This window comes from Pinus tabuliformis, chromosome 9, assembly GCF_031772625.1.
Source record: "Pinus tabuliformis cultivar Carrire ecotype Pingquan chromosome 9, CPIR1, whole genome shotgun sequence".
Lineage (NCBI taxonomy): Eukaryota > Viridiplantae > Streptophyta > Pinopsida > Pinales > Pinaceae > Pinus > Pinus tabuliformis.
Genome location: NC_142307.1, coordinates 1946163563 through 1946307741, shown reverse-complemented (window position 1 = coordinate 1946307741; position 144179 = coordinate 1946163563). Strand labels below are relative to the sequence as shown.

The following is a 144179-nucleotide window of genomic DNA, read 5'->3' as shown; positions in this document are numbered from 1 at the left end:
TCCATTTAGCAGAGAAGTGTACCTAGTAATAGCCTTGGTCTGTGTGCAAATGGGTTGAATTCACAGTAGACTTTATATGTTGTTTTGAAGGTGTTTCTCCTTCAATAGTACTTCATCTCAACAGATCCTTTCAATCTACATCTTCAGCATATGCATACAGCCTTGGGGTACATGCTACAGATTCCAGTTTTGTTGTGAGGGTATAGCAACAGCGAAAGAAGCGCATCAATTTTAGGCATCTTATGGTTGTTGTATGCAAGCATGCTTGTCTAGTGTTTCCCAAACTTATATAGAGCCATATTTAGTATAATTTTATAGTTTGACTTAGATGCTCACTTTTCTTAATTTAGGTGTTTTTCTTAGTACTATTTTATGCACAGATTTATCTTTAAGAAAAGTGCACAGTAGAGAAGGGTTCTATATTTTGAGCAGGGGACACTCTTTTAGGTAGGAGGTACTCTATTCTAAGGAGCTTCTATCATGCATGTTAGGTGCTTTATCCTAGACAGAGTTCCAAGTCCCTGCCTCCTTTACAAATTCCCTGCCAGACAAGACATTGGTGGACAAAGTTCCAAGTCTACAAATTTTCCAAAAACCCACCGAAGCCTAGCTATCTAGCCTAAAATCCCTTACATTCCAGTCATCTCTTGGCTATGATTTCATAGGGAGAACCCTCTCTGGTTTGGTAGGGCTAGCTACCAAACTAAAAGCTTGGTCTGTGGTTACCTCCGTCAATCTCCTCATCAACCTGGGACATTGTGGAGGATAATAGAGGGCATGACAACGTGGGAGTACCAAGGTGTTCTAGTGAATGTAGGGTTCCCAAGTCATGGAAGAATATAATGCTAGTTGTGAGGTCATGACTGCCAAGGTGTGTTAGGGAATGCTAGGGCATGCTAACATGTGCCAAATAGTACGAAGACATGTCAAACAAGCTAAGATGTGCCAAGTGCTAAGGCATGCCGAGATGTACAAGGGTTCCAAGTCCCTGTCTCCTCTTCTTCCATATGCTATCCACTTATGACATTTCCTTTGCAATATTTGGTGCTTTTGCTAGTTATAGGTCATTTATAAGTTATAAATGTCTTCAGAGTTTCACTTCGAATTAAGTATTCAACTGAACATATTAATTCTCTTATACATAACTATTTTTCCCTCCACCCACTTTTCATAACTTCAATAACCATTAGGTAGGGACCTGCAGCTTCAATATTGCTTTGCTTGATTAGTAAAATATTGTCGGGACTTTAATTTATTGAAAGTTGTAGAATTTAAAATTTATGAAGTTTCAAGGTCTAATTTTTAGAAGTATAATTCTTTAAAGAGTGCTAGCTCAATGGAAGAGCACCTACTTTACAAGCACGAAGTTGGTGGTTTGATTCCATCGTGCCCTGACATCCATATGGAATGGCAACAATCAATTTTTGGTGATGGAGGCCCTTTTAACCATCACAAATGAGCTTTGGTGACATTTTTCGACCCTCACCAAAAATATGAAATGGTGACGGTCAACGAACGCCACCATATATACGCATCAATAGTGACGACTCTCAAAGGTCCGTAACCATAAATCATTGTTGTTGATATGAAATGGTGACGATCGTTGTCCGTCATTATAGTCATTATTCGTGACATATCTTGAATGTCACCACAACACCTATACTTTTGGCAATGCGGCTTTTGGTGACAGTCAACGAACGTAACCATATATATGCACCAATAATGACAACCATTAAAGATCCATCATAATAAATCATTGTTGTTCATATGAAATGGTAACGATCACTATCCGTCATTATAATCAATATTCGTGATGGACCTTGAATGTCACCATAACACTTATACTTTTAGTAGTGCCACCTTTGGTGATGTTCAGTTTTTGGTGACCGAGGCTATGGTCCGTCACCATTGCTCATATGTAATGGTGACGGTCGCTACCTGTCATTATAAATCATTATTGGTGACGAACTTTGAATGTCACTACAACACCTATACTTTTGGCGACGCCACCTTTGGTGACATTCAGTTTTTGGTGACGGAGGCCATGGTCCGTCACCATTGCTCATATAAAATGGTGACGGTCGCTATCTGTCATTATAAATCATTATTGGTGATGAACTTTGTATGTCACTACAACACTTTTACTTTTGGCAACGCCACCTTTGGTGACGTGCAGTTTTTTATGACTAATGTTGTTACCAATGAGCTTATGGTGACATTTTTTGCCCCTCACCATGTCCTTTTTTCTTGTAGTGCATGTTTCATCGTCACAGTCAACTTCTTCCATGAAAAAGAAAAGGTACAATAGGTGGTTTCCGAACTGATGTTGGCTTGTCATGAGTGGACATCATTTGTAGGTGTTATCATTTCAACGTGAAAAGTTTATCCTCAAGGGAGGTCATCAAGGAGAGGCTATGAAAGAGTCTTGGACCAAGACAAAGACATGGTAACTCATACTTCCTTGGAATATTTTGACACTCATCTTGACCCTTCGAAGGGTGAAGATGAAAAACAAGAAAAGTTATATCATGAAGAAATCAAAATTGTAGTAGCAAGGAGAAGAGCTTGGCATTAATGAAATGTCTTATGTCATTGTCACCAAGTCATGACTTCTCAAAGTGTCATTACAAAGTCACATGTGTTAATGCATTTTGCCACATCACTTGTGGAATGTAATTATGTGATCTCCAAAAATGAGAAAATGTAAAATATGTGGAAGCCTAAGGGTCCCATATGGAATGTGAAAAGTCACTAGAAAGTTTTAAAATCATGTAGAAGCTCAAAGGTCACATAGGAATTTGAAAAGAAATAGTAGGAGCTCAAGAGTCACATGGGAGGTGGAGAGTCACCTCATTTGTTATAAATACACCCTCATAGATCAAGCAAATGGGCTTGGGACTTTTCACCTTTACTTCTCTAGCTTGGCATAGGAGAGAAGAGATTCTTTCTTTGGAGGAGTAATTAGTGACTTAATGTTCCACTGTTAGGCTAGTGTGGCAACATTATAATTGTGTATATTGGGACTTTCACTTAATATATGAAGCTCTCAAAGCCGACGTACTTTCATGCATATGTTGTGAATGATTGTGAGACTATTCTTTCATTGTTTGTGATGTATGTTTACGTTAACACATACTAATGAAAATGAATTATTTCGTTGGCTTTGGTATGCATCTAGTTGAATGTGTGTTGTTACTTGCTTTTATAATTGTTGCTATCTTGTGAACTACTTTACAGGTTAATCAACAATTCTTTCATGATATTGTGTACCTCTTTTAGGATAGTACTATTACTTTTATTCTAGAGGTGCACCTCATATACATTGCAATTGCATGCCTCACAGTGTCAACTTACTTTCTTGTTTCAAAGATTGTTTGTATAATCTCGTGTTGATAATTGTAGCCAAGGCACTTCCTAAGAATAATGGCAATCGACCTTGTTTCTTGGTTGGGGTTCTGTTGTAGTGAAAACACAACCCTCCCATTGTATTCTATCATAATAGACACAGTGACCCTTTTTTGCATTGCATGTAGGCTTTGAATGCAATTGCTTCATTTCAAGTCTAATTTTCTTTTTATTTACACTTGTTTTATTTTTATAATTTGCCTAAGTTTGATTAAGTTTGTTTGTTAATAAACTATGTAAATAAGTTTTTGTTTTAAACATCTTAATTAATTAGATTAATGAATAAAATAGCCCCTGAGACCAAGATGTGTGCATAGGCTTTAAGCCTTAATCATTAAACAATGTGGCTCTTTTCAATAAATGTATATTATAAAGTGGCTAGGCCATAAAACACATGAAACACATGATAATCAATTGTCGGAGTAAAAGACCCACATTCCATGTCATTGTTTCTGCTCCCACATATCGGAGGTAATGCATATCAGAGATTTCCTTTCGAGACACATCTCCAAAATTCTGATATGTTTCTTCATCGATACTTCGATATCCATGCCGCTCTAACCTCCCAGAATCATATCCCTCCGATCTTCGATATTCCGATATGGCACTTCTCCGATTCTCCAATAAAACCCTCTTATCCATATTGAAACTTCCATATCAAAACTTCTTATCGGTTATCATTCTTTTCAACTCCCGATATCAAATCTCTAATACAAGTCCTCTCATATCTATCAGGCTTCAATATGTCGGACCCAATATCGCAACTATTTCGTTTTGTCTCATTTTAAAAGTTTCGATGAGCTTACCTCCGATACCACTCAGTTCTTGCCATGTATAAGTAAAAGCCACTTAATTAATTTAAAATGGTCTCTTGGCATAAGTATAGTTTAATGCATTTTTATAGTTTAATCTATGTTTTCGCTATTTTAATAATAAATCTTTGATCTCCTCTGTGATTTGTGTAACAGGACATAATGTCGTGCTCGGTCCATGCTTCTAAAGGCCCCCTGCCATGTGGAAAATACTGTTCAAAATTAACTTGACTGTTGTAACGAACTCCATAACAGGCCATGACCAATAACAACTAATGGATCCTTCGGCCAGCAATAGAGTCAATTGGTTCGACTAGTGTAACGATTTCCCAAATTTGGCCTGTATTCAACTAAAACAATTTGTTTTCAGCTTGTTGAAGAAAACCTCCAGATTCGGTTGTTGAGAGATATAAGGGGGGTTGTTAGCTCTGTAAATCTTGTATAAATACCCCTGAATTCGATGAAAAGAGGAGGAGGTCATGATCCACCATAGGGGGTCTCTGCTATGATTTAATTTGTGCTTATACACTATTGTTTAGCACAGAGAGAGTTATTGTAGAGATTGAAAGAGGGTTTTTGGCTTTGTTATAATTGCTTTGCACTATTGCAAGCAGTTTTACTATGGGTTTGAGCTACTCCAAGACTGTGCATTTGTAATGTAATTTTGGCACTGTTTAATGAATTTTCATTCTTGTGTACTATTACCAGAATGTTAAATTTTTATATTTTTGTCAAAGTTTTATAATTGGTTTTGATCTACATTCTAAGTAGTATGTTTCTTTGATCTCTAACACTATTGTTGAGTCATATTGTGATATGTTGTTGAAGTCTTGCAGGAGCTATCTCCAAGAGGCAGAATGAGATCGAAATCATACTTAATTCATTGAATTATACTTGTCGTGAATAATAACTATTTATTATTCATTTACATGTGTATTTTCTTTTATGTGTATTAATTGAAATGCACCATTTCTTTTAATTAATACAAATTTTATAATGAATTTTGTTTAAAATGAATTCAGACTTGTAGATGGACTTACCTTAATAACTATTTATTAAAGTGGATTCATTTACATGGCTGTTTTAACCTTTTATGAGTTTACAAACTATTTTGGAATTCATAATCGAATATTAATTCTAAATTCATTCATAAACCAATATTTCCCCCTGTTTTAGTTATCTTGCTCTCAGATTAGGAGAGGGTTATCCCATTCTAGTTCGAGATCGTTTTTTTAGATTAGTTATGCATTTACATCTTAGTTTGCATCAAGTCCTCTCTTAAAGAGGCAAATAAATCATTTAATTGTGGTTTGATCAGCCTTTTTAAATCGATCAAACTTTTGTGTCGATTTACTTCTTTAACTTACATCTTTAAAGATTGATATAAAGGAAATGTAACATATTATGATGTGGATAGATTAACTTAGTTTATATTATATTAGTATTAGATTAGTTTTAGGTTAGTCTTAGAGGATAGGGTAACTAGACCCATTACTAGTCGGAACTACCATCCTCAACGGAAAAGGAGCTGCTTTAAGTTCCCAACCGGTGGTCTCCCCTAATGTTGACGAAGGACATTTTTGCCAATCAACAGGATCCTACTAAATGGTGTGACGTCTAGTTGGGACTTCATACTGGGGAGACCCAACAAGTGGTGCTAGAAGGAGGGCCAGGTGACAGGTTGTACCCATTGATTTTGTTTTTGAATCTCTCATCTGGAATGGATCATTCCCAAATCATAATCCATGGACGCTTTTCTAATAGAAATAATCTTACACTCCCCATGGAACTTACCTACAACTTATCTCAATTAAAGTTTGATGATAAGGGTGGAATATCCATAACTGAGCATGCATCTCAATTTCTTAAGTTTTGTGATTTTCATGAAGTGATTTATGAAGATGTTGGTTGTAAATTATTCACCCTCACACTTGAAGGTTGAGTTAAGCTGTGGTGTCATACCTTACCAATCACTTCCATTCATTCATTTGAAAAACTCTTCAAGGAGCTTCATTAATCCTTTGATAGGTATGATTACTGAGACGTTCATAAAAGGATTAATCAACTTAGAATGAAATTTGATGAATCAATAGAGGATTTTGCTAATAGATTTATTCACCTATGTTATGTGTTTCTTGAAGAAGATGTGGATTGGGATTTCTTTAAAGAAAAGTTTCAGTGTTTGGTTCAAATCTCTCTAAAACATGGTGAATTTGAATCCTTGGTTGATTGTGCTCTCCCAAATTTTATTAATCATGAGACACTTCCAATCTTAGAGGAGGAACCTACTTCCCCGTTTGTCTCTTGTCCTCCTCCCTTTTCATTTCCAAACAAGGTAGTCTCTAGTGTTATCATTGAAGTTTGGAAATTCAAAAATCAAATTGATGATCCATTTATCCCACCTACATTTTATCTTCATGGTCAACATTATATATGGAAAAACTTGGAATGTCTTAATTAGTACAAGCAACCTAAGGTGAAGACTGGTCCCTTGATTCCCCTAGATCACATTAATGTACATAACTAAAATATTGAATCTAACATCATTAAAAGTGTTGTTTCTTCAAGGGACACCTGTCATCCTCTATCATATACATGTCATGACCCTTTGTACCTTGATCCGCTTGATCAATCTGCTCCACCAACTAGTTCTTCAAATACTTTTGATTTTCAATTTGCTAGTCCAAATGGTGATCAAATACAAGGTGGTCACATTTCATAGGTAGAGGAGTAGAAAGGTGAAGATACTTTTGATCTCTCTTCCCTATTTCAAAGTCCCCTATGTCAAGATGATGTTCCTTCATTCTTGGCTGATTTAGAATCTTGTGATCTTGGAAATCGGTTAAACAAAATCAAGATGTTTAATCAATATCAAGCCTTGGGAAACCATCATTCTGATGACCATGACTACATTGATGTACATGGTGATGATTGCCTGGGCACATTGGCCAATATTTTTATTTCTCAAGAAGATATTCTTATAGGAACTTCTTCTTCAACCTGCCATCCCTTGTGTCCTATTGCTTGCAATGAATTAACTCATGATGAAGATATGCTATACTCTTCAAGTTCACAATCTAATGAGAAGGATCTTGAATTGACACAAGATGGTAAGGTTGCACATGATGAAGAAGAAAACAATGAAGTCATTGAGCATCCATTCCATTATTTACAACCTCTAGTCTTGCGTAAGGATAATTCTCTAGCTCAGGTTACTCATGAAACTTCTCTGATTTACACATCCTCACATATGCAATCAAAAGAATCTTCTAGCTTAGAGTAATATGTTTGTTGAAGTTGTAAAATCTGATCAAACTAGTGATGTAAATGGTTTACATCTCAATAATAGTGATCTTGTTTCCTTAACTGATAATAGTTGTCCACATGCAATTTTCGATATGACTCAAGTCTCAAAATGTAATTATTCAACATTTGAAAGTTCTGGGATTTGTTAGGGAGTCGAGGCACTTCAAATTTCACTGATGGTTATGTCAGGTTCTCACACTCTTGATGATATTCCCAAACCATGTCAAATGTAGATTTGCTCGCATAATTTTTTCTACACGTTGTTTCACAAGGTGTAAACTCCTTGAAATATTTTCATCATTTCCAAGATAATTTTCCAAAATTTCAACATCTGGTCCTAATTAGATAGAGAGTCTTGCTTTGGTTGACTCATCATCATGCAAATCTCCCATGTCAAATCCAGGATTGGAATGTATACCTTTCATGGATGGACAGAGCTATGAAGCCAACCATTGAATTATCATGACAAAGATTATCATCGGTTGAAAGCTTCGTATCTGTCAAATACTTTTGTGAATGATCAATTCATGTTCTTTCTTGTGAATATTTTGATGTTAATCATTTTCATTCTAGCACAAGCTATCCTCTCGAGTGTTGGTGAATTCTTGAGTTATTTGGTGAATCAAATTTCTCATCTTGGTAAATTAATTTCCCAAGTTGATAGAAAGGTTGAATTTGATTCAACACATGGTGACTCATTGTATCCTGTTTGGTTTCATGTATTTGGTATACTAGTATTCATTTTTAATTCTTTTGATTTTCATGATGTTGGTTTAGATTGTAATTGGATACAAGGTAGTGATTTTTTGTACCCAACATGCGAGGATGATTCTATTATTCAAATCATTTGTGAAACTTCTCAAATTGATCCATCTCTATTTTCATATAATGGAGAATCTTATGCCCTAACTAGTCCATCTGATCATAACACTAGGTCTAACATATGTCATGCAACTAATCATTTTCCCACTAGTATATTTGATGATAGTTGTTTTACATCAATTTATATTGTTGAACCAATTGATCTTTATGGTTTATCATCTCACTGTTTAGATACATGTCAAGCAATTGAGGCACTTTAGTCTTTTCTGATCTTGACAAGGCTCTTGAACAAAATCATATCAATTTTCTTTCACAATATTCTCTTTATAATTTTGTGTTAATTAAAATTTCATTTTCCCAAGAATTTCAAGGCTCTCAAAAGGACTTTTTTGAATTCCATAATCGAATCTATGATTGGTTGGAAACATCTTACTTTGCAAGCTAATAGTAAGTTCCGGTCTTTCATGATGTTTGCTAAGAATGAGAATACAAACAAAGGTACATTTATAAGAAGCTTTCAAGGTTTGTATTATTGTTGTTCTGATAAAAAAGGTAAGGCTACAAATTGGTTAAAGTTAGTTGTTATGGCACATATTCCTACCTTTAGGAAAGACCTTTTATCTATTATACAAATTATTAATGGTCATATTTTTATTTTGCACATTTCTTTATATTGTTTCTAATTGCTCATATCTTTCTACTTGCAAGTTAGGAGCAACTTCAATGGCTACATTGGAAATTTCACTTCACTTAGTCCTGACCTTCTAATTTGTTAAGTTAGAAGTAGGTCTAGATGCATTTTTACTTTTCTAGTTGCACCTCATGGCCCTGCAGTCCCCCTTCAAGATATAATATTTACATTTATTTGTTTTCCCACTCTCTGTCTTGCTTTGCTTTCATTTTACTCTTACGTTATGTTATGTCCTTTTCTTTTTTGTTTTTTCATCTCTTTTCTTTCATGTTTTATTCAATATGACCATGCATGAAAAATGCTCTTTTGGGGCTAAAAAAGACAATGTGGGAAAGTTTTGAAAAGGTAATTGTAATGACGAGCAACTCTTAGCTAATATGTCTTCCTCTTTTTTTGGGGGACTACACAAATTTTAAAGTCAAAACATGTCTGAATGGAAAATACAATTCATTCAGATGGAAAGCTATAAACAGAACCACGATGCCCATATCTATTTTAGGATCTTTATTCCTTGACTCAGTATGGTAATTGAATGGTGTTTTTCTTGCCAATCCAATCAAGTAGAGAAGGGAAAGGAGAAAACTAAGAGCGAGAATATTAATTTCAGAGGTATATAATAGTCTTTGAAGGAATAACCTCTCTTTCTTTCAATAAGTCGGGATCCCTCTTCTGCCCTAGAAATAAATGTCAATAAAATTCTAATGAACATTATTGAAAATAAAATAAAGGGTGAAAGAAGAGAAAGTATTCTTGCACAAAGAGGTGAAACAAGCAACATTGATGAGGTACTAAACAAGCTCGCTAGAAGCAAAGTAATGCTTGTGTCACTGTAGTGACTCCGCTGAGGTATTGAACAAACCTGTTGGCAGTGGAGCAACGCTAGATATGGAATTAAAATTTCGATCATCTTAAACTCACAAATATATACTATCTTTCTCCCATATCAAAACAATTGAGATATGATAAGTCTTGTAAATATCTTTAGTCGAGAAAGGGGATAGGAAAGACCACACTTGTAACCAAGATAAATGGGGAAGCTAAGGTAATTCACATAGTGAATCAATACTTCATGGAGGATTAGACTCTATGTATAAATTTAGTCCTAAACAAGGAAATTGAACTTCTTCTAATGTGTTTCCAAGTGTTGTCATTGCAACAAACATCCTCTAAAATTTTGCCTACATTTGAATTTTGGAGCCTCCTTGTGATCTTATGATCTTTCATTCCAAGTTGATCATAGTCGCTTCATGGTCGGTTGATGTCTTGCTAAGTGTTCAATTCTTCTTCTGAAATTCTAACTATTGAAGCCACTTGCTCACACATGCTTATCTTTTGATGCATTTACAAGCGCATTCCTTCTAGCAAGCCTAGCAACCAATGTCTACCCTTGAAAACAATGCTTATGCAGTCCTTCAGAATAATGCTTGTGCGGTCTCTAGAAATAGTACCTGCAAAGTCCTTACTAACAATGATTGTGCAGTTTTTGTGATAGGCATTGTGCAACTCTCGAACATTGCATAACCCCTGATGACAATGCTTGCACAATCCATGTGAGAAGTCAATGCGCAATCCTAGTTGACAATTTCTCTTACTCTTAGTTGCACATGTACTATAATCCCTGTGAGTTTTCCTAACTATCGCTTTTTCTTTCAAAAGTGTCGATTTCACTTCCACGACTATTGTTTTTTCTTGTTTTCACTTTCGTAAGTGTCACTTTTTCTTTATTTAGCTCTCGCATGTGTTGCTTCCACTTTCTTTAGCTTTTGCAAGTGTCATTTCCACTTATTCTTTCTATCGCAAGTGTCGCTTTTGATTATCTTCACTCCTGCATGTGTTTCACTTTAGCGCCCCACTAGAGGAAACTATAATGCACTTTTTTGCATTAGTTGATTATATATATCATAGTAATATGTTCTAGACACTTTCCCACAACTTAGCGCACTTTCTAGTTGCAATCGACACTACTATCGTAACTTGTATTCTAAGTGTCGTAAAGCTATGTTTAAATTGTCGCACTTGGAAATAAGTGTCGCTTTGTTGTCATTTCAAGGTATGAATATGGATTTTAAGTATGAGGTGTTCTATTGGATTTTTTTATGGTACACATGTGTGTGATTCTATATTGGAACTTTTTTACATCTTATTTTCTCCCTTGTTCCATTGATCCAACACTTAGCCAATTTTGGAGTTCATCCCTATCCTCACACCTTGCACAACTCATGAGCATACTTAATCTTCTAGGCAAGTGATGAGTACTATGCACACTCCTAAGTATCAGTGATGAAATCCTTACCTCTTGGACCTGTGCACTCTACTCATCTTAAGGACAACCTCCTTCACTTACACATTTAGCAACCTTAGAGTCTAGACTATCAATCTAGTTGCTTAGCCTTGCCAACTGCGCAGTTCATGGTTCCTCCTGCCTTGGATTACACATTGCGTAGTTGTGGTGGACAATGGGGCCATCCCTGTGTCACTGTCATGCCCAACTACACAATCCTCTAAGCTTCCTCTTCAACTATTACACATTGTGCAGTTACAGTGCCCTGACTTGCCTCCCTGTCTCTCTAACTTGCTCAACTACACAATCCCTTCATCTAGTGGAGATCCTACTATGCATTACACATTTCTAGTGGGCAATAGGTCACCTTTAGGTCACTGAAACCCTCAATTGTGAAATTCTTGGAATCTGCCCCTCAATCACTATGCATTGCGCAGTTATAGTGGCTAGTCATGTCCCTCTTGTTGACTGAAACCCCTCACTATGTAGTACCTTGTCATGTCTTTCCTCCTACTACGAATTACGTAATTGCAGTGGACAGTGAGCTTATCCCTCAGCCCTTGTGATTCTCAACTACACAATCTTTGCCTCCTCTTCCTTGAGCACTTCGTACTGTGCTTCCTCAGTAAGAAAGCTACTCAACTTATCTCTTGGATTTCCCCACTGTGTAGAACCTTAATAAGCCTTCCCTAATTCCACATTGTGCAATCCTAGAGGATAATGTGGTCATCCTCAACTACACAATTCTTAGATTCTTTCTCTCAAAACCCTTGCTTGTTGCCTCATCACAGTCAACATCTTCCATGAGTAATCAAAGGTATAATAGGTGGTTTCCAGAATGATGTTGGCTTGTCATGAGTGGAATTCATCTACAAGTGTTATCATTTCAACATGGCAAGGTGATCCTCAAGGGAGGTCATCAAGGAGAGGCTACAAGAGAGCACTTGCGAAGAAGGAGCAAAAGAAAGAACCATCATGAAGGACATGAAGGAATTTTGGACCAAGACAAAGACATGGTAACTCATATTGGCTTGGAAGATTCTGACACTCATCTAGACCCTTCGGAGGGTGAAGTTGAAGAATAAGCAAAGTTCCGGCATGAAGAAATCAAAATCATAGACTGGCTCTAATACCATATAAATTTTATAAACCCAACCTTGATTTGTTGTTTCACTAAGTTATACATAGTTTAATTATTCTTGTTGCTCATTAACTGAACTTAGAACAGTAAACACAATGAATCTCTTACTAACTACTGAATTGGAAATCATAAATGTAACTTCACAAAAAATAGACACAAAATTTAGGGCAAAACCCCCATGAGGGTAAACCCAAAGAAAGAGATCTTTATTTCTGCTTGAGCATATAGGAAATTACAACAGTATAAAAATACAGTCAAACTTATCTCATTATCCAAGCAAATTTTACCTTGAAATTTGTGCCTACTAGACTCCTCATTTTTCATGCCCACTTTAGATTTCAACTCAGAAAATTACAGAGTCTGCTACAGCAATTAATGTTGTATGACCCTCTCTTTTTCTGTGCCTGAAATCCTCAATTTTTGTGCCTGAAAAATACAGACTAGTACAACAATTAATGTTGTACAATTTTTCCTTGGAAAATGTGTCTAAATGTTGTTGTACGACCTCCTACTGTACAGTTCTGCCTTGGGATGTGTGCTTCCCTCCTTGAAGTTTGCACCCTTCTTTGCTAACCTTCTCTTCCTCTCAACTCTTCTCTCTCTCTTCATTCAATGAACTCATGAATGCGCTCTCTCCTTGTGTGAAACTCTCACACTGATGTCTTTCTCTCTAAAAAGCCATTTTTATACTTTTTCTCTTAATGACCTAACCCTAACTTCTCTAACCACCTTTTCAATGGCTCAAATTAGATTAGATCTAGGGATAGCATTTAATCTCACATTAAATACACTTTATTTAATTTTCTCTTTAAATGCACTTTTAAGTCATTAATTACAAAAAGTCATTTTTTATACTATAAAGTACAAAAAGTCACTTTTATAATATAAAATCACTTTATGCTAGAAAGTTCACTTACTAGAGAGACAACTTTAGTGTCCCCCACTCCCCCTTCCATGATAAAGATTAAAACATGGAAGAAGACATCCTGAGCTACAATTTCTCAACAAATCTTTCATGCGTCGATAGGGATAGATTCTCTATAGGTGCATACCACTTTTAAATATGTAAAACTTGACAAAAAGGTTTGCACTTCAAGGTATTTGACCCCTCTCAACACATGATATATCTAAAGTTGAGATGGATCTACACTGATATCATTATCAACAACTATATAGTGAGACCTTGATGGAATGAAAGATCATTATTTGATTCTATCAATCAATTAATGGCCACTAAAAATGTACTCTTTTATCAAATTTGAATAATACAAGTAGAATTTTTCCTTGAAATATATATATACAAGTCAGCAATATACTCAAGTGGTGTTTGCAACAGATTTGTGTTAGTAGTGGAAGTAATGTGGTAATGATTTCAGGAAGCATTTGAGTTTTCCAAATGGGTTATAATCTAAGTCACTTGACACGAGGACACGGGACAAGAAGGACACGAGGATTCGAGTGTCCGACACGGGCATGTTGACCCCCCAGAACAGGACACATTATATATATATATATATATATATATATTAAAAATTAGATATTTCTTACACAAATTCTCATTCATGATAAAAATTCATTGATTCAAACATAGATCTTCATCTAGATGTATGTTTTACAAAGTAACATTATGCATACAAATACAATTGTGACATATTCATAAATAATCCAATAGGAGAAAGACAAGAAATTGCAGTTTTCTCATTAAGTCATCAAAATCAAAATGTGTTACATAGGTAGTAGTAATGCCAATAGCAAATACAAAACAGCTACAAGCCTCAGCGCAGTAGGTAGCTCATGAGTCATTTTTCATCATCATCAAAATCAACATCATTGTCATCATCATGGTCACCACTACTCTCCTCTGTTGCATCCTCCTCTGTATCCAATGTCATCTTTGCATCTGTTGGTGTGGAGGATGACCCCTCAACAATATCATCATCATCAAAAGTGGCAGGCTCTAGCACTGGCTCATTAAGATCCAAGTTGGCCAATTCCAACTCAACATTATTGTCCAAATTGATATCATCAAGTAAGACATCGCACATCTTTGTCTTTCTTTTCAACCACTCACCCCTATGCCTGTAAATAAGACGAAGGTTGGTGTGCACATACACCATTGTCTCTGCCTTGGACTGCTCAAGCCTGCTCTTCTTACCTGTTGCTTGAATCGCCTCCAAAATTTTCCCAAACACTTTGTTATTCACTCCCACGCACCCACAACAAGAGAGACAGAGAAAAATGAGGGAGAAATGACCCAAAATCGGCCTTTATGGGCCACGCGACGCGCAATCAAGGGGACACATGTCCTAGAATCGGGGCACAACGGACTCGTTCCCCAGACATGACAAGATACGATTGGGACACGATCGTAGGACATGTGTCCCACCAAATTGTGTCTGATTCGCTCTATTCGGGACACAATAAGACGAAGGTTGGTGTGCACATACACCATTGTCTCTGCCTTGGACTGCTCAAGCTTGCTCTTCTTACCTGTTGCTTGAATCGCCTCCAAAATTTTCCCAAACACTTTGTTATTCACTCCCACGCACCCACAACAAGAGAGACAGAGAAAAATGAGGGAGAAATGACCCAAAATCGGCCTTTATGGGCCACGCAACGCACAATCAAGGGGACACGTGTCCTAGAATCGAGGGACGATGGACTCATTCCCTAGACATGACAAGATACGATTGGGACACGATCATAGGACATGTGTCCCACCAAATTGTGTCTGATTCGCTCGATTCGGGACACACTGAGGGTTTAGGACGAATCTGGTTTCATAGGTTATGATATATCACTATGTTAAGCTTGGGAACTAGACTAATAGGTTCATTAGATTCTTTTTACAATGCATTGATTTCAGCATGACGTTCTTATGGTGTTGTTTTTTTTTTTTAGAAGGCTACAAGCTTCCTCTTATCAAGATTGAGGCTAACATGCCCAGGTTTTAGCATTATAAGGGATCCATTAACACAATTCAATTCAATGGCTCTTTAGCTAAGTAGCCACAAGTGGGGGGTATTTCACCTAGGACTTGCACCAACCGTTGATGCAAGTGCTAATGCACATCCACAAGCACAAGTACAAACACTAGCATGTCACTGGTTGGACTTGAACCATAGTGGAGATTGTTGTCGTCTGTCACACACACCTAAGTTAGTGAGAAAAGCCCTTAACCCCACAAGGTGTGGTTGGTGGAAAATTTAAGAAATGGGGTTGTCACCTATTCCCAACTCTCTCTGTGTTTAAGCTCTCTCTTCAGTTAAGGGGGGTGGTACCTAAATGGAAAACTAAGTTAAAATGGGGGGATGTGGGGTTTCTAGGAGATGTCAAATTTGAATTACTTGAGATTATGAGCAAATACAATGAGCAATATGAAATGAAATATATAATCATCAAAACATGAATCAAAGATTAGCATACCAGTGCCTTCAATATTGCTTAAAAATAAATATTACTTGTTCAATAAAAATGAAGTGTTTTAAATTGAAACACAAGTAACTCTGTTAATCAAACAAAAAATGTTAGCAAAATATGATATCACATGCAAGATATAAAATCTACTTTTAAGAAATGCTTTCAAAATATATAATCATTCACAAATCCAAAGTATGTAAGGAAGCAATATAGAATGACTTGCAAAGGAAACAAGTTAAAACTTTACTTGCAAAAATGAACAAGATGATACTTGCTTAAATAAGATAATCAATTCAAATCGTTTTCATCAATGACAATTACATGAATAATTTGCATGTAAAATAATAAAATGTGTTAGCATGAAATGCACTTATACTAAAATTAATTGCAATTATCTTGGTTAATTTTAATCTAAATGCCTAGTCTAGGTGAGAGATCTTCCTCTTGAACTCTTTCCAAAGGGTAAAAATTGGTGTGGCTGTAAGAAAGAGGAGTTGAAGACACACTAGTGTCATTAACGATATCCTTCCCCTGAGTCCTACTAGCCAACGTGTGTCTTCGTCCCTACAATGGGACAAGCCACCTCCATAGTTGTAAGGTCACACGCTTTTACTTTGCTTCATACCAATTGGATAATTTTCCAAGAAAGATTTTTCCCTATGATTTCTATCAACCAAGCTTATGCTTGGAGGTAAATTGAGTTAAAATGCAATTATGCCAAAATTCATAATATACTAAGCAAGTAACATTACTAATGCTTTGCAAAAAAAGGAAATGCTTCAAGTAAATGGAAATATGTCTAATGAGATAACTTAGATAATTGCTCAAAGTTGTACAAGATACAAGAACATAAGCTTCATAAGCACATAAGATTGTAAATTGTTCAAAGTAAGTGTTTTAACAAATGATATATCAATGATCAATCAACTAAAGCAATGAAATGAGATGACGCTTCAAAGTATGATATCTTTGCAAAGTGAGAAAATAACTTTAAAATAAATGAGCAAGTTGTTGGAATTTCTAAGTCTAACCCATTAGAAACCCTTTATGTACTTTCCAATTTATTCCTACCTACTTGTTATGTTAATTAACAAGTTATTTACCACGTGAATATTGGAAATAAATACAAGTACATGCTCAACACATTACAGATCATTCACTGAAGGAAACAAAACAAGCACACAAGTGACACTGTTGTTTTTGGACCAATGTCCCCGGAAAAACATAATGCGGGAAAATCGGTGGAGCTATCTGAGGGTTTTATTATTATGCAGTTTATGAATACAATCTGGGTGCCAAAACTGGCTCACCCAACAGAAAATAATCTCGGCAGTAGTACCTCTCCTTCGGAGACAGATGTTCCGGCTGAAACCCTGGATAAACACTTCGGCAGCTCCTCAGCTCCAATATGCCCCATGAAAAACCCCAGCGTCAGCCTCTTCTGCCCTCTGTGTCAGCTTTCCCAACAGTTCCGGCTGTTCCGTGCAGTTCTGGGTTCTGCCCTTTGCGTCAACTTTCCCGGTTGTTCTGGCAATTCCGGTTGTTCCCAGCAGTTCCAGCTTCTGCCCTCAGCTTCAGCTTTCCCGATTTTTCCGGCAATTCTGACTGTTCCAAGCAGTTCCGGCTTATGCCATCTGCATCATCTTTCCCGGTTGTTCTAGCAGTTCTCGGCAATTCCAGTTGTTCTGGCAATTCCCGACAGTTCCGGCTTCTGCCCTCTGCGTCAGCTTTCCTGACTGTTGTGTTGATCCTCCCGGCACTATCTTTACCTCTTTGTTTCTATATTCACTGCCCCTCAGCTGCAACTCCAGATCACTCTCTCAACTTTCTCAACAAAAGCAGCCCCAGAAAGTCAAAATCTTGATCTCTTGGTGTGTTCTCCAAGTGACCCTCAAGCCCCCTCTTATACTTTTCTCATTGGCAAACCAATGACCGAGATTAAGTCTCTAATCAACAACTAAGATTAGATCTGGCTTGATCCATGACTTTTGGACCATTCTAGCACAGTTATAAATTAATTCACATTAATATTTTATTTTCCCTAAGTTTAGACTTAGGGACTCCATTAAAAATAATAATTATTTTAATATCTCCCAAACTGTTTAGAATATGCCCAAACCCTTTCTGTGTATTGAAGATCTCATGTGCCTTAGCCTCTCCACCAATTTTCGTGGCTAGAGCACATCCAATGCTACCCCAAATCAACACTCCCTCTTAGCGAGGACTGTGCTCTAGCAATACCCTTCACTTAGTATCACCTTAATCATTCAACATCGGTCCTTGTGCTGATACTAAGCCTGTTGCCCATCATCTGCACTGTTGCATTCTGTATTGCTACCCATGGCCTTGCCACTTCCACTGCTGCATCCATACTGCAACTCCCTCTCATCCTGTTGCATCGTGCTGCCCATAGCACTGTCACTACTAACTGTTGTACTACAACCCAGTTACTGCGAAGTAAGTAACTGATCTCCCAACTCTGACATCTCTGTCAGGCTAGAGACACTCCTGATGTTGAAGCTCCCTCTGTCACTCACAAGTGCTCCCTCTCTTACCTTTGCGTTGCTACAACAACTCCCTGCATCTCACACCGTTGCACACCTCTTTGTGCCATCGTACACTGGTGCAACACTCCCGTGCCTCTCGCACTATTGCAACCTACTAGCCTCGCATTGTCCTAGGAATCTTGCATTGTCGCTCCCTCTGCTGCTCCATCCTCATTCGTCTATACCGACATCTGCTAGTATTGGCTACTCCTCACCGGGGCTCCCATAGCAAGGTATAATTCAAGAAGTTGGGTACCTTGAGGATCCTACCCCTCATCGCCTATAGTCTACCTGACTACAGCTCGATGTCTCCCCACTTCTTCTCAAGTGGCACATGAGTACTCATGGCACAATCGTCATCCCTCAAGGCGAAGGCCTTGATATGATGTTTATCTAGAATGGACAAGATCCTGGCCTTCCAGACCACAAAGTTGGACGCTCCGTCCAGCCTATCCTGATCCCTCATCCCATTCATGGCCATCTCTCTACTCTTCTCTGTCGACTCCTGTGAGTCTCTCTACTTCCCGCCTGGAAGTTCTTAGTTCGACTCCTACTGAGTCTCTCTACTTCCCATCTGGAAGTTCTCTGTTCAACTCCTCCGAGTCTCTCTACTTCCCGTCTGGAAGTTCTCTTCTGGACTCCCTCTGAGTCCCAATTTCCCTCCTAGAAATCCTTCTACCAACTGTCAAGTTGCCCCTCTCCGATCGTCTGTTCAGCTGCATCACTGATCTAGATTCCTTGGCTAGAAATTCGCCTCAGTAGCAACTCCCTCCCCTTGGTCTTGCTCTGTTAGGTATTGTTCTAACTACAATACCCCACCAGCGTCACTCTGCAACTTACCCACAGCCTCCTATACCCCAGCAACTAAAGGATTAAGCCACTTGGCTCTACGCAATCCCGGCACCGGCAAAGCAGCTTCCCCAGGCAACTACGTCAGCCCTCCTGGCCTCTGTGTGGCTCTCCGTGAGCCTGATTTTGCCTCCCTTAGCCTCTATGTTGTCTTTCTCTGGCCCAGAGTGATGATGCAGTCCCTCTGTGTCTCTCTACTTCCCATCTAGAAGTTCTCTTCTGGACTCCCTCTGAGTCCCAATTTCCCTCCTAGAAATCATTCTGCCAACTGTCAAGTTGCCCCTCTCCGATTGTCTGTTCAACTGCACCATTGATCTGGATTCCTTGGCTAGAAATCCGCCTCGGGAGCAACTCCCTCCCCTTAGTCTTGCCCTGTTAGGTATTGTTCTGACTACAGTACCCCACCAGCTTCACTCTGCAACTTATCCATAGCCTCCTATACCCCAGCAACTGAAGGATTAAGCCACTTGACTCTACACAATCCTGGCACCAGCAAATCAGCTCCCCCGGGCAACTACGTCGGCCCTCTTGGCCTCTGTGTGGCTCTTTGTGAGCCTGATTCTGCCTCCCTTAACCTCTGCGTTGTCTTTCTCTAGCCCAGAATGATGATGCAGTCCCTCTGCATCACTCCTTCCTCTATCGCCTTTGACAATGATCAGCTTTGTCACTCGGGACAGCTGATTTCTGTTGTTGTTGCTCTCCTCAGTTGATGTCCTCAATTCTCCTGTGATATGCAACCACCCTCTGATACCATGTTGGAAGTTCCAAGTCTAACCCATTAGAAACCCTTCATGTACTTTCTGATTTATTCCTACCTTCTTGTTCTGTGAATTAACAAGTTATTTACCATGTAAATACTGGAAATAAATACAAGTACATGCTCAACACATTACATATCATCAACTAAAGGAAACAAAACAAGCACGCAAGTAACACTGTTGTTTTTGGACCAATGTCCTCGGAAAAACTCAATGGGGAAAATCAGTGCAACTATCTGAGGGTTTTATTATTATGTAGTTTTTGAATATAATCTGGGTGCCAAAACCGACTCACCCAACAGAGAATAATCTCAGCAGTAGTGCCTCTCCTTTGGAGACAGATGCTTTGGCTGAAACCCCAAATAAACACTCTAGCAGCTCCTCAGCTCGAATCTGCCCCACGAAAAACCCCAGCGTCAACCTCTAGGGACTGCGTCAGCCTTTTCTACCCTTTGCGTCATCTTTCCCGGTAGTTCCGACAGTTCCGCTATTCCCAGCAGTTTCAGCTTCTACCCTCTGCGTCAGCTTTCTCAGTTATTACAGCAGTTCTGGTTGCTCCTAGCAGTTCCGGCTTCTGCCCTCTACGTCAGTTTTCCCCATTGTTCCTGCAGTTCCGGTTGTTCCCAGCAGTTCCGGCTTCTGCCCTCTGCATCAGCTTTCCCCGTTGTTCCGGCAATTCCAGTTATTCCCAGCAGTTCCGACTTCTGCCCTCTGCGTCAGTTTTCCAGGCTGTTGCGCTGATCCTGCCGGCACTATCTTTGTCTCTTTGTTTCTGTATTCACTGGCCCTCAGCTGTAACTCCAGATCACTCTCTCAACTTTCTCAGCAAACCCAACCCCAAAAAGTTGAAATCTTGATCTCTTGGTGTGTTCTCCAAGTGACCCTCAAGCCTCCTCTTATACTTTTCTCATTGACAAATCAACGGTTGATATTAAGTCCCTAATCAACGGCTAAGATTAGATCTGGCTTGATCCATGACTTTTGGACCATTCTAACATAGTTTTATATTAATTCACATTAATATTTTATTTTCCCTGAGTTTAGACTTAGGGACTCCATTAAAAAATATTAATTATTTTAATACCTCCCAAACTGTTTAGAATCTACCCAAACCCTTTTTGGGTATTGGAGATCTCATGTGGCTTAGCCTCTCCATCAATTTTCGTGGCTAGAGCGCATCCGATGCTACCCCAAATCAACACAAGTTACCAATGAGCCTATAGTCAGGTAAACATGAAGCAAATTATCAAATTAACTAAATCAAACTTTGCCACATGAATTGAGATGCTTGCATATAATGAAATAAGTTGCTCCAAAGTAAAATCTCAAGTTATACTTACAAAAAGAACAAAAAAAAACTTCAAATGCAAGGCATAAAATGAAAACTAGTAACAAAATCAAATTTAGAAAGTTAGATTGCAATGGTGAGATTGTGTTAATTCTTAAGGCATGCAAAATGAAAACTAAGAAAACAATACAAGATCAATCCATCTACATGCTTCTCCTTCTAAATAAGGAGAAAAATATGTTTTGGGTGAAACCCAAGCTCCCACACGAAAAATTAATGTTTTTATTAAATTGTTACAAAGATGAGAAATCTTCCAAAAGATCTCAACTAGAACTTCAAGAGAGATCTTTTACAACATATGAAGCTTTTCAAGCACTAGATTTCCTTCTTGAAAATCAAAATTAGAAACTAAGGTAAGTACAATAAGAATGCTCTCAAATTTGAAAATGTTAGGTGTCTCTTGGTATCCCAAAGATTAGCCTCCAATGGTGGATGAAATCTTGCACAAGAAAAGGAGCTAGTCTTCTTTGTCCACAACCTTGCCAAGTGAGAAATCCTCTTCAAATGCCCATGGCCTAGCTAAATGGTAGCCCTCCTCAAATGCCCGCGACCTCCTAGAAGAGCTTTGAAGGCTTGAGAGGTCCTACAAGAAAATAGTTAGAGTTTTCTTCAAGTCTCTTGTTATCAACACTCCAACTATGGGTTGCAAAACAAAGACACAATTAGTGTAGAGAGAACATGTAAAACAAGTAAATATCATACAAATAATGTAAAAGAAACCAAATCAAGTGATGGGAATGAACCTCATCACTTGGTTTAGTTTAGAAAATGTTCTCAAGTAGCTAATATAAAATCAATGAAGCACTATTTGAAAATATTTAAAATATCAAAAAAAAATATATACAAGCAATGTCCAAACGAACCCCTACAAGAACACTTCTTCGTAAGATGAATTATAAAAATTCAAATAAAAAATGGGATTTCCCTTGAAGATGCTTCAAGAGTGGGCTTGTTTCCTAAAGACTTCCCTCATGCTTGATCCAACAAAAATAATTCTTCTACAATACTCCAATCACACATTAGTCCATATAGATTTAGAAAAGCAAACAATGAATTGAAGTTTCTAGAAATTTATTTTAAAATAAACTAGAACTTCAATTATGTTCAGTCTTCATTAATGTACTTGAGTCATCAGGTAATGTACTTGTCAAAAGAATAAAAAAATAATTTGTATTATTATTATTGTGACTTATTAAAGCATGGGTTTCATGCTTGGGTCACCTTGTTTTAGGTCAAAGTCTCCATTGAGGACTTCTAGGATTTATTCTAAGTCAATAGAGTCATTGTACTTTTAAAGAGACCCTTCTTGGGCTTTTGAATCATGTGAAAAGGTAAGTATTGAGTCAAATATGATTTATGTATCCTCCACACCATGTCGGCCTAAGGACCCTATTCGACCTCACATGGAGCCTATAAATACAAACTCATTGAATTCATTTAGAGCATCAATATCTCACACAAGTTTGATATCTCTTGTAGTTGGGAAAAAAGTGTGAGGTTCTCTTGTAGTTGGGAAAAAGTGTGAAGTTCTCTTGTAGCTGGGAAAAAGTGCGAAACTCTTTTGTAGCTGGGAAAAGGTGTGAAGTTTGTTGTTAGGAAGCCGAAGTGAATGCAAGTTTGGGGAAGTCTAAGAAGAAAGGAAAAATCAAAATTTTGGTGCCTATCTCTCTCTATTTCGTGGTCTGGATTGGGAGATCGAAGTCTCCTAAGTTTCATTGCTGCCAAAAACCGCCTGTTGCCAAAAGCTGCTACCTAGTCGAAGTTACTGGAAGGGGTCGAATATTTGGAAGGCTGACTTGGTGTGGAGGGAAAGTCTAGTCTTGGTCTAGGGTGAAGAGTCTCAAAGAATATTATTCAAAGGAAGAATTATCTTGACTAGGTTTTCCCCTCAAGGGGGGTTTTGCCCTAGCATAGTGCTTATATCTTCTGTCTCTTGTTTTGTGATCTTCATACACACATAATATGGTAATTACTTGATGAAAAATAAGATAATAAAGAAGTAGAAAAAGCCAACACATTCATAAGTAATTATCAAGAATGGAGAATCAAACCCTAATATAACTTCTTTGATTTTCCAACATGGTTCAGAGCTAAGGTTAAGAAAATTCAAAGATCACTTTGTTGGCAAGGATTCTCTCTCTATGATAAACTACATAAGAATGGGTTTCAACACTGTTGGAAGCTGGACCAAGAATGTCATCTACTACTTGTTCAACAAGGACAAGAGTCAAGGATTCTTGGTTGCTCTTACAGGTTCTCTTACTGATGACAATGCATGGATCATTGATAGTGTAGCATTGAGACACATGACAGGTGAAAGTAAACAACTTCATACACTATCAAAGGAGCCATCTTCTCATGTAGTGGAATTGGGTGACAACAAAAGCTATGTTGTTAGAGGCCTAGGATCAACATCGTTGAAGCTGGATAATGGATCAAAGCTGCATTCTATATGTTCCAAGTTTGAAAAAGAATTTGATTTTTATTGTTTAGAAGATAAAAGGGAAAGAATTGCTTTTGTTGATGGAAAAGTATTGGTTTGGGAAAAAGACTCTAGTATTGATAAAGCTAGGGTTATTGGAGTTTGTGAAACTAGGTCTAAAGAGATATTAGACTTCATCCATTCTTATGTGTGTGGGCCCATGTCTGACAAATCACTTGGAGGTCATCTCTACTATGTGACATTCATTAATGACCATACTAGAAAGACATGGCTCTACCTTCTCAAGACAAAAGATGAAGTATTTGATAAGTTCAAGGAGTTTAGTAGCGCTGAAATGGAAATAAAAACTTTGAGGTCTAACAATGGTGGGGAATACATTTCTAAGGAATTAATTGAATATTGTAAGGAAGCAGGTATTAAGAAGGAGCTCATTGTTCCCTATTATCCCAAACGAAATGGATTGGCTGAAAGAAAGAATAGGTCAATTGAAGAAAGCATTCGAGCCATGCTCCTTGATCAAGATCTATCAAAGTTCATATGGGGAGAAGCAGTGATGACAGTTGTTTACATTCAAAATAGAAGTCTTCATGAGAGTCTTGATAATACTAAACCCGAAGAAGTATTCTCAAGAAAGAAGCCGAGTATGGATCACCTCGGAATCTTTGAAAGTCTAGCATATATTCATGTTCCGAAAGACATCTGCTATATTTTCAAGGAGTATGAAGGAGGACCTCTCAAGACAAGGTTTGTCAAGGAACAAAAGTATGCTTTAAAAACATTGATTTTTGTATATTGAAAGGATTATTCATTTGATAGTTTATTACTAACATTGTTATGTCTAGCTATATTGAATCATAATGATTCTTGTTTTGGGTGATTCATCTCTTGATAAATCTACCCACCCCACTCAACTGATTTTGTAGAACCCTAGACAGGTTCTGGAAAACCCTAACCGAAGGGTATGCTAATGTGAATGTCTTAAACCCTAAGTTGCTTAGGGATATTGTGAAATTCTATTTGAAGTTTTATTGATGATGTCATGTTTGGGATTTTGGTATGATCAGGGAAATCTAACTTGTTAGGATTGAATGATAAAGTCTAAAATCCCGAACCTTCGAAGTTTTGGTAATGTTGGGTTTTCTATGTTTCTACATTGAAACCCTAACTCATTAAGGCTTGGAATGTGTGAGAAAGACCCTTTCAATGCCTTGAGAATGATTTCCTTAGTATGGATGTGTTTGTCTGATCAAACCCTAGTCTAATCAAGTTTGTATATCTAACTCGTGTTTGATATTTTTGTGAAATTGGGTTTGACTAACACATGATATGAAATGTATTTGCATGATGATGAAATCTAGGCATATATAGATATGTACTTTTTGGTTGAAACCCTAGCTTGGTCTAGGTCATATGTATTAATGTTGTTGGACATATGATATGCTTATGAAAGAATATGAATTCCTAGATATGTGTGTTGACCTAGTTATTGATGGTCATAAGTCTTAGGATTTAATAGAAGTCTTTGTCTGAGATTCTAGGATAATGATATTTGAAAAATTAAAATCTAGGGTTTTGCAGCTAAACCCTAGTAGTAGTTAAACTGTCTAGTATGTGTGATATAACAATCTGAGATCTATTTATTTAATGATTGTTGAGATTGTGAAAATGGAATTCTAGGGTTTTGGAGTTGAACCTTAGTAGAAGTAAAATCTTTGATGTATGATGACAATATGATAATCTGAGATTTGTTGAAATTTGAGTATTGGTTGAGATTGATGGTTGATTAGAATTCTAGGGCTTGAAACTAACCCTAGTTGAAGCTGGCCATGTTAATGATTAAGTTGTGATTGGTTTTGATTGACTCTCTTGTATGAAATCTAAGATTTGTATGAAACCCTAGTGAAAGGTCTATCATATGAATTTCAAAAAGTTGTTAGATGCTTTGTAGATCTATATTTGTTTGAATTGTTTCTAGGGTTTGCTATATGTTGAAGTAAGGTATGTAATACCTTTGGAAGGAACATTGAAAACCTAAATGGAATGAAAGTTGTTGTGAAGAAGTTTGGGGTTTATGAGAAAGTCCCTAGCAAGATGTTAAAGAGTATATGTCTCTTGTTTAAGTCTGGGTATCTGATATGTATAAAGTTGAAATGTTTATGTGATTTTGATATAGCTAACTTCATTCTTCTATAGATTTTGTTGTACTCGTTATCTAAGTTGTGTAGGTACACAATCTTCAACTTGGTGAAGATGCTCGATGTGACAAGCATGATAAGGATGATAATAACTCTGATGAAATGGTTGGAAGTCGCAAAAGGTTCCCCAATAACAAAAAGGAAGAAGTTAATCTCCCCAAGGAAGCCTGCATAAAAGAGATCTCCCTAAGATTAAGAGGGAGTCTAGATGAAGAGATGCTTCCTGGTTGAGAGGGAGGGCATAGCTTGGTTTTGATTGAAGAATGAATTTCAGAGGATATGTTGCTGCATGAGAAGTAGGAAAGGAAAATATATAATTGAGGAATCTTCTGTCAAAGATTTGGTTGATAGTCCTACTGAGTTGAGAAGCAACATCTAGAATGACCCCGGAGGTTTGTATTAGTGAAACACCCCCTGGATTAAACCCACAGGTACTCGTGGGTAAGGAAGGGTCTATGCCTAGGCCGGGTCACCCGCATAGAACCCGTGGTCAAGACCCGGACCCGACGCGTTTTGTATAAGACCTGGCTACCCGCATCAATGCCGCGGGCAGCCCATGAAATTCACATCGGACCTGTATAAGACCCTCCAAGCATCAAAACCCACAATTTGTCCAAAATTTTGAAATTTTTTTTATTTCTTTTTTCTTTTTTGGAAATGAGGTGAAGGAAAAGGGTAATTGGAGGGGAAAAAAAGTTTTATAAGCACCCCTCTCCCTTCCATTTCTCATTCACTTGTCATTTGAGTGTTTGTCTAATTTGTGTAAGTGTTGAGAGTGAAGCTTAAAGAGCGTGAAAGAGCTGTTGGAAGAGGCTAAAGGAGGCTAAAGGATGATCCAAATGGAAAATAGCATCAATCCATGGTATTCATCCACCCATGGAATTTACCCATGGTATTCATTCACCCATGGTAATTGCCCATGGTATTGTGACATCCACCCATGGTATTCATTCACCCATGGAATTTACCCGTGGTATTGTGACATCCACCCATGGTATTTATTCACCCATGGAATTTACCCATGGTATTATAACTGAAAAATACTATAAGTAACAAGTCGCATTTTGTAAAAGGACAGTTTGTCCACCACAATGTAGTCCTTACAGTTATTATCTGTTTTAATAAAAAGTTTCTTTGTAGTTTGGTTTATTGGGCATTCTCCTCTTTTTCTTTTGGCATTTCAATTTTTCAAATCTTGGGGGCCTCCCCCCAAGATCCAGATCAGTGGTATCAGAATAGGTTATGATTCCATGGGAATGAGGGTTTCATGCATATTTCAATTTCAAATTTTTGCAGCAATATTCAACAAACTACAGGCACGTGCTGCGACCTCCACAGAGCACTTTCTTGGGCCAAGCAGGAATAATTTTTCTTTTCCTGTTTCATTTTTTTGCCGGAACTTTTTTTGGGTGACAAGTTTGCAGATTATATCTGAAACATCTGGTACAATATTTACAAAAACAAATACCAGATCTTGATTCCTTGTGAAAAAATACCAAAATTCAAAAAAAAATCAGCCGAATCGGAATCTCGATGAGGGAGATATCGCTGATTTAAAATTAGCTATGTTGTAGAATTTTTTTCTGGCGACAACTGGTGGACAACGACTCCCCTATCATTTCTTGAAGATTTTGTGAAGAATTTCAAAAAAATGATTGTATATATGAGCTCCTCTTGAAAAGTCATCCAATTTAAAAAAAAAGGGTCGAATTGGAGTTCGGATGTGGGAGATATCGCTGATTTAAAATCAATTATTTTTTTCAGAACTTTTGTTACCGCAGAAAAATTACAGCACGAATATGAGATTCTAAAGTGTCCAAATAAAGATTTCCGACACATGAGAAGATGCAAAATGGTCCTTCTACTTCTAAAAACAAGTTATAATAAATATTCTGAGTTATATTGACTAAGTTATGTCCATTTTAATTCTGGAGCAGCATTCGAAGTGGGTTCTCGTTGAAGACGTGCCCTCCCACCCCACTTTAGTAGGCACCTGCTTCACATTCATCATTTTCAACATAGCAGCATTCGGCTTGGGTTATTCGGAGATGTTCCCTCCCACCCCAGGCTATGTAGGCACCTGCTACTTCATCAACAACCAACATCACGGTTATGGGCCAACCGCACAAAATCCTTGTCATCGAAGTCCATTTGCTAGGCCGCACACTGTTAGTATCACAGATGGTCACAAGCATTATAGGGTATTTCTATCCTCGGATCTTCATTTGTTATGGTTATGGGCATCCACAAACCCACACTTCATCGAAGTCCATTTGCCAAGCCGCACACTGTCAGTATCACAGTTGGTCACAAGCATTACATAGTATCTCTATCCTCAAATCTTCATTCATCATGGTTATGGGTCATTCACAAACCCACACTTCATCGAAGTCCATTTGCTAAGCCGCACATTGTCAGAATCACAATTAGCCACAAGCATTACAAGGTATCTCTATCCTCAGATCTTCATTCATCATGGTTATGGGTTAACCACATAAAACCCTTATCTTCAGTGACGCTTCATATTCAACAAAGGCTTCGCAGGAGGGGACTTTACGCAATAGGGACCATTGCTTCTTAAGGATGGAGGAATGGTCCGAATGGAAAATGGCATCAACCCATGATATTCATCCACCCATGGTATTTATTCACACATGGTATTTGCCCATGGTATTGTGACATCCTCCCATGGTATTCATTCACCCATGGAATTGACCCGTGGTATTGTGACATCCACCCATGGTATTCATTTACCCATGGAATTGACCGATGGTATTGTAACTGAAAAATACTATAAGTAACAAGTCGCATTTTGTAAAATGACAGTTTTTCCACCACAATGTAGTCCTTACAGTTATTATCTGTTTTAATAAAAAGTTTCTTTGTGGTTTGGTTTATTGGGCATTCTCCTCTTTTTCTTTTGGCATTTCAATTTTTCAGATTTTGGGAGCCTACCCCCAAGATCCGGATCAAAGGAGGCTTCATCAGATCAGACTAAGCTTTAGGTAGGCTTCATGAACCTAGTTAGAATGTTTTCCATGTATTCTTTTTTGTTTTTTTTTTTGTTTTTTTTTTTTTTTTATGTTTGCAATTTTTTTTGTTAAAAATTTGCAAATTATAAAAAAAATTCAAAACAAAAATAAGTAAATAAATAAATAAAAATTTCTTCCAGATTTTGTCACCATGACACCAAAGGGTTTCAGACAATCTCGTGATCCGGCATGGGCACATAGTCAACGAATCATTCCCAGTGATGACCACAATATCAAGTGCAATTATTGCAATGCCACAATGCATGCAGGGATAAACAGACATTCCTAGGAATGGTGTGGGATGTTGTCAAAATTGCCCTAATGAAGTCACTACTGAAATGGTAGCTACTCTGGAATCCATTAAAGAAGCAAGTTCTAAGAGGGAAAGAAGGAAGGATGAGATTGTTGGGATAAGTAGATCTTCATCTCAGAGTGAAACACAGTTTCAAAGTCCAAGTATTGGTAACTCCTCTTCAAGTGTTGTTGCAAACAGAAGTATAACCTCTTTTTTCTTCAGTCCTCGTACAACTCCAGGATCTCAACCAACCTTGGACAGTTTCAATGATAAGAAGAGGAAGGAGGCAGATATGGCAGTGAGGAAGTTTTGGTACCATAACAATTTTTCATTCAACTATGCAAAGTCATATTTTTATCAGCGTGTGGTGGATGCCATTGCATGTGCTACCCTGGATACAAAGCCCCATCTTATAATGCACTAAGGGGGAAAGAGCTAGACGAGGAGCTTGAGTGTGTCAAGAAACAATTGGAGAGCATTAAAAGCTCATGGAAATTTACAAGTTGTACACTTATGTCTGATGGGTGGACAGATCATAAGGGTAGAACAATAATAAATTTTGTTTTAGCTTTCCTAAAGGAACCATGTTCCTAAAATCCATTGATGCATCTGCAAATGTAAAAGATGCACATTTGATTTTTTCATTGTTGGTTGATGTGGTGGAGTAAGTTGGGGTTGCAAATGTTGTCCAAGTAATCACGGACAATGCAACAAATTATGTGGCAGCTGGAAGGTTGCTTTGTGCCAAATATCCCACCATTTTTTGGACTCCATGCGTTGCCCATTGCATAGACTTGATGCTAAAGGACATTGGGAAGTTGGAGTGGGCGCAAGATGTTGTGCAAGAATGCAAGCGTATTACCAAGTATATTTATAATCATGCTTGGGTGTTGAACCTTATGAGGGAATTCACACAGGGTGAGCTTAGTCGCCCAGCTGTCACACGGTTTGCTACAAACTTTCTTTCCCTCCAAAGCCTTTTGTATGAGTACCAAGCTTTGAGAAGAATGTTTTGTAGCCAACAATAGGTATTCTAGAAAGATAACACAAACCAGAAGCAATGTCTGTGAAAACATCTGTCTTTGCTGATAGTTTGTGGGACAAAGTGACTAAGATTGTCAGCTTCACTGAGCCCCTTGTGAAAGTCTTGAGATTGATGGATGGAGAGAAACCTGCAATGGGATATATTTATGAGGGCATGGACAGGGCCAAAGAGACCATCAAAAGGGAAATGAATCTAAATATCTCCCTATATCACAAATTATTGATTTCAGGTGGGACGGGCAATTACATTCACCATTGCATGCAGAGGAGCATATCTCAGTTCGAGCTTATTCTATAATGAGGGGTCTAGCATTCAAAGAGATCCCGAGGTGATGAGAGGTGTCATGATATGTATTGAGAAGATGTTCCCAGATCAAGATATTCAGGACAAAATCAACATACAACGAGATATGTACAAGGAAGCATCTGGCATGTTTGTATTCAGCTCAAGCCAATGTCTCAAGGACAAGAAAATGTCTTGTAAGTGCAAATTGTTAGAACTTCGCTTGTAATTTTTCTAGTTCTCTTTTATATGTTTAGCATTGAAAACTAATAATCTTTGTTGTTATTTTTTCACTGCGCATTGGTGGATAGATTGTGGCACTGAGGCACCACAATTAAAAGAATTCGCCATCAGAGTTCTGAGTCAACCCTACAGTGCTGCTTCTTGTGAGCGCAATTGGTCAGTATTTGAGCACATCCACAGCAAAAAGAGAAACATGTTGGAGCATTACAGGTTGGAGAAGTTGGTTTTCATCTACTACAACCTTCGAATGCTCACAAAACAAGTGCAACCAAAGGATACACAACCAATTTTATTGGATACTATTGATTTAGAGTCTGATTGGGTTGTGGAGGATGAGGCCCCTAATTTGAGTTGGCTTGATGAAGAGACTGAGGATCTCTCTAGTTTGTCATCTCAAATGGAGACTCCAAATCCTTCTACCTCACAGTTGCTTCAACATTTCGATGTTACCACTAGCTCCACGAGGGCTTATTTAAGGCGTGGTCGTCCATGGGTGATGAGACTTAAGATTGTTATGAGACAATCATTTATCATTTATAACATGTATTTGAATTTTGAACTCGTTGACATTTTCTATTTTTAATTATGGAATCACGAGTCCTTTTCTTATTCAGTATCTAAATGTTTTGCTTACAAAAATCGAATATGTTATGTTGTACTTTTATAGATATGAGATGATGTTATGAATTATTGCATATATTGTGGTTTTTATAGTTTATAAGGATTGGAATTGTCATTAGTTTCTTTTTTGTGCTTAAAATTTATCATATTTTAGGTTTTTTTGTATTTTGACAAGTCTTATAAGGGTCGTTCCCGGCTCTTATACGAGTCGACGATTCAATGTCATGACGAGTCTTATACGAGTACGAATCGTGCAACATTGGTTTGTATTTGATTATGTACATGTGAAAGTATATTATTGATTGGGGTTGTGATTGTACAAGTAAATCTCTCGAAGGTTTTGATAGCATGTTGGTTACCAATCAGTCTGATTGGGAGAGATTGGTCATCCTTGATCTACTAGATCAAGGGGTGTTGAGGCTTTGTGAGTGAAGCATTGCTTGGGAAGACATCTGGCCGACACTATGTGTTGATGTCAAGTCTCGAAGTTGGAAAGGTGGTGTTGGTTACTGAGCTTTGTTTTGGATACACACCTAGATTTTTGGGTCGGTGGTTAGCAAATAAGCATGATGGTACCTAGAGGGGCTAAAAGGTTGAGTCCATCCTATTCCCACATGGATAGATTTCCCTAGTCAGGAATCAAGTCTGTGGCATTCCGGTGTCTAAATTGTTGAGAGACCACTTGGATAGATTGCCTTGGTCAGGAATCTAGTCCATGGCATTGCAGTGCCTAAAGTTCTTTATGGTTCATATACTTTGAGATCTTCCATTGTATTTGTACATTATGAATACCTCCCTAGTTAAGAGGGAGTGTTGGAAAATGTAACTATGTTTGGTCTTCATTAATGTACTTGAGTCATCATGTAATGTACTTGTCAAAAGAATAAAGAAAAGAATTTTTGTTATTATTATTGTAACTTATTAAAGCATGGGTTTGATGCTTGGGTCACCTTGTTTTAAGTCAAAGTCCCCATTAAGGACTTCTAGGATTTATTCTAAATCAATAGAGTCATTGTAATTTTAAAGAGACCCTTCTTGGGCTTTTGAATCATGTAAAAAGGTTAAGTATTGAGTCAAATATGATTTATGTATCCTCCACACCATGTCGGCCTAAGGACCTTATTCGACCTCACATGGAGCCTATAAATACGAACTCATCGAATTCATTTTGAGCATCAATCTCTCACTCAAGTTCGATATCTCTTGTAGCTGGGAAAAAGTGCGAAGTTCTCTTGTAGCTAGGAAAAGGTACGAAGTCTGTTGCCGGGAAGCCAAAGTGAATGCGAGTTTGGGAAAGTCTAAAGAGAAAGGAAAAATCAAAATTTTGGTGCATCTCTCCTCTGTTTCGTGATCTGAATTGGGAGATCGAAGTCTCCAAAGTTTTGCTGTTGTCGGACACCGTCTATTGCCGAAAGTTGTTGACTAGTCAAAGTCACTGGAAGGGGTCAAAGATTTGGAAGGTTGACTTAGTGTGGAGGGAAGCTCTGGTCTTGGTCTAGGGTGAAGAGTCTTAAAGAATACTATTGAAAGGAAGAATTATCTTGACTGGGTTTTCCTCTCAAGGGGGGTTTTTCCCTGGCATAGTGCCTATATCTTCTGTCTCTTGTTTTGTGATCTTCATACACACATAATATGGCAATTGCTTGATGACAAATAAGATAATAAAGAAGTAAAAGAGGCCAACACATTCACAAGTAATTATCAAGAAAGGAGAATCAAACCCTAATATAACTACTTTGATTTTCCAACACCAACATTTAGAGCCTACTTCCAAATCAAATGTTAATGCAAGATAGCTTTGCACTAGTGTTGTCACTCACTGCTTACTCACTACTTTGCAAATGATTAGTTGTCAAGGATGCATAAGAGCATTGAAGTTGAAGCCATTTCCTAAGACACAGAAGCTATCGAAGCTTGATTAGACCCTCTCCATTGCATAGTGCCCAAAATGGCTTTCCAACGGTATATAGAAGTCCCAAAATGGACCTCTGGATCAGAAGATATGGCATGTGGAAGATCAGGAGTCATGTTGCCTTGAAGTGAAGGAAAAGAGCTTATTAGAGGACCTTGGGCATAGCAAGTTGAGCATATTGAACATCCTGTAGTCCCGCATCCTGCATGACCCCCGCAGTTCCTTATGGGCCATCCTTAAGGAATTGCGGGGGGGAGCACGTCGATAGTGTTAAAGTGTCGGGGAAGGGCAGAGGTCAATTTACACTAAAAATCATTAAAAACCAAGGGTCGGGCAGAGCTTTTTCTCTCTCCTCCAGGGGCCACGTGGCGGCATACGATTGGTCCTCAAACCTGACATGGTTGTTGACGTCATCAACGACGTGGTAGTATGGATGCTGACATGGCAGTATGGATGCTGACATGACAAATGACACATGTCACTCAGTTTCGGCATTTTCAGAGGTCCCATGGGGCCATTTTTGGGTGACACGAGTCACCCCTCCAGGTGACACGTGGCGGTGATGATGTCACCTCGCAGATTGGTGATCGCAGTTGTTAAGGGGAAAGGCTAAAAGTAAAATGTTATCAAGCGTCGGGATGTGGGATTCCGATTGCGATAAAGAAAAGGACCCCGGATGCGATGTTTCATAGGCCATATTTCATAAAGTTTTCGCGTCCGGGATATCAGCCGATGCAGTGTAAGGGGCCATCAATGGCGATTCAAGTTCTAAAAGGAAAAAGGCCCCTGCACAACTATTTGAAAGCCTTAGCGCCCAAAGGGCTAAGCCCTTGGTTCCAACCCCCAGTCCTATGAGGAAAATTACAAAAGGGGCTATAATAAAGGGGGCCCAAGGGGAAATCAGAGCTTGCTTGTGTCGTATCATTTCAGTGTTAAAGGACCGCACTCGACCGACTGTTTGCTACATCATGAAACACTTCTCCAGGTGTATCAGAGCGCCGAAAAGGACTGCGCAGAGCTTTAAAGGTCGTATGGGTCAGCAGTTGGGGTGTTTAATGGAGGGATGGCGCATTCAAACCAGGTGCAGGCGCATTCATGAGAAAACCATTCTGCAATACGCATCCAGAGTCAGTGCCGAAAGCAACTGTAACACTACATACAGAAGATCAAGCATTCAAAACCAAGCAGATTCGAGCACCGATTGTATTCAGCAGGACTTTAAAGGCAGAAATGACGAGTTAGTTGAGCAGCACAGGAGACCATACCATGAACTAAATGCAACTGGACGTCGAAGTAATTACAAGGATGGGTGCGGAGATATTGCATTAATGTTTCATCTGTTTTGTGATCTTGTGATGTGCTTTCCTTTATGAGGCAATTACTGTTTTTGTGATGTTTTTTTGACACAAAGCCTTCCCTGGCCGAGACAGCAAGCTAATCTGACAGCTGAGACTCGGCCCAGGGATATTTTGTACTATATCATGATTGATAATGCACCCCCTCTTCTTATAAATAGGGGGTAGCAACATTGAATAAAGGTTTTGAAATCTGCAAAGAAAGGTTGATATTTTTGTGAGACTGTATCACTTAGTTACATAGATCTTGCAAAATATCACAGGAGTAGTGGTGATTCCCCCTTTGAAGTATTACAGTGTGTTATTTCTTGTTTTCATTCATTTTGTCTATTTTCTTCTTTGAAATCGTGTAAAAATAGATGCTAGAATATTTCATACTTGCCTATAGATTCATTTGCATTGAGTTGTTAATGCACATGCCTGTCTTATGGGTTGAAATTATATCTTTAAAACTGCACTACATGAATCACAGCATCTAGTTTCTTTTCAGCCCATTATATCTACCTGTAACTCAAATAATTGTAGCAAATCTCATGGTTTCACGCTCTAAGTTTTTATTATAGAATTCTTGGTGCTTTGAGCTCTACATTTTGAGTTATCCCTTCTCTTTGTCTTCTCTCGTTTATTTCATAAAGTTGATTAAACTGTAAGCCTTTGAAGTGCTCAGCCTCCACTAATTTTTGTTATATTTTTGGGAACTGTGTATGTGTAGAAATAATGAAATACCTGACCTGTATCTTTGGATGAAAGAACCAACTCATGTTTCTTATACGTGTATAGAACATGGGTGATGCCTCCTCTTGCTTGAGAATCATTTGAGACACACCAATTTAGATGTACCCAGGCACTAGTCTTGTAAGCAATCCAAGGTTGTCTCTGGGAGCGACAACATCTTCTGGTGTCATTGTCGAGGAACGTATTGAAGGATTTTTCCCCTGGGATACGAAAAATTGAGCACCCTTCGTGTAGGTGAGCGAAGTCTGTTCTGATTGCATTCACATCACCTTGGCGACTCCACACCCCCCTCATTATCATTCATCACCCTGGCTTTTAAAAGGCCTCATACTCGCTTAGACACTTCTCAGTAGAAATCCCCATTTGTATTTGACCCTAAAAAATTAATTTTCAAGAAAGTCTGGAAAGAGAAAACTCCCCAGCCTGTGCTATCATATCACCAGCCTTTGCAACTTCCTCCTCCAGTTCTCAGCCCACTATTGCTCATTATTCAGGATTGGCTCCTAAGGTCCTGGCATACCCTGCTTCCCCTCCAACCACTGTGGTCTTGTTAACTTTAGGTATGTTCTATGCTTAGAGTAATTTATTTCAATTTTCACAGTTAGCTCAATATCTTTTCCAGATTAGCAATCACATCAACATTAAAGTAAATTGCTAATAAAACATAAACATAAATTGCAGAAGACAAGCCAAGACAAGAGATCACAAGATGTGGTGCTAGCCAGGGACAAACCCTAATGTGGGGAATGCTTGATCAATTCTTCTTATATGTTCTTTAATAGTTCAGCAGAGAAAGAGAGAGAGATAGTACATATACAACAGAAGTCAACACTTTGACTTATCTAAATAAGAGCATAGATCATCTCTGAGTAGATGATACATGAGGTAGGCTGAACTCAGTTGAAGACAAGTTGCTTCAACTAATTCTCCCAGGTGAATCCATCACCATGTTGCACCTATCATTGTGCTGCTCCTCATCATCATGTTGCACCTCACCCTGCTGCACCCATGTGCCATTGCTGCACCATGTTGCCACACTGCATGTCCCATGTGCTTGCAGCTCCATGCTTGCCACTGCTATCCAATGTGCTTGCAGCACCATGCTTGCCATGTTGTCCCATTGTGACATTGTTGTACCATGTCATAGCTTATTGTCCTATTGTATTTGCAGCACCGTGCTTGATGTTGTCCCATGCGGCATGTTGTACCTTGTTGTTCTCCTAATGAGTCTGCAGCACCATGCTATTGTTGTTGTCCCATTGTAGCCTTGCCATTTGTGATATAGATTGGTTAGAGCACTTCAGGTTGCTGCCACAACCCTCAAACAATCTCCACACTATTCCTTGTTGTGATGGTATGGCCTGTGGCCTACCACACATCCTTGCTGTAGCTTTTATGGCCCACACATCACACTCAAACCTGCCCTTAATTTCTGTGGCCTAGGCAAGTAAGGCTTCTCTCCACTCGTGTTGTTGTTTTGGGCACTGTATGGCCTCAAACACTTCCACGTTGTCCCTGTTTTGAAGTGGTTAGGCCTGCGGCCTACCACAGTCCTTGTTGTCACCTACAGCCCTCTTCAAAACAGAGTTCCTTACCTTGTTTGCTGCCCAACAGACCTGCGTTTAGCCCTGAACACACTCGGCCTTCTTGCTGTAGCAACCAACCCTCAAAACTGATCCTAGAAGGCTCCACACTGCCTTCTTTTCCTCGCTGGAATGTTGCCTTAGCTGTGGCCTAGTCACAACAGCAAGGTCCCTTTACTCGGCCTGTTACAAGAGAGAACAGACCTCAAAACATCCACGGCTTGGCCTCCTTAATCTCCTCTACATCACGCTGTCCCAGAATCTCCTTAGGATAGTGTATGGGATTGCTGTGTAACATCCCTCATTACCTAGGGCACCTAACCCTCCTTGATTGCGGCTAGGGATAGACAGCAGCGTAGATAGATCCTCCTTGACTGCGGCGAGGTGTCATGACCCCTTTAGGACAGCACTTAGACCTTTCCTCCATAACTGCATTAGGAGTTAGAGCATCTCTTCTAGGTCATGCGTAGATCATTTAGGACTGCGGCTAGGTCATGTGTAGATCATGCTAGGGCTCCTTCCCTACTGCGTCTAGGGCCTCCTCTCTTAGATTTCTCTTCCACTGAAATCCTGAACAAGTGGAGAGAAATCAAGAGTGAAGTGTGTGTGTAATGACCCTCATGTCATCTCCTTTTATATTAAAACGTTGAGCACATGTGGGTGTTATTTAGTTGTTGGCCGACCTTGACAAATTGTCTTCTAACACAAATAAATTCATAACTCCATAAATACTTATCGGAATCGGATGATTTTTAGATCAATCCTACACCTCTCAATGAGCGGGATCCAAGAAAAATATCAGCGACCATAATAAGATGACCCACATGGAGTTTGGCCCTAGTTTCCAATTTTAACAGGTCTTGATCCCAGTTCCTCAAGCAAATTTTAATTCCCCTCCACTAATTCAGATGGATCTTCTAGGATTTTTGATAAATAAGTATGCACCTCTTGATTTACCTTAGCCCCTAAGTGCTATGCCCCAGGACTACTTAAAGCTTCTGCCTAGGTTTAATGGGGAAGATGAAAATTCTGCTCAAAAACACATTCAGGCCTTCTATGCTTTTGCTGAGAACCTGAATGTAGAACAACTGGATGTGGTCCTGAGACTTTTTGTACAATCCCTTGATGGAGAAGCCAGAAAATGGTTTAAAGCCCTACCAAATGCCTCCATCACCACTTGGGAGGAACTTGAAACCTCCTTCACATAAAAGTGGCATGAGAAGATAAATCATGAGTACCTCCTCACGGAGTTCAATGCCATCATGAAGAAGCCAAAGGAGGATATCTCAGAATTTAATAAGAGGTTCAATAAGAAATATAACAACTTGCCTATTGAGATAAAGCCTCCTCCAGCTATTGCTCGTGTAGCTTACTTGGGAGCCTTTGAATCCGACTTTGGTTTTACCTTAAGAGAAAGGAAGTCTCCTACTTTAGATCAACTCCAAGTCGATGCTCTTGAAGTAGAAGCAAATTTTGCCTCAACAGGCAAGTCAAGTGGAAAGCAGGAAACCATTGGGAATAGAAGAGGTAAAGAAGAAGCTTCCTCCTTTGGTCATACAAGAGAATCACCAGACCTGAAGTTAGAGGAGCTGGATAAACTCATCAGGAGTTTGTCACATAAGGTTGGAAAGCTCGAAATTGAGAACAAGAGTCTACAAACAGAATACTCAAGGCGACCAGGGATATAATCCACAGTATAAAAGGCCTCCATTACAGATACTGCCAAGGGAAAGAAAGGAACAACCGGATCAGATCCCTCATCCTCTATATTTAGAAGATGATCCCGATGAACAATGGTCAGATACATAGGAGATGCAGGGAAACTTATATTCTGCTTTCTCTGAAGAAGAACATGGAAATATGGCTCACCAAGAGGCTAGTCATGATAGAGAAACAACAACAAAGGAGGAAGATATAGATTATTATTGTAAACAATTTTCAGATTTCATGCAAGCACAGCTACACCAAAGGTATGATCTAAGATCTTCAAGAAAGAGGTCAAGGGAGCCAGAACAACAAGAAGCAACTACCCCCCAAACTATTCCCTCAGTACCAGATAAAGGGAAAGGTAAGTTGAATCCTGACCCTGCCAGGGTAAAAGTCCCCTTGAATAAGGAAAGAAATAGCTCAGAGGGGCACACAGCAAAGGAGGCACCTGTACTGCAGAAAAACATCGGTGGTAGTGAAGGAGAAGCAGAGCCAGGAGGTATAGAAAAGACCCAATCTACATTCAACCTTCAAAAGGAGTTTAAAAAGGTAAAGATTTATATTCCACTAACTGAGCCTCTGAAGCAACGTACATATAAAGCTCAGGTATCTCAATTCATGCATCCATCAGTCTCATCACCCACCCATGATTCTCTAAATATTCAAGAAGAGAGGCCAATGGTGGTCTTTGGGCCGCATGTGGAAGAACTTGATCCTTCTACTACACCTTTCTATGTGACTCTGGGAATCCATGACCTTCTTTTGCATAATTGCATGTTGGACTCTGGAGCCTCCCACAACCTCATGCCATTGGAAGTAATGGAATAGTTTGGCTTGCAGATCACCAAGCCCTACAAAGACCTATACTCCTTTGACTCCAAGAGGGTCAAATGTTTGGGAATGATAAAGGATCTGGTGGTGAACCTGGCTCAGATCCCGGTGAAGAGCGTGGTAATGGACATAGTAGTGGCAGATATACCCCCTCGTTTTGGCATGCTGCTATCTAGATCTTGGGGTTCCAAGGTGGGGGGCTCTATCAAGTTGGATCTAACTTATGCCACCATTCCCACCTTTGGAGGAGAACAAAGGAGGCTATATAGAGAATCTAGGTTTGTAAAAACTGTGACCTCAACTAAAGGCTCAAAAAACTCCCCAGTGTATGGAAAAGAAAGTGACCTCTCTTGTCTACTCCTAGAGGAAGATGAGTATATCTTAGAAGAAACATCAATCCACCTAACATGGCAGTTTGAACATCAGCATGCAAGTGAAAGCAAAGTATGGAAACTATATTTTGATGGAGCCAATTCAAAAGAGGGAAATGGGGCAAGAGTATTGTTGGTATCTCTTGAGGGCTGCCTAATACCCCTCTCATTCAAGCTGGATTTTGAAGCAACTAACAGCATGGCGGAGTATGAAGCACTGCTCCAGAATGCAAAAAATATGAGTATTGAATGCCTAACAATTTGTGGAGACTTTGAGTTGGTCATAAGACAAATCAGAAATCAATGCCAGGCCAAACACCCCAAACTGAGGACCTACCGCAATGAAGTGTGGGATTTAATTGAAAACTTCTTCCTAGCTTTTAATATCCAATTTCTTCCCAGAGAAGGAAACAGAATGGCTGACTCCCTTGTTGTAGCTGCAAGCACTTTCAGAACCCTCAAAATCCTCTCCTCAGATATGAGGTGGAAGTCAGGTGTAGACCCTCCATACCTGATAACATCAAGCACTAGCAGGTGTTCGAAGATGACGAGCAAGTGAAACGATTCATAGAAGTCGTTGGGGAGTTTTCTAACTCCACCATCGATCAAGAAGAAGAAGAAGAAGAAGCAGATCAAGAATCCACTTCGTGGAAAGACGTAGTGGCTGGGCACAAAATTTTGCAACTAAAAGGGAATACTATCCCTCGTGGACTAGTCCCACTAGAAAGGATTTTTAATAAAGACGACATAGCCGCCAAACAAATGGCTCCTGAGATGGATGATCAAGTACAAGATTGCAAAATTGGATCAGAGGAGGAGCCCCAGATGATCAAACTGTCAAAAGGAATCCCCTTGCATTACAAACAAAGGTATTTAGATCTTTTCAAAACCTACAAATATGTTTTTTCTTGGTCTTATGATGATTTAAAAATGTTTGATACTAACATCATACAGCATAAGATTCCCTTGAAAAGCGGAATAAAACCCTACAAGCAGAAACTCATACAGATAAATCCATTCTTACTCCCCCTACTGAAAGTGAGGTAAGGACACTGCTCCAGGTAAAGATCATAATACCTTTAAGATACTCTGAGTGGGTAGCTAATTTGATCACGGTTTGGAAAAAGAACGAAGAGATAAGGTTATGCGTACACTTCCGGAATCTAAATAGGGCGTCTTTGAAAGACAACTACTCGCTGCCCAAGATGGATAATATATTGCAAAAGGTGGTTGGTTCAGCCAGAATGTCCATGATGGACGAGTTCTCTGGATACAATCAAGTGGCAGTTCATCCTAAGGATCAGGAAAATACTGCTTTCACCACCCCGTGGGGAACATTCATGTATGCTCGCATGCCTTTTGGGCTGATAAATGCAAGGGCCACATTTCAGAGAGCCATGGACATAACTTTCGTGGGGGAGCAAGAAAAATTCGTGGTGGTCTACTTGGATGACATCACAGTCTTTTCCAAGACTGAAGAGGAACACATCCTCCACTTAAAACTCACCTTTGAGAAGTGCAGGAGATATGGCCTCTCCCTGAATCCTAAGAAATCTCAGTTCGCCCTAAGTGAGGGAAAGCTGCTAGGACATATAGTAGTGCAGGAGGGCATGAAGATCGATCCTAAACAAGTTGAAGCTATCAGCCACATTCCTCTGCCCAGGAATAAGAAAGAAGTCCAAGCCTTCTTGGGGAGAATAAATTTCTTAAGGCGGTTTATACCCAACTATGCAGAGATAGTCAAGGGTATTACAAACATGCTCAAGAAGGGAAATGAAGTCAAGTGGAGCCTTGTCCCCCGTGATTCTTTTAGTAGAATCAAAGAAGCTTTGGTTAAAGCCCTAGTGTTAGCCAGCCCCAACTATTCAGTGCCTTTCTACATCTTTTCTTTCGCCTCCCCACATACCATCACCACAGTGCTGCTACAAAAAAATAAAGCGGGTTATGAGCAGCCCATCACCTTCTTCAGCCAAGTCCTAAGGGACACTGAGCTAAAATATAATATATTGGAGAAACAAGCCTATGCACTGGTAAAGGCTCTAAAGGCATTTCGCACGTATGTGTTGCAATCGAAAATCACAGCATTTGTCCCAACGACAGCAGTCAAGGACATCCTGGTGCAAGGAGACAGCGAAGGAAAGAGGGGCAGGTGGATAGCAAAAATACAAGAATACGAGTTGGAAATAAAGCCTACCAAGCTCATTAAAGGCCAAGGGCTGGCCAAGGTTTTATCCGAATCCAACTGCCAAGCACTAGGGATAAACCTGATCACAGAGGAAGGCAGACCAGAGGATCACTAGAGCAGTATTAAAACATCTAAGCAGAAAATCTATGCCAAATACGAGGGATCACCTTGGTATAAGAACATCATTCATTACCTCTTATTCCTAAGGTGCCTGTTGGGGCTAGATACATCCAAATACCGAAGCCTGAGATTGCAAGCGCAAAAATATATCATATCCAATGGCCTACTCTACTGGAAGGACCCTGTGGGGGTATTGTTGCTATGTTTGGTGGAAGGAGAGACCCATAAAGTGATTGGGGAGTTTCATGAAGGAGTCTGTGGAGGGCATTACAGTTGGAAGACCACGACACACAAAATCCTCAAGGCTAGATTCTACTGGCCTATGATGTTTGGGGATGTTCATTCCAGAGTCAAGATGTGCCAAAAATGCCAAGTGTTTGCTGAAAGACAGAAGTTTGCTCCTCTCCCCCTGATTCCTGTGCATGTGGAGGAGCCTTTTAGACAGTGGGGACTAGACTTCATAGGGGAGATCAATCCACCATCCAGTGGCTAGCACAAATGGATATTAACAGCCACTAACTATTTCACCAAGTGGGTAGAGGCCATCCCAGCTAGAAATGCTACAAACTCAGTGGTGATAAAATTCATGGAGGAGAACATACTATCCCGCTTTGGTTGTCCTTTCAAAATCATCACTGATAATGCTTAGGTCTTCAAATCTGCCAAGTTCACCAGCTTCTGCCATAAATATAATATCACCATTGGGCACTCCACTACATACTACCCTCAAGGCAATGGCTTGGCTGAGTCCTCAAACAAAGTTGTGGTGAGGGTGTTGAAGAAGACCATCACTGAAAATCAAAGGAACTAGGACTCCCAACTGAAGTTTTCTCTATGGGCCAACCGAGTAACACCTAAAAGATCCACTGGAAAATCACCTTTTGAGCTAGTGTATGGCAAGGTTGTTGTCTTCCTGATCCAACTAGCAATGCCAGTAGCAAGGTTGCTACAAGAAGCCAAGGAAGAACCAAGCGCCTTGACAAGGAGGATAAATCAGTTGGTTGAGCTTCAGGAAAATAGAGAACAGGTGGAGGCCAAACTGTCCAATTACCAACAAAAGATGAAATCTCTGTTTGACAAGAAGGCCAAGGACAAACCTCTTCAGCCAGGAGATTTAGTTCTCAGGTGGGATGTCTGACGGGAGGACAAAGGCAAACATGGAAAATTCGATCCACTATGGTTTGGCCCCTTCAGGATTGCAGAAGAGAGAGGGAACAACACATATCTGCTTGAAAACTTGGATGGTGAACTGTTGGAACTGCCAGTAAATGGTCAGTTCCTCAAATTTTATTTTCAAAATTAGAAGTACATGTCTCACACTCATTGTAAATATCCGGTGTGTGTATTGCAATTGTTATTTGAATTTTCATTTTATGTAAAAATTTCTACTTTCATGAAAGTTATCTTTTGATTAGAAGTGACTCCATGCCCAAAGGAGTAGTTCGCAGTGTGTAGGTTCTCAACACCTTGCTAGCAAGGCACTGTCCCCAGGTGGAGCCAATGTTGTCACTCACTACTCACTCACTACTTTGCAAATGATCAATTGTCTAGGATGCATAAGAGTAGTGAAGTTGAAACCATTTCCAGAGCCACGGAAGCTATCAGAGCTTGATTAGATCCATTGCATAGTGCCCGAAATGAGCTTTCCAACGATATATAGAAGTCCCAAAATGGACCTCTGCATCAAAGATATGGCATGTTGAAGATCAGGAGTCATGTTGCCTTGAAGTGAAGGAAAAGAGCTTATTAGAGGACCCCGGGCATAGCAAGTTGAGCATATTAAACATCCCGCATGACCCCCGCAATTCCTTATGGACCATCCTTAAGAAATTGCGGGGGGGGAGCATGTCGATAGTGTTAAAGGGTCAGGGAAGGGCAAAAGCCGATTTACACTAAAAATCATTGAAAAACCAAGGGTCAGGCAGGGCTTTTTCTCCCTCCTCCAGCGGGCCACGTGGCGGCATACAATTGGGCCTTAGAGCTGACATGGCAACTAACGTCATCAATGACGTGGTAGTACAGATGCTGACATGGAAGCTAACATCATCAATGACGTGCTAGTACGGACGCTGACGTGGCAATATGGAAGACACATGTCACTCAGTTTCGGCGTTTTCAAGGGTCCCATGGGGCTATTTCCGGGCGACACGAGTCACCACTCACATGGTGACATGTGGCGGTGATGATGTCACCCCATAAAGCAGCGATCGCAGCTGTTAAGGGGAAAGGCTAAAGGTAAAATGCTATCAAGCATCGTATGCGGGATTCCGATTCCGATAAAGAAAAGAAACCCAGATGCAATGTCTCATAGGCCATATTTCATAAATTTTTTGTGTCCGGGATATTGGCTGATGTAGTGTAAGGGGCCATCAACGACAATTCAAGTTCTAAAAGGAAAAAGGCCCTCGCATAGCTATTTGAAAGCCTTAGCGCCCGAAGGGCTAAGCCCTTGGTTCCAGCCCCGGTCCTATGAGGAAAATTACAAAAGGGGCTATAATAAAGGGGACCCAAGGGGAAATCAGAGCTCGCCTGTGTCATATCATTTCAGTGTTAAAGGCCCACACTCGACCAATTGTTCGCTACATCATGAAACGCTTCTCCAGGTGTATCAAAGCGCCGAAAAGGACTGCGTAGAGCTTTAAAGGTCGTATGGGTCAGCAATTGGGGTGTTTAATGGAGGGATGACACATTCAAACTAGGTGCGGGCACATTCATGAGAAAACAATTCTGCAATACACATCCAAAGTCGGTGCCGAAAGCAGCTGTAACACTACATACAAAAGATCGAGCATTCAAAACCAGGCAGATTCGGGCGCCGATTGTATTCAGCGGGACTTTAAAGGCAGAAATGACAAGAGTTCGTTGAGCAACACAGGAGACCATACCATGAACTAGATGCAGCCTGAAGTCAAAGTAATTACAGGGATGGGCGCGGAGATATTGCATTAATGTTTCATCTGTTTTGTGATCTTGTGATGTGCTTTCCTTTATGAGGCAATTACTATTTTTATGATGTTTTTTAGACACAAAGCCTTGTCTGGCCGATATAGCAAGCTGATCTAACAGCTAAGCCTCGGCCCAGGGATTTTTGTATTGTATCATGATTGATAACGCACCCCTATTCTTATAAATAGGGGGTAGCAACACTGAATAAAGGTTGTGAAATCTGCAAAGAAAGGCTGATATTTTTGTGAGATTATATCACTTAGTTACATAGATCTTGCATAATATCATAGTAGTCGTGATTCCCCCTTTGAAGTATTACAGTGCGTTATTTCATGTTTTCATCCATTTTGTCTATTTTCTTTTCTGAATTCATGTAACAATAGATGCTAGAATATTTAATACTTGCCTACATATTCATTTGCATTGAGCCGCTAATGCACATGCCTGTTTGATGGGTTGAAATTATATCTTTAAAGCTCTATGTTTTTAATATAGAATTCTTGGTGTTTTGAGCTCTACATTTTGAGTTATCCCTTCTCTTTGTCTTCTCTCATTTATTCCATAAAGATGATTAAACTGTAAGCCTTTGAAGTGCTCAACCTCCACTATTTGTTGTTATATTTCTAGGAACTGTGTATGTGTAGAAATACTAAAATACCTGACTTGTATCTTTGGATAAAAGAACTAGCTCATGCCTCTTATATGTGTATAGAACATGGGTGATGTCTCCTCCTTCTTGAGAATCATTTGAGGCACACCGATTTAGATGTGCCCAGGAACTACTCTTGTAAGCAATCCAAGGTTGTCTCTGGGAGTGACAACATCTAGCAAGACTACAAGAGTATATGGAAAATGAAATAAATCAAAGCATAAATAGATGAGATTATACCAATAGCTCACAATGCACCATGCTCCAAAGGAAGAACACCCATGAATGGACCCCCAAAATCTTTTTATTGCAATTCTTGAAAAGTGTACAAAGTAGTAGCACTTCCACAAGCACAATAGCTAGTAAACAATTGATACAATATGAGAGCTCAAAGCTCTATTATATAGATTAATGGAAGCAAATCCCAATGTAGCATCCAAGTGACAAATGGCCATGGTGAAGATCCAAAAAGGAAATCAAATTCCAAGTGGAGGGATGAAGTAGCCACCAATCCAAATCGAATTCCATATGTGACACCAAGATATCCTTAAGAAAAATCGAATTCTCCAAGTGTGATAATGAAAAAATCCAAGTGTGAACCAATCAAGGAGCTAACTCAAGTCAAACTCCAAGATCAAACCATGTGATGACACCTCATGTAGATGCTTTCACTGATCCCACCGTAAATCTCCTTAGGAATTGTGTGGTCCCTCCTCCTTGAGCCAAATTCGTAGTGCCAAGTGTGAAGAAGTAAGAGCCTCAAGTGGAGACAAACTCCTAAGAATATCTCCATCAATATCTTCCAATATCTCACATGTGCATTAGCTCCTCAAAAATTCAATTTTCCAAGTCACCCACTGCTGCATTAATGCCAAAATAATCGATTTTCTTGAGTGGGCCCTAAATTTATAATGCAAGGTGCCAAATCATCCTCCACTAGTCCTTTGAATCATTCCTTTCACTTGAGATCATTTCCAAGTCATTTCGATGTCATTTTTGCACATGGAGCTATTTATTTCTCTTTATTTAATTTATTTCTAGTTTAATTTATTGCCAGATTTCCCACTAAACATAGGAAAAGTGGATTTTGAGGGTTTCGAATACATTTTTCCCCTCAAAGTGTGCTAAATTTGAGGGTGAGAGGTGTAATTTTGAACACACATACCCCATACAACTTCTCTAAACATCACTTATTACATATTAAATTCAGATTTTATTCAAATTTCCACCCTGATGGAAATTTAAAAAATTAAAATAAATACCCCTAGACCTAACCAAATTCCACGAAATTTTACAAGTGATCTAGTATGGTAATATACAATGACTCTAGACACTAGGACTCACCCAAGGCCTCATCTTCAAGGCATACTTCGGCTTTGGGGTTATCCTTGGAGAAAAAAATTCAATTAATTACTAAGTCCATTAAGGAAATAATAATTAACCAAGTGAAAAAAACCTCCCAAAGTAAACTCACTTGATGACAAGGTCCTAAGTTACCTAGACCTGTTACGTGACTCAAACTCATCATACTAGCATCACCTTACATCTAGGTACAATAGAAGATCAGAAGAAGAATAGAGTTGAAAAACTCTGATGATATGATGATCTCTGATGGTACATGAAGCTTCTAATACATCCTTGGGCATGGAGTCCTCAAAAATCTTTGGGTACACTTCAGTGGTCAATAGGGACTATATTAGCTACTTGTTTTCACCAACCAACCAAGTTGCACTCAACTTGAGATTGAGTTTGATTTTCTAGTGCATTGATATCAACATGGGGTTCTTAAGTTTGTTTTTCATGCTACATTGATTTCAGCATGTGGGTTCTCAAGTTTGATTTCACAATGCATTGATTTCAACATGTAGTTCTCTAGTTTATTTTTCTTGTGCATTGATTTCAACATGCAGTTCTTAAGGCCCTCAGGGTGTAGATCAGTTGGCAATAAATAGGGTGCATTATTAAAGCACTCCTTGTGATGTTGATGGTTCAAACCACCGACTAGCCTTGTGTGACACGAGGGGCTGCATTGGTATGCCTGGAAGTTATATTGGTAGTAGTTGGAATCGGCCCTATGCCACGCAAGTATGAGCCCACCCTAAATGTCGATTCTACCAGTTCACATTAAATGAAATTAAAAATTCAAACAAAAAAACAAAGAGTTCTTAAGTTTGTTTGTATGCTAAGAGAAAGTCTCAATAGATTGACCTCAAAAAATGTTGTTTAAGCCCTCAAACAAAGAATTTTCAACTTTGACCATGCTCAATGGATTTTAAGATTAGGCTTGAAAATGGCCCCTACAGGTCCACAATGTTGATTTTCCACCCTATACAACACCCAAAATGATGACAATATACATAATGACCCAGTTCAAATCAAAAGGTTAAAAGGGAAGGGAAGGAAAACACCATTGAATTAGAAATTGAAGAAAACCAAAGAGATGTAAGAACCCAAACAGATAGGCACAAACGTAATAAAAATCAAGAAAAACAGAGAGAAACAACCTCCAAAAGAAACACCTGAATATCCTCCAACTAAGCCTACAAAATGAAGCAAACTATGAGTTCAAAGGTAGAAGACAAATGAAAATATCAATCAACAACACTGAAGTTTGAACAAGGACGTCAACCAGGATAATGACTAACTAAAATACCACAGTGAATAAACATTAAAAAACATGATTTGATTGATATAGATGACCACTAAACCTACTCTGAATACTAACATGAGTACAAACGCAAAATTACTAATGTTGATGTTTGTAGCTCGAGCAGATACTTCTGCGCAAGCCTAAGTGTCTAGGCGTGCAGAGGTCGCCCAAAGCATCTTTAAGATACTTTCTCAAGTATTGAGTAAGTTGCTTTCATAAATTAAACTGAGACTAACTCAGGAAAAGCACATAACTAATTATGTTGGCTATTGAGCTAGAGAAACTTAGGAAAAGTATTTATATAATGATTATGTTTTAATCTCAGTCGTTGATCTCAAGTGAGGCAAGATCTAATCTCAACTATCCATCACTTTGGAGGTTAGGGTTAGTGATTTAGCTCAATGAGAAGTTATAAAAGCAAGGCTAAGGAGAGGACAAAAACACGCCAGATAGTGAGCATCAGACTTGAGAGGAGATCTCAGTGATTGAGAGGAGAAGGACTTCCACTCAAGTGTGTCAGGTCCGAGGAAGGTGGAAGGGTGAGCATAGAAGATTCAAATCAGCCAAGGATAGGGCTTAATTAGCTGGATCAGATCCACGGTATGTTGTATTTGTAAATTTCATCGTAGGTCATTATCCCGAAATGGGAGCCCAAGTAGATTTTGATTAAGATTTAATGAAGAACTGATTTGATTGGGTAGAATTAGTATGTGTCAAATGTGTGATTGAGATTGGTTAAGATCTTGCTTCTGCTGAATGTTTATGTTAAGAACTCAAGTATGGTTTTATTCCATAGACACAAAATTTGTTGGGAATTAATTACCAAGTGTCGGGTTCAGAAATTAACAACTAAAACCCACATTTAAAAAAAAGTTTGTGACCATCCCAAGGTGAATGGATAAAGAAAATAAAGAATAATCACAGGCATTTCAATGAATTTTCTTTGATATTGAAGACAAACATCCTCATAAGATAAAATAATTATATTAATATCCAACAAATGACCACAAAGAAATTAACAGGATTGCTAAGTACAACAGTATCAATACAACATGGGAGCGCAAGGGCCACTCTTATATAAAGCCAAAACAAATCTAATCTCTAGACGTAGGAAAACAATGCTGGGAAAAAAATTGGAGTGATACAAGCCCTACGACAGGCCAAAAGCCAAATGCCCTGGAGGGATGGCATGTAAGGGGGTGCAAGGGAAAGGGAAGAAATCTCGGTGCTCCCTTAACCTATCACCTAAAGAGGAGGAAACACAACTCTCTGTGGGCCAACAACCTTTATATGTGTGTCTCTATTGGCTTCTGAGGCCAAAGAAAAAAATCCCATGATAAAAGATCGTCCAGAAGCATTGTAGGAAGAATTGGTCCACCAAATATCTTGCCATCTCAAGGAAGCAAGATGTTGATGTTGATTTGGGGTAGCATCGGATGTGCTCTAGCCATGAAAATTGGTGGAGAGGCTAAAGCACATGAGATCTTCAAGGCCCAAAAATGGTTTGGGGAAACTCCACGATTAGAGAGATATTAAAATAATTAATATTTTTAATGGAGTTCTTAAGTCTAAACTTAGGAAAATTAAAATATTAATGGGTATTAATATAAAACTGGGTGAGAATGTTCTAAATGACATGGATCAAGCCAAATATAATCTTAGCCGTTGATTAAGGACTTAATCTCGGCCATTGAAGACACAACAAGAAAAGCATAAGAGGAGGCTTGAGGGTCAATTGAAGATACACCAAGATTGATCAGTCAGTTCGATTTTCTGGAGCGGGGTTTGCTAAGAGAAATCGAACAAGTGATTTGAGTTGCAGCGAGGGGCAGTGAGTACATAGCATAGTGGCAGAGATGGCACCAAAGTGCCAGCACAGTGATTGAGGAGGCTACACAGAGCCAACAGGAGCCACGCAGAGGCAGCCAGAGACTGCGCAAAGGTTGAGGGGCCTATGTGGGTGACGCAGAGGGCCATAGAGCTGACACAGAGAGGTAGACGGCTGATGCAGAGGGTTCCAGAGCTATGTAGAGGCTAGCAGGGCTTACGCAGAGCCTTGGAGAAGCGTCGGAAGGATTTTCGTGGGGCAGACTAGTATTGAGAAGCTGAATATCTGCTTCTAAGAAGAGGTATCACTGCCAGATAGAAATCTCTGTTGGGTGAGCCAGTTTGGCACCCTAGTTGCACTCAAGAAAGCTGCTTAATAATAAAACCCTCGAAACTGCTGCACTGGTTTTCCCAAGTTGGGTTTTTCCCAGGGACGATTGTCCAAAAATAACAGTGTCCCTTGTGTGTTTGTGTATTATTTCAGTTGTTAATCGGAGATGAGTTGAGGCTGCATTTGTATTTATTTTCAGTATTTATATGGTTAAATAACTTGTTAAGGAATAAACAAGTAGGTGAAATAAACAAGATAATGCAGGAATAATTTCTAACGTGTTAGACTTAGAAATTCCAACATGGTATCAGAGGATTGTAGATCACAGGAGGACTGAAGGCACCAGCGAAATCAAAAAATTGAAAGCAGAAACAATTGTCCCGAGAGACAAGGTTGTTCCTAAGCAGAAGGCAGCAGAGAAGGAGTGACGCAGAGAGCTTACGTCATCATTTCGAAGCAGAGAGAGGGTCGGCGCAAGGGCAGAGAGAGGAAAAAGAGGCTCACGAAGAGCCACGTCATCCTACTCAGTCAGGTAGGTTTGATGCAGTTGGCCAGAGGAGGAATTCAGTCTTGCCGAGATTGAGCATAGCTAAGAGGCTCAGTTTCTTCAGCTATTGAAGCCTAGGGAGCTGCGTGCAGATTGTGGATTGGGAAGCTGGTGGGGTAATGTTGTTGTGGAAGTAGAACGATACCTAACGGGACAGAACCAAGGTAGAGGGAGTTGCTGCCTTGAGGGATTTCTAGCCAAGAAATCCAGATCCAAGTTGCAGTTGCAAAGAGGATTGGAGAGGAGCAGATCGACAGTTGGCGGGAAGATTTCCAGCAGGGAAATCAAGACTCAAAGGGAGTCTAGGAGAGAACTTCCAGGAGGGAAGTCGAGACTCAGAGGGAGTCCAGTAGAAGAGCAGAGATGGCAATGAACGGACTGAGGGATCAGGACAGGTTGGACGGGGCCTCCAACTTTGTCATCTGGAAGGCCAGGATCTTGTCTGTTCTGGATAGACATCGCATCAAGGGCTTCGCCTTGAGAACCGTGGCTATCCCAGTCGACCTAGCTGATAATGAAAGTTATGAGGATGCAATGGCGAAGGAAAAGTGCATAATCCTTGATGGGGTCAAGGATCATGTAGTACAGCTTATTGTCAAGAAGAACACGGCAAAGGAGATGTGGGATACTTTGACGACATTGTATCAGGGCACTTCCGTGCAGAGAAAGATGCTACTGGAGAATCAGTTGCGATCGTATCAGATGCAGAAGGGGGAGCAAATAGATCTATACCTCAGCAAGTTGCAAGAGATTCGGGACCAACTTACTTCCATAGGGGCCACACTGGATCAGGAGTTCATGGTGAGGACCATCCTGAATGCAGTCCCAAGGATTGGGAAACATTTGTCCAAAGCATTTTGGGCAGAGTTGATCTTCCAAGATGGGAAGAGATGTGGCTAGCTCTTTGCCAAGAAGAGATCAGACGGTTGACCAAGGCGAGAAGTAGCAGCAAAGGAGGTCGAATCAAGAAAGAGGAGGAAGAGGATGTAGCTCTAGCATCTGCAGGACAGCAGGGGGAAGAGGAAGAAGAAAGACATCTCCAAAGTGAAGTGGTTCCATTGTGGGGAGTTGGGTCATTATGCAACGTAGTGTCCTAGGAAGAAGAATAAGGGAGAGGCTTCTGACTCCAAGGCAGCTCCAGCTAAGGCAAGAAAGAAGTCGACACTGATGACGATTGTGCCATGAGTGCTCATGCACCTCTAGAGAAGAGGTGGGGTGACATCGAGTTGTAGTTAGGAGGACTACAGAAGATGTAGGGGCAGGATCGTTGAGGTACCCAAACTCTTGGATCATATCCAACTACGGGAGCCCCGATGACAGTAGCAGGATGACGGATGTCAGGTGGAACAAGATGCAGATGGAGCGACAAGGCAATGCTAGAGTGCAGTGGTCTCTGACAGCACATTGAGGGTTGCAGCAGTGCGAGAAGCACAGAGATGGTTGCAGCAGTGCAGAAAGGCACAGAAGTGGTTGCAGCAGCGCGAGAGGCACAAAGGTGTTGTAGCAGTGCAGATGTAGGGGGGTTCCAGGCTAACAAGGATGTCAGTATTTGGGTAGATCAGTTACTTACATCTCAGTAACTGAGTTGCAGTGCAGCAGTAGCAGAGGTAGTGCTATGGGCAGCACGATGTAGCATGATGAGAGAGAATTGCAATGCAGATGCAGCGCTGGGAGGAAGGACCAACAGCAACACGGATGCAAAGGGAGTTGTAGTACAAATGTAGCAATGGTAGTGGTAGAGCCATGGGCAGCAGTACAGGAGGCAATACTGCAGAGGATTTAGGCAGTAGGCCAAGCATCAACACAGGTACCGGTGCCGGATGATCAAGAAAATGTTCAGTGGTGGAGCATTACTAGAGCACATTCCTCGCTAAGAGGGAGTGTTGATTTGGGGTAGCATCAGATGTGCTCTAGCCATGAAAATTAGTGGAGAGGCTAAAGCACATGAGATCTCTAAGACCCAGAAATGGTTTGGGGAAATTCCAACCAGTTAGAGAGATATTAAAATAATTAATATTTTTAATGGAGTTCCTAAGTCTAAACTTAAGAAAATTAAAATATTAATGGGTATTAATATAGAGCTCGGTGAGAATGTTTTAAATCACATGGATCAAGCCAAATCTAATCTTAGTCGTTGATTAAGGAATTAATCTCGGCCGTTGAAGACTCAACAAGAAAAGTATAAGAGGAGGCTTGAGGGTCAACGGGAGATACACCAAGATTGATCAGTGAGTTCCATTTTCTCGAGCAGGGTTTGCTGAGAGAAATCGAACAAGTGATTTAAGTTGCAGCGAGGGGCAATGAGTACATAGTAGAGTGGCAAAGATAATGCCAGAGGGCAAGCATAGTGATTGAGGAGGCTACGCAGAGCCAGCAGGAGCCACGCAAAGGCAGCCAGAGACTGTGCAGAGGTTGAGGGGCCTACGTGGGTAACACAGAGGGCCATAAAGCTGACGCAGAGAGGTAGAGGGCTGACGCAGAGGGTTCCAGAGCTACACATAGGCTAGCAGGGCTGATGCAGAGCCTTGGAGAAGTGTCGGAAGGATTTTCGTGGGGCAAACTAGTGCTGAGAAGCTGAATATTTGCTTCCGAGAAGAGGTACCACTGCCAGATAGAAATCACTATTGGGTGAGCCAGTTTGGCACCCTAGTTGTACTCAAGAAAGCTACTTAATAATAAAAACCTCAGAACTGCTGCACCGATTTTCCCAAGTTGGTATTTTCCAAGGACGATTATCCAAAAATAACGGTGTCCCTTGTGTGTTTGTCTATTATTTCATTTGTTGATCTATAGATGAGTTGAGACTGCATTTGTGTTTATTTTCAGTATTTATATGGTCAAATAACTTGTTAAGGAATAAATAATTAGGTGAAATAAACCAAATAATGCAGGAAGAATTTCTAACGTGTTAGACATAGAAATTCCAACCGTTGTTGAGCTATGGATACAGAGGAATGCCCACTAGAAAGGCAGGACTTATCCCATGATTTGAGTTGACAACTCCGCAAGAGTCTCACTGGCAGAGGAATGCCCTGGGGTCTCATTGATTTGGACTCTGCTAGAATAGTGTTGCTAATTGCCTACCTCCTGGTGCCCCTGCGTGCTAAGAACACCAAAAAGAAGGATGTGATCATCCTAGTAGTGTCTGGTTGAGGGGGTGAATAAAGCATGGAAAATTGGAGTACAAATACATCCCTCATGAACAATGCCAAGCACCACAAGTCCAAGAACAGGAAAATGTAATCAGAAAACAATAATCTGAAATTCCCTTATCGTGAGTTTGTCTTAATGGTTTGTTGAAGGCTCCTTTTCACATCCCATAGTTTTGGGTTCTACATAGCCTATGAAAAGTCTAGATAAAAAATAACCAAACATCTAGTTGAAGTTGATCTTTGAAGAGAAAAACGAAAATATCTTCTATTTTAACGCAAATATTTAGATGTGCACTTTCAATAAATTTTTACTCCATCACTTTAGCCGCTACATGTGTAGCAGGCCTTTTTTGTATCAAAGCCCTATATGTCTATTAATATTAATAGTCAAAAAGAAGCTTTAAATGAAAAAAAACCTTATAGCTCATTGTTGATGCAAGGATGCCAATAAGTGCAAGTCATTTACCATGCAAACCTTTCTTCGTAGTATGCTTCACCAACCATTAATGATCCACCCTAATGAGAAATGCAATGGTATAAGGATGTTAACAAAAATAAGCATCAATCCACTTAACATTGAGCTATATGAAATTTCCAAGTTTGTTAGGCATATAATTTGCTCACCATTCATCTTTTCAGTAATATAATGTCGGAATGTCCATATTTTGTGCTTCCAATTGAAATATCTATAGAGACAAAACAATAAAGGTTAGAGATTGACAAACTAATTATTTTATTAACTCTATGAATGAAGATGGTAAACCCTTTATATACAGATACAGTTCATGCTTCTAACATACAAAGATTCTCCCCATATAATGCATACGTTAGATCTCAAAAGACCAGTTTTCATGGCCAAAAAAGGATTAATACATCGTCCTTTAGAATTTCAAATGCAAGGCTTATCACTTGCATAATTTTTGTGTTGCAAAAGCTTGTGTTTATAGTTGGTTGTGCATACAATCACCAATAATCTCTACAAGAAGAAAGAAAAATCATGCTCAAATTAATTATTCTCGTGACCTTAACCAGAATTATCAACTAGATAGTTCAAAAAAAATGGCAATTCAATCTCAATCATTAAACCTTAGTTTAAGAAAACACAGATTTCGAGTGCGAGTGAGATGGGATGTTTAAGCCTATCAAAAGCCGTTGTTAAGTGATAATTTCCAGCAATATCATAAACAAAAAAGGGTACCTTTCTAATGAAAACAATTAGGCATTTCGGTTTCAATTTTGGCCCAACAAGGATAAGTCAAATCCAATAAGTGACATTTCATTATGAAATGAGTATGGTTCCTTACCATGCAACTTCACTAGAAGTATTTGGTAGAAGATGTTTGGATCAAACCTAAATAATTGGATGGACCTAAAATTGATTATGCATTAATCTCTTGAGCTCCAAGTTGATAAAAATTTCAATTTCATTCCCCCAAATGGGGTGCTAGGGAGGTGAATAGAGGAAGAAGCAATATGTCAGTAGCATAATAGTAGGGATTGGTTGGCACGTTGGTGTTTGTGAAGGATACAGTAGCGAGGGGAAGGGAAATGGAGAGGTATCATGGCTCAAACTCCCCAAACCTACATTAATATGATGTATCTTGTACCAAGACAAGCCATTACCATGGTAGTCAAAGCCTCGAAGACTGGGATACATAGCAAATGATGTATATCGGTGCCATGTTAATGTAAACCACATAGTATAAGGGATGAGGCCTTTCGAAAGTTTCATTAATTTTTGTTTGAAAAGTAAATGAACTGAGTGTTGTCTACTCTACGCACTCAAGAAGAGTCTCAATTTGTGGTGGAGGTTGTTTCTCTGAAACAAGCAAGGTTCTTTTGTGATGATCTAGCCCAAAGAAAGGTGCCACTGCTGCTGTTAGAGAACAATGGCTAGCAGCAATCAAGTTGAAAAAGGTGACACTAAACAAGGACTGCACAAGGGGCACCCTAGAAATGCAAAGGCAATATAAACAAGAGCTCTAGTCCTCCATTGAATAATGCCAAGGTAGTGGTGAAGGAAATAGTCGAACACTAGCACATCATGTTTTCCTCTAAAATTAAGAAAGAAGTGGAGGAGATTGAGGAAATGGTTTGTCAAAAGAGAAGATGAACCTCTAATAATCAAGTGCATAAAGAAATCATCCCCTCGGTACCCGACCTCAACTCCTCCAGAAGCAGAGATACCAAATTCCTCAAGCTAGTAAAACCAGTGTTGCAAAAATCGCAATATTATCGCGATAATATCGGAAAATCGTGATTTTTTGAGTTTGGCGATATTATCACCTGATTTTTACGCTAATATTTTTTTCACAAAAAATCGCGATAACTTGAAAAAATCGCGAATTTTTGGGAAAAAGTCTTTGAAAAAAAAATTCTTCGATTTTTTGAAGAGGAGGAGCAACAGTAGGAGGAGGTGACACACCCTACCCAGGCTACCCCTATCACCAGTAGAGGACGTGGTCTACCTCCTGTAGCTCCTAGTTCTTCAGCTTCTAGAGCACAGCAGAGTCCACTGCCAACTCCACCAGCATCTACATCTAGAGGGGCAGAGGAAATCAGTAGTATTAGACTTTAGTTATTTGGTTCATTTCATTGTATATGACATTATGACTCATGATATGAGATACATTATTATATTTTTGTTGATATTTTGAGGCTGAGTTGGGACTTAGGAGTCAGGACTTACTATTCAGGACATGATTCACTGTTATGTGTGATGTAGCACTAGAAATGATATTACACATCTTATATATTAGTTCTTTTATCATATTTATGTGTCAATGTATTTATTTTATGTTGTAGATGCTTTAGATATTAAAAAAGTTGGAAAAAATGAATATTTTTGTATTTTACGATTTTTTCCCGATTTTTACGATTTTTTTCCGATTTTTTCCCCTCGTCGATAATATCCCGATAACGATAACTGCAACATTGAGTAAAACTATATTGGCATATGAAGATATTCATGGCCATGATTTTGGAGCTTAAGAACACCCAACATAATGAAGTCCTTACTAAATTGGAATAGATGGAGAAGAAATGCAATATCCTGACCGATGTGATTTGGCACTCAGAAGCAGTGGCAGAGGACACAGAAAGTGATGAGAAAGCTAATATGGCAGAGGAGCCTGGTGGTCGGTAACAGTCATGTAGACCACACCCTACCAGATGGAGCAACCCCGGATTGATTTCAACATGCAGTTCTTAAGGCCCTTAGGGTGTAGATCAGTTGGCAATAAATAGGGTGCATTATTAAAGCGCTCATTGTGATGTTGATGGTTCAAACCACCAACTAGCCCTGTGTGCCACGAGGGGCCACATTGGTATGCCTGGAGGTTATACTGGCAGCAGTTGGAATCAAACATATGCCACGCAACTATGAGCCCACCTTAAATGTCGATTCTGCCAGTTCACATTAAATAAAATTAAAAATTCAACCAAAAAAAACAAAGAGTTCTTAAGTTTGTTTGTATGCTAAGAGTAAGTCTCCATAGATTGACCTCAAAAAATGTTGTTTAAGCCCTCAAACAAAGAATTTTCAACTTTGACCGTGCTCAATGGATTTTAAGATCAGGCTTGAACATGGCCCCTACAGGTCCACAATGTTGATTTTCCACCCTATACAGCACCCAAAATGATGACAATATACATAATGACCCAGTTCAAATAAAAAAGGTTAAAAGGGAAGGGAAGGAATACACCAGCAAATTAGAAATTGAAGAAAACCAAAGAGATGTAAGAACCCAGACAAATAGGCACAAATGTAATAAAAATCAAGAAAAACCGAGAGAAACAACCTCCAAAAGAAACACATTAGAACATCCTCCAACTAAACCTACAAAATGAAGCAAACTATGAGTTCAAAGGCAGAAGACAAATGAAAATATCAATCAACCACACTGAAGTTTGAACAAGGACGTCAACCACGATAATGACCAACTGAAATACCACAGTGAATAAACATTAAAAAAACATGATTTGATTGATAAGATGACAAACCAAAACCTGCTCTGAATACTAAAATAAGTACGGACGCAGAATTACTAATGTTGATGTTTGTAGCTCAAGCAAGTACTTCTACACATGCCTAAGCGTCTAGGTGTGCAGAAGTCGCCCAAAGTATCTTTAGGATACTTGCTCAAGTATTGAGTAAGTTGCTTTCATAAATTAGACTGAGCCTAACTCAGGCAAAGCACATAACTAATGATGTTGGCTATTGAGCTAGAGAAACTTACGAAAAGTATTTACTTTACTGATTATGTTTCAATCTCAATCGTTGATCTCAAGTGAAGCAAGATCTAATCCAGTCATCCATCACTTTGGAGATTAGGGTTAGTGATTTAGCTCAATGAGAAGTTATAAAAGCAAGGCTAAGGAGAGGAGAAAACACGCCAGATAGTGAGCACAAGACTTGAGAGGAGATCTCAGTGATTGAGTGGAGAAGGACTTCCCCTCAAGTGTGTCGGATCCGAGAAGGTGGAAGGGTGCAGCATAGAAGATCCAAATCAGCCAAGGATAGGGCTTAATTAGCTGGATCAGATCCAGGGTATGTTGTATTTGCAAATTTCATCATGGGTCATTATCCCAGAATGGGAGCCCAAATAGATTCTGATTAGGATTTAATGAAGAACTGATTTGATTGGGCAGAATTAGTATGTGTCAAATGTGTGATTGAGATTGGTTAAGATCATGCTTCTGCTGAATGTTTATGTTAAGAACTCAGCTATCTTTTTATTCCATAGACACAAAATCTGCTGGGAATTAATTACCAGTTGTCAGGTTCAGAAATTAACAACTAAAACCCACATTGGAAAAAAAGTTTGTGACCATCCCAAGGTGAATGGATAAAGAAAATAAAGAATAATCACAGGCATTTCAATGAAGTTTCTTTGACATTAAAGACAAACATCCTCATAAGATAAAATAACTATATTAATATCCAACAAATGACCACAAAGAGACTAACAGGACTGCTAAGTACAACAGTATCAATACAACATGGAAGCGCAAGGGCCACTCTTATATAAAGCCAAAACAAATCTAATCTCTAGAAGCTGGAAAACAATGCTGGGAAAAAAATTGGAGTGATACAAGCCCTACGACAGGCAAAAAGCCAAATGCCCTTTAGGGATGTCATGAAAGGGGGTACAAGGGAAGGGGAAGAAATCCCGGTGCTCCTTTAACCTATCGCCTGAAGAGGAGGAAACACTGCTCTCTGTGGGCCAACAACCTTTATATGTGTGTCTCAATTGGCATCTGAGGCCAGAGAGAAAACAACCATGATAAAAGACAGTCCAGAAGTATTGGAGGAAGAACTGATCCATCATCCACCAAATATCTTGCCATCTCAAGGAAGCAAGCTGCTGCTGAGCTCTAGATGCAGAGGAGTGCCAACTAGAAAGGCAAGACTTATCTCATGATTTGAGTTGACAACTCCGCAGGAGTCTCACTGGCAGAGGAATGCCCTGGGGTCTCATTGATTTGGACTCTGCTGGAATAGTGCTGCTAACTGCCTGCCTCCTGGTGCCCCTGCATGCTAGGAGCACCAGAAAGAAGGATGTGATCATCCTAGTAGTGTCTGGTTGAGGGGGTGACCAAAGCATGGAAAATTGGAGTGCAAATATATCCCTCATGAACAATGCCAAGCACCACAAGTCCAGGAACGGGAAAATGTAATCAGAAAACAATAATCTGAAATTCCCTTATCGTGAGTTTGTCTTAATGGTTTGTTGATGACTCCATTTCACATCCCATAGTTTTGGGTTCTGCATAGCCTATGAAAAGTCTAGATAAAAAATAACCAAACATTTAGTTAAAGTTGATCTTTGAAGAGAAGAACGAAAATATCTTCTATTTTAACACAAATATTTAGATGTGCACTTTCAGTAAAATTTTACTCCATCACTTTAGCAGCTACATGTGCAGCAGGCCTTTTTTGTATCAAAGCCCTATATATCTATTAATATTAATAGTCAAAAGAAGCTTTAAGTCAAAAAAATACCTTATAGCTCACTCTTGATACAAGGATGCCAATAAGTGTAAGTCATTTACCATGCAAACCTTTCTTCATAGTATGCTTCACCAACCATTAATGATCCACCCTAATGAGAAATGCAATGGTTTAGGAATGTTAACAAAAATAAGCATCAATCCACTTAAATTAAGCTATATGAAATTTCCAAGTTTGTTAGGCATATAATTTGCTCACCATTCATCTTTTCAGTAATATAATGTCGGAATGTCCATATTTTGTGCTTCCAATTGAAATATCTATAAAGACGAAACAATGAAAGTTAAAGATTGACAAACTAATTATTTCATTAACTATATGAATGAAGATGGTAGACCCTTTATATACAGATATGGTTCATGCTTCTAACATACAAAGATTCTCCCCATATAATGCACACGTTAGATCTCAAAAGACTAGTTTTCATGGCCAAAAAAGGATTAATAACTAGTCCTTTAGAATTTCAAATGCAAGGCTTATCACTTTCATAATTTTGGTGTTGCAAAAGCTTGTTTTTATAGTTGGTTGTGCATACAATCACCAATAATCTCTACAAGAAGTCAGAAAAATCATGCTCAAATTAATTATTCTCATGATCTTAACCAGAATTATCAACTAGATAGTTCAAAAAAAATGGCAATTCAATCTCAACATTAAACCTTAGTTTAAGAAAACACAAATTTCAAGTGCGAGTGGGATGGGATGTTTAAGCCTATCAAAAGCAGCTGTTAAGTGATAATTTCCAGCAATATCATAAACAAAAAAGGGTACCTTTCTAATGAAAACGATTAGGAATTTCGGTTTCAATTTTGGTCCAACATGGATAAGTCAAATCCAATAAGTGACATTTCATTATGAAATGAGTGTGGTTTCTTACAATGCAACTTCACTAAAAGTATTTGGTAGAAGATGCTTGGATCAAACCTGAATAATTGGATGGACCTAAAATTGATTATGCATTAATCTCTTGAGCTCCAAGTTGATAAAAATTTCAATTTCATTCCCCCAAATGGGGTGCTACGGAGGTGAATAGAGGAAGAAGCAATATGTCAGAAGCATAATAGTAGGGATTGGCTGGCATGTTGGTGCGTGTGAAGGATACAGTAGCTAGGGGAAGGGAAATGGAGAGGTATCATGGCTCAAACTCCCCAAACCTACATTAATGTGATGTATCTTGTACCAAGACAAGCCATTACCATGGTAGTCAAAGCCTCGAAGACTGGATTACATAGAAAATGATGTATATCAGTGCCATGTTAATGTAAACCACATAGCATAAGGGATGAGGCTTTTTGAAAGTGTCATTAATTTTTGTTTGAAAAGTAAATGCACTGAGTGTTTTCTACTCTACGCGCTCGAGCAGAGTCTCAGTTTGTCGTGGAGGTTGTTTCTATGAAACAAGCAAGGTGCTTTTGTGATGAGCTGGCCCAAAGAAAGGTGCCACCCTTGCTGTTAGAGAACAATGGCTAGCAGCAATCAAGTTGAAAAAGGTGACACTAAACAATGACTGCACAAGGGGCACCCTAGAAAATGCAAAGGCAATATAAACAAGAGCTCTAGTCCTCCATTGAAGAAAGCCAAGGTAGTGGCGAAGGAAAGAGTAGAACACTAGCACATCAAGTTTTCCTCTAAAATTAAGAAAGACGTGGAGGAGATTGAGGAAAGGGTTTGTGAAAAGAGAAGATGAACCTCTAATAATCAAGTGCATAAAGAAATCATCCCCTCGGTACCCGACCTCAACTCCTCTAGAAGCAGAGATACCAAATTCCTCAAGCTAGTAAAACTATATTGGCATATGAAGATATTCATGGCCATGATTTTGGAGCTTAAGAACACCCAACATAATGAAGTCTTTACTAAATTGGAATATATGGAGAAGAAATACAATATCCTGATCGATGTGATTTGGCACTCAAAAGCAGTTGCAAAGGACACAAAACGTGATGAGAAAGCTAATATGGCAGAGGAGCCTAGCGGTCGGTAACAGCCATGGTAGACCACACCCTACCAGATGGAGCAATGATGGATTACACCCTCATCAATGCTCCATCCAACTCAACTTCTAAAGAACAACTATAGTCATTGTTGCTGCAAAATCTAGCAGAACCAGTGCAAGGACTCGCCAAGTGGCGGACCAGACCTTATGGCAACAATGAAGAAGTGTTGCCATTGTCACCTCGGTAACCTTCATCCTGCACTGAGATTTCAACCACAAGGGAGGCTTCCTTATATCACCTATGAGATACTCTAATACTAGGGATTAGGCTGACTTATTTTCTTGAAGGTCTAAAGGATGAATAAAGGGCTTGGCAAGGCCAAAGATGACAAAGGTATTCAATGCTAAGGTTCAAGCTCAGTAAGGAAGAAGTTGCTATAAGTTATGGTTTGAATCATCTTCAATATTAGGGCATGCAATGGCATATAGCGACCTAAGAAAAACTCTCCAAGTGATCTTCAACAAGTAGCAAGGGTTTCCAATAGAGACAAGGGCTAAACTCAAGCAAACAAATTTAGGGTTGTTAGATATGCATAAACAACAAGAAAAGAGGTGATATCAACCCTTCCAAGGCATGCAAGGCAATCTATAATGCTTGATTTTGCTTGTGTATGATGTATAGAGATTAACCTACAATAAAACAACAATTTTACACAAATCAACTCCTTAACACTAGTGCCTACCCTAGCCATCTAGGACAGAGAAATTTAGACAGTTTTTATTTAGTTTTTGAGGTAATCAACACACTTTTAGACTAGCATCCTATCCTGCAAATGCTAATGAAGTCTTAATGACACAAAATAACAAAGACAATGATGGAGTAAGGGGGGATGTTCTAGGGCATCCACTTCTAAAACCCTACTTATTATTCTTGTGAGGGGAGAAATGAATTATAAGGTTTGCAAATAAAGAGTTTTCTTATAGGCTTTGAATGAAACCATGTGATTATGAAGCAAAGTTTCAACAAGAATAAGCATTTAGTCATGGAACAAGAGAAACCCTACAAAAAACATGAAAGCGTGAAAAATATCAAAGATATACAATAAACATACAAAAATATTTCATAATAGCACTTCTTTCAATCCCAAAACAATGTCTTCAAGCAAAAGTCCTCTCCAATAGTAAGTCACATCCAAAAAAAACACATTATTCCCAAGCAATGAAGAAGAGACAAGTTCGCACTCTCTAGAAGAGGTTGAATTACATGTGTGATGATGAAAAAACAAAATGAGGGGAGGCTATATTTATATGAGACCTGTCCCACTCATTTTCACAATAAATCAACTAATGAAGCCCTATTGACAAGTTTGTTTAAGTGTTCCACAAGAAAAAGGTTACAAGCCAACCTCATAGCTCATAAACATAACAAATATGCCATAAAATCCCACTCATGTAACCCTCCAAAAAGCACAATGTAACCCTCCAAAAGCATGATGTAACCCTCCAAATGAACACAATAAGCCACCAAAAATTGAGATAAGGGCTAATTTGTGCTCCATACTCCAAGATGCATCTCAAGGATCATGTGTAAGTCATCAAATTCACTCCATCCTACCACATCAAGTCCAAGATGCCCTATGTCAACATAAAAGAGGAAAGGGGTGGCGTGGAATTAAATAGCTCAACCATTAGGGAATCAAGGATGATCATCATCATCTAGGCTTTGGAACAAGTGATGCCCATCAAACAGTAACAAGGCCAACCTGGGGGCATCCTAGATCCACTAGGCACATCATCAATATCTCCAACACCAAGCTTCATGGGCTCAGTGTTTCAACATACGGGGATCACTCAGGGTGTCAAGCATCATGAGAAGTTATCAAATAAACCAACACTCTACTTTGAGTAGGCAACACTGCATCATCAAAGTCAATCTCTCTCCCCACACTAGATAGTAAGGCCTTTGCTACTCTACTGAGGAGGTGGGGAAATCACCTCAAGAAGCCTTTGCTACTATGATATGAACCACTTGACAAAATGCTCTCAAGATCAAGTGTAAATCAACAATCATTAGGTAACAAAACCCAGATGTATCATAGTGGACCATACTTAATGTTAGGGGCACAACCAATGTTAGGATATTCCGACACATAGGAAGTAGTTAAGTATAACTTGGTCTAGTATAGAGTTAGGTAAAGTGTGTTTCTTTACTATGTACTTTTTGTAACTGACAATCCGACGGTCACGATATGTAGTGATCCGACGGTTCATTCTCTCCTCGGTATTACCGACACTTGATCCGTGGCTTAACACCCGATTGGTCCATGATCTCTATTTAAAGAGCATGGAGGGTCATTTGTGGGGTAACCGTCCATGAGAGAAGCTTATGTAAATTTTCATTTTTTTATTAATAAATTGCCTGGAGTGGCTGCGTTGGCTCAGGCCGTGGACTGTTTCCCTCTTTGAAGGTTTTAACCATGTCAAAAATATTGGTGTATTGATCTCTGATCTGTTTGTGAGCGGTGTCCTTTGGTGTTCTGTCTAAGGAACTTACCCTGTAAATTCCTACATGGTATTAGAGCTATTTGAGGGTCGCGTCCATTGTTGATCCAAATCTGAAGCCGGTAGAACTGCATCCGACTACTGTTTCCTAGATCTACTGTTTCTGACTGCTTTCGAGCCGAGAGGACTGCTCTGTTGTGTTATGAGCATTTGTTCCAGTGAGGAACCCCTTTCGTTTCATGCGAAAAGGTTTTTGGTAGCCCTAGCTACGTCATTTTTAAGATCTGGAGGTATACAGTGTTTTTTTTGCAGTTTCTAGTTATTTTCTCTCTGTTTATTATTTCGGTTTATTTAGCTCCTTTTTTATTACCGGATCTATACCTTTCATTTCTGCGTATGCTCTTTGCCCCGCGACTCTGTGCGATCTAGGAAAATCAAAAACAGAGAGGAAGGATTTTTCTCATGCGTATGCTCTTTTCCGCCGCGCCTTAGTGTGATCTCGGAAAATCAGAAACATTGAGGAAAATATTTAGTTTCCAGGTAAAGCTAACTTCAAGCCATGAGGTTTTTTTTTTTTTGTATGTCCATGTTGGGTTTTCTGTTTTCTGTTTTGTAGGGAAAAAGAGTTTTCTCAAGTAAGCACGCAGCCCAAAGCTTCAGCGACTAAAAAAAAAAAAACCCCCCTTCCTCTTTTCCAAAAATTACTAAACTTTTAATTTAGCTCACTTGGTCCAAAGCTACTTTATGAGAGTAGAGGTCTTGAGTTCAAGTCTTCTTTTTGTTGAGCTAATTAGATTAATTTTGGAAAGGGGGTGGCTTTTTTTAAATATAACATTATCATTCATTTCCGCACATTCCCGCACTTCGTCGGCATCTTCATCAAATTTTCTTCAAAAAGCCATAACTTCTTCATCCGGAAGCCGTTTTTAGAGCCGTTTTTTTTTAACCAACCTAATTTTTCGAGATCTTTCCATTGGAACACTTAGTTTCAGCATCTATAGCTTCAGTTTCTGTTAAAATGGAAAGTTCATGCCAAGTTATTCTTGACAACACCAACTACTTCCAATGGTGGTCCTACATTGTGGATTTACTTAGAAGTGAAGGTCTCTACAGAATAGCCTCAGGCCAAGAAACCAAACCGAAAGATGAAGATAAGGCAGCTAAATGGGAAAATAGGCAAGATCAAGCACGTGGGTTGATAGGGATGTCTATTTCTCCAGATCTTAGATTCCATATTGCAGAACTTGATACTCCTGAGGAAGCAATGAAACAAATCACTAAAGTTTTTGGAATTAAAAATGAACTTAAAGCCCATCAACTCGAAAATGAGTTGCTTACATTGGACCCCAATAATTTTTCTTGCATTGAAGATTTTTTGTCCAAGTTCAAGACCCTTAGACTTCTCTTGGAAGGTGTTAAGGTTAAGAAAGAAGATAGTAACCTTATCTATTCCATTCTTACTAAGTTGGGACCAGCCTATTCTGTGTTTGTTTCCACCTTCCATTCTACAAGAGAAGCCTTCATTTCTCAAGGACAAGCCTACAAGTCCCCTTCCTTTGATTCCTTTTGTCATTCTTTAATAAGAGAACAAGAAAAACTCTTACAACTTGGTCTTCTTAATCTTGGAAACTCTTCTAAGAAAGCGTTAGCCGACCAGCAGCAACCAGATTCAAAGAATCCTAAGAAGTTGTATCCTAAAAGGAATGGTCCTAAACCAAACAAAGGTAAAGCAATTTCAGCCTCAAAATGAAAAATCATTTCAACAAAATGATAAGACAAATAAAAACAAAGGGAAGAAGACTGATAGACATTGCAACTTTTGTAATCGAGATGGCCACTTAGAATCCAAATGCTTTAAGAAGATGGAAGCCTTGGAAGCAGCAATGAAGAAGCATAACATCCATTTGGAGCACTCTTCAACTTCAACTTCATCTTCAGGAATAGCACTTTCTGCATGTGGTTGTCAAGCATCTCGGTCTGGCTATGCACTAAATGTATCTTCTTCTTCTCATTCTCATGAGTGGCTCATTGATTCTAGAGCTTCTTATCACATGGCCAAAAACAAAGCCATGTTTTCTTCTTTAAATGATTGTAACACCAAAAAGATATATGTTGGTGATGATAGATCTCTTAGTGTTGTAGGGACTAGAACTGTTCATATAGACAATGGTCAATTTAATGATGTATTATGTGTTCCAACCTTATTCTACAACCTTCTATTTGTATATCAGATAACTCATTCAGGTGAAGGTAAAATCGTTGAATTTTCACCTCACGATGTTGTTATTAAGGACATAAGAGATCCTAGACAGATTTTAGCTACTGGCATTGTTGATGATTCTACAAGGTTGTATAAGTTTCACAACTTTGGGTCATCAAATCTCCCTTCGTATTTGTTGCTCATAATGATGAAGTGAGCAAACTTTGGCATGAGCGATTTGGTCACTTAAACTATCGCTCCCTTCAAAATCTATGTAAAGAAAATATGGTAACACATCTTCCAATGGTATCTTGCAGAGATGGTGTTTGTTCCGAATGTGTACTCGGAAAACATCATCGGGATAGTTTTGAAAAACGTGTCTCTTGGCACGCCTCAGCCCCTTTACAGCTTATGCATAGTGATTTATGTGGTCCACTTCCAGTTGTTTCATTCTCTGGCTACAATTATTTCTTAACTTTCATTGATGATTTCTCCAGACGCACTTGGTTATACTTCTTAAAACTCAAGAGTGAAGTATTTAACATGTTCTTGGCCTTTAAGGCCTTTGTTGAAAAACAATTTGGACATCAAATTCTTAAGCTAAGATCTAATATGTTAACAAATTCATCAACTTTTGCACTGAGAATGGAATTCAAATGCAACATACTGTTCCATATACTCCACAACAAAATGGTGTAGCTGAAAGGAAGAATCGCACCTTAAAGAAAATGGCTAATTGTATGCTTCAATCTAAAGGACTTGGTCTTAATTTTTGGGCAGAAGCAATTAACTGTGCAAATTACATAATAAATTGCACTCCTACTAAGGTTTTAAAGAATATCACTCAGAAGAAGCATGGAGCTCAATTAAACCAGATGTAAGTCACTTTCGAGTTTTTGGAAGTGAAGCATGGGCCCATATTCCAGATGAGAAACATAAAGCTTTAGAACCTAAGAGTGAAAAATGTATTTTTGTTGGATATTTTGAAGATGTCAAAGGATATAGACTTATTCCACTTAAGTCCAAAAATGTTATTATTAGAAGAGATGTAAAGTTTGCTAAAAATATATCGGCCTACGAGCCTAGTTCAGCGGATGTACCACCTCTCCCTATCTCTTCTACTTTTGAAAATATTTCTTCTTCAGATGATGAAAGCGAGGATGACAATCCTCCCCCACCTTCTCAAGATCCTCCTTCAGCACCTCAGCTTCCAAAATGGGTCTGTCCTACTCGAGATGCAGCAGGTGATCTTGTCGGTGATCCTACAGATCAGCGACGTACACATTCTCCGTTTGATAGAGCCTCTTCTTTACTGGCTCAAGCTTCAGCGAATTATGATCCTAACGCCTTTGCAGAAGCTTCAGGCCATCCAGATTGGGAAGCAGCTATGAATGAAGAATATCATTCATTATTGGCAAATGATACATGGGATCTTGTTCCTCTACCAAAGGGACGAAAACTTGTTAGATGCAAATGGGTTTACATAACCAAGTATGGACCAGATGGGAAAGTTGATAAACATAAAGCTCGTCTTGTTGCTAAGGGTTTTTCACAAGTTGAAGGCATTGACTACACTGAAACCTTCTCCCCTGTTGCCAAAATGAACTCTATCCGCCTTGTTCTTTCCCTTGCTGCCTCTTTCAAATGGGAAGTCCATCAGATGGATGTTAAATCTACCTTCTTGCATGGGGACTTGCATGAAGAAATCTATATGGAACAACCTATTGGCTTTATACAAACAGACTCCAGCCTTGTATGTCGGCTTAAGAAATCCCTTTATGGTCTCAAGCAGGCTCCTCGAGCTTGGTGTGCCAAAATGGATAACTTTCTTTTAGAAAATGGCTTTTCTAGGTGTCATTCTGACAATACTGTCTACACCAAGAAAGTGGGCAAGTCTCTTATCATTCTTTTTCTTTATGTTGATGATCTTATCCTGACTGATAGTGATCCCAACCTTATGAACCATGTGAAGTCTAGCCTTAAAAGGAAGTTTGAAATGACAGACTTAGTACACTTACATTATTTTCTTGATCTTCAAGTATTGCAATCCAAGGAAGGTATTTCCCTTTCCCAGTCCAAGTATGCCTGTGATATTCTACGCCATTTTCACATGGAAGACTGTAAGCCAGCCCCTTCTCCCTTTCAGTCTGGAGTCAAACTTTCAGTCACTTGTACTTCTCCTGAAGTTGATGCTACCTTATACCGTCAACTTGTAGGAAAACTTTTATATCTAACCCATACTCGTCCTGACCTTTCCTTTGTTGTTGGCCTTGTTGCTCGGTTTATGCAAAACCCACATGAAAGTCATTGGAAAGCAGCTAAAAGAATACTTCATTATGTTCGAGGTACAGTTCAGTTTGGGATTCATTACAATGCCAAAGCAGCTCCTCTATTGGTTGGTTTCACTGGTTCCGATTGGGCTGGTGACCCTAATGATAGGAAGTCTACTGCAGGTTATGTGTTCACTCTTGGTTCAGGACCTACTACATGGGCTTGCAAGAAACAAGGTGCCATTTCTCTTTCTTCAGCAGAAGCAGAGTATCATGGTGCCGCAGAAGCTGGTAAGGAAGCCTTGTGGCTTTGTCAGATCCTGTCAGAGTTTGGCTTTCAGCAACAACATCCGACTACACTTTGGTGTGATAATCAAAGTGCCATTCAACTATGCAAAGATCCAGTCCAACATCAGCGCAGCAAACACATTGAACTGCACATGCACTTCATCAGAAAGCTCATTCATGACCATGTTCTTGAAGTGCAATATTGTTCAACAGATGATCAAGTTGCAGACATCTTTACAAATGTTCTCACAGAGGCGAAGTTTACTAAACTTCGATTTATGGTTGGAGTTCAGGAAGTTGTCACTAAGGGGGGATAGGCTCTAGTGCCTCCTTCCTTCTCCTATTGTGTCATATTTGTACATCCTTCAATCATATCCCAAGTTGTTCTTAAGGGGGGATGTTAGGATATTCCGACACATAGGAAGTAGTTAAGTATAACTTGGTCTAGTATAGAGTTAGGCAAAATGTGTTTCTTTACTATGTACTTTTTGTAACTGACAATCTGACGGTCACGATATGTAGTGATCTGACGGTTCATTCTCTCCTCGGTATTACCGACACTTGATCTGTGGCTTAACACCTGATTGGTCCATGATCTCTATTTAAAGAGCATGGAGGGTCATTTGTGGGGTAACCATCCATGAGAGAAGCTTATGTAAATTTTCATTCTTTTATTAATAAATTGCCTGGAGTGGTCGCGTTGGCTCAGGCTGTGAACTGTTTCCCTCTTTGAGGGTTTTAACCACGTCAAAAATACTGGTGTATTGATCTGTGATCTGTTTGTGAGTGGTGTCCTTTGGTGTTCTGTCTAAGGAACTTACCCTGTAAATTCCTACAACCAATACTTTGTTGATTTCTGGTAGCATTGGATGTGCTCTGAGTCTCAAATTTTGTAGGGAGGCTTGGGCACATGTATCCAAAGAACCCAGAAAGAGTTTTGGGAAATTCCACCTAGAGACAGTTTTATTAAAATAATTAATTATTTTTAAAGGGACCATAAGTCTAAACTTAGGAAAATAAAATAATTAATGGGTATTAATCTAAATTGTGGGTGTAACTTCGAGAAGAAGACGAGGATCAAGCAAAAATGATCTTAGCCATTGATTAGCTTCTAATCTAGGTCGTTGAATGTCAACGAGGAGATTATTTAAGGAGTCTTGAGGGTCACTTAGAAAGACACACAGAGAGTTCAGAAGTTTGATTTTCTGAAGCAGAGCAACTGCCAGGAGAATTTCGATAGTGAGTTGTTGCAAAGAGGAGCAGAGGGAGTTTTGGCTGGAGAAAATTCTCTGGAGCCAAGGATACTGTTGTAGCAGTTACAACCACCCTCCAAAATTTTGCCTTAGCCTGTTTTGGAGCCTCCCTACCAACCTTACACGGTACTTTGTCTTGCTTCGTCAAGTACTCAAGCTTCAGTGTTTTCCTCGCACAAAGGCATCCTATCGATCACAGTCGATCCATTTCCCTCACAGGGTGCTCATCCGGACTTGGTCCAATTGCAGGTTGAGCAGCTTCCCAGTGAAATTTGCACATTTCTAGAGGGAAACCAGCCTTCCCTCCAGGAATTGCGCAATTCCCTCTGACAGCCTGTTGGGCTCCAAGATTGCGTAATCCTGCCAGCCAACCCTCCCAACAGGATTTGCGCAATTTTTCCCATCAACAGGCTGTTCAACCCAGGATTTGCGCAAATCTGGGCAACAGTCAACTACTGGGCCTAGAAATTGCGCAATCCCCTTGGGCAGTCAACCCAGCTTACAGTCAGGAATGTGCATTTTTCTCCAGCAGTCAAGCAGTCTCTTGCATGTGCAGCTGAGTTGACCGGTTCCCTCCAGGACTAAGCAAAACAAACTTGCATGCATGGGTTGTCTCTCCCAAGGTAGCATGCAAAGGCATCCCTTGTTTCAGGGATCTATGTTTAGCAGTTGGAGGTTACATGCAAGGAACAATTCAGAAACCTCCCTCCAAGTGTCGCTTCCCCTAGATTTGTGGCATGCACATCACAACCTCGATGTTATCAAAACTTATCAATCGGGCGCTGCAGAGCTCATTCCTCACGTCAACCTTGTAGCTCTGACATCCCACATCACATCTAGGAGCAGTGGCACATTCAGCTCAGTTGTTTTGGGGTAAGCTCGCTTCCCATGCCTTGTGCTGCATTTTTGTCGCTTTTTGTGTATTCGCTTGTGTGAGTGTTGTTTGCTTGATTTCTTTGAACGCCTGTTGTCGTTTACATATATTCTAGCTTGTCCTAGCTCTGTTTCAATTTTCGTTGCTATCTCACTGTTGTCGCATGCATGAAACTGCTTTGCACGGACGTTCGCCCAACTGACGAACGGCCTCACCCACATGCATGTTGATCTGTTTGTTCAATCTTCCATTCATGTTTTGCATGCACTGTTAATCACTTCTACTATCACTTAGTGTCACCATGCATTCATTGACTTACTTGCTTTCAGTTGCCCGTCAGCGAGTTAGGCCAACCTTGGCCCAGGCTCTGCCTTCACCAAGGCTACATTGCGCAATCTGAAAAGGAAGGCTCACCTTCCTCTCCAGATTTGCACATTCTGGCCCAACATTCGCATCCTAGACTGAATTGCGCATTTCTAGAGGTCAGTGGTTGCTTGGCCCAAAAATTTGTGCAAATTTGTCCCTGGGCCAGCAGTCTTTCCCAGTTGGAATCGCGCATTGCGCAATCAGCAGCCAACTGCCCAACTGAATTGCGCATTTTGTTGTTCCAACAATTAGTCAGTCTCCCAGTAGCCCAGACTGTGCCTTGTGCAGTCTTAGCAGTCGGTCTCCCGACCTCCCAATCGAAATTGCGCAACCTTCATGATCATTCACCGAGGTATGTTGCAAGTCAGTTCACATGTTCACTCTGGTTTTCGATTGACAGATTGTTTGCTATGAGTGCTGCCATGTCTCCAGGCATCGTTGGTGTTCATCTGCCTCTCAGCAGTACATGCACAATGGCTTCCAAGAGAGCAAAGACAAAGACACAGTTCAGAGCATGCTTGGGGATGTAGTCGATCAAGTGTCTATGAGCTTGCCTACTCACGAAGACATCAAGTTGTTCGTGGACAAGGACATCAAGCAGTAGCATCACCACAAGCAGCATCATGAATAGCAGTTGAAGGCAGCATACCGAATGCAACGAACGCAGCTAATGCAAGAGGAAGGTTGGTTGACAACATAGAGGCGGAGTAAAGTTGCAAAATCAAGCAAATCCACTGAGAATGAAAGCAACTTTGGAGACTCAAGCTATGAAGTGATGGTGCGACATGAAGATCGCACGAAGGCAAAAGATGGAACAAAGAAGAAGTTGCATGTGTTGAAGCAGCAACTCAGGAAGAACATGAAGCTGCATAGACAATCCAATGAGTTGCAGCAGGAACAGGAACAACAGTGGGCGCAACATGCACTCACAGATGAAATTGCGCCAGTACAAGTTAAGGATCCATCCTAGCAGTAGACACAGAGCAAACATGGTCAGCAGTGTTGTTGATCACATGCAAAGGATCCAGCAGCATGCATGTCGTTGAGCGCATGCACGCAATCCAACCCATTCAACACACTCACCAAGGCGAAGACAAGAAGCAAGTACGACTGGAGCCGAACAGGCACTTTGATATGTTGATGCGCATGACCACCAGCACACACTTGAAGATCAGCACGGACACTATGCATCAGTGTGTTACTAGTTCAGCCGCACCCAAGAAGACCATGCGCATGTTAGCAGATGATTTGGATGAAGGGGCCGAACCAATGCACCGGTTGCAACGGAAGCAAGAGTTCGCTTCAGCAAGATGTCACCATGAGGTGCATGCACACCATCACGGACGACCAAGCTTGGCATCAGCTCACCAACTTCACCATCACAAGCATGTCAAAGAGTTGGTCTCACCACAGCGGACCGAGTGTCAGTGATGTCTTGCAAGGCTTGCTCAAGCCATGTTGTCTCACATGAGTACATGTGCACTATAATGTTGAGTCATGTTAGGTGTAAGTCAAGTGTCAACAGTTAGATATAACAGTGATAGAGTAGGTGAAGAGTCATGAGGGTAGTTGAACTATCAGAATGTCAAGGGTCACCCCACCCTTTGCTATAAATATTCCCTCATAACTCATTCTATAGGCTTTTGGTCAGCCAAGCTTCTACTAAGACTATCTAGAAGAAGACTTGGACAGTATTGTAACACGCTGTAGTGGTTCTAGCTAGGGTACTAGACTAGACTCTATATTTAATATCGACCGAGGTGCGTAAACTTAGAGGCGTGGTCTAAGATATATAGACATAAAGAATTACCGCCCAGGTGATTATGAGGGAAATTGCAAGGCTTCCTTACAGAAGACCGTGATATGCAACCTATCCTTCACACACCTAGATTACCCTACTGATGTATTTGACTACAATGCTGATTATGACATGCATCTATTAAAGCAAACTGTGACTCTAAAGACTGTGTATGATTATGGCAATGATTCTAACCTCCTTACAGAGGTATCACTCAGAAAATCTTTGCTCAGGACACACACACAACATGCAAGATATGTACACTATTAAGCTGTATAAAAGGAACATGAATAGACTGAAAAAGGAGGCAGAGTTTATAAGCATGTATCTGTAAATCACACGAGGGCCAAATCCCTTACAAGATTCTCGTTCCAGGCCCTAATGCTGACCATTCAACATAACAATAAACCCTTCTGATGCGCACACCATATACATATGCATGTAATGAAACTTAAATCATAAAAGAATCGAAAACTCATATGACTGCAACCCGTATGCTATGTGAATCAACAGTTATATAAATCGAAATTATAATGCAATCTGTGTGATACATAAATCGGAATCAATGCAACGCTGTGTAAGCACAGAGATTGAAACTAATACAGCGCTGTGCAAACACATATATATATATATATATGAACTGAAATGAAATATAACAAAAACGAAGAGCAGTATACCAAACAAAGGACGCAGGGCCCGTCCGCGCCTAAGGGTATACCGACTACCACCGTTCAATCAATCAACCAATGCAAAGGAGTGAACACACGTTGGGACTGTAAACGATTCTCTGTGTATTAACTAAACTCTGTTCGAAGCAAATGTTTCAACTATTGATTAACCATCAAAAACATTCAACCACTGTATTTACATACGCGTACATACAGCCATGTCATAGATGCAGTGAATGCACATGCTGTTGCCGCGTTTTTACATAGCTTTTGCAAAATGTTTCCATACCATAAGTTTCAAAAAGAACAAGAAAAATCAAAATGAAAATAGAACAATGCTGTTGCTGCTTTTATGCGCCAGAGTACCCTGCTTTGACTGAGGTTGACCGCATGCTTAGGAGGCCCGATTTGGATGGAAGATAGGTGATTGTCCATCCTTGGACATTCCACTTTTCGCCCATGCTTTCCGTTCTCGCTCATCCGCTGCGCCACATGTCAAACGGTAAACTCATTACAGGTTGTGGGTACTTCCTGTAGTCAAGTCATCAAAAACCTCTAATTCTGGAACATAAAACCCCTAAATTAATTCTTATGCAATCTAATAACTATAGAACAATTAATAATCAATATTCAAGGATTTTGAGGGATAAATGATGAAAGTGTATGGATAAATGATGTGAAACTGGGAAGGAAAAAGGGTCTTAGGATGATACCAACATCTCTCCCCGACTTAAGGACTTAGCATGTCCTCATGCTACCCCAGAGGTACTCCCTTTGAACTCTGTGCCTGCATGGATCTCTGCTGCCTTGAGCAGGGTATCTACATTCTTCTTCACCTGTTGATCCTTCTGTCCTTTGAGTTCTTGTTTCAGCTTTTTATATTTCTCCTTAAGAGCCTTCTTCTGGTTGTACCACTTAGTGGCCCAGTTGGAAATCTCAGACTGCTCAGTTTCTAACTCACTGATCCTTTCCTTTAGCTTTTCATTTGTCTTCTGCATTTCTTTGCCTTGTGTTTTGAGCAGTTCATTTTCTCTTTTGATAACCTTTTCCAACATGTTAGCTTCCATGAGTTCTTCTTTCAATTCCTCAATTTGCTTTTCTAACCTCTTCTGTCTTTTGGTAGGAGGTGGTGAAGATTTCTCCTGTTGGTTATGGCTTTCCACCTCTATGTCAACTTCTGGTGCTGGTGGTGAATGACCACCACTTTCAACATCCAAATGGGCAGGGGCATGAGATTCAAGTTGGTCTTCTTGCAGCTGAGTTTTTGGTGTCCTTCTTGACCTTCGGGAGTAGGTGGTGAAGATTTTGTCTTTCTCAGCCCTCTTGTCATCCTCTTTTTGCATGTTTCTGGTCCTTATGCTGCCCTCAGGTTGAGGTGCTCTGCTGGCCTTGGACACTGGAATTTCCTCATCTATATCCTTCATAAACCCAGAATCTTCTTGCAGCTCTTCTTTTTCCTCCTCATCTCTGATCTGGTTGACAACTAGGAACTCTTTCCATGGCTTCCCTCGCTTCTGCAACTCATGTTCAATGAGGATTTTAATCAGGCCAAAATGGCATAGACTTTTGTCCTCATTCCCTTTTTGTTTCTGGATAGTTTTGGCCATCTTTGTTAAACTTTGCAGCAGAAAATATGGCACACTGATTACACATTGTTTCTTTAAATGGAGGAGTAGCTTGATGTGATAGAGATAAACAACGCTGTATCTACCTTCACATGTTATAAACTTCTGAAGAATGTAAACCATTTCATCCCAAGGATGAACTAACCAGCTCCTTGGAACTCCCTTTTTCCAATTCACTGAGGAAACTCTAGATCTGGACATGAATTGTACCCATGATTTCTCCTTGAACTGCTTGGTTTTGAAGTACTTCTCTCCTTCAGGACTTACTCCAATGGCCTGAGCTATAGTATCCTCTGAGATCCTGAAGGAGAAGTTGCCTATTAGGGCCTTTTCCCCATTAAAAGTAAAGGCAAATTGTTTTGTGACTTCTTCATTACTACCATGGAATTTCTCCAGAAAAGGTAGCCACTGTGCTTCTCTAAGAATCTCAATACAGTCTTTATGGTACTGTGAGCTATCGAATGTACTAGGTTCAACTCTATTAGTCATGGTGATGGCAGAGGGTTATGCCTTTAACCCTTCTCTGTCTACACTTTTAGAATTTAAACACAGAGATGTCAAGTCGGTTACCTGGTATATGCATCTCCCTTCAATCTTCAATTACGGTGCCTAGCTGGTCAATATGACTGTTGTGGGTGTTAGACGTGGGATGGTGATGCTTCCCTTTTCGGCGCTCACCGGTTTCACTGTGTAAACCGTCCCCAAACAGTGATACTCTCCTCTGCGCTCTTGTTCAAATTTTTACTTTGTAACCCCACTCAAATGGTAACAATCGCCTCGGCGTTCCTTGCTTCACTCCTTTACTTTGTAACTCTACCCAACTGATGACAATTTCCTCGCGTTCCTTGCGTCAAACTTTCACTTCGTAAGTTATGGGAACCGAGGATGTGAAATACCCTGTACTCGCCTTACAATGTAATCATACAATTTTAAAAACAGAGGGTTGTACGCTTGTATGCATGTTAGCATAACAACGCTGAGAGCGTACCCAAAGTGTTGAGCTATAATGCTGGGTGACAATGCTGGGTGGCGCGGTTATGATTCGACTGTATGGTGTAAAGAATATATATATATATAGGCCGCTTCCATCTCATCCTTTGTATACTTTTACTTTTTTTTTTTTTTTTTTTTAAAAAAACAAACATACAGCTCACCACGTGCCCTCTTCAATTATGTTCAGTCATGTAGAGAATATTGGTATGCCTGGGGGTATATGACATAGTGAATGTGTTGGTGATGGGTGTAAGGGATAGGTGGATGTAGGGAATTGATGAAACTTGGTGGAATGAGGGTAGTGAGTGGATGTATGAGGGTGTCCTTGAAATTAATTACAACAGCTTATAGTCACCAAAATTACATTAAAAACTAATCTAGGAAATTAAATGCCCAAGAATAGAAATACATTACTCCTTTGTTACTCATTTGACATGCTGAGTTGCTAATCCTTGTGACTGTTCTTTTTGACAGGTCCTCTGAAGGAGGTTGAATAAACAGGTCCTTTGAGAAAAATTTTGAAGATGTAACAGGTCCCTTTGAAAAGTTTGAATGTACAGGTCCCTTCTTGAAGACTGTTGAAGACTGAAAGTGTAATAGGTCCCTTTGAAAACTGAAGATGTTGGTCCCTTGAGAAAACTGAAGATGTGCATGCAGCTCTTTGTATTATTACAGGTTCACTGAGCTTGCAATTTGCTGAAGTATTGATGCCAAATCCTTGTAAGAGCTTGGTTGAAGTAGCCCTTGTTATCAAGAATTTTTTTTTAACAGGTCCCAACTGAATGTTTTAAACAGGTCCCTACTGCTGGCTGGAATGTCTCAAACAGGTGTCAATTGCTTTAAACAGGTCCCTTCTGAATATCTTAAACAGGTCCCATTGCACTGATGGTGTTGGTAGCATAGGTGTCTGATCAAAACAGGTCCCCCTGCAAACTATTTACAACCAGGTCCCTCTGAAAATCATGACAGAACAGCTTATTTGTTAAAGTCTAGAATACTAGTAACAAGCTGCTGTTGGAAATTTACAGTGAAATATAGAAATCTAAAGAATATACAAGGGAGAGATAAAAGTAACAGAACAGATGTCTCCCTCTCCCCGACTGAAAGTTTGACTTGTCCTCAAGTCATGATGCAACTGAGAAAGGAAATAATGAACAACAGAAGTAGAATTCATACCCGCCAATAAATTGGTTTTCAGGTAGGAATTCGGGGTTAGATTGTGCCAGATACTGGTTTTCACATCTAACCCATTATTATTATTATTTATTTTTTTAGTTTTTGTTTTATTTATTTATTTTTTATTTTTATTTTTTTTTTTTTTTTTTTTTTTTTTTTTTGGAATTGAAAGAAAATGAAATTAAGGCAGTGATACTGCAGCTGAGGGCTGCAGTACCTCAACCTCTTCTTGCTGAGATAATGTATTGAGAAAGTCTTGCTTGCTGATGGGTTTGTTGTACAGCTTCAGGCGATGACCATTGACTGTGAAACAATGACCTTTGCCATCAATAGTTCGAAGTTTAACTGAACCATTGTCATAAACCTGAACAATTTCATAAGGGCCCATCCAATGGGTGGTGAACTTAGCTTTATGGTCCTTGAATTTTGAATCAAAAAGCAGAGCCCAGTCACCTTCTTTGAAGTGCTTCTTTTTAATGTGTGAATCATGCCATTGCTTCCTGTGCTTTTGCATGAGGGTGGTGGTTTGTTCTGCTTGTTGCCTCATCTCATCCAGCTGATTCAACTGCTGGATTCTCTCTTTCTGTGCTTGATCCAAATCAATTAATAAATCTGCAGCTAATTTGAAAGTGTGAATTTGGAATTCAATAGGAAGCATGACATCCTTACCGTACACCAACTGGTATGGTGTAAATCCAGTGGTATCTTTCCAAGTAATCCGGTAAGCCCAGAGTGCCTCCTTGAGCTTCTCCTCCCAGTTTTTGCGGTTCATTGCAACAGTTTTGGTAATGATCCCCTCCAGAGTCTTGTTGGTTGATTCCACCTGCCCATTGGCCTGTGGATGGTAGGGGGTACTTTTCCTATGCTTTATTTGGTACTTGTCTGTGATATCCTTCATGAGCTGGGAGGTGAATTGGGTTCCTTGATCAGTGACAATTTCTCTTGGCACTCCATACCTCACAAAGATCTCCTCAAAGAGGAAATTGACTACTGTGTGTTCGGTTGCTCTTACCAATGCTTTTGCTTCTGCCCACTTTGTGACATAATCAATACACACTAAGATGTACTTCTTACCATTAGAGGCTGGGTTGATCGGTCCTATGAAGTCCAGAGCCCACTTATCAAATGGTTCTAAGTGAACTTGGGGCTGAAGGGGCATCTGATCCGTAGCTGTGGGTCTGCCCATCCTTTGGCAGCTGTCACAACTCTTTACATACTTCTTGGCATCCTTGAAAATGGATGGCCAATAGTATCCAAGAGTAAGAACTTTGAAGGCTGTCCGCTTCGCTGCAAAATGCCCACCACACGGTTCATCATGGCAAGATTTTAAAATGTCAATTACCTCATCATTTCGGACACATCTCCTAATGATCATATCAAAACCAGTGTAGAAGAGATCGCCATTAAGCCAAGAATATCTAACACTTTGTTTGATTAGTCTTTTCCTTTCCTTTGCAGTGAAATGTGGAGGTGTTCTACCTGTAGACAAGTAATTAGCTAAATCAGCAAACCAAGGAGTTACTATGGAAATTGCGAATAAGTGCTCATCCGGAAAAGAGTCCTCAACAGGAACAATCTCACCTGGATTTTGTAGTCTAGAGAGGAAATCTGCCACCTGGTTTTCTTTACCTGGTCTATCTAGCACTGTGATGTTAAATTCCTGCAACAATAGTAACCATCTGGTAACTCTGCCACTAGTTATTGGTTTATTCATGAGATGTCGAATGGCAGAGTGATCAGTATGTACAAAGACTTCATAACCAGTTATGTAATGGCGAAATTTGTTCACAGCATAAATGATGGCAAGTGTTTCCTTCTCTGTAACTGTATAGTTTAGCTCGGCAGGTGTGAGATTTTTACTAATGAAATAAATTGCATATGTACAAGATTCTTCTTTTTGGCCTAAGCATGCACCTATGGCAGTGTCAGATGCATCGGTAAAAATATGAAATGGTAAACTCCAATTAGGCCCTCTCAGGACTAGTGCAGTAGACAGTTTCTTCTTAAGTTGTTCAAATGCATGTTGGCAGTTCTCAGTCCAAGTAAAAAGTACATCTTTGGCAAGAAGTTTAAACAAAGGTAAGGCTATCTTGCTAAAATGTTCAATGAATCTGCGGTAATAGCTAGCATACCCGAGAAAACTTCTTACCTCTCTCTGGTTCTGTGGAATAGGCAAATCGGCAATAATCTGTATCTTTGCTGGGTCAACCTGGATGCCTTGAAAAGAGATATAATGGCCCAACACGATCCCTTCATTTAGCATCATGAAGCACTTTTCGTTGCTGAGGGACAGGTTAGCTTCAATACACCTTTTCAAAACTTTTTCTAGATTTTCTAATGCATGATCAAAAGAATTGCCATATATTGAAAAATCATCCATATACACTTCAACACAATCATGAATCAAATCAGCAAATATAGCTAACACAGCTCGCTGAAATGTAGCTGGAGCGTTACAAAGTCCAAATGGCAAAACATTGTAGGCATAGGTGCCCCAAGGACAGGTGAAGGTGGTTTTGTCCTGGTCTTCAGAGGCAATCCGGATCTGATTGTAGCCACTGAAACCGTCAAGAAATGAAAAGGATGATTTGCCGGCTAGGGTGTCTAACACTTGGTCAATGAATGGCAGTGGGAAGTAGTCTTTGAGTGTGGCTTTGTTCAGCTGTCTGTAGTCAACACAGATACGCCACTTGCCATTCTTCTTAGGCACAATAACCAATGGGGATACCCACTGACTGTCAGAAATAGGATATATAAAGTTGACTCTCAAGAGTTTTTGCAACTCCTCTCTGACAATGTCTTGGAGCATGGGGTTCATTCTTCGTTGTGGTTGCCTCACCGGTTTAATGGTGCTATCTGTGTAGATGTGGTGAGTGCATGTGTCGGGGTGAATCCCATGCATGTCAGTGTAATCCCATGCAAAGGCTTTTTGGTACTTTGTCAAGAGTCTAATCAATTTTTCTTGTTGAGATGAGTCTAGGTGGTTACCTATGTTCAAAGTTTTGCCCGGACTGATCTCTATGACTTGACTCTGAGTATTGGTGATGGATTGAACAGGAAAGATGTCATGAAATGTAGATTGCAAGGAGTGGATAGTGCATGTTTCTTGAAAGTTCTGAGCGAGAAGTACATCTGCAGCATTATATTGTTCATTTCTCAAGTTTTCAGATATATCAGGCTGTGAGAGAAATAATTCTACCAAATCAGTATTATCTTCATGGAAATCATAGATCTGGTCAATGCTAAAAACAGATTGTACCTCCTCTTTGTCATTAAATTTGTCATCAAGCCACAAGTTATGTGTGACTGCAGGTGATTGTGCTGATGGGTAGAGGGTGAGTTGTTTCCTTTCGGTCCCTCTAGAGATAATCATGTTACCTGATCGGCATCCAATAAATGCATCAGCAGTCGCTAACCATGGTCTGCCTAGAATGATAGGATGTCCTCCTAGATTGGATTTGGGTTGCAGGACTAGGAAATCCACTGGATACTCCCAAGAGTCCAGTGAAACAATGATATCTTCCAAAATCCCCTCAGGAATGACTTTGGACCTATCAGCTAGCTCAAGAACAATTGTGGTATGTTGCAAATTCACAAGCTGGAGTGTTCTCATAGTTTCAAGGGTCATGACATTGATTGCAGCTCCAAGATCTATCAAAGTGTTTGGGATCCGTATGTTGTTAATGATAGTGGTCACTTTTGGAATGCCCGGATCAACATACTTCTCCATGGAGATGGTATTGGTCATAAGGCCTGCCAAATTTCCTAAAACATGAATGGTCTGCGGATCAATCCTCTTCCTAGCAGGTTTCTTGAGACACATCTCTTTGATGGCTTTGGTGTAAATAGGAATGTCCTTTATAGCTTGCAGCAAAGGGATTTTTATGTAGACATTTTTAAGTTCATCCAAAACATCAAATTGTGGCGGAGGCAATGGTGGTCTGACTTGGACCAAACGGTCCGGAAAAGGTGGTTGCAGTGACTGCATTTGTTTATCTCTGGTTTCACTGCTTGGTTGTGTTTGAGTTGTTATCTCTTTTTCTTTTTCTAAGTTTTCTTCTTGCTGGTCTGTTATTGGAGAATCCTTCTGAAGCACCCTACCAGACCTCAGATTAATGTTTTGTAAAGGCAATGTGGAGTAGGAAGTTCCTTCTTCCACGTTATAAGCTGGCCTCTCTGCTCTATTGTTCGGATTTGGGACAGTTTGAGCAGGTATTTGTGTTGGTCTGGGAGGTTGTGGATTAGTTGGAAATTGAAGTTGTGGGACATTTATTTGTGGAGGAGCAGGCAGAGTTTGTTGAGAAGGCTGGGACTGATAAACAATTGGCTGATGGTGCTGCTGATATGGCTGTGAATGTGATGGATATGGCTGCTGGTACTGCTGATATGGCTGTGAGTAAGGTGGATATGATTGAGGATACTGATGGTAAGATTGGGGATATTGTTGAGATGGTCTCCATTGATTTTGTGATTGGTTTCCATGCTGCCATGGCATAGGTATATTCCATGAGTTTTGTGCATACATCTGATCATTCATAGGAAATTGCATGCTTTGATTAGGAAACATACCTTGGGGTGTTTGCCTTGGTTGCCATGGTCGCTTTGCACCCATGTAGTACACGTTCTCCATCTCTGTGCTGGCTGCCATGTTACAATTCTGCACAATTTTAACTTTGGGGCAGTTAAACATATCATGATGCTCAGTACAGAAAGTACATACTTGTATATTTTCTAGAGGACAGTCTTTTAATGCATGCTTCTTGCGACACTTGGGGCAGAAAATGGCCATGATATTGTCTTCTTCCTCTTGTTTCTTTTTGGCTTTTAAGGTATCAATTTGGTTTCCTAGAGTACTTAACAAATCTGTTTTGAACTCTTCTAAGAGATTACCAATTTCAGCCCGGGTGACACTAGCAGAGGCAGTTTTTGTGACCCTAGAGGGCAAGGTTCTCTTTCCCATTTTGGCCTTACTTCTGGAATATTTTTCACACAGTCCAGCTATTTCTTCAAAGGGTAAGGCAGAGATATCACCTTTGCCCATTAGGTTGAGATCATCCATGTACTCTTCCCGGATACCTTTCAAAAATATGGTGCGGACTAGATCAAGAGGCATTGTTCGGTGTTTAGATTTTTGCAAGTTATAAACAAACCGTTCTAGATATTCTTCTAAGGTCTCATCCTCCTGCTGACTCATTCTAAAGATGTCATCTTTAGAATCTTTGGATCTGCAATAAGGCTGATATTTCCTCAGGAATACCCTCCTCATGTCATCCCAATCTCCTATGGCATGTTCCCCTAGCCCCATAAACCATTTCAAGGCTGCTGCCTTTAATGTGGCTGGAAATAATCTCAGTCTGTGAGCATCATCTGTATAACCATAAGTGCGACACACAATGTCGAACTCAAATAAGAATGAGTCCGGATCCTCAGATGCCATACCATAGAAATTGGGTAGCACGGATGGGGGTATATTTTTCATTTTAATCTCCTCATCCTCCTGTGGTTCTTGTATAGGGAATTTAAAAGTGGATTCCTCTTCCTCTTGATGGGGGACTGATCCAGATCCCTCCTCAGCCATTTTGCTTGGTTTCTTAGTGTCTCTAGGTGGAAAAGAGGGAAAGGAGGATTGTTTGGTAATGGTGCTACTTTTCCTTTGTGTAGAAGCTTTAGGAAAAGGTTGCTGTGATTTATGTGCAAACAGAATTTCCCTCTCAGCAAAAGTAATATGCTGTCCTGAATAAAATTTCTCAGCTAATGTTTGAATATCCTCCTCAGTTGGTGTTGAGTCTGCTCCTGATGATGATGGGTTAGTGTTAAGATGGTGGGGGGTTTTCACAAATCTCCCTTGATTGTCCCTAAGTCTAGGCATAAATGAACATGATTCTAACTGTGTTTTTGGTTTTTGTGAATTAAATTTTTTTTTTTTTTTTTTTTTTTTTTTTTTTGCTTGTTTGAATTCTTTACTTACGCCTCCCCGGCAACGGCGCCAAAATGTAGTGGTTCTAGCTAGGGTACTAGACTAGACTCTATATTTAATATCGACAGAGGTGCGTAAACTTAGAGGCGTGGTCTAAGATATATAGACATAAAGAATTACCGCCCAGGTGATTATGAGGGAAATTGCAAGGCTTCCTTACAGAAGACCGTGATATGCAACCTATCCTTCACACACCTAGATTACCCTACTGATGTATTTGACTACAATGCTGATTATGACATGCATCTATTAAAGCAAACTGTGACTCTAAAGACTGTGTATGATTATGGCAATGATTCTAACCTCCTTACAGAGGTATCACTCAGAAAATCTTTGCTCAGGACACACACACAACATGCAAGATATGTACACTATTAAGCTGTATAAAAGGAACATGAATAGACTGAAAAAGGAGGCAGAGTTTATAAGCATGTATCTGTAAATCACACGAGGGCCAAATCCCTTACAAGATTCTCGTTCCAGGCCCTAATGCTGACCATTCAACATAACAATAAACCCTTCTGATGCGCACACCATATACATATGCATGTAATGAAACTTAAATCATAAAAGAATTGAAAACTCATATGACTGCAACCCGTATGCTATGTGAATCAACAGTTATATAAATCGAAATTATAATGCAATCTGTGTGATACATAAATCGGAATCAATGCAACGCTGTGTAAGCACAGAGATTGAAACTAATACAGCGCTGTGCAAACACACATATATATATATATATATATATGAACTGAAATGAAATATAACAAAAACGAAGAGCAGTATACCAAACAAAGGACGCAGGGCCCGTCCGCGCCTAAGGGTATACCGACTACCACCGTTCAATCAATCAACCAATGCAAAGGAGTGAACACACGTTGGGACTGTAAACGATTCTCTGTGTATTAACTAAACTCTGTTCGAAGCAAATGTTTCAACTATTGATTAACCATCAAAAACATTCAACCACTGTATTTACATACGCGTACATACAGCCATGTCATAGATGCAGTGAATGCACATGCTGTTGCCGCGTTTTTACATAGCTTTTGCAAAATGTTTCCATACCATAAGTTTCAAAAAGAACAAGAAAAATCAAAATGAAAATAGAACAATGCTGTTGCTGCTTTTATGCGCCAGAGTACCCTGCTTTGACTGAGGTTGACCGCATGCTTAGGAGGCCCGATTTGGATGGAAGATAGGTGATTGTCCATCCTTGGACATTCCACTTTTCGCCCATGCTTTCCGTTCTCGCTCATCCGCTGCGCCACATGTCAAACGGTAAACTCATTACAGGTTGTGGGTACTTCCTGTAGTCAAGTCATCAAAAACCTCTAATTCTGGAACATAAAACCCCTAAATTAATTCTTATGCAATCTAATAACTATAGAACAATTAATAATCAATATTCAAGGATTTTGAGGGATAAATGATGAAAGTGTATGGATAAATGATGTGAAACTGGGAAGGAAAAAGGGTCTTAGGATGATACCAACACACGCCTTGCCTTCTCCACTGCACGAAGCTAGTACATCTCTTTGGAGGAGCAGGCAGATGTGGCTGTAATGTTCCACTGATGGGGCTAGCAGGTTTACATGGTGTATTGTATGATTGTGACTTACACTTCTTTATATAATAAAAGCCAGCACATTTTCATGCATATGTTGTTATTGTAGTTGGACTGCTCCAGTTGCCTTAATGATATATGTTGTTTAACTTACGTACTTGTATATGAACTAATTTGTATGCAATTATATGAATCTTGTTGTTAATGTGTTGCATATGTTGTTAATGTTGTCACCGTCCGTGTCAACTGCTCTGCCAGACATCAGACAGACCTTTCTCTGAACCTTGTTATATCAACCGTCACACTCGTCTCGGACTGATCCGTGAGTGTTGTTCGTGTTATCTTACCTTGTATGTTGTGACTGCTGCATCCGTGTCGACTGCTCTGTCGGAAGCTGTGCATGTCCTTTGTGTTGTGTGTTCCTAGCTGAGTTGGGACTGATCCCTTTCAACTTGGAACTCACCTTCACCTTCCTCTCCCTTCAAAGTGTTGGAACCTCTCATACTCATTCCTTGACTCACTGCATCAATCACACCCTTGCTACTGACAGAGTTATCTTACTTGCCTCTGTGCAACATCACGGTCAAGGCATTACCTTACGACCCACTACTGGGACTCCTACACCAAACGGTCTAAGGTCTAATTGGGACTTCTTACCAAGGAGATCCCCTTGACATGTTGGCGGGTCCAGCACCGTCAACAGATACTCAGTAGAGAGGCAAAGAGACACACAGAGGACGCAGCGCAGAGGCCAGAGAGGATGACGCAAAGCCAGGAAGGGCTCACATAGGCCCCATGCAGAGCAACGCAAAGGCCTCCATGCAAAAGTCCAAGATTTGCTGGGAGGCTGACGTTTCTAACCTGAGAGGCATGGAATTAGCTGCTGGAAGCAAATTGATCTCCAGCAGAGGTGAAGCAGAGCCTTAGAGGCTGATGCAGGGTCAGCGCAGAAGCAGTCGGGGAACTCGTTGGTTCAGCTACCGAATCAGCCAAGACTTGCAATGTAGAGTGAGGTAATCTCACTAGTTTCTCTTGCTGAGTGATATTCTCTGTACTGGATTGCCAGCAAGGCATCCAGTAGTTGTACTTAGAAATACTTTAGCTTAATAATAAAACACTCAGATTTGTTGCACTGGTTTTCCCGCATTGGGTTTTTCCGGGGACATTTGTCCAAAAAATATTGTGTCATTTTTGTTGTATCTTTCTCTATTGTTCTGTTCTTGTTTTGGGCATATTATTTAATTGGTATAGGCTGCATTGTATTAGCTTCGATATTTGCTGTAGGAAATAGTAAATAATTTGTTTATGTAATTAACAAATAGGAGAAGTTTAATGAATTGTTGCAGTAAGGATTCCGATTTACGAAATTTTCACATACTTCACACAAATATCACCCTCAACTATCTAACTAGACCAAGTTCCGTATAAGTTTTCACTCTCTTATGTTAGGGATGGCTAGATGGATAAACTTATTAGGTGTTTCCAACCCCCAACAGAAAGTAATAGGTCCCAAGTTAACCCCTTAATCCATAGGTGAATGTGTAGATGGTAGTAATGGAGTGGGTATGACTTCAGGGCAAGGAGCCATATCCAAGTGACCAGCTAATGGTGATCCAACATCTTGAGTGTATAGATATAAGGAGGGAGCAAGCATGGAGGCATGAGTTATCCCTTTTCCTTCACCTACTTTTTCCACCCGTCTAATGTGCCTTTTACTTCTTTATGATAATGCTTTCGTATGGATAATGGGTGCATAGCTTAGGAGCCCAAGCTTATATTTTAGAGATTTAGCATTTATAATGTAATATCCTCTTCAAATTAATTTCCAAAGGGAAGATGCAGTAGCTTATTTAAACCTGTAGTTTGTAGTCATTTGAAAAGGGGGGAATCATTGTCTAATGTTACTTAGGCAACATTAGATCATAATAGTTCATTTGGGGCAAATGGAGGGAAACTTGTTAGTCACTCAAAATAGAAATTAGGAGGGAAAAAAACCCAAAGAGAATCTATAAAAAGGAAAGAGGAGATTCATTATGATCATCATCGATTATTATTCTTTTTGATTTTGGGTTGAGGCTCTTGGAGGGTTTTAAGAACCCTTTTCTCAGATTGGTTTCGGTGGGGAAAGATTCCACCTTAGCTAATCCTCCTATTTATCTTGCTACAAGACCGAATTCTGGCTAAGCATAATTTTCTGAGGCAGCAAAAGGACTGAGATTTATCTATTTATGGTAGTGAATTAATTTTATGGGTAGCGGAGTATTCTTGAGGCTGTGGACTACTTCTTTAGAGCAATAAAGGCCCTTCTAGAGACAGCGAATTGGTTTTCTGTGGAAGCAAAGGCTTTTTGAGGCAGCGAGGATTGGGTTCAACCATTTTGAGTCAGTGGATCGTCTTCTCTAAGGTTGGGATCAAGCCCTCTAGGACAATGAATCAATTTATCTGAGGTAGCGAGGCTGGGATCAATCCCTTTGAGATAGCGTGGCTGGGATCAATCCCTTTGAGGTAGCAAACCATTTCTCTGAGGCAATAAGGTCTGTGACAAATTCCAACCATGGGACTAGACTTCTCTTCTCGAGAGGACCGATTTTGATTATTGAAGTGCTCAATTTGGACAAGGGAAAGTGTATTTTTGAATTAAAGCCCACATGTGCATATTTGATTAGGTCAGCCCTAAAGCAAATTGGACACCCTTGGAAGGCTATAAATACAAGTGACCTCAACCTCATTTGGACATCATCTTGGATCATTCTTCTATTTCTCTTTCTTGGTTTTGGCTCACACAAGTCTCAGACAGGGCTCAGAGAATAAGTTCGCACGAAGGTGAAATTGTAGGGTCTGAAGCTCCCATCTTTGTTTTGGGGTTTTGGGTCACAACTACGGACATGTCATGAAGAAATATCGGTTGCAACCGCACGTAGGTTGGCTCATCTATGCGGTTGAAGCCTCTCATCTACACACACAACACACCTTCCCTGCGGTTGGGACCTAGGGTTTGGATTTTCAATTGACTGAAGTTTTCGTCAGTTGACTCAGGTTCGACAGTTGACTACAGACAACGACAGCTGATCACAAGCCTTTGAATCAGGGTTTTGAGTATTAGCATTGCTGGGTTCATTTCATGGATATTATTTAGTTGATTTTGTTGGATAGGTTTATGCTAGAAGATGTGGATCATTGTACTTTCTTTTGCTGAATCATTCAATGACAATCTAATAAGAAGAAGAATTTGCAAGGGTTTTCCCCATAGTGGGTTTTTTCCCTGGTCTCTGAACAATACCAATGTCTTTATGTGTGAATGTTTTTCTTCCATTGTTCCTTTATGTTCCGCTGCATTAATGATGATATTGTTATTTCTATATAGTTGCATATGTTGTTGAATAATGATGTAAATTTGAATAATATTATGATGTTATGGGGTGAATTTAATATGCAAATAATGAAATGCAATTATAAAAGCAAAGAACAATATAGCCCTAAGAAAAATTAACATGGTATCAAAGCTAGGTTGAAGAAAAGTCATTAAGATCACCCCTATGAAGGCACCTTTCATGAAAGCAAGAGAAGATGGAGGAGACCTAAAAGAATACTAGGGTTTGAAGGAAACCCTAGGCAATTTGGTTATTATGGTTTGATGGATATTATGAGATTAGGGTTTGGGAGAAACCTTGGTTTATGGCAAAGATTTGAGATATGCAATCTAGAAACCCTAGCATGATCAATGTGGAGATGTTCAAGCACTTGTGACAGATTTGATGTAGCCCTAGATGGGATAGTCTCAATTAGGCCTTGGTTATTGATGAAGTTGATATATTGAAGGCAACAATGTTATATGGTCAATGGACACTCATGACTCTTGAATATTGGTTCAAGAGGGAGATGATCACCTCTCATTGAAAATACGTATTTTTCGATTTATATTACTTTTTTATGTTTTTACTTTTGTTTAGATCATTGATTATACTTCCTGCATGTATAATTGAGTATTTGGATACTTCTAACCTCCTGATAAGATGTGATAAGTAGATTCTTCTTGAGGATCATCTAACGGTGCAGGAAAGGATGGCTAATGCAGGAAGAGAAAAGCTACAGTTGCCCATGACAAGGAAATTGACAAAATACTACAATTGCCTATGTCAAACAAGAAGGTGCACAAGTATTTGAATACTACAAGGTATATATGATATGTTGTTTCAATGTTATGTTTCAGTTGCAATATTGGATGGCAAGGTAAGCCCTAAGGTATGATGAGAATGTCTCCTTCACAAATGGCTCATGCATGCATATCTGTGACAGCCCCACCCAGAATCTTCGTACAAGTTGCATTGTAAATGCATTGTAAATATTTTGCAACAATTGAAAATCAAGAAAAAGGGGACTAAGTCAAGGGACACAGATTCCAGCACTAGGGAGGAGGTCACTTGCTTGGGATGTCATGGTTTCTTGTGCAAAGAAAAAACCTGAAAATGCAGGCTAGCCATTAAAGGCTGGTTGGTGCATGAATTAATGAAGGAGCTCTTGGAAATTGAATGATCTACAAGAGGAAGTATGCAGGCCCATGTTGCTTGAGAAGCAACCATAAAAAAAAGGACAGGGATTTTATGGAGGAATTGCGCACTATAAGCCAGCGAGGACACAACCATAATGATGGCCGAGGGAGAGGCCAAGAAAAGCTAGAGGCATAGGATCGAAGGAGGACATTCTTTTTCGGAAGAGACAGAATAAGGAAAGACACATTGAGATGGAGGAAGAGACACAAAGAGACGGAATAACAAAAAAAAAAAAAAAGAGAACAGTATCGAGGAAAGACTCGGCAAGAGCTTCCAGCACACACCGCTAAAGAGAAGAGAAGAGAAGGGGATTGGTTCTCAATCCCTAGAAGATGTGGATTGAGTTGCTAGTCTCTAGATCCCTATAACAACTTAGGGTCCCTGGAGGCTATGGGTTGAGATAGGATCCCTGGAGCCCTATAACAGCTTGGGTCCCTAGAGGCAGTGGGTTGAAACAGAGGTCGCTGGAGCCATGTAACAACTTGGTCCCTAGAGGCTGTGGGTTGGGATGGAATCTCTGGAGCACTGTAACAGCTTGGATCCCCTGGAGGTTGTGGGTTGAGATAGAAAACTCTAGAGCCCTGTAATAGCTTGGGAAGAGACCATCCTGAAGCAGAAGCAGAGGAAGACAAGAATGAATACTTGAGGTTACCGCTTGTACGGTACAGTGGATTATGGACTCCTTGGAAGGGGGTTGAATTAGTGTGTGCGCACTTGAGGGTGAGGTTGGGTGCCTCTGGACTCCTGATGTCGGCTAAGCAAGTAGCTGTCAGTTGGTGGGATTGAGGAAGGAAGTCCTCTAGAGTCTCAGAATCAACAGAAGTTGGTGTGCTAGTCCCTGAAGCAAGAAACCCCCCTCAGATTCTGGAATCTGACTCGAGGGTGACAACTACAAGTAAGTGTGGCTGCAGTTGTCTACGGTTGGGTGGAGAGTCCTTGTCCAAAACACAGTTGCCCTGCAAGTCCAAAGATAAGTATTTGTTTACGTTGTTTATCTTCTATTGAATCATGTTGTTGTGTTGTAAATAATGGTTCTGGATTTTGGAACTACATCATATTGATTATGTTTGCATATGTGTTACATCCTTGTGGGAATATGCTCTTGATGTATATAATAATATATAAATATATGCGTTGAAAATATAGATGCATGTGTGTGAAAGTTGAAAGCAAAAATGTGTGTAATGATTGTTAATGGTAGACACAGAACATCTGATGCATAAGAGGCATAACGAACTACATGATAACAAAGAGTAAACCACAATGTTTTGTTGAACATGGATCTCCATACATGTTTAATAGTGTGAGGAGTAGCACATAAGTAACTTAATGAGAAAGAGACTGAACTCGTTACATATCATGGCCGAGCCATAAGAGCTTGGATTAATACTTGAGAGTAGTGGGTTCTAAGACCCTTTTTATAAATATGAAGATTACATGGGAGACCCTCTCCATAGTAGGGTCTGTACGCGCTTGTGTGTCATTTGTTGGCCAAGTTACAAGTTGCGGTGTTGCATGGCAAGAAATGCATTAATGTCAAAGGTCATTTTTCCCTAGGACCAGTTGAGCCGCCAACTTTGCCTGAACGTCTTTCAGCCTTGCATTTCTAGCAAGATGGATACACATTGTTGGCGTCTTGAGGTGGCTGTCAAGGCACCTGAAGGCTCTGCGTACTGGCATGTAGCTGCTTGCAGGTTCGACGCAGGATCTGGTACCGTCAGCATGTGGCAGGAGAGGTAGGAACCTCTCGGGAGTCTATGCCAAGCCCGTAGTTGGTAAACCACGCAGGAGCGCCCATGCCAACCTGGGTGGTATTCCCTCCCATTGGGAACAGAAGGCACATGGGCCACGAACTCATTAGAGAATCTATCACCTAAGCTCAGGAGGGATAATGTCATAGGCCTCCCTAAACAACCAAGGGCATCGTCATGAAACTATGGAGCACGTCTGGGAGTCTACCAGATTCTTGAGAAAGAGCCATAGTTGGCAAGACTAGCTCAAAGAAGCCTGTGCGGCGGTAGAGCTTGTAGCTGAGGAGGCTGCAAAGCTCTTCGTCTAAGACATTGCGCGATGCAGAGACGAGGTCCTTTGCCCGAGTCATGAACTTATAGGAAAATGTTGGGCTAACCTTATCCTCTGGACAGTCAAAACCCTAGTCAAGGGAGCTTTCGATTGGTGGAACCAAATTCACTTCATGTGAATGGTCAGCGTGACAGGGCAGAAAGGTCGTAGAGCCTGAAGCCTGAAAGGTAATTTAAATTAGAGTTGGGGACTTAATGGCAAGGACATCGGGGTTCTGTTGAGAGACGTTGATGGAGACTTCTTCCGTCACGCGGATCCGTCAAGTCGGGAAGCTGCCAGAGGTGGCCACCCCAGAAACCTGGAAGGTCGGAACCTTGGAGCCTTGAGTGAGAGATTCTTAAAGAGTTTTGTGTTCCAGGGTTCCCGGTTTACGACGCAAAACCAAATGTGAACCCAGACGCCAGGGAAACCCTCGCTCTCAACAAATGGAGACTTATTGTCAAGAGGAGATGAAGTCAGCATGAGGTCTTGAGGAACACGTGGCAAGTAGTTTGGGAGCTTTGGGGTATGCCAAGGAGCCACATACAAGTGACACTTGGACCTCCCGCAGGTCGACACGTGGTGTGGATGATATCGACCTAACATCACCCTGGGAATGGATAGACCCCAGGAAGTGAAAACCCCATGAACGGGAAGGGCTGAATTCCCCAGGGAATCACATATGCCAGGGATTATCACTTGATGGCGCACTAGTTGATGGAGAAATTCTCTATCACTTAGGGTCATTAACTCGAAAGTAGTCAGGCTTATGCGTCGGGGTTGGGGTCCCAAAAGAACATCGATGAATGGCGTGTGGAGGGTCACGTGGCATCCGGGAGTACTGGAAGCCCATAATTATTGTGAAGAGCAATATAGGAAGGTCAAATTTTGAGGGGGAGGCCCCACTTGAGAGCTCGAGAAGTTATGAGGGCCTCGGAGTCGAGACACGTTAGTTGTGTTAAATTGTGCAACTATGGCCAAATTCCACTTTGGACAGCTCATTTCATGGAGATAATCATTGCATTGAATTCCTCTTTTCGAGAGGACCAAAATTGACTTTTGAAGCACTCAATTCGAATAAGGAAAAGTGGATTTTTGAGGTCAAGCCCACAAATACAAAATTGTCAAGGTCGACCTTGGGTCAAATGACACATCTCATGGACAAAATGACACCCCTCAAGTTGCATATATATACAAGTGCCCTCTTGCCTCATTTGGACATCACACAACACACATTCTTCTTCTCTCTTCAATTGTTTGGTTCGTACAATTTAAAGGCAACTCTATTCTTCTTCGCATGTGCGAGGGTTTGGAGGATTCTTTGACTTCTCTCTTTGGCATCTTTGACTTGTGATGATTGGGTATTTGGTTTGGCTTGGTTTTCTTGGGTTTTGGATCTGATTAAGGAGGCCGAATTCAATGAGGAAGGAAGGATGAAATTCTGAAGCAGCTAGACCACCTTTGACCAGCGTTAACCAAGGGTCAAAAGGAGACTTTTGACTTCAATTTTCTTGGAGAAGATCTGTACCATCAAGCCACATTTTTGGGCTCTAAAACCGAGGCATTTTGAGGAGTTTGACTGCTATTGACCACAGAAAAGAGTTGTACTCTTTCTCACTCCATTGACCAAGTTGGACTGAAGTTTTTCGAGTTGTTTTGTCTGATCCTTGACCAACAAAAGAGGTTGCATTGACTGGGCTTTGACCGAATTAAATTGAAGCAGATTTGACCATGATTTGACTATTGTTGACTTGATTGGTAGGGCAGTGAACTGTTGTTGACTTTTTGCAAATTCAATAGTTGACCTAATTTGACTCTTCCTCGTCATTTTGACATTCAGAATTTGAAGACAATCTAATAGAAGAAGATTTGCAAAGGGTTTTTCCCACTTGTGGGGTTTTTTCTTGGTCATTGACCAAATATTGTCTCTTGTTTCTTGGTTGTCTTTCATCGTGCATTTGAATAATTGTTCTATCTACTATTGCTCTATTGTCATTGGTTAAATTGAAGAAGTGGAAATTGTTAAATTGGATGTTATTGGATATTGTTAAAGTAATAGTTGCAACATAGAACAATTGATGAAAAATTTACATGGTATTAGAGCCAAGTTGAAGACAAGCCCAAGAGACATAGAGCAAGAGCATCCATCTTCTAAGCAGCTAATTGAAAGGAGAAAATCTTTTGATAAAAATGTCTACCTCTTATTTCAAAGACAATGAAAAGCTAGCTGACTCATCTGGCTTTGCAGCATGGAAGACCAGGATCAATGTCACCTTAGATGAGTATGGACTATGTGGAAGGAAAGATTTCACCACCACTAGGAAATGCTTCTCAAGTTGTCAAGTCCAAGTATAAGAAAGGAAAGGGAAAGCCATCTAAATCTAGAAGACCTCTGTTGAAAATACTAAGAGGGGGGTGAATCAGTATTTCTTTTCAATTGTTACTTTTACCAGTTAGATCACTTATATTTAGAACACAAAATGAACAATAGAAATAAATGCTTTTATTAATATAATCTTTACAATGAATCAAGTACGATATAGGTATGGATCCAACCCTAGATGAAGACACTGATCTTCAATCTCCCAGACTCCAACCTATATTTGCCAAGCACTGACTTGGACTTCCAAGGCTCCAACCTTGTCAAATCTGAGGCACCAACCTCAAGGGCTCCAACCCTACTATCTACTATTGCTCCACTATCATTGCTTAAATAAAGAAGTGGAAATTGTTAAGTTGGATGTTATTGGATATTGTTGAATTAATAGCTGCAGCATAGAACAATTGATGAAAAAATTACAAGTTGGACAGTCAAATTTTGGGGGGGTGTCTCAAGTCGAGAGTCGAGAAGCCGTGAGGGTCCCGGAGTTGTGACACGCTAGTGGAAGATCGGTATTCCGGAGGGGACTACGAAATGTAATCACAAGGTGAGTCGAAGTCCAAGAGCCATTCCGAACTAATTAGCAAGGAAAAAAATTTGTTACCCCATTCCTCGAATGTGAAATGAAGGGGTCGGGTATGTTACAATATGAAAGTGAGTTTGATTCATGGTACTTATGATGATATGGTGCAGTTGGTATCTTACATTGTATTAAGTCATGGTAAATTCACTTAGAAACAATGATTTTTGATATATTGATATGGTTGATATTTGACAAAGCATCTCACATCTTAGACATGATGGATTTCATAAGAAGGCTAGCTCATTGTTTTTTATATATGGTAACTTGATTCGATTATTAATGATTGTGATAAGCATAGTAACCATGATGGTAGAAGTATAACAATAAGATTAATATTTAGGATCTTCTTGTTGACCTTCCCTAGATTTTGATAAGCTTAGTGAATTGGACAATGTGATAAATCTGGATGCCCTATCTTGATGATTGAATAATTATGATCTTTCAAGTATGATGATAAATCTATCAACTGCCCTAATCATAAGATTCTAACTCATAGTTTTAAAAACCGGTCGGCATGAACTGGAAACCAGTCAAACCGACTAGTTCATTGGGCGGTTGGGTCAAACCATACAAAAAACCTGGTTTAAGAACCTATTTATCCTAAAAACCGCATAAACTGGACCAAACCGGCCGGTTTAGGGCCGAACCAACCGACTTATGGTCAAATCGGCTGGTTCATTGCCAAGGTTCAGTGTACTTTGTGGAAGTTATAGGAAAATCCTTGTTAGGTTAAACTCAAAGCTACTTCATTGCCTATGTAAACAAAGAGCATATTTTCTTAAGAACTGGATCAAGAGAAGGAATGCCTTTGAATATATGAAGATAAGCCTTAGTGCCATCCTACTTGGCAAAAAAACACAACAACGCTCCCTTTGGTTTTCAAAATGATGATATATGAGGCACTTTGTCTACCTCAATGCTTGCACAACAACTATGTTAGAATCAATCGATCATCAAAATCTGAATACACTGAGCAAGCTTGGAGATTTGATGGAAGATGATGATCTCACACTAGGTTCTTGCTTAATCAATACCTCAAACTCATTGATGTGCATGTCCTTCAATCATTTAGGCAGACTAACTAGGATCATGATGACATAATGTTTTAATGTGTTTTGACTCTTGACTAGGGGCTTATTTATAGCTTTGACAACAACGCACTAGGTGTTATAGATAGATATGAAAGGGGCTATACTTGTGAGAGATGAGCATTGCTAATATCATGTTGATAGCTTTCCAAGGTATATAATATCATGTGTACCAAGAGGACTTCCTACTCTTCTTGACAATCATACAAGGAGCTCTAACTAAAATGAAACAATGCATGCATTTAATCTTTTTAGGCCCCTACCCCATTGTTTTGAAGCATTGTTTTTGGACTTTATAGGCCATTTAGAGCCTCATTGCTTATGTATTTTGTCAATGATATGTATTGCACTCGTTGCCATTTTGATATATTCACCTTTACATGGTATATAGATGAACAAACTTTGCATATTTTGTCTCTATTGGCTTGGAATCATGGTTTTAAATCTTAAAAATAGTTTTTTTTCATTACAAATTAATTATTTAATATATTATTTTTTTAACTAGTTCATTGAGATCTTACTAGTCCCAGTTTGACCGTTTCCGGTTTGAAACCTGGTTTATTAGGTGGATCGGTTCGGTCACCAGTTCCAGTTTTTAAAACTATGTTCTAACTCTTTATGAAAATTTGATGTCATGTGATGAGAAGTAGTTGAAGCTAACATGTTATGACCATGATAAATATATGTTGTAGAACTTGATATACTTGGATTTCATGATCTAATAGTTTTGTTGATGCTTGACAGTATTGTAGACAGGCTGATGACTTGAATGATGATGACTCAAGTGATTGCTCATTAAGAGGGAGAAACTTTTCATATGATCCCTACACCTATTATCATTTGCATTGAATGTATAGAAGATTCTTTATTGTTGAAATAAGATTTTTGACTGATATCTAATGTTGTTGGTCTACAACAAGTTCTAGTATGAGAAAAAAGGGTTTCTCTTAGTTTAAGCCCCAACCGCACGGAAGAAGGCTCAAGAGTGCAGTGATATCTAGTAGTGCAAGCACAGGGCATGAACTCATCACCTGCTTGATCTTCTCAAATGTTCCATGTGCTTTATCGGTCCAATTGAAAGCCCCCTTTTTGGTGAGGTCTGTAAGAGGCATTGTCAAACTGCGAGAATCCCTTAATAAACTTCATATAGCATGAGACCAAGGAAGCTTTTTAGTTCAGTTATATTTTTCGGGACAAACCATTTGATGATTTCTCAGATCTTCTCTTGATGGACCTGAACCCCATCATTCCCAATCACATGCTCTAGGTAGAGCATTTTTGTCATCCAAAATTCACACTTGGACTCCTTTGCATATAGTTCCTATTCTTCTAGAATCCCCAATACCTCGTCCAAGTGCACTAGATGATCCTCCCAAGTCTTGTTGTAGACAAGTATATCATCAAAGAAAACCAGCAAGTACTTTCGTAACTATTTGTTGAACACATGGTTCATGCATGACTGTAAATTTGTGGGGTCGTTGGTTAGCCCAAATGGCATAACTAGGAACTCGTAGTGCCCATAATGGCACCTGAAAGCTATCTTCGAGATGTCCTGCTCCCGAACTTGAATTTGATGGTAGCCTGAACAAAGATTTATCTTCAAAAAATATTTGGCTCCCCTCAGCTCATCCATCAACTCATCTATCCTAGGAATAGGATTTCAAATCTTGATTGTCCTCTTGTTAAGGGCCTGGTAGTCAATGCACATCCACAAGGTACCATCCTTCTTCTTAGCCATCAACACTGAAGACGCAAAAGGACTGGACCTAGGTTGAATATGACCCAAACTCAACAACTCCTTAATGGCATTTTCAATCTCAGCCTCATAGACCTTGGGATGTCGGTAGGGACTGGTTATGATCACTTGCACACCCTCCTCCAATTCTATATCATGCTCAAAACCCCTGTCTTGTGGTCTACCGGGAAGGATGTCAGAAAAAAACTTTCTAGTATTTATGGAGCAATACCTTAATGTCATCTAGATGTTGTCGCAATTGATCTAGTTGTCTGTTGTCTGTAATGAAGCACTTGACTGCCCACTCAATGTCACATCGTCGCAACACCACCTCCATATTGTTGATGATACTATATTCGGTGGGTATTGATGTATGGCCCTCAAAACAACCTTCCTGCCAACCGTTGGGTCTGTAAACTCCATCTCCATGTTCAGTTGATTGGTAGTATACTTCCCAATGTAATAGAGTCATTAAACTCCTAGCATCACATTGGTGTCTGGCACATCCACCATGAAGAAATCATATGTCATTTTGTAATTCCCCATTGTTAGCTTTAGCTTGGGGATATATCTAGTGAAATTCATTTGATGGACACCTAGTATGGCCACTACAAAGCCATTGAACTCCTATGTCAGGATCCACCTCTAATCAACTAAGGTTGCATCTATGAAATTGTGGGAAGCACCACCATCGATCAAGATCGTCACCTTGTGTCCCACCAGAACTCCTCTGACCCTGAAAGTATTATATATGGGAAACCTGACATGGATGCGATAATAGGGACTTTGCCAATAGCCCGTGAAGTCTCACCCCCATCTGTTGGTTATCCTTGTCCCTGTACCTGCTCTAGTATTGGCTCCTCATCATCATCATCGCTATCACTCTTTGAATATACCTCAGTATAATGGGCCTTCCCCACCTTGTCCTTTCCTGCACACCTGTGCCCTGGTGGCCAAGGCTCCTGACAGCTGAAACAAAGCTTCTTCTTTCTCAGCTCCTTCTGGGTATCCTCATCCATCTTCGATTTCTTGGTCCATTCCTTCTAAAAAGGTTTGACCTCTTTACTCTTCTGGGGGGGAAGAACGTTGAGGAGTGAATCTGCTCTTAGGAACAACATCCTCCATGTCCCTCACTCTGTTAACTATACTGCGAATAGTGGTGGGTTGATAACCTTTAACCCAACCACGTAGGGGCTCAAATAGCCCCTCCACAATTAGCATCACTAGCCTAACCTCTGAAATGTCTATGGCCATAACTGTTAGTTTCTGAAATGCTGAAATATAGGCCTTCGCACTGCTTGTCCGCCTGAGCTAGGCCAACTCCCTAAAATGAAGCTCTAGATCCTTCTTGTCAAATCGCTTTATGAGCCTCTAAGTGAACTCAATGTATGAAGTGATGCTAGCATGACCCATGGTCACCAACGCATGGTACCACCACTCATGGGCATCCCCATCTAGATGTAATCTCGCCAACTTAATGGCATCTTCCTTTGTCATCTTACATAACTAGAAATATGTATCCAGCTTCTCTACCCATGACCGAGTTGGGCATTTAGATGACCCATCAAAGCAAGGGATGGTCACCTTTCCCAATGTCTTCTGCAACTCGTGACTTTGCCTCAAAGACTTATGAACTGTCTTAGGCTTGCTCTTTAATTAGAGGGGGCAGAAGTCAATGAAACTCATAACAGTTTGGAACTCATGTCTCAATGCTCTATACTGCTCCAAATAATCTGAATAAGGAATCCCCTAGCTTATATGCTATGTCTCGTCTTTTGTTGTCTCATGTATGAACTGAGGCATATTTGATCAGGGTACCCTATTATGTGAGTGTGAATGGCTTAGCATGGTAAGACGGGCATGGCTGCCCTCAACGGTGTTGGACCCCTCACCATTGACAGAATCCCTCTCGATGGAAGTCCCTTCGTTTGCAATCCTGGCCATTAAATCTATCATCTCCTTTTTGCCCTTAGCCAAATCATTTAGTGCACTAAGAGGGTTGTTAAATGCTTGACTCTCTTTATCCCCCATGTTTGGCTCCTCTTTCAGGTGTCTCTTCTACCCATTTCCCCTTGCAAGGGGTTTCTTCTTCTATTTTAGGAATCTCCCCTTCCTTCAAAATGGGAGTGGGTTCTCTGGTTTTGTAGTGCCTTTTGTAAGTGGCGTAAGGGTGATCTTTTGAACTCATTAACTATGGTTATAATCTGCCCCTTGAACCTCACAGTTGTCCAAGAACATGACTTGATACCACTGTAAGATACCCACCCATAAGTACCTTTGATTTCCCAACAAAAAACTAAGATTTTAGTGAAGTTTTCTGGGTATGTTTTTGTCAAACAAATTGATGCCTTATAGTTGTAGGTGTAAATTTTGTTTGTTTTGTCTTGAGTAAAAGCGCACCATAGCACAAAAATGTAACCAGATTTCAACCAATAACCAATATATCATGCAATACTCAAAAATGACACTATTCACTAATAAACATGTACATTTTCAACAAGTTGGAAGTTGTAGTGCCATTATATGAACTCAGTAAGGAAATACATAACAATGAGTGTAACAGAGGAACCTGATTTCACACACAGCAATGGACTTCCAATTTAATGTTCAGCCCCTTAGGAATATCTATAATGGTGGCTACAAAAATCGAACCCCCTTTTCTTTCAATCTTTAACCTCTGCTTCAGCCAAGAATACGCTGCAGGAGTCCACTTATTGACTGATTTTACACGCACAACATCCAAATGTGTCTCAGCCACTGAGTAAAGAGGATGCAGCCTGCACATAACAAGATGACTTGACTCAATAACGAATATAATACGGCCCCTTCAGATAGTAAAGAAATATGACCAGCATATAGAGATGGCACCCACTGGGAAAATGAAGAAACACGATTCAGGTAAGCTCAGAACTTGTCCCATTGAAATGCCAAACTCAATCCAGCAACAACTCGTCCTCCCAACTGATATAAGCTGTCATTCTCTCTCAAGAACTTCGACCCAATAAGTAAAGGACTCGACCAGCAAACAAAGATAAGGAATCGCATCCCTTTTGGCAGAGAAACTCGACCAATGTGAGCTCAGATATGGCAGTTTCAACCCACTAATTCTATGGCAGAGTGTGGTCCCTCTTTAATGTCAATATTGACCTTAGATTTGGCTAGGACCTCCCCTTGTGAAAAAATATATAGAAAGCACAATATCAAAAGATAGAGTCAATTGATAAAACCTTGTACCTCCTTTATCTTCTACTAATCTTCTTCTCCTTGGTAGCACAACAGTGAAATCTGAGTTTTTCCACTCTCTGAACCAATTAGGTTGTATAATTTCAACGTTGAAGCTAGCAATGGCAGTTAGGGTTTTCCAAACCCTAAGCTTCACTCCAAAAACTCTCCAAAAATTCATTTTTTCAAAAATGCAAGTGGTAGAATGTGAAGGGACTCTTCACTTTTCTCGTTATATAATTAAGTGGTCACTTTTGTCGCCAATTTACCTTTTTAATAATTTAATTTTATTAAGTCACTTTAGGAACTTTTTCACTTTATAAAATGAAAGTGACTTTTCATTACCCTAGGATATGTCCCATTTTTCACCCCTTAGGCAGTTATAAAGTTTTCCTAGGCGAATCATGTTCTATTATTAAAAAAATTCCCCTGCCTTAGCCTACGGGAACTTATTAGGCTAGCGGAACCCCATCTTATGTCTTCTAAGTGGTTGGAGATATTACAACCATGGCAAGCGTAGAACCCATCTGTGAGTGTCTAGAGGGTTGGTAGGAAAAACGCGGGGGAGGTGAGTGTTATTTGACCTCTTATATATTAGTTTCCCTTTGGCATCAAAGGGACCTAACTCATTTCCAATGAACCAAATTGGTTTAAGTGGATAGTAATAGGATACTTTATCATCTATCCGTTTTTCAATGACCTCACAGAGAAACCCAAGAGATGCTTCCCCGCATTCATTGGTGACAACCCTAGTAAACCCATAAGCATGGATCGGTGGACCTCACCCACAGGGATTCGAACTAGGCCCCTATTGGCACAAACTAGCCAGATGCTCAGCACCATTGGTGACAACCCCTCAGGTCCTTTATCCTTTTTACATAGAGATATAGTCATATAGCTCACTACATACACACACATATATTAGTTAGCTATATACTTAGGTTGTGCTAGAAAAAGCTTTATGTTAGTTAAATATCATTAGATTTTTTAGTAACTTGTAAAATGTCCAATAGAGTGCCATTAATGGCAACAATGAGCAGAGAAGATCTAGGTAATCCCACACAGATTCCATACAGCAGTTTGTACAACACCCTTAATAACAGCAACAACAACACAACCTCCTTCGGCAATTTCATACAGCCGTAATTGGGGCACACGGGCATCTATGGAGGGGAGAGAGATAAAGGGTCCATTCATGTCGTCATTAGTTTAGTTCCAAAATTCCAATTTAGATGCTTTTTATATTTAGTAATTCAATTCTATTTTTGAGTTTGCTTGAGTTAGTAGATGTATGCACAGTGAACTAGGGCACTTTGCATGTGGAAAGTTTCCAACATTGATGAGGTGCAAATTCCTAGAAGAGAGAGATGCATGCACTCTCCTCTAATCCACGCAGCTTCCTAGGAATAGTTCTTTCATGAAGGTTGAGAGTGCTAATCCCGAATGCCAAGAATAAATCCTAGGTTTAGGTTTATTTCAATTCACGAGTTATTTTGCATGAGTCCAAATTCATTGTACCTCCTAGTCTATAAAGAAGATGGCAAGGGTATAGGTTTTGGGTACAAGAACCAAGACGTATGTGGAGCGCATTAATGAGACATAGCTAAAGTGGTGGATATTAATAATATAGTTTAATATAAATATTATTATCCAGTGAGCCTATAAGAAGAATGTTGTTATTTGCTAAATGTATGTTTGAGTTTTAATACAAATCTTCAATTCTTTGTTTGCCCTAACTTAGTTTGCATCAGTTTTATTCAATTCAGTTCTTCTGAATAAGGAAACAGTGGGGGAAGCATAGAGTTTGAAACTTTCCATGTATTTCCTATTTCAAGAGTAATAAACAGTGATGTGCTTTGAGTTTGAGAGCTGCGTACTTGCTGCTACCTTCTTCAATTTGATGTGTTTAAGTTCCAAGTAAAAAATCAGATTCAGTTTTGATGACATATCAAATTTATGTTTTCTTAATTAGGTAGGTTCGAAATCAGACTAGCAATGTTTCGTGTGCTAAATAATTTCAACATGGTATCAAAGCAGTAAATCTGAAATCTTCTAGATTCCTTGTATGGAGATGTGAAAATTTTAACTCTATTGCAGCAACTATAAATTATTCTTCTAATTGATTAATTATTAAGCAGTTTATTTGTTATGACAAACAACGAATAAAATCACAACTGCAATTTTCACCATAAAAATGTTGCGGAAAATAAAATGCTAGAAACTGAAAAATATAGAGTTCACACACAAAACTTATGACACTGTTATTTTTGGACAATTGTCCCCGGAAAAACCAATGTGAGAAAATCAGTGCAACAACTAAGGGTTCTTATTATTATGCAGCAGTGAAATTCTGAATACAACTAGATGCCCAAAACTGGCAATCCTCTACAAGATAAACTGGCTACAAATATTAGTGAGACAAATCTTGCCTCACTCGACATTGATCCAGTGCCAAATCTAGCACCAACTAGGCTACTCGAAACCCCTGCGTTAGCGTCTACGCCAATGTTGCGCAATCCCTCACATGCTCTACTTGGAAGTTGCTCTGATCAAGCCGTCTAACCCAACTCAGCCTCTAAGAATGACTCGTTGGCCCCTCCGGAAAATCTCCCGGCCTCCAGCAACTGAATCGAACCTCACTCCAACCAAGTCGAACTCTACTTCTGAAGCTTCTCTGCAGCCTCACTGAGGAAACTCGACCCTCCTATAGTTGACTCTTCGGAAATGAAAAACTTCCTCCGGATTCACTATCTTTGCCCCTCACTATCTCTGTGTCCCCTCTCTAGCCCGAACTTCTCTTTGTTGAATCACTGCAGCTAGGAAACTCGATCTCTGCCAAGGAACTCGACATCCAAGTTTGTCTCCATCAACCCCATAAACCTCCTCTTATAATCTCTAGTTGGATCACCAACGGCCACGATTAAATCCTTAACAATGGTTTAGATCATTTCTGAGTTGATCTGTGTGAGTTTCTAGATAAATCCCACCTTTCTCAATTAATTGTTGTTAATTAATTATTTTCCCTAAGTTAAACTTAGGAAAAATAATAAATTTAATTACTGAATAATTAACTTAATTGAGTTACTTCTAGGTGGAATTTTTAGAAACAATTTATGGGTTTTGGAGTCCTAGCCTCTTTGACCAAAGTCGAGACTATAACACCATCTAATGCTACAAAAACTAACAATTATCTAGGGTAGAGAGCTCTCGAAGACCTTCAGAGGGTGTGAAGCCCAAGTAACTTCAAGGTTTGAAGCAGATATGTCCCAGTAATTATCACATGTGGACCTAAGAAGAGTTTAACGATGTTGGGTGCCTAGGATTTTCCAATGATTTGAAAAATGAGCTTGACAGAAGATCGGTGACCCACACTTGGGGTATGTTGTAGATTTGATTATTGTGTTGACTGATTCAGTTCCTAAGGTTGTTCTTGTTGCATTATAGAAATGGCCACCCCTAGTATACATGTGTGATCATCTATAGGGTGCTTCTAACTTTGTATTGTTTAAGCGCAAATTGCATAACCTCTTCCACAAGAAGCAAACTTATGGTATCTTTTAGAGAGGAAGGTCACACCTACATATCCTAAAGATTTGGCAGAGTAGAACAAGAATGTGAAGTAAGTCCCATTGGATTCGATGAAGAAGCATCTACTCCCCCATATCGTTGGGAAGAATACTTCCAAAGACATGTACAATGCCTTAGGCACCATGTACAAGTATGTGAAGATATCTAGGGAGATGTGCCTAAGGGATAAACTCAGTGCTACCCGCATGAGCAAGATAGATATAGTTGTAAGCTATCTAATGAAACTAGCAAAACTAAGAGACCATCCTGGTGCAATACGTGATGAAGTCAAAGATAATAAGCTAGTTCAAATAGCTCTAAATTGATTTAGTCCATCTTAGCTCCACTTGCCCCGTTATTTGTGGTTGAGATAACATAAGAAAATTTTGTTAATGTCTGACAAGTGACCGCAAAAGTAAGTCAATGGGATTGAAGAGTACAACTAGTATGAATAGAGTGTGGGAGTGCAAGCACATCTCCTAAAAAACAGTGTTGCGAACATCTCAATAAAATTACAATTTTTTCATGATGTCGATTAAATCACCCGATTTTATTGGTAATTTTTTCAATTTGAAAAAAAAAAGCGAGTCAATGGGAAAAGATCGTCAAGTCGTGCACGACAGAGCGATTTTAAAGCTAAATTTTGGTTTTTTCTCTCATTTTGCAAAAATAGGGCAAAGGTGAGAGCTAAGGAGGAGGAGAACTCATCTACAAGGACAAGAGAGGAGGAAAGTGAACAAATTTAGCATCCCAAGCAAAAAAAATCAAGTTTGGACCAAGTTTTTTCAGCATGGCGTGGTTTTCAAGTATGGGCATCAAATTTGGCCCTATTTTTTTGTTTTTTTCTTGCTTTTACTTAGGTTTCTATCACCCATATATTTTCCATGATTTTTGCTTGGATTTGAGTGTGTTTTTTTTGTCATTTTTGTTGCATTTAGTGGAGAGGGTTTTTGGGTCAAAAATGCAAAATATTGATTGTTAGTTTTATTTGTTTAATTTCTTCTTGTGCCCTAGTTTTTTTCCATGATTTTTGCTTGGGTTTGAATTTTTTTTTTGCCATTATTGTTGCATTGAGTTGAGGGTTTTTTTGGTCAAAAATTCAAAATGTTGTATGTAAATTTTAATTTCATTTGTTTAACTTGTAATTCTTCTTGTGCCCTAGGTTCAAACTTCAAACTTCAATCTTCAATCTTATATTAAAACTCAAAATTCAACAAAGTTACAAACATGCCAAGGAAATTGGACTCTCTGTGGGAATTTGATGAACCTGGAGGGTTTGATAGATCAAATTTGACTTGCAATTTATGTGAGCATCATATGACAGGGGGGTATACAGATTGAAGTTCCACCTTGCACAAATTCTTAGACATGAGGTAGGGCCTTGCACAAACACAAATCCAGAAATCATCCGCAAAGCCCTCAAATCATTGGAAGAAATAAAGACAACCAAAGTGGCCAAGGTAGCTTTGAAGAGTCAAATGGCAGGGGGTTAAGTGGCAGGATTGGAAAGTGACCATGAGAGTGGCACTGGTTCTTCTTCAGCATCAGTATCTACACTCAACCCCATAGTTGCCTCATCATTTTTTGTTCTTAGAACCACACCTGGAGCACAACCATCTATCATGCCAACTCTTAAAAAAAGGGAGAAGGAAGAATTGACAAGTTGTTGGGAAGGTGTCTTCTTTGGAGTGATATTCTTTTCAACATTGCCAAGAACAATCCATTTTTCCAGTCTGATTGATGCTATTGCTATTGTTGGCCCGGGGTACAAAGCCTATTGGGTCCCTATAATACTAGTGATTACCGCATTACTATTTTAGTTGTATCCCTTATTAATATTGTTGTGCCCCTATTGTCCCCATATTGTTATTATTATGCCCCATAGAATCCCTCTATTGTTATTTTTGTGGCTTTATATTATTATTGTTAGGTCGGGTGGGTTATATTGTGACTCCTTAGACTCCTATATATAGAAAGGAGGTTTTGTCATTTGAATCATCCAAGAATTGTTCATTTGTGTAATGTAAAGGAGGTTGCCCCCTCGAAGAGGCTGAATTCTAAGGCGTTCAACTATCTCTTCTATCTTTTTGTGAGCTAGTTTCATAACATTTGGTATCAAAGCTTTGGATTCTAGGGTTTCGTTGTTCCAAATAGGTCATCGTGGCATTTTCGCTATAACTTTTTTCTGCGATGTTTTAAAAGCTAAAAAAAAACCCATTTGAGAAGAAATCGCGCTGAACCTCAGGTCCGAATCTCAGAGCCTTTCACGCTATATTTGCGGGGATATGATCTAAGGAAGTTGGTCTTTTTGCAGACTCCTGAATTACATTCCAAACAGGTGACCTCGGGAAATTGTCATAACTTTCTCTCTGAGCATCAGATTGAAATTTCGTAAGAAGGCACAGAAAGAGGATGGATTGTAGTTTCTCGTATATGTTTTTCAGAGCCAAAGGTCGAAACAGTGCCACATGTCACTGCAGATATCCCTATGCCCAAAAGAGTGAAATTGAACGTATGGTTGCAGAAATGCTAGAGGCTGGTATAATTCAACCTAGTCAAAGTTCTTTCTCTACTCCAGTAGTATTGGTGCACAAGAAGGATAGATCATGGCACATGTGTCCAGATTATAGGGAGCTCAACAAGCTCACTATTAAAGATAAGTTTCCCATTCCTGTCATTGATGAATTACTGGATGAATTGCATAGATCAATTTACTTCACCAAGTTGAATCTTCGTTCAGGATATCATCAAATCAGAATGAAAACTGAAGACATTCTGAAAACAGCATTTAGAACTCATGAGGGTCATTATGAATTTTTGGTCATGCCTTTTGGCCTTACCAATGCACCTTCAACATTTCAAGGTTTGATGAATTCCATTTTCAAACCATTCCTTAGAAAATTTGTGTTAGTATTTTTTGATGATATACTAATCTACAGCAAGTCTTGGAAGGATCATGTTGAACATGTTGACAGGGTGCTACAACTATTGGAGGAGAAACAATTATATGCAAAAAGATCCAAATGTTTCTTTCGAGTACAAGAGGTGGAATATCTGGGTCATATTATATCTCATGAAGGAGTTAAGGTAGACCCTAGCAAAATTAAAGCCATTAAGGAATGGAAAATCCCCACATCCCTAAAGCATTTGCAAGGATTTCTCAGGTTGACAGGGTATTATCGCAAGTTTGTTAAGAATTATGGGAGAATAGCAACACCTCTAACAACATTATTGAAGAAAGATGCATTTTCATGGACTCCAGAAGCAATAAAGGCCTTCAAACATCTTAAAGAGGTAATGTGCCAAGCACCAGTCTTAACTACACCGGACTTCACAAAAACCTTTATTGTGGAATGTGATGCTTCAGGAAATGGAATTGGTGCTGTTTTAATGCAAGATGAAAGACCCATTGCTTTTGAAAGTCGTCCAATCAAGGGAAAGTTTTTACACAAAGCTATTTATGAGAAGGAAATGTTGGCAATACTCCATGCACTTAAGAAATGGCGACCCTACCTAATGGGAAGACACTTCAAGGTAAAAAAGGATCATGATAGCCTTAAATACTTTTTAGAACAAAGATTATCCTCTGAAGAGCAACAAAAGTGGGTCACAAAGATGTTGGGTTATGACTTTGAAATCATCTACAAAAAAGGGAAGCAAAATGTGGTGGCAAATGCACTCTCAAGAAAGGATGAGGATGTGAAAGCATTGTTGTGCGCCATTTCTATTATCCAACTAGATTGGATAAACGAAGCAAGGGAGGAATGGAAGAATGACGAAGAAGTGTGGGCACTTATTTGAAAGTTACAACAAGAGTCCAATACGTCTGATACATTTAGCTGGCAAAATGATTCGTTATGGTACAAAGATCACTTATACCTCTGTAAGAATTCCCAACTAAAACAAAATATTCTTATGGAATTGCACACTTCTCCCTTAGAAGGGCACTTAGGATTTTTAAAAACTTACCACAGGGTTAAGAAGGAATTTTTTTGGGATGGCCTTAAATTGAATATTCAAAAGTTTGTGGCAAAATGTTTGGTTTGCCAACAAAATAAAGTTGAAACAATTAAGGCACTGGATCTATTACAACCTTTATCCATACCAAGCCAACGTTGGGAGGAGGTTTCAATGGATTTTATCACAAGTTTACCCAAATCTAAGGGAAAGAGTGTCATCATGGTGGTAGTTGACAGACTTACCAAGTATGCACATTTTTGTGCATTATCACATCCATTTAAAGCCAGTACAGTTTCTACTGCATTTATGGAAAAAATTCAAAAGCTACATGGAAACCCAAAGATTATTGTAAGTGACAGAGATCCCATTTTCACTGAAAATTTTTGGACAGAATTATTTTCTTGTCTTGGTACTCAGTTAGCTCATAGCTCATCTTAGCATCCTCAATCTGATGGGCCAATTGAGATAGTAAACAAATGTTTGAAAGGATATCTTCATTGCTTTGTATCCGATAAACAAACACAATGGGTCAAATGGTTACCTCTAGCTGAATGGTGGTATAACACTTCCTTCCATACAACAACAAAAATGACCCCATTTATGGCACTTTATGGATATCAGCCACCATCCATTACATCATATTTAAGAGAAAATTCTAAGCTTCAAGCAGTGGAACATCACATCGAACATCAACAACAAGTCCTCTAACTCTTAAAGGATAACCTCGTGTTGGCACAGAATAGAATGAAACAACGGGCAGATCAACATCGCAGCGAAAGAAGTTTTGATGTAGGTGATTGGGTATTCCCACGGCTACAACCATTTAAGCAAATGTCCCTCAAGTAAGCTAAGAAGGATAATAAATTATCACCAAAGTATTATGGTCCGTACAAGGTGTTGCAAAAGATTGATACTATGGCATACAAATTGGAGCTTCCTGCAGCTTCTCCATTGCACCCAGTTTTCCATGTTTCATGTTTAAAGAAGGTTATAGGCGACAAGCTCCCAATTCAAACAATATTGCCAGAATTTGACAAGAAAGGAAAAATTATATTGGAACCAAAAGCAGTCACAGAAACAAGAACTCGACAGCTACGAAATCGATCAATTTCGGAGTATCTTGTCAAGTGGAAGAACTTATCCGCTGAAAATTCCACATGGGAGGATGAGAATTTTATACAGAAGCATCCAGAACTACTCAAGCGTTGAGGACAACACTTTTTTGAAGGAGAGGGGCATGTTGGGTCCCTATAATACTAGTGATTACCCCATTACTATTGTAGTTGTATCCCTTATTAATATTGTTGTGCCCCTATTGTCCCCATATTGTTATTACTGTGCCCCATAGAATCTCTCTATTGTTATTTTTGTGGCTTTATATTATTATTGTTAGGTCGGCTAGGTTATATTGCGACTCCTTAGACTCCTAGATATAAAAAGAAGGTTTTGTCATTTGAATCATCCAAGAATTGTTCATTTGTGTAATGTAAAGGAGGTTGCCCCCTCGAAGAAGCTGAATTCTAAGACGTTCAACTATCTCTTCTATCTTTTTGTGAGTTGGTTTCATAACAAAGCCCCTTCATATGATGACTTTAGAGGGCGCATTCTTCAGAATGAAAAGGTTGAATGCACTAAGAGATTGGAGGAGTTTAGGGGCTCATGGGCACACACAAGATGCACTATGATGTTAGATGGTTAGACCAATCAAAAGGGTAGAACCCTTATTAATTTTTTGGTTAATTGGCCCCAAGAGGAAAATGTTTATGAAATTTGTTGATACAACTGTACAAATCAAAGATGCACGGTTATTATGTGATTTTTTGGACGTGTTCATTCAGGAGGTGGGTCCATAACATGTTGTCTAAGTCATAACGGACAATGCTGCAAATTATGTTGTTGCTAACAAGATGCTTATGGAGAGGTATCCTAACTTATTTTGAACACCTTGTGCTGCACACCTAGGAAAAATTCCTTTTGTCAAGGATATTGTTGAATCATCAAAAAGCATCACAAAATTTATATATAATCATGCATTTGTGCTTAATTTGATGAGAACATTCACTAACAACAAGGAGTTGATGCGCCTTGCCAGTACACGGTTTGCCACTAGCTTCATATTTCTTCAATCCCTTCTGAATTCTATGTGGGATGTGAAGAGAATGTTTCTTTCAAAGGAGTGGTATGCTTTGTCATATAGTTGCAAACCAGAGGGAGATGCCATATGCAGGCTAGTTTCATACCAGGAAAGCTTTTGGGCGGGAGAGCAAGAGGTGTGTAGCATTACTAAACCTTTGGTAAAGATTCTTCGATTAGTTGATGGAGACAAGCCCACAATGGGCTACTTGTATGAGGCCATGAACAGGGCCAAAGAATCCATTCGTAGCTACTATGATGATAAGGGGGATGAGTGGTTTGAGAGACAATAACTCATATGGGCAGTGATTAATGAGTGATGGAACAATACACTCCATCGCCCCATTCATGTTGCAGGATCTACTTGAACTCCGCATTTGCTTACTCTTGTAGCTTCTTATTTGATGTTGAGGTCATGGATGGATTCTTCACTTGTGTTCAAAAGATGGTGTCATCTCCAGCAGAACATGTAGAAATCTCCAAATAAATGGAGATATATAGGATGGCAGGTGACACATTTAGCTTTGACATGGCTATTGTGGATAGGAAGACTAAAATGTCAGGTAAGCTTTAGTTTGTTTCAAATTTCATTGTCTCTTCATACTTTGCTTCAACTTTCAAATTTCAATTTTTTTTCTTATGTTTATCTTATTTGTTGTAGATGCATGGTGGAGAAGCTATGGTGGCAAAGTACCCAATCTCCAAAGGCTTGCCATTCGAATGCTCAGCCAAACATGTAGCTCCTCTGGATGCGAGCACAACTGGAGTGTATTTGAAAAATACACACCAAGAAGCGCAACAAGTTAAAAATATTCCAATTAATTTTTTGAATTCATTAAATAATATTTTTTATAATTATTAATTTATTATTTATAATTTATTAATTTATGACCCTTGTACAGGTTGGAGTCCCAACGACTTAATGACATGGTCTACGTCTACTACAATCTTCGATTGTGGGGGAGGCAACTTGAGATGACACCTGATGTGGACGCCATCTAATTGGATGGGATTAACACCATTGTTGCATGGAGGGTCGAGGCCGAGAGGCCTATCATGGAGTTAGCCCTTGATTGGTTAAAGGAGGAGGTAGTGGAGGGGGTAGCATCTGCAGAGGAGGAGGAGGTGACACCACCTACCATGGTCACCAGTGCCAGCCCCAGCGCCTTCTTCATCTGGAGGGAAAATTGTTACATTTTCTTGCAAGAGGGGCAGAGGAAATCAATGGTATTAGTTATTTGCTTCATTTCATTGAATATGACATTATGACTCATGATATGAGATACCTTATTATATTTTTTGTTGATATTTTGAGGCTAAGTCGAGACTCATGACTTAGTAATTAGGACACGATTCCTTGTTATGTGTGTTGTAGCACTAGACATGAATCATGATATTACACATCTTATATATTAGTTCTCTTTACATATTTATGTGTCAATGCATTTATTTTATGTTGTGGATACTTCAGATATTAAAAATTTTGAAAAAAAAATTGTATTTGCTGATTTTTTCCCTTTTTTTACCAATTTTTTCCCAATTTTTACAATTTTTCTGATTCCAGACCCTCGCCGATGTAATTCCGATCGCGATGTTCGCAACATTGCTAAAAAATATCGAAAATAATACAAATAAATAACCCTACATTAGTAAATCATCAAAACATATGTCTTAAACCGTGACAAAGGCATAGTGATACAAAATAGTCAGTTTGTACAAGACTGCAAACATGGACAACCTAGCCCAAGAACATGTTGAGAGCAAGATCAGAGAATGAGGTTGATGATGTCAGTGTTTCCTAAGTCTGATGGCCAAGGGTGTGGACGGCCAATTGGGCACCATTTCACTATTAGAGTCCTTTGGAACCATCATGGAGCTTGATTGTATGATCCAGGAGGGGATGTATGAGCAAGGAATACAACAAGCATTCGAGGTTGAAAGAAGGAAACTTTGAATGGATCTCTAATGGCTCCTATGGACCTAGGAGGTAGTCTAACAAGTGGGAGGTGCTCTACACTAGATCCCTTTAGAGCTGATCTCTCTAATGCTTTGGGAATGTGTGGCCTGATGTATGGACAAACACCTTCGAACTAGTCTAGATGAGATTGAATGGATTCCTAAAGGGGGAGGCTGAGGAGAAGCTCACCATATTGTTGTCTAGTGCACTTTAGAACTTTGTCTACCATTTGTTGCTCCAATATAACAGATCAATAAAGAAGTATGAGGCAATTGGTCTGGTCATCCCAAGGCTGGGCATGGCCTGTAGGAGCTTATATCTACGGTTGAATCTCACTGATGAAGAGGGCTAAGCATCTCTAGTCCTAGTACCTGTTGACCCTGTCGCCTACACCTACCTACAAATTAGTGAGAAAAGCCTTCAACCCCCACAAGGTGTAGTTGGTGGCAGGGAACTCAGAGAAGGGGTTGTCAAACTAATCCCAACTCTCTCCGTCTGAGCTATCTCCTAGGCTAGCTAAGGGAGGTGGTCTCTAATGAAAAGTTAAGTTAAAAAAGGATGTGATTTTCTAAGAGAATTGTTAGAGTTAAATAGATTATATATTTAAGATTTATAAGCAAAAAACAGATATGAGCAATAACCATCATAAGATAAGCATGAAATACATAAACAATCAGTGCCTTCCAAGTATTTGCTCTTTAAGAAATGAAGTTATATTTTGCTTAAAATGAAATGAAATGCCTTCAAATAGAAAGCCAAAATAACCCTAAAAAGTGAAACAATAAATTGTTAGCACAAGATTTATAAATGCTTTCAAGATGAATAAGTCTACAAATCAAAGCATGGAAACTATCTTGCTCAAAATGATACAAAAATAACTCAAATGTTAGACCAAGATGACAGCATGCAATTAAGTTTGCAACCCAAAATAATAGTACTTGAAAGTGAAATCAACCATTTATGACAATAATTAAACCACAAGATGAGTCAATTTCCAAGAACAAGAAAAATTAAACTTTTTGCAAGTTGCAAAATTAAAATGAATTACAATGCTTGCATCCAAAGTGCCTCTTGAAATAAGATTTGCATGTGAGACTTCAAACCATCAAGATAGCAAAAAATTTAAGAACTTTGCAAACAAAGCAAATATGACGGAATGAGTTCTTGGTTTATTTTATTAATTAGTATTAAGGAAAAGTTACAATTGAACTCTAGTCCTCAAATCTCATCCTCACCCAAATGTTTGGATCTCACAATGAGGAGTCAATAGAGGTAGAGGGCCCCAAGCCTCATTAAAACTTACATCCAACTTAAGTTGGTTTAATAGACTCTTCCAGATGGATTCCTACACACAATACAAAAGATCTCTCCCACACACTTGAACAGGTATTAGTTTGCACAAGATTAAAGCAATATAATGAATAAGATAAACCAAACATTCCTCCTAAAATGAATTGATAAGTTTGTCCCTAGAATACTACTCTAAATCAATGATATATGCAAGATAGTTTGCACACATCAATCCAAGCAAGATGGCAAGCATAAACTAATATTAATTCAACATGCGAAAGAAATTAAACACAATAGCAGTAGTATGAAAGGACATCACCTCATAACGCCAAGATAACACTAGCCAGATATCCCCAAAATCTTGATTGTATTAAGAAAGTATGCAAGTACAAAATGGCAGAGTTTCCTCAAGCTCAATAGCTTATTACAACATCCATTTAAAATTCAAAATACTTCTTTGATTCTATTTCTTTCAAAGTTATATCTCCTATTCAAGAGTCATTTCTAAAGCTAGGCAAGTATGGGGGTTCACTTCCATTACTTGAACTAGTACTTTGTAATTAAATTCTAAGTTTAGTTTTGGTTTCTCTTTCCTAATTTTACACTACCAATAGGTATTTTTTTGTGTTTCACAGCCCATGGGCTTGAACATTGGGCAACAAAGATCTTGAGGAAAAGCTTTGGAAAACTACTCACTCGTATGTATGCAGGACCCCCTCACGCTATCCAAACACTGATTTCTAGGGAGGCCATAAGCACTTGGGAGAGAGTTGCAAACAAATCAAGGTCGTGGGCCTTTTGAGCCTTGTGAATCTCCTTTGGAGAGGTTTTTCCATCTTCAAGTTTGTTATTGTTATATTTTTTGGGGAGAGAGTCTAGCTTTGTTAGAGTCTCATCTTTGTAAAGATCTCTCTCATATTGTGGGTTGCCCTCTTAGAGGCATTTTTACCCAGTTTAAGCGCTAATAAAAAATAAAAATAAAAATTGTTGGAGGGAGCTTGGGATTTTTCCCATGGCATCCCCTTTCCTCATTTAGAGGAGGGATTCTTGTGGGTGGCCTAATCTTGTTTTTAGTTTTTTCTTAGTTTTCTAGCTTTTAAATTTCATATTGTACATGCTTAAAATCAATACTTTTCACTCCACATACAAATTTTTACTAATCTTGTATTTAAATTCTCACATGCATATGCTCTCAAGTTTTGCAAACTATTTTTCTTTGAAGCATTAGTTTAATTTGGGGAATTAACACAGTTTGCACTTCATTTAGGCATTTTAGTATAGGAAGGCCCCAAAGCTCATTAAAACTTACCTCCAACTTAAGTTGATTGAATAGACTTTTAGGGACCCCCTACTTCTATTGACTCCTCATTGTGAGATCCAAACATTTGGGCGAGGATGAGGTCTGAGGACTAGAGTTCAATTGTAACTTTGTCTTAACACTAATTAATAAAATAAACCAAGAACTCATTCCATCATATTTGCTTTGTTTGCAAAGTTCTTAAATTTCTTGCTATCTTGATGGTTTAAAGTCTCACATGCAAATCTTATTTCAAGAGGCACTTTGGATGCAAGCATTGTAATTCCTTTTAATTTTGCAACAAGTTTAATTTTTCTTGTACTTGGAAATTGACTCATCTTGTGGTTTAATTATTGTCATAAATGGTTGATTTCACTTTCAAGTACTATTATTTTGGGTTGCAAACTTAATTGCATGTTGTCATCTTGGTCTAACATTTGAGTTATTTTTGTATCCTTTTGAGCAAGATAGTTTCCATGCTTTGATTTGTAGACTTATTCATCTTGAAAGCATTTATAATATCTTGTGCTAACAATTTATTGTTTCACTTTTCAAGATTATTTTGGCTTTCCATTTGAAAGCATTTCACTTCATTCTAAGCAAATACAATTTAATTTCTTAAAGAGCAATACTTTGAAGGCACTGGTTGTTTGTGTATTTCATGCTTATCTTATGTATTTATGGTTATTGTTCATGTCAATTTTGCTTATAAATCTTAAAGAGATAATCTATTTAACTCTAACAATTCTCCTTGAAACTCACGTCATTTTTAACTTAACTTTTCATTAGGGACCACCCCCTTTAGCTAACCAAGGAGATAGCTCAAACGGAAAGAGTCGGGATTAGTGTGACCGCCCCTTCGCTGAGTTCCCTGCTACCAACCACACCTTGTGGGGTTGAAGGCTTTTCACACTGACATTGCAGGTAGGTGTAGGCAGCAGGGTCAACAGCACCGAAAGAAAGTAAGAGAGGAAGCTCTCTGAGTCACTATAAAGGCAATGATAACATCATCTAATCTCATAGTATAGGGGACACTGAAAAATGAGGCACATCTTTGTCTCAAGCTCCTAAAGTGTTGACTCGGGGTAGCATCGAATGTGCTTTAGCCATGAAAATTGGTGGAGAGGCTAAAGCACATGAGATCTCCAAGACCCAGAAATGGTTTGGGGAAATTCTACCCGGTGAAGGAAATGTTAAAATAATTAATATTTTTAATGGGTTCTTAAGTCTAAACTTAGGAAAATAAAAATATTACTGGTTATTGATATAAAACAGGGTTAGAAGGTTCCAAATGACATGGATCAAGCCAAATCTAATCTTAGTCGTTGATTAGAGATGTAATCTCGGTCGTTGAAGACTCAATAGAAAAAAGTATAAGAAGAAATTTGAGGGTCAGTTGGAGATACACCTGAGTGATCAGCCAATTCGATTTTCTAAAGCGGGGTTTGCTAAGAGAAATTGAACCAGTGATCAGAGTTGCAGCAAGGGGCAGTGATCGCAAGGCAGAGAGGCAAAGATAGTGTCGGAATACCAGCACAGAGCCAGCAGGAGCCACACAGAGGCCAGCAGTGACTGCGCAGAGGCTAAAAGGGCCTGCATGAGTGACGCAGAGGCTGCAGAAGTGACACAGAGGGCAAGAGAGCCTGCACAGAGCCTCAAAGGGCTAACGTAGAGGGTTTCAGGCTGACGCAGTGCCTCAAAGAGGTGCTAGAAAGGGTTTCGTGGATCAGACTTTCAGAATATCTGCTTTCGAACAGAGGTACTGCCAGATTATTTTCTCTGTCGGGTGAGCCAGTTTGGCACTCAGTGTACTCAAGAAAAGTTACTTAATAATAAAACCCTCAGAACTGTTGCACCGATTTTCCCAAGTTGGGTTTTTCCGGGGACGATTGTCCAAAAATAACGGTGTTCCTTGTGTGTTTGTCTATTTCTTTCAATTGTTGATTTGTAGATGGTTGAGACTGCATTGTGTTTATTTCAGTGTTTATATGGTTAAATAGCTTGTTAGTAATTAAACAAGTAGGCGAAATAAACCAAATAATGCAGGAAAATTTCTAATGGGTTAGACTTAGAAATTTCTAACATGGTATCAGAGGATTGCAGATCACAAGAGAAGCTGAAGGCACCAGCTGAATCAGAGAATTTGCAACAGAAACAGTGGTCCCGAGTGACAGAAGCTATTCCTAAGCAGAAAGCAGCAAAGAAGGGGTGACACAGAGAGCCTGCATTATCAGTTCGAGCCAGAGAGAGGCTAGCGTAGAGGCAAAGGAAGGCAAAAGAGGCTCACGAGGAGCCACGTCATCCTACTCAGCCAGGTAGGAGTGACACAGTTGGCCATGGGGGCAAATCAGCCTTGCCGGGATTGCGCAGAGCCAAGAGGCTCAATTTCTTCAGTCGCTAGGACATAGGAAGTTGTGGGCAGATTGTAGAGAGTGAAGTCGGTGGGGTGTTGTTGTTGTCAAGGCAGAACGGTACCTAAAGGGACAAAACCAAGGTAGAGGGAATCACTACCTAGGCAGATTTCTAGCCAAGAAATCCAAATCAGTGTTGCAAGAGCATAGGAGATCGGAGAGGTGCGATTCGACTGTTTGTAGAAGGATTTCCAGGAGGGAAATCGAGACTCAGAGGGAGTCGAAGAGAGAACTTCCAAGAGGGAAGTAGAGACTCAAAGGGAGTCCGGAAGAGGAGCGAAGATGGTCGTTGATGACGATTGTGCCATGAGTTCTCATATACCTCTAGAGAAGAAGTGGGGTGGCATCGAGTTGTAGTCAGGAGGACTACAGAAGATGAGGGGCAGAATCCTTGAGGTACCCAAACTCTTGGATCATATCCAGCTACAGGATCCCCGAAGTGATAGTAGCAAGATGGCGGATGTCGGTAGAAGCAGATGCGAATGGAGCGGTAGAACAGTGCTAGAGTGCAGTAGTCCCTAGCAACGCAGAGAGGGTTGCAGCAGTACGAGGCACAGAGGTGGTGTTTGAAGCAGTGCGAGAGGTACAGAGTTGTTGCAACAATGCAGAGATAGTAGAGGTAGCACAGAATAGCAGCAAAGATAGCTTTAGCATTAGGAGGGTTTCTAGCTTGAGAAGGATGTTAGTAGTTGGGCAGATCAGTTACCATCGTCTTAGTCGTTGAGTTGCAGTGCAGCAGTTGCAGTGGTAGTGTTATAGGCAACATGAGGAGAGAGGGTTGCAGTGTAGATGCAGTGTTGGGAGGAAGGACCGGCAACAGCACGGATGCAGAGGAGCTGTCGTACAGATGTAGCAGTAGCAGTGGTAGAGCCATGGGTAGTAGTACAGGATGCAGCAGTGCAGAGGGTGTTGGGCAGGAAGGCCAAGCATCAGCACAGGTACCGATGTCAGATGATCAGGGTGATGTTCAGTTGTGGAGCATTACTAAAGCACATTCCTCGCTAAGAGGGAGTGTTGATTTGGGGTAGCATCGAATGTGCTCTAGCCATGAAAATTGGTGGAGAGGCTAAAGCACAAGAGATCTTCAAGACCCAGAAATGGTTTGGGGAAATTCTACCCGGTGAAGGAGATATTAAAATAATTAATATTTTTAATGGGTTCCTAAGTCTAAACTTAGGAAAATTAAAATTTAATGGGTATTAATATAAAATTGAGTTAGAAGGTTTTAAATGACATGGATCAAGCCAAATCTAATCTTAGTCGTTGATCAGAGATGTAATCTCGACTGTTGAAGACTCAACAAAAAAGTATAAGAAGAGGCTTGAGGGTCAGTTGGAGATACACCAGAGTGATCAGTCAGTTCGATTTTCTAGAGCGGAGTTTGCTAAGAGAAATCGAACTAGTGATCAGAGTTGCAGCAAGGGGCAGTGATTACAAGGCAGAAAGGCAGAGATAATGCCGGAAGACTAGCGCAGAAGCAGAGAGGCAAAGATAGTGCCGGAAGACCAGCACAGAGGCAGAGAGGCAGACGCAGAGGCAGCAGGAGCCACGCAGAGGCCAACAGTGACTGCGCAAAGGCCAGAAGGGCCTGCGTGAGTGATGCAGAGGCTACAGAAGTGACGCAGAGCCTCAGAGGGCTGACGTAGAGGGTTTCAGGCTGACGCAGAGGCCAAGAGGGCTGACGCAGTGCCTTAGAGAGGTGCTGGAAAGGGTTTCGTGGAGCAGACTTTCAGAATATCTGCTTCCGAAGAGAGGTATTACTGCCAGATTATTTTATCTGTCGAGTGAGCCAGTTTGGCACCCAGTGTACTCAGTTGCTTAATAATAAAACCCTCAGAACTGTTGCACCGATTTTCCCAAGTTGGGTTTTTCCAGGGACAATTGTCCAAAAATAATAGTGTCCCTAGTGTGTTTGTTTATTTCTTTCAACTGTTGATCTATAGATGGTTGAGACTGCATTGTGTTTATTTCAGTGTTTATATGGTTAAATAACTTGTTAGTAATTAAACAAGTAGGCGAAATAAACCAAATAGTGCAGGAAAAATTCTAACGGGTTAGACTTAGAAATTTCAACATAAAGGTGGCACACATGGCAGACCCTATTAGATTGTGGTATATGATGATTTGTCTCTATCTGAAATCACTGGAAACCGACTTGGAGCTATTCCAAAAGGATCCTAAGCAAGTGCATCCAATGTCTACACATATAAGGGGGGCAAAAGATGATGTCATCCCACAACTCCAAAAATTGCTCTAGGAAGAAAGACATCTTTGAGCCCAGGCTCGTCGAAGGAGAGGTCCAAATGACCTAAATGTATAATCTGTAAATATCCTCTCTGATAGTCTAGTTTAATAGTTGTCTAGTTAGCAAGAGATGGCACAATGCATCGAGGAAGAATATGAATGGGGGAAGGCACTTTAGGGGATTGAAAAAGTCGAGACATCTCTAAGAACCATCCTCAAGTCTAACCTAAGGAAGGATTTGAAGTGAGAGTTGCCGAGGAGCGAAGTGCAAGATATGGATACCTCTCTCTCCCAATGGAAAAGCATTCGAGAGTTCGATCTCTATGAAGGAAAGAAACCTAGCAGAAAATGACCTCGAGGTGGGAAGGATGGACTGTGAACTCTATTTGAATAATGGGCTATAGAACCATCTGTCTACATCACATGATGTGCCTAAGAAGCAAGATCTGTACACTCTTCAACCTGGTCCAGTCTATCTGCAACAAGCTCAGTCCTCAAATATTGAAGCCATAAAGAACTATGGGTTTTGATAATCGCCTCCATGAGATAGAGTTTGGTCAACATGTCCTAAAACTGCCCATGGAAGCATCGTCTCTCAATGAGGGCCAAGTGTTAAAATTGGCAACTAGGGCCAAACTCCACATGGATCATCTTATTTGTGACAACTGATATTTTTCTTGCATTCCTCTCTCCGAGAGGTGTAGGATTGATTTAAATATCATCCGATTATGACATGTACAAATGAAGTTATGAATTTATTTTGGTTATGGTCAAATTGTCAAGGTCGGCCAGCAAACTTATGTAGGCTCGAAGCCCAACAGTCACATCTATTCATCCTCAACGTTGCATATCAATAGAAGGTAACTTAGCCTCATTTGGACACGCTCATCTTCACACTTCTCTCTCCTCATTGATTAGGTACAAATTTATGGGCCTCTCTCTCTCCACACGTCCGAAATTTCAAGAGGCTCAAATTTCAGGGGAATGAAATTTCAGTAAAGCGAAATTTCAAGAGGTCAAAATTTCAGGAGACTGAATTTCTAGACAGTTTGACCAAGTGTTGACCAATGTTGGCTGCAGCCAGAGCTGACCGCAGGTATGTTGTTTGACCAGACTTTGACTGGGTTGAATTTGACTGTTTTGAGGGTTGTTTTATCTTGTTGTTTAGAGGCTAAAGTTGACCGATTTGCTAAGGGTCAAATCTTCCATGTTGACCAAAGTTGACTTTTCTGGTTATCACTCTTTTGTTGTTGTTATAAATTATCAGATTTGTAAATTGTACTACCTCTCTCTACTTAACTATTGAAGACTAAAAGAAGATTTTATCAAGGGTTCCCCACATTGGGGTTTGTCCCTCGTTGTGCCACATCTTGTGTCCTCTTGTCTTGGCTTGTCTTCTACTGTTTATGTTTATGTTCTATCTACATTTTACTATCATGTTGATGTGATTGCTAATTTGAATATTGATACTAGGCTAATAAAGAAATTGAAGTAAAATTGCTCTAAAGCATAGAACATATCGTTGTTGCCTAAAATTAACATGGTATCAGAGTTGAAGTGAAGACAAAGCCCAAGCAAGAGTGAAAGAGCAATCACCAAAGGCAGTTGGACAAGGACAAAAGGTTCAATGGGTTCCTCATCCTACTTCCCGACTAAAGACAAGCTCCATGATAAATCTAACTATCATGGATGGAATATGTCTCTTGATTTGATCTTGGAAGAAAAGAAGTGATGGACTATGTGCAGGGAAAAAACCCTGAGCCTCCTTCAAATGCACCAGCTGCAGCAAAGACCAAGTACAATAAGGTTGAAGTCAAAGCGAAGAAGATTATCAAGGATTCCATTGACAAGCATCTAGTGGCCTATATCTCGAATTGAAGACCTTCAAGGAGATCTACGATAGGTTGGTCGGCATGTTCAAGGTTAGTAATGCTAATCAAATTCTATTTCTCAAAAATTAGTTGGAGGATATTAAGAAGGGCAAGGACGAAGATATCGAATCCTATTTCTTGAGGATTACTGAGATCAAGAATGATCTACTCTCAATTGGAGAAGTCATTCCTGACAGGAAACTTACTCTGACCACCCTTGGAGGACTCCCACCTAAGTGGTATGTATTTAGAACCACCATCCTCAACAATGGTCGAATTACAGGGTTTGAAGAATTGATGTCGAGAATCGAGATGCATTCAAGAAGAAACAAGAATGGTGGAGCAAGAAATGCCTTCTAATAGAAGCATCCCCACTGCATTCTCTGCTCATGCCAAAAAAAATAATGCAGGGTCTAAAGCTCATTTCCATGGAAACCCTGGATCTAAGGGAGGAAGGAAGGGTAGGTGCTTTGTTTGCAATAAGTTTGGCCACTATGCAAGGGAGTGTCCAAGTAGAAGGGAAACTCATAATGATGATCACAATCATTCCAGGGGCAACTTCAACAACAATGATCACAGGAATGGCAGGTCCAATGGCAAAGGAAAAAGAAATGCGGGACATCAAGGAAATGGTCGACCCTCCAAGAAATCAAGGAACTCCAGGTATGAAGAATAAAATGTTGTTAACAATAAGCAAAAAGAGTACTATCTTATATCGGCCCTCTCCTCTGGACACTTTGGGAAATTGGTTGATTGATAGTGGTGCCTCAAGGCACTTCACCGGATACAAGGAAGCCCTCTCTAATCTGATAGAAAAGGATACAAACTTGGAGATCATCCTTGGAGACGATGCCACCTATCCCGTGAAGGGAGTAGGGAATGTTACTATTAATTTTAGGTATGTTCTATTCTTAGAGCAATTTATTTCAATTTTCAAAGTTAGCTCAATATCTTTTCCAGATTAGCAATCACATCAGCATTATAGTAAATTGCAGACAGAACATAAACATATATCGCAGAAGACAAGCCAAGACAAGAGGACACAAGATGTGGCGCTAGCCAAGGGCAAATCCCAATGTGGGGAAACCCTTAATCAATTCTTCTTATATGTTCTTCAATAGTTCATCAGAGAGAGAGAGAGAGAGAGTACATATACAACATAAGTCAACACTTTGACTTATCTAAATAAGAGCATAGATCATCTTTAAGAAGATGATACATGAGGTAGCTGAACTCAGTTGAAGACATGCTGCTTCAACTGATTCTCCAAGGTGACTCCATCGCCTTGCTGCACCTATCGTTGTGCTGCTCCTCATCATCATGTTGCACCTCACCGTGTTGCACCATGCTGCACCCATCATCACTATGTTGCATCTCATCATGCTTCACTAATCATGATTGTACCCATCACTGTACTGCATCATGTACCATTGCTCCACCATGAACCATTGTTGCACCATGTACTTGCTGCACCAAGTATCATTGTTGTCCCAAGTACCATTGTTGCACCTTGTTGCACCATGTACTTGTTGTCCCAAGTACCATTGTCCCCCCTTGCTGCACCATGTACTTGTTGTCCCATGTGCCATTTCTGCATCATGTTGCCACTGTTGTCCCATGTGGCATTGCTGCTCCTATGTGGCATTGCTATGCCTTGTGACATTGTTGCACCATGTTGTCACACTACTAGCACTGTTGTCCCATTGTTAGTCATCAACATGTGGCCCACTGTAATACAAACTACTGGTAAGAACTTCTTGTGACAGTATATAGAATCTCCTCATAAATGAAGAGACCTCTCCAATCAAACAAGTCAAAGCATGACCCAACACAAGTTACCATACTTTTGCGCTTCTGTTTATGGGCAGTGTTTTGGTCACTAGTTAGGGCTCCCACTGTAACCAAAACACACCTTAACTTATGCGGCCTCCTTTCCTTAAGTTATATGACCTCGTTGTTTGAGGAGGCACCTACAACTCTATGTTTGACCCTCAAAACAGCACCTATAGGCCAGCGGCCTAATCACAACAGAACAGTCCCTCACTCAGCCTGTTTCAGGAGGAATCCCTGTGTTTTCTAGATCAGAACAGTCCCTTACTATTACAGCCCTCCAGCATGGTACTTCAGCCCTCTTTCCAGCACTCAGTTACCTGAAAACATCCCTTCAAACTCGTTGGCCTGTCTGCGGCTAGGGCACCTGCGTATTTGGGCAGCATGAACAGGCCTGTTATATCTCTCCTTTAGGTAGCGTAGAGGGCAAGTTGGGCAGCGTCTAGAAGTAGGGGTCTCCTCCCTTGAATTGCGGCTAGATCATCCTCCTTAGGACTATTGCTAGGGCATCCTCCTTAGGAGTGCGGCTAGGGCTTCATCATCTAGATTTCTCTTGCCACTAAAACACAGAACAAGTGGAGATAAATCAAGAGTGAAGTGTGTGTGAAATGACTCTCAAGTCGTCTCTTTTTATACTAAAACGTTGAGCACATGTGGGGGTTATTTGGTTGCTGGCCGACCTTGACGAATTGTCTCATAACACAAATAAATTCATATCTCCATGAATACTTATCGGAATCGGATGATCTTTAGATCAATCCTACAACTCTCGATGAGAGGAGTCCAAGAAAAATATCAGCTACCATATATAAGATGACCCACATGGAGTTTGGCCCTAGTTTCCAGTTTACCCTTCAATTGAATCAAGGTAACATTATTCATTTGCAAGAAGTACTATATGTACCTAATCTCAAGAAGAACCTGGGGTCCATTTCAGCCATGGAGGACAAAGGATTCAAGGTGGCATTCATCGATGGAAAGGTACGTGTTTGGAAAAGAAATTTTAAAGACGCTTTTACTCTTGGGTTCAGAATTGACACTTTGTATCAAGTTGGAGGAAGTCCATTGGGAGCCATGTTTTGCGACACATCTCTACAATCTGAACTATGGCATCGGAGGTGAGACAAATGGTGACAGGTATGCCCGAGTTCAAAGTAGAGCATGAAGGTGTATGTCCGGGATGTGCCGAAGGAAAACTTACAAGGGGACCATTCCCCTCAAGTAATAGCAAGACCACAGATATATTGCAATTGATCCACTCCGACATATCTGGTATGATGCCCGTAAACTCTTTGGGAGGATACTTATATTATCTCACTTTTACGGATGATTATTCTCGCAAGACCTAGATCTACTTCTTGAAGAAGAAGGATGAAGTGTTCACCTGGTTCCGACACTTCAAAGCCTTGATTGAAAACCAATCCGAGAAGAAAATCAAGATATTGAGGACTGATAATGGAACCGAGTACGAATCCAATGAATTCCAAGATTATTGCAAAGAAGCTGGCATTAAAAGAGAGACTACAACGCCATACATTCCTGAGCATAATGGTGTGGCTGAAAGGAAGAATCACTCTATTGTAGAAGCAATTCGTGCCATGCTTCATGATCAAGGCCTTTTAAAGTTCCTATGGGCTGAAGCTACATATACTGTCGTGTATGTTCAAAACCGATGCCCTCATCAAGCATTGGACTCCAAGACTCCCGAAGAAATTTTCATTGGTAAGAAACTCGATGTCTCTCATTTTAGAATTTTTGGAAGTCCCGTATATTTTCATGTGCCGAAAGAGAAAAGAAACAAATTGGGTGCATCTGGGAAGAAAGGAATCTTTGTGGGCTATAGTGAAAATTCTAAGGGATATAGAATTTATGTGGCTAGTCAAAAGGAAGTTGAGATAAGTCATGATGTCACCTTCGACAAAGATATGGCCCTCAAGAAGATCAACAACCTTCCTATCCTAAGGAAGGACAAAGAAGTTGACACCGAAAATCAGGGTGCAAAAGAAGACGAAATGATGCCTGATGTTGATGAACCTATGGATCCTATTGATCCTCCTCCTCATGAGCCCTCCTCCTCCAAAAGGAGACCCTCATGGCTTAGGGAGACTCTCGAAGATGCCGAGAGACACATTGCACCAAGGGGGACTTTCTGTGAAAGCAAGAAGCCGAACAGGTATCAAGGATATTTGACCACCATGAGCACTATCATTCAAAATGAGCCTTCATCATTCGAAGAAGTCGTGAAGCATCAAGTATGGAAGGATGTTATGAATGAAGAATACGAGTCAATTATGAAGAATGATGTTTGGGATGTGGTCCCTAGACCCCAGGACAAATCGGTTGTCACCTCTAAGTGGCTCTACAAAATCAAGCATGGAGCTGATGGAAGTGCAGACCCTCTCATTCACAAATGTAAGAGGGAGTTGGCTTTTGAATTTGAGATGAAGGACCTAAGATCGATGCACTATTTCCTAGGGTTGGAGTTCTAGCAAAAGCTAGGTGAAATTTTCCTCTCTCGAGGAAAATATGTTGTGAAGATATTGGAAAGATTTGGGATGGTGGACTGCAAGCTTGTGACTACTCCGATGGAACTTAACTTTAAGAAGTTATGTGGTAGTTTTGTTGGCCCCGAACTGGAAAATGCTTCTGAGTATCGTTAACTCATAGGAGCACTAACGTTCTTGGTGAACTCCCGTCTGCACATATGTTTTGCAGTTAACACATTGAGCCAATATATGGTTGAGCCTCATCATATACATTAGATTGGTGCCAAGAATCTTCTGAGATATCTTCAGGGCACAATCACTCATCGATTGAGATACACTGTCGAAGATATGAGGTTGCATGGTTATTATGATGTTGATTGGGCTAGCAGTGTGGTGGATCGCAAGAGCACTTCTGGACGCTATTTTTCTTTGGGTTTTGCTTCTATATCTTGGATGAGTAGGAAGCAGAAATTGGTTGCCTTGAGCACCGCCGAGGCCGAATACATACCTACTAGTATGGCCTCTTATGAAGCTGCCTAGTTGAGGAAGCTCTTCATTGAGTTGTTTGGCCATGTGTTCGATACCATCGTGATCCTCTGCGACAACCATAGTAGGATCCGATTATCAGAGAATCCCGTGTTTCATGATTGCTCCAAGCATATAGACATCACATAACACTTTGTCCGGAATATGGTACAACGAGGAGCAATAAGGCTCCATCACATTGGGACTTATGAGTACGCTGATATTCTGACAAAGCCCCTGGGGAAGGTCAAGTTCTTGGCCTTCTGAGAACAACTTGGAGTCGTGGAGAGACCCTCTTATGAGGGTCCTATATGAGATGGACATTGAGCTCTGGGAGCTCTGGGGAGCTTGGGGTACTTCTTGGAGCGATGAGCAACCATAGGGTGAGTGATTTAACCTTCCCCTAGTGGTTTGTTGTGTACAGGGTGAGTGATTCAGCCTTCCCTTGCGATACCCCTTGGCGACATGTAGGCAAGATAAGTGGTCCATCTTTCTCCTGCTGAGACATCCTACCCATGCAGCCTAGGACTCATGGGAAGTACCTCTCATCTGGCCAATGAGTAGGGAAATGAGGATAGGGACCATAGTACTACCGATGGACGCATCGTGTACTACCATACTCCCTATGCTAGGATGACCGATATTGATCTGGGATCAATTGGAACTAACTTCGGGTCAGTAAGAGTGGTATGAGACACTCTCTTTTGATTGGAACTGACTTCGAGTCAGTAAGAGTGGTATGACACACTCTCCTTTGATTGGGACTGACTTTGGGTTAGTAGAGAATGGTATGATACATTCTCGATCACTTCTTCTTCATAGTTCAGCAGAGTAGTGCATTGATGGCAGAGATAGTACAAATTGGCAGATGGATTAGCAGATGGAGTTCTCCCTAGTTGAGAGGGAGTGTTAAAATTGGCAACTAGGGCCAAACTCCACATGGGTCATCTTATTTATGACAGCTGATATTTTTCTTGGATTGCTCTCTTCGAGAGGTGTAAGATTGATCTAAAGATCGTCCGATTCTGACATGTACAAATGAAGTTATGAATTTATTTTGATTATGGTCAAATTGTCAAGGTCGGCCAACAAACTTATGTAGGCTCAGAAGCCCAACAGTCACGTCTATTCATCCTCAATGTTGCATACAAATAGAAGGTGACTTAGCCTCATTTGGAAAAACTCATATTCACACTTCTCTCTTTCTCTCCTCATTGATTGGATACGGATTTCTGGGCCTCTCTCTCTCCACACGTTCGAAATTTCAGGGGAGCAAAATTTCAGGGGAGAGAAATTTCAAGAGGCTGAAATTTCAAGAGAGCGAAATTTCAAAAGGCCAAAATTTCAAGAAAGCGAAATTTCAGGAGGCCGAAATTTCAAGAGACCGAATTTCTGCACAGTTTGACCAAGTGTTGACTAACGTTGACTGCAGCTAGGGCTGACCACAGGTGGGCTGTTTGACCAGACTTTGACTGGGCTGAATTTGACTGTTTTGAGGGTTGTTTTATCTTGCTGTTTGGAGGCTGAAGTTGACCGATTTGCTGAGGGTCAAATCTTCCCTGTTGACTAATGTTGACTTTTTTGGTTATGGCTCTTTTGCTGCTATTATAAATTATTAGATTTGTAAATTGTACTATCTCTCCCTACTAAACTATTGAAGACTAAAAGAAGATTTGATCAAGGGTTTCCCCACATTGGAGTTTGTCCCTGGCTGGTGCCACATCTTGTGTCCTCTTGTCTTGGCTTGTCTTCTACTATTTATGCTTATGTTTTATCTGCATTTTACTATCATGTTGATGTGATTGCTAATCTGAATATTGATACTAGGCTAATAAAGAAATTGAATTAAAATTGCTCTAAAGCATAGAATGATAGAACATACCATTGTTGCCTAAAATTAACACCAAGGAACCATACCCTTTATTGAGCCAACGCTGGAGGGCCTACCACAAACCAAAACAATGCCATGCGAACTATACACCCAGGTAAGTGTAAGCTAAGGTGAGCTCAACCTCTGCCCCTCAGTAGTAGAAATAGTCTAAGAGAAGTCACTTGACTTCAAGTAGTTAAGGGACGCTTTCATTGGAGAGGAGATGAGACTAGAGCAAGTCACAACCAATTACAAGGATGAGGATGATCGACCAAACCTAGCCCTCACCAGTGAGTTGAGGAGAGAAGGTAGAAAGGGAGATCCCAATAAGGTTAGAAGGGTAAGGAGGAAAAATCAAATTCCTCATGTCAGGGGAAGGACTTGAGTCATATCAAGTCCTTGAAGTGTGACAAGAATGATCAATATGCCTTTCGATGCCCTAAGAAGAAGAAGGGAAAGGGTATCCACTCTATGTCTGCATATGCCTACTATGTGGATGATTTCACTGCCAAGCTAGATACCCACTCTGCCATCGTGTTCAGAGTTCCCATGTACTCAATTTCAAGGGTTGGATGGTATGTGGGTAGTTGGGGCTTATGGCATATGGCTTATGGTAAGGATCTTCAGCAGGTTTCAAGAGCAAGAGGGAGGAATGCTTATGGAGTCAAGTGATGATGTCACATATCATGTGAAGGGATTGGGCTCTATGTCTTTCCAAATGCCTTCAAGTGATGTTCTTGAGTTAGACTTCGTCTTTTGTGTTTCTAATTTAACGAAGGTTCTGCTTTTGGTATCTTGTATGACATATTTACAATGTTCAACTGAGTTTGATGGTCAGCAACTTGCAAGTAACCATGAAAGACAGCAGCCATAAATCTAGGGGAGTTTTGGCCAGATTAGGGCAAGAAAGTGCCACTTATAGGTCACTTTGTCAATCTAGTTGAGTGGATATGGTAGGGTCCCACAACCAAGGAGGGTTCCTCCAACCTTGAGGAGACAATTACAGAAGGATTCTCTCAACAAGAGGGTGCTGACATTGATGAGCCTCTTCTAGTTATCAAAGGTTACTCCTAAGCAGAGGGAGTTGCCGTGGATGAACTGATCATTGATGCATGCACCACCAGTTTTGGATTTTAGTATCAATGAGTTTGTACTCCCATGTTGGGCTTTTATGAGTTTAGCGCATATGCCAATCACTTATTTAATAGATCAAGATTCTCGTCTTGGCCCTATATACAGATGAGTTCATTATGGCAGGAATCTTAAAATATTTCATTTTGCAGTGCAGGAAGAGTTTGGCCAATGAAGTTGACATGAAGACTAAAGAAGGTTGGCAAGTTGTTGATGTAGTATTCATTTTACAAAAGGTTTTCACCTTGAAAATTCTGAAGAGAGTTCAAAGTAAAGAAGGAAGCAGTGATCAAATGTCATGTTTAGACATTTCTTCAAGTTTGCAGGAGGTTAATAATTTGACCAAGCCCCTAGGAAAGGGAGATTCTAGATGCAAAGGGAGTATCTTGTAGTTGGCAGAGGACACTTTCCTCGGTAGAAGGAAGTGTTGGACTTTGTAATGCCTCAGAAAGTGTCCAGAAAAGCACCGTTAATGGCAGCAAGGAGTAGAGAAGATCTGGGCACATGCAGAGAAGGTGCTCCGGCAAAGATTCTATATAGCAGTTTGTACAGCAGTCTTAAAGACAACAGCAATTGCACACCTTCCTTCAACAGTTCCAAGTGGCAGTGATGAAGGTGCAAGAGTATTTATGGAGAAGAGAGAGAAAAAGAGAGATAGAGGTATTGGCATGCAATCACCATCCATAGTTTAGTTCCAATTTAGATGTTTTTTTATTTAGCAGTTCAGTTCTATTTCTGAGATTAGTTTAGTAGTTGCATGCACAGCTAGTTAGGGCACTTTCCATGTGGATAGTTTCCAAAGTTAGATAGGGCGCAGATACATATAAGAGAGAGATGCATGCATGCATACTTGCACTCTCCTCTAGTGGATTCACCTTCCTTGGAATAGTTCTTTCATGCAGGTTGAGGGCACTAAAAATCCAGGAGCAGGAATAAATCTAGGGTTTACGTTTATTTCGATCAATGCACTGTCGTGCATGTCCTCAGATTTATTGTACCTGCTAGTCTATAAAGGAAAAGGCAGGGCTATAGGTTTTCGTCAATTCAGTTTTACATAGTAGGAAGTAGTGGGTGAAAGGTAGAGATTCAAGTTTTCTATGTGTTTACTGTTTTCAAGACTAATAAACAGAGAGTGGCCTAGCAGCAAGCAGAGAGGTGAGCGGGCTTGTATTAAGTTTTAATATGGAAACCCAGGTCCAAATCCATTGAATGGGTATGAATGAGGCCAGCTGCAAGTCTTGGATGACTTTGACACCATAGATATGCCCCTTATAATGTGGCAACTTAACCAAAGAGCCTCTATAAAAAGTATTTCTCAAAAATAAAGAGTAATAAACAGGAATGTGATTTGAGTTTCAGATCTGTGTACTTGCTGCTACTCTCTTCAGTTTGATGTGTTTCCCTCGGTGCCAGAACTGTTACCCTGTGCTGAAGAATTTTAACATATACAAGTTAGTTATATACTTAAGTTGTGTTGGCAAAAGCTGTGTTAGTAATGAAAGTAACATAGTAATGATTTCAAGAAGTATCTGACTTCGCCAAATGGGTTCCCATGCATCACTATGGTAAGATAGGGCAACTTGAATGACAGACTCATTAGATTGTTTTTATGGTGCATTGAACTCAACATGCGGTTCTTATAATTGTTTTACAGTGTATTGACTTCAGCATGGGGTTCTTAAGTTTGTTTTCACAGTGCATTGATTATAGCATGCAGTTCTTACATTTATTTTTACAGTGCATTAATTTCAGCATACAGGTTTATGTTTGTCTATATGGTGCGTTGACCTTAGTAGTTAATTTCATGGTAGATTTCTTGCGCGAGAGGCACTCTCCAGCCCAGTATGGAAAAAAATTTGTGATGCCCTGTACTGTCCTGTTTGTTAAACATTTTGACTCGGTCAAGTTGCATAAAACTAAAATTAAAAAATTAAAAATAATTATAATTATAATTATTAGTAAAACATTTAAACTATGTGAAATTATATAAAAATTAAAATTAAAATAATAATTGTAATTATAATTGATTATAATTAATAATTAAACCCGCTTAGATCCATCTTAACTCTAGATCTACCAAGTGCTGAGAGGGATCAAATCTCTTAAATTAGTCTAAATCCACCTTAACTCCGAATCTACCAGCACTAAGAGGGATCAAATCTAATAAGGTGCAAAACATCTTTAGAGTGAAAAGAGATTTGATCCCTCTCGGTGCTTGGTAGATCCAGAGTTAAGATAAATCTAGGCTGGTGATAACAGAATTGCATATATCAATATGGATAAATGAATTATGTATCAATAAAAATATGAGAATAACATAGATTAACAGAAATACAAGAATATGATTATCTATATCAATATAATACAAGAAGAACATATATCAATGTATCAAAGGAAATATGAGAATTGTCAAATTTTAATTTCTATACAGTTACACAAAACTGCAACTAGCTTAGATAAATTTCAACCCTAGATCTATCAAATCTCAAGCAAGATCAAATCTCTTGAACTGCAAATATCATGTTTTTGCACTCCAAGGACTAAACACATCAAGGTTAGAACCTCAAAAGATTTGATCCCTCTCAACAGTGATCAAGGTTAGAACCTCAAGGGATTTCATCCCTCTCAACCGTGGATAAGTCCATGGTGAAGATGGATCTAATCTAGTTAAATATGTCAATAAAGATGCTATACCCTGTATGTACAACTATGGTTCATGATTCTAACGTATAATGATTCTCCCCATTCAGTGCAAACACTAGACCTCAAAACACTGATTTTCATACAAAAAAGAGATTAATACCTAGTCCTTCAAATGCATGGCTGACCGCTTGCATATGTTTTGTGCTGCAGAAGCCTGTGTTTATAGCTAGTAGGGCATAGAATCACCAATAATCCCTACAAGAACACCATCCATCCTTGAAATGATGGAAACGGTTAGAATCTCTCACTATAATTTCTCGTCCAACAATCTTGGAGATGAACTTTGTAGCAGAGTGGCAATCACCGCATGCACGAAGATTCTTGATGATACGGATGGGTGTGCCAGTAGGTGTGTTGAGAAGACCAAATGCAATTGCTAGTTTCTCACTGTGGTAACACAGAATATTTTCCATCTGTTCCTCTTCCACGTCATTCAGCACAAACCTCATGTTGGGCACATAGCCTGCCTCTTTCATCAGCCCCGATAATTCTTCCAACTTTTCATAAATTCTGTGTGGTTGTGGATGTGATCTATCTCCCACAACAAAAGCATACACTTGTTGATCAATCTCAATCCAGCTGCATCCTGGTTTCTTTTCTACCCGTGTGTCTTTCATCATTTTTCGCACCTTTTCAATGCCATCCCACCTGCCAACTGCTGCATAAATATTTGAAAGCTGCACATAATGTGAGGCATTTTCAGGGTCCAACTCAAAGAGGTATTCTGCCACACGCTCTCCTAGCTTTACATAAGAATGGATCCTACAGGCACTAAGCAAAGAACTCCACAAAGCGGCAGTCGGCTTTATTTGCATGTTGTTGATCAATTCTTCTGCTTCATCCAGGTGCCCGGCACGACCAAGAAGATCGACCATACAGCAATAATGTTCCATTTCAGGTGTGATATTATGATAGCGTTGCATAGAATCAAAACATCGCAAGCCATCATCAACTAAGCCTGCATGGCAACAAGCAGATAAAATACCAACGAATGTGACATGGTCTGGATTCATGCCAGAGTATTGCATTTGCTCAAAGAGTTGGAGAGCCTCCATACCATACCCATGCATAGCATATCCTACAATCATCGCATTCCATGATACCACATTCCTTATAGGCATGCTTTCAAACATTTTGCATGCGAACTCTATGCTACCACATTTGGCATACATGTCTACAAGCGAACTCCCCACAAAATGATCAGACTGGAATCCACATCTAATTATGTCTCCATGGATCATCTTGCCATATTCTAGAGCTGCCAAGTTAGCACATGCAGGGAGAACACATGCATACGTGTCTGAGCTAGGCTTCTCACCTGTCCGTTGCATTTGTTGAAAGAATTTCAAGGCCTCATTAAAAAGTCCGTTTTTTATATATCCTGCAATTATTGTAGTCCAAGATACTGCATCTCGTTCAGACATTTCTTGAAACAGCTTCAGAGCTTCATCAATATACCCATTCTGAACATATCCACCTAAAATTGAATTCCACGACACCGTATCTCGTTTCGGCATCATCTGAAAAAGTTTCCGTGCCTCATCAACATGCCCATTCTGTGCAAATCCTGCAATCATTGCATTCCATGAAGCTACGTTTGGTTCGGGAATTTTCTGAAAGATCTTAAGGGCTTCATCTAATTGCCCATTCTGTGCATAGAGTGGAATCATAACGTTCCATGAAACTACATCGCGTTCAGGCATTTTCTGAAAAAGCTTTAGGGCGTCAACTGTGCGGCCATTCTTTGCACATCCATCAACCACTGTAGTCCATGAGACCACATTTCGTTCAGGCATTTTCTCAAAAAGTTTCAGGGCCTCATCAACGCACCCATTCTGCATGTATGTTGCAATCAATGCATTCCAAGATACAACATTATGGCAAGGCATTGCTTGAAAATACTTCATTGCCTCGTCAACATTTCCAATCTTCGCGTATCCTGCAATCATCACATTCCATGACACCACATCTCGCTCTGGCATTTTTTCAAAGAGCTTGCAAGCCTCCTCAACTTGACCATTCTGTACATACCCTGAAATCATTGCATTCCATGAGACCACATCTCTTTCAGGCATCTTTTCAAAAAGCTTTAATGCTTCACCAACATTACCATTCTGTACATACCCCACAATCATGGCAGTCCATGTCACCATGTCTGGTTCAGATATTTTGTCAAACAATTTACGTGCTTTCTCTATACACCAACATTTAACATACATATCTACAAGGGCACTTCCTATAAACACATCAGACTGAAACCCACTTCTAATTATGTTTTCATGGATTTCCATAGCTGCTTCCAGATCCTCCAAACTGGCACAAGCAGGGAGAACACTGGCAAAAGTGAACTGATTCGGCCAGTTGTCCATTCTCCACATTTCACAAAATATCGCCAAGGCTTCCTCTCCTTTTCCATTCTGTACATATCCCGCAATGATAACATTCCATGAAACCACATCTCGTTCAGACATATTGTCAAACACTAGGCGTGCATCCTCAATTCTCCGGCATTTGACGTACATGTCTACAAGGGTACTGCCCACAAAGATATCGGACAGAAATCCATTCTTAATTATGTCTTTGTGGACCTCCTGGCCATGTTTCAGAGCCTCTAGCTTCGCACACGCCGTGAGAATGCTGGTAAACGTAAACTCGTTCGGCTCCATACCTATTTGTTTCATTTGAAAATATAATTCCAGGGCTCTTGGGCAATCCCTATGCTTCGTATAAGCAACAATCATGGCAGTCCACGACACCACATTTCTCTCGGACATTTGGTCGAAAAAACTGCGCGCATTCAAGAGGCTCCCGCTCTTGACATACATGTTTACAAGTTTGTTATCGAAATAGATGTCATGGGATTTGAATCCAGTTAGAACGATGTGAGCATGGACCAGTTTCGCTTCTGGCAGGGATTTCTTATCAGCGCAGACCTGCAACAGAGAAGCATAAGCCAAGGAGCTTAGAGGAATAATGCCTTGAAAATCCATGAGGCGAAGAATCTGAAGGGCCTCTCTGAGTCGGCTGAGTTTACATAGTGTTACAATGTCTTCAATGGCGTCCATCTGCGGATCTGTGTCGTGGGTGGCAAATGCTGTAAGAGCGCTAATTGCAGACTTGCCGGTTAATTTATTCTTACAATTCTTTATCCGTTGTAGAAATGTCGTCGCCATCTCATTTCTCCTTCGTGATTACTCCGAATGCTTTCATAAGCGCAACAACAGTTTAGTGTAAAATCTCAACCATAATTCAGAGTTTGGGCATACAGAAATGTGCGTCGAGTGTATCTTCATCTGCATTTGACCTTGAAAATGCAATCCCATGGAGATGCAGTGGTTTATGTTTTCTTTGCGATCGCATGAGATGCAATGGTTTATGTTTTCTTTGCGATCGCATTTTGGGTTTGCAGTATTAACATCTTCATGTCAGAACAAAAGTTCATGCTGATAAACTCCAGGAATTCTTTTGTTCAGTTCATTATTACATTACTAATTTCAATGAGGAAAAGATTGAATTGCAAAAGCCAAAAAAACATGGCTGCCGGTGAAAGTCTCATGAGCTATTTTTACGCCGAAGGTTTTCCTGAAGGGTACGGTTCACTTCGGGATTTCGTCGTCTGTCGATACCCACTGTATCTTACTACGTGTTTATACCACCTGTCAATCTCAGACTGCCAGCACCCAATTGTATCAAGTCTACACGATACGATGACTTGAGTTTTTTTACCGGATTTAGCCAACTGTATCAAGTCTTCACGATATGACAACTTGAGTTTTTTAACCGGATTTGGTGTTGGAGGTGGCTGGTACGGAACAATTGTCGATTGATCAATAGCGGGCTGCAGCTAAAGCGGCTTATAGAATTATAACTCCTGCGGGGTGTGTGGACCTTCTGGGCTTCTGTTCGATTCCTCTGGGGCTCGGTTCGATACCTCTGGAACTCTGATCCATGTTACTTCGTCCATGCTCAATGCTTTTTCTGGGGCACTCTATTCGACTCTGGTTGGGAAGAATATCGCTTGCTTGAAAGCTCTTCTTCCCTGTCGCTCTAGCAACCTTGTCTGGCTGCCTTGACTAACAAGGGACCCTTGTTCGAGACTCAGACAAATTGCAGTCGATGAAGGGGAAGCGTAGAAGATATCAATTGCCTTCATTATGCACGACTCTGGTTGGGAAGAATATCGCTTGCTTGAAAGCTATTCTTCCCTGTCGCTCTAGCAACCTTGTTTGGCTGCTTTGACCAACAAGGAACCCTTGTTCGAGCCTTAGTGGATGCAGGGGAAGGGTAGAAGATATCAATTGCTTTCATTTTGCATAACATTTTTTTCCCAGACGAGTACAATGTTTATGAGATCACTGAAAAATGAAATGAGATGAGATTTTAACATTCAGGGGACTAGATATACTCTAAAAGACTCTCGTTTCTTTTTTTTGGCTTTTTGTAATTCAATCCTCTTATTATTCAAATTAATGATGAGCTGACCTAAACTTCTAACAGTGCTCTTAAAGACAGTGCCAAGGAATTGATGTTAATGTATTGTTGTAACTATCTCTGAAATCATCACATTCCATAATGAAATGTTTTTTCCGATTACACTGCCTTAGAAGTGCAAAAAGTACACACCCGTTCTTCCCAAGCTTTTTTAGATCTTTTCCACCGACTTGTTTCTCACAATAGTTGATGCGAGTTAGTTCTTAATTGAGCAATAAGAATCTTTGTTCTCCATGGAATTCTAGCTCCAATGTACTTTTTTTGTTGGAGATCAGAGGTGTGGTTGAATTCTTGAATATAGTACTTCTTCTTTCTACCCAACTTTTTTCCTCATATAAGCTTACGAAATTTCTCCATAACAAAACTCTTTAAATCCTTGCTATTTGTGGAACATGCATTGAGATAAATATTCTATTTTTGCATCCATTTGTTATTTTGTCCCATCCATATTTATTTATTTCACTCGTTCCCTGATTGAAGATAACTTTAGGCCATCTACCTTCTCCCATTTGCTCAATTCTTTGTAGATACCTTATGAGACGCACCATAGCAATTGCTTCGATGGAAGTTGCTCCCATTTCACTCAGCGTTATCTCATAAGATTCCGAACTTTTTATTTTAAACTTGTTCATGATCAAGCGTTTTTGGATTTTCTCAACTTGCTTCCATTTTGAGACAGGGATGCTACTAGCCCACAATTCACACCTATATAATATCACTAGACAAACTAGGAGCCCAAAAAGCACTTTAATTGTTTTCCAATCTCCTAACTTTGCTTCTTTACAAATTTTTTTGAAGAGCATATAATGCTCTCCACTCTCCTAAAATTCCCTTCTTTCTCCATTGTTCTCAATTAAGCTTGTTGTTGAAATCAATCCCGAGGTACTTGTATTCATTTACTTCTTCAAGAATGTTGCCTTCAAAGAAGAACGTATGCTGGCTCTGCTTCTTTTTATTTGAGAAAATCATTATTTTGGTCTTGTTGGTATTGACTTGCATCCCCACTATTTTACAAAAATGCTCAAGGGCATATAGGTGCATCTGCAATCCCTGGGCCGATTTAGCAATCAATACAAGGTCATCAGCATATAAAAGAAGCTTTATCACAAACTCCCCCAACCGAACACCATCCCCACCTTGCAGATTTAGCCACTCTTCCAATTTATCAATATATAAACCAAAAAGAGTAGGGGATAAAGGGCAACCTTGCTTGACTCTGATGTCACTTCTAAAACTTTCTAAAATGCTTGTTGAAGTTCTAATTTTGACTTTCACCTCTTCATAAAGCCTATGGACAACAACTCTATATTGCAAAGGAATTTCAAGTTCTTCCATTATGCTCCACAACTTATCCTTAGGGACTGTGTCAAATGCCTTTTTGAAGTCAACAAAGCAACAAACTACTTCTTCTTTGCCCTCCCAAACCTTTTCAATAATGTGTCTTAATGTGATACCATGATCTACTGTAGAACGTTTCAACCTAAAACCTGCTTCCCCTTTTGCTCACTTTTTTTTTACTTCCGCCTCCTTACTGATTATATTTTCTACCATGTCGTTGAAGAGTTTTGCAAACAAAGGATTTATCATAATGGTTCTAAAGTTGGAAGGATTATTAATGTCTCCACTTTTAAAAAAGGGGTATTGCTAGACTAGTTGTCCAATCTCTTGGGAATCCTGGTCGAATGAGGTTGTTGAATATTTCCATGATGTGCGGTGCAAGAATGTCCATTCCGCACTTTAGATACTTTGCTTGAAGTTCAACCAAGTCCTTTGCCTTCCATATTTTCAACTTCTTAATTCCTCTCTCTACTTCCTGTAAAGTGAAGAGCTTTGTAGTTGTGTTGATCCTGGGAGGAGGCTCCTCCTCTGATTCTTTCTCATAAAGGTGTCTTACATAGTCAAACCATTGCTTGGTCGTAATATTATTTTCAATTTGCTTCTTCCTTTGTTGAAGTTCTTGCTAAAAAAGCTTTGGGTTATTCTTGCCTAGATATATTAACTCTTCTCGCTTTGTTTGCATGAACTCATCTTTTTTCCTTTTTAAAGTGTGCTTATATAGCTTTACATTTGTTTTCTCTTGGCTTCCCTTTTTCAAGGTTTTCCTTGCCATTTTGCATTCCTCATCAAACCAAGCATTTACAAGAAAACAATTTGATTCATATTTCCTATTTGTTTTTCTTTTACACTTCTCAAGTGCACTCTGAATTATATTTGTTAACTCATGACTGTTGAGGCTTTGGGAACCACTCTTCCTTTTCTGAGTTGATCTCTCCAACATTGTTTTGAAGATAGTGCAATTTTCTTGTGTTAGAAGAATTTTGCCCCTTGATATCGATTGTCGAGAACACTGGGTTTTCCTCCTATGTTGTCTTTCTTCTAACCAAGATAGTTTTATATAAATTGGGTTATAGTCTAATTTCAAGTCCCGCATATGCTCTCCAATCTTAACTTCATCTATCCTTTCTATCAAGCTTTGTGAACAAATAATGTAGTCAACAACACTTGCCCCATTGTATGTGCTGCAAGTGAACGATAAATAAATATGGAGGTAAAAAAAACAAAAGTCACCCTGAAAACAAAATAAAAAGAATATCGTTATATCAAGAATGGTCTTTGTACTAACCTTCACATAGAACTGTTAGTGGCAAGACTAGATGTTGTCCTACATTGCTGGCATATAAGTTTTGATGTTATAGACGTGATCACTACAAGTATCAGAATAAATAAAAGCGACGGAGTAAGATGAAAAATTTCATTTCCATTATAATACACTATAATTCTTTGATGCAATCCTCACGAACTGAAACCTCAAATTCCAAAGCACAATACCACGACTCTATACCACCTGTTAATCTCTGACTGTCAGCTGCCAATTGTAGCAAGTCCTCACGATATGATGAACTACCAGCTACCAATTGTAGCAAGTCCTCACGATATGACAAACACAATCACTGTGTATAAGAGGAAGTCCCTCTAGATCCCTTCATTGTCTATCCAAAACATATAAACATGTACCACTTGTCCAATTGCCCATGTCATCTATGTGTTGGTAGCGTGGCATCTATTAGGTAGTTCAGTTCTAGGCTTCATAGGGTGGCTTTTGCGTGTTTGCTACTTCGAGGATCAGTCATTTTTCCTAGAAAGAGTGATTTGTGGTCATCTTTACAGGTGAGTGCACATCCTTATATATTTTTATGTTCACTTTATGTTGACAAAGTGAAGGTGATGGGTGCAATGGTACTTTTGGAAATAAACCATGATGGTATCTAGCACAAGAGCGAATTTTTATGATTTTTTTTTGCATTTTTCATCAAGTTTTTAGGTGAACATAGTTATACTCATGTAATTTGAAAGAAAGGATGGATACAAAGTTCATAACATATGGATCAATCTTTTAGGTGGGTAGGTTTAGCGGTGGACAGTGTTCCACCCCCTCACTTTATCTGGAAAGCACTTTCCATGAGAGAGTTTGCGAGTGTTTGCAAGAGGTAAGCGAGAGAGTTGGTGAGAGTTTGCAGCGACTCTGGGATAATGGTTTACAATGACATGGTTACCGAGTAAGGAATCTTAGCAGAGAAGTATGAGCAACGAGACAACGAAAAAGTTTGAGCGGGGACAGCGATAAGAGTGCTTTGTGGGTCAACTGCAGAGATCTGCGGGAACAAGTCGGCCACACTGTCTTTTCTGTCTTTTTGAAACATAAATTTTAATTTTTACTGCATGTTGGGGTTGGGAAATAATTTCAATTTGTAATAAAGGGGTTAGGCAACATCAAAATGCGATTTAAAGATATGCCCATGCCTAAAGTGGATCAAGGCAGTGTTAAAACAAGAGATCTTAAGTTGGTGACTCTTAAAAACCAATCTTCAATGGAAAACATATTCCCTGACAATTTGAGACTAGTAAAATGGACTCCAAACTATTGTGAGACAACGAGAATGCCTACAGAAACATATCATGACTTAGAATGGAAACCCCTCTTACCAGAGTTTCAACAGGTTAACACAAATAGCTCAATCGATAAGTGGATCTTTGTAAATGAGAAACAATATTTGGGGATATTAAAGCGTAGACAAGTTAGTAAGAGGAAACAATTGTAGGAAAAAAGACTCATCATGATTTTACCAAAAGTAACAAAAAACAACTATGTGACAACAGCTACAAGGGGCCATACAATAGTGAAGCAGATTGACCAGGGAGGTAACAAAGGCAAAGAGAAAGAGACACTTTCTTCCCAGGAAACTTACAAGACAAAGCAAATCAAAATTGAAACCTCTGCATTAAACAAAGGGAAGAGAGAGGATGGACCTCAAAGCAACAAAGACCTATACAGTCCCACAACCTCACCTTTAGTATGGTCTCCAAAACTTTATGTAAATGAGCTCATGAACATGAAAAAGAGGATTGAAATTTTAGAAGCAAAAGTACAGCAAGAAGACAACCAGATAAAGGAAATTACAGAAGCTAGAGGGAGGATTGAAAGAGAGAACAAGTTGTTAAAAGAACAGGTAAGAAGCCTACAAAATAAAATGGAGAAAGGGCAGCAAGAGCTAACCAACTTAAAGCAAGAAATAGAACAGGCAAGAGCAACAGAAAAAAATCATTTAGAGCCAACGAGAGCAGCTAGCACAGTTCAGAAGGAAAAGTTTCAGTCAACAATGGTAGACATGGAAAGAAGAGAAAACAAGCTAATGGAGCAAATAAAAGAGGTTAAATCATGGGCTCAGGTGGTAAAAGAACCAACAAGTGAACAAAAGGAAATTATAGAAAAACAAATCAAGAGACAAATGAGAGAGGAAAAGGACAGAGAAGAAAAAGCGATAAATATCATCATCAAAGGCTTGAAGGACTTTGGGGAAAAAGAGAGAACAAATATTCTAGCAAGGAATTTTCTCAAGGATGAGTTGCATTGGACAAGTGGGATTCAACAGGCAAACGAGATAGGAAAGATGATGGGAGAAGGAAGGAACAAACACGTGAAAATTACTTTAAGAAACATGGAGGACAAGTCTAGGATCCTAAAGAATAGAGGGCTACTTAAAGGCACTCACATCTACTTAGATGAAGACTTAACATTCTCCCAACAAGAAGAAAGGAGGAAAGAATGGGAGAAAGTAAAATCAACAAGAGAGGCAGGAAAGTGGGCATGGTTGAAAAATAGGAAAGCCCAAGTCATTGATAGATTAACTCACAAGAAATAGGGATTCGGGGCCCCACAGGAGTACCTAAACATGGTAAGTTGGAATTGCAGAGGTTATCCATGGAGAAGGGGGTCGGGGTTGGGGCCCATAGCTAAGGGTAAAGACATTATCTACCTTATGGAAACGCACAAACATAATGGATGTAGAGTTTCAGACTTTGAAGGGTACACCAAAATCTCTGTTTGGAACAAAGAAACTAAATCAAGTAAAGGACATGGAGGAATAACAGTCCTGATAAAAGAAATGTGGACTGGGATTGTAAAATTGGAGAAAGAAGACCCAAATAAACAATTTATATGGCTGAAAATAATAGATATGGAGGTAACAATATGGTTGGTTGTTTGTTATTTTGCTCCAAAAAGCTCAAAACTCTACAAAAAAAGGAACCTAGATAGTGAAGACCCCTATGCAACATTAAAAAAAAATATTTCAAACTTTAGCACTAAGGGAGAAATATTCCTAATTGGTGATTTTAATGCTAGAACAACAAACAATCAATCTATTCAGTTGGGCAGCGATATGGGAGAGGATAACAATCCATTATGGCTTAGAGAGAATGAAGAGCACCCTTGGAGGAGGACATCACAAGATGGGAAAGGGAAGGTTTCACACTTTGGAGCATAACTATTAGTTCTTTATAGCCTAAATGGCATGAAAATTTGGTTGAAGTCCAATAGTATCACTTGTAAAACATACAACGGACAAAGCACTGTAGATTATGTTATATGCTCGTAAAGATCTATGTCCAAGTTGTTGAACTTCGAATTCCAATAGTATCACTTGTAAAACATACAACGGACAAAGAATTGTAGATTATTTTATATGCTCGTAAAGATCTATGTCCAAGTCGTTGAACTTTAGTATTGAGTGCTTCCCTATAGAGATAGACTCTGATCATTTGCCTCTTCTTATTAAGTTTGGTATAAATACATAAGATCAAAAGAGGGAACATTCACATTCACAACACTCATGCAAGAAAGTTTATGAACAAGGGAGAATTATCTTAAACCAAGAAAATCAAGAGCTCTTTAGGGCTGCTCTTAAAGAGCACCTCCAGCTGGTCAAAAACAACAATATTGGTTGCAAGGATAACATAAGAGATAAAAGATATATTTGCAGTAGTATGTTGTTTCCCTTAATACACAAAGCTTTAAAGGAACGTAAGAGAACTAGGCCTTTGAAGAGGATCTCAAATATGTTCCCAACTATCCGAAGTGCAAGGACATAACAACACCATCTCGATGGAGCTTCCGTTCGCACCGCACCGTTTAGGGTTAGGGTAATCTGCAGTTTTACTGCAGTCTTGACATTTTTTACCCTACAGTCTTTCTGGCTGTCTATTTGTCTACTTCCGTCTCCGTTGCAGCTGCCTCCTATCGCTGATTTTCTTTAGGAGTCATTTCATTCCTATTCGGGATAGATTTTGACATGGATCTCGAGGCGGTGGACTACTTGCCGGATCCATTTCCCAGCCATCCCATATTTGGCAGACCTAACCCTAGCCAGTCCTTTTCAGTCACTCCTGTGCCTTCCGTATCCGCTCCATCCTGCTCTGCACTGGTGGTCACTCTCCCGGGTCTCTCTACTTCCTCCCTACACTTTGGCACTCTTTCCATCGATTCCCCTGCATTAGATTGCCCGCCGCTTT

At 39.8% G+C, this 144179-nt stretch overlaps 1 pseudogene across 2 annotated transcripts; it reads right to left on the bottom strand.

Moving 5' to 3' along the window:
- Window positions 1-54897: 54897 nt before the first annotated feature.
- Window positions 54898-137111, bottom strand: LOC149156759 (putative pentatricopeptide repeat-containing protein At3g13770, mitochondrial pseudogene; annotated as a pseudogene). Of its 2 annotated transcripts, XR_016262335.1 has the most exons (6): window positions 132940-137111; window positions 100912-101119; window positions 60648-60709; window positions 60441-60540; window positions 55061-55122; window positions 54898-54952 (listed from the first exon to the last, which is right to left on the bottom strand). The product of XR_016262335.1 is annotated as a putative pentatricopeptide repeat-containing protein At3g13770, mitochondrial pseudogene, transcript variant X1 (transcript). The 2 variants fall into 2 exon arrangements; XR_016262336.1 differs by lacking the exons at window positions 54898-54952; window positions 100912-101119 and having other exon boundaries at window positions 55092-55122.
- Window positions 137112-144179: the final 7068 nt, after the last annotated feature.